This window comes from Heptranchias perlo, chromosome 8, assembly GCF_035084215.1.
Source record: "Heptranchias perlo isolate sHepPer1 chromosome 8, sHepPer1.hap1, whole genome shotgun sequence".
NCBI lineage: Eukaryota > Metazoa > Chordata > Chondrichthyes > Hexanchiformes > Hexanchidae > Heptranchias > Heptranchias perlo.
Window position 1 is genome coordinate 50819110 of NC_090332.1, and position 144179 is coordinate 50963288.

Sequence of the window (144179 nt, forward strand, 5' to 3'; positions counted from 1 at the left end):
AGAGCCAGCATGTATTTCTAAAAGTTTTTAAGGTGATCACTAATAAGGTAGATAAGGGAGTGTCTATGGATGTTATTCATATGGTCTTCTAGAAGGCATTCGACAAGGTTCCACACAAGAGACTGTTAGGAAAAATGGAAGCACATGGAATTAGAGGCAACCTTTTGACATGGGTCGGGAATTGGTTAGGAGGTAAAAAAACAGAGAGTAGGGATAATGGGTATGTACTCAAATTGGCAGAATGTGACTAGTGGTGTCCCCCAGAGATCTGTACTGGGGCCTCAGATTTTCACTATATTTATAAATATCTTAGATGAAGGAAAAGAAAGCCGTATTTCCAGTGTGCTGACGACACTAAATTAGGTGGCACAGTAAGTAGTGTACCTGGGAGCAGAAAGTTGCAAAGGGATATTGATAGGTTAAGTGAGTGGGCAAAACTGTGGCAGATGGAGTTCATCGGAAATGCGAGGTCATCCACTTTGGACCTAAGAAAGATAGATCAGAGTATTTTCTAAATAGTGAGAAGCTAGGAACTGTGGAGGAGCGGAGAGATTTAGGGGCCCATGTACAGAAATTACTGAAAGCTTGTGGACAGGTACAAAAAATAATTAAAAAGGCTAATGGAATGTTAACCTTCATCTCAAGGGGGCTGGAATACAAAGGGTTGGAAGTTATGCTACAGTTATATATAGCTCTTGTTAGAATGCATCTGGAATACTGCATTCAGTTCTGGATACCACACCACAGAAGGATATATTGGCATTGGAGGGGGTGCAGCGCAGATTCACCAGAATAAAACCAGGGTTAAAGGGGTTAAATTATGAGGACAGGTTGTATTGACCAGGCTTGTATTCCCTCGAGTATAGAAAATTAATGGGTGATATAATTGAGGTGTTTAAGATGATTAAAGGATTTGATAGGGTAGATAGAGAGAAACTATTTCCCCTGGTGGGGGAGTTCACAACAAGGGGGCATAACTTTAAAATTAGAGCTCAGCCATTCAGGGGTGATGTCAGGAAGCACTTCTCCATACAAAGGGTAGTGGAAATCTGGAACTCTCTCCCCCAAAAAGCTGTCGTGGCTAGGTCAATTGAAAATTTCAAAACTAAGATTGATAGATTTTTGTTAGTAAAGGGTATTAAGGGATATTGATCCAAGACGGGTAAATCGAGTTAAGGTATAGATGAGCCATGATCTAATTGAATGGTAAAACAGGCACGAGGGGCTGAATAGCCCACTACCGTTCCTATGTTCCTATTAGCCACAGGAGTGAAAATAGCGGAAAGGTCACCAAAACCAGATCTGAGAATTCAAGATGATAGTTGGATCCTACTTGTATGTCATCACCAGTTCATTTCGGTTCATCAAAAAAACATAATCAAAGGCCCTGTCTGGCAGAGATTTTGCAGGGTAGTATGACCTATGATACAATATCAATTTACTTGTCTGTCAAACATGAGCTACTGAAGTCTCCTATTCACTCTTATGTCTTGTTCATAATTACTGGAGAAATTGATGCAGATAATTCTTTCACATGTGCTTGCCAAAAAAGAAAATATGTTGGAGAAAGTTTCTTCATTTTCAAAACGTGTGCCAAGTGTCACAGAACCATCCAGCCAGCTGTTAACCACGCGTGTGTTGACACAAAAGGAGTACAGATCACTGCATGTAGACTTAATAGGCTGTTGTCTGGCAATGATGTGCTATGTTTAGTGCTGCTTCACCGTCAGTGCCTACCAGCACACATTGAGTTTCAGTACGTACACAGAGCAATCTCATCAATGAATCAAATAGCCATTTACTTGCATATGCAGTGAAAACTCACGTCAAATTACCGTACCTCCTTACTTATTTGGACTGGAGAGTTTTACACGTAAATGTGTTATTTAATTAAAAGGGAACGGAAGTCTGAGGAGGACTTTATGTTCGAAGGAATCACCCATTTTGTAGAAGTAAAAATCGATTCGGCTGAATTTTGTTTGTCGATTTAATAAAAACAATTTTCTTACTGGCATGGAAACCCCCAGATCGGGTCTCTGTGCCGGCTGGACTGTTCTGGTGACCTATGGTTCTTTTGACAATCACCTTAAATCTATGTCCTCTGGTTCTTGACCCTTCCGCCAATGGGAACAGTTTCTCTCTATCTACCCTGTCTAGACCCTTCATGATTTTGAATACCTCTATCAAATTTCCTCGCAACCGTCTCTGTTGCAGCTTCTCCAGTCTATCCACATAACTGAAGTCCCTCATCCTTGCAATCATTCTAGTAAATCTCTTCTGCACCCCCTCTAAGGTCTTGACATCTTTCCTAAAGTGCGGTGCCCAGAACTGGACACAATACTCCAGTTGTGGCCGAACCAGTGTTCTATAAAGGTTCATCATGACTTCCATACTTTTGTACTCTATGCCTCTATTTATGCCTCTATTCATCTGACGAAGGAGATAATCTCCGAAAGCTTGTGATTTTAAAATAAATTTGTTGGACTATAACCTGGTGTAAGATTCCTTACATCTATTTATAAAGCCCAGGATCCTGTATGCTTTTTTAACTGCTTTTTCAACCTGCCCTGCCACCTTCAACGATTTGTGCACATATACTCCCAGATCTCTCTGTCCCTGTACCCCTTTTAGAATTGTGCTCTCTAGTTTATATTGCCTCTTCTCGTTCTTCCTACCAAAATGTATCACTTTGCATTTTTTTCCGTTAAATTTCATTTGCCACATGTCCACCCATGCCATCAGCCTATCCAAATCCTCTTGAAGACTATCACTCTCCTCCTCGCTGTTTACTACCCTTCCAAGTTTTGTGTCATCTGCAAATTTTGAAATTGTTCCCTATACACCCAAGTCCAAGTCATTAATATATATCAAGAAAAGCAGTGGTCCCAGCATCGACCCCTGGGAAACACCACTATACACACGGCTTTGTGAAAGGGAAATCGTGTTTGACTAATTTATTAGAGTTCTTCGAGGAAGTAACAAGCAACGTGGATAAAGGGGATCCCGTGGATGTGGTGTACTTGGATTTCCAGAAGGTTTTTGACAAGGTGCCACATCAAAGGCTACTACACAAAATAAGAGCTCATGGTTTAGGGGGTAACATATTAGCATGGATAAAGGATTGGTTAGCTAAAAAGAAACAGAGAGTAGACATAAATGGGTCATTTTCAGGTTGGCAAAATGTAACGAATGGAGTGCCACAGGGATCAGTGCTTGGGCCTCAACCATTTACAATCAATATCAATAACTTGGATGAAGGGACCGAATGTATGGTTGCTAAATTTGCTGATGACACAAAGGTAGGTAGGAAAGTAAGTTGTGAAGAGAAAATAAGGAGTCTTCAAAGGGATATAGATAGGTTAAGTGAGTGGACAAAAATTTGGCAGATGGAGTATAATGTGGGAAAATGTGAACTTGTCCACTTTGGCAGGAGGAATAGAAAAGCAGTATATTATTTAAATGGAGAGAGATTGCAGAACTCTGAGGTACAGAGGGATCTGGGTGTCCTAGTACATGAATCACAAAAAGTTAGTATGCAGGTACAGCAAGTGATTCAGAAGGCAAATGGAATGTTGTCATTTATTGCAAGGGGAATGCAATATAAATGTAGAGATGTTTTGCTACAGTTGTACAGGGCATTGGTGAGACCACATCTAGAATACTGTGTACAGTTAAGGTCTCTTTATTTAAGAAAGGACATAATTGCTTTAGGGGGGGTTCAGAGAAGGTTCACTCAACTTATTCCTGGGATGAGAGAGTTATCTTATGAGGAAAGGTTGGACAAGTTGGGCCTGTATACACTGGAGTTTAGAAGAATGAGAGGTGATCTTATTGAAACATATAGGATCCTGAGGGGACTTGAAGAGGTAGATGCTGAGAGGATGTTTCCCCTTGTGGGAGAGACTAGAACCAGGGGCCACAGTTTAAAAATAAGGGGTCTCCCATTTAAGACGGAGATGAGGAGAATTTTTTTCTCTCAGAGGGTCGTGAGTCTGTGGAACTCCCTTCCCCAGAGGCAGGGTCATTGAATATTTTTAAGGCTGAGTTAGATAGATTCCTGATTAACAAGGGAGTCAAAGGTTATAGTAGGTAGACGGGAAAGTAGGGTTGAGGTCACAATCAGATCAGCCATGATCTTATCATGGCCGAATGGCCTACTCCTGCTCTTAATTCGTATGTTCGTACGTACACCTCCCTCCAGTCCAAAAAACAGCCGTTCACCACTACTCTCTGTTTCCTGTCCCTTAGCCAATTCTGTATCCATTTTGCTACTGCCCTCTTTATTCCATGAGCCACAATCTTGATGATAAGCCTACTGTGCAGCACTTTATCAAACTCCTTTTGAAAGTCCATATACACCACATCAACTGCATTGCCCTCATCTACCCTCTCTTGCCTCATCAAAAAACTCTCTCAGGTTAGTTAAACACAATTTGCCTTTAACAAATCCATGCTGGCTTTCCCTGAACAATCCACACTCATCCAAGTGACTGCTAATTCTGACCCGGATTATCGTTTCTAAAAGTTTCCCCACCACTGAGGTTAAACTGGCTGGCCTGTAGTTGCTGCGTTTATCCTTACACTCTTTTTTGAACAAGGGTGTAACATTTGCAATCCTTCAGTCCCCTGGTACCATCCCCGTATCTAAGGATGTTTGGAAGATTATGGCCAGTACCACCGCAATTTCCACCCTTACTTCCCTCAGCAATCTAGGATGCATCCCATCTGGACCGGGTGACTTATCTACTTTAAGTATAGCTAGCCTTTCTAGTACCTCCTCTTTAATAATTATTAGCCCATCCAGTATCTCAACGACATCTTCCTTTACTGGCAGCATCTTCTTCCTTGACAAAGACAAGGAATACTCATTTAGTACCTCAGCCATCCCCTCTGCCTCCAAGAGTAGATCTCCTTTATGGTCCCTAATCGGCCCCACCCCTCCTCTTATTACCCATTTACTGTTTACATGCCTGTAGAAGACTTTTGGATTCCCATTTATGTTGGCCGCCAGTCTATTCTCATATTCTCTCTTTGCCCCTCTTATTTCCTTTTTCACTTCCCCTTTGAACTTTCTATATTCTGCCTGGTTCTTACTTGTGTTTTCAACCTGACATCTGTCATACGCCCCTTTTTTCCATTTCATCTTACTCACTATCTCTTTTGTCATCCAGGGAGCTTTGTTGCCCTACCTATCTGCCTCGTGGGAATGTGTCTAGACTGTACCCGAACCATCTCCTCTTTAAAGACCGCCCACTGTTCAATTACAGTTTTGCCTGCCAATCTTTGATCCCAATTTACCAGGGCCAGATCTGTTCTCATCCCGTTGAAATTGGCCCTCCTCCAATTGAATATTTTTACTTTGGAGTGGTCTGTGTCCTTTTTAGGGAGGGAATTCCAGAGCATAGGGCCTAGGCAGCTGAAGGCACGGCCGCCAAAGGTGGAGCAATTAAAATCGGGGATGTGCAAGAGGCAAGAATTGGAGGTGCGCACAGATCTCAGAGGGTTGTAGCATTGGAGGAGGTTTCAGAGCTAATGAGGGGCGAGGCCATGGAGGGATTTGAAAACAAGGATGAGAATTTTTAAATCGAGGTGTTGCCGGACTGGGAGCCAATGTAAATTAGCAAGCACAGGAGTGATGGGTGAACGAGACTTGGTGCGAGTTAGGATACGGGCTGCAGAGTTTTGGCTGAGCTCAAGTTCTATGATTCTATGATTCTAAGTTTATGGAAGGGGAAGATGGGAGGCCAGCCAGAAGAGCATTGGAATAGTCAAGTTTAGAGGTAACAAAAGCATGGAAGAGGGTTTCAGCAGCAGATGAGCTGAGGCAGGGGTGGAGATGGGTGATATTATGGAGGTGGAAGTAGGTGGTCTTGATGATGGAGCAGATACATGATCGGAAGCTCATTTCAGGGTCAAATAGGACGCCAAGGTTGCGAACCTCTGGTTCAGCCTCAAACAGTGTCCAGGGAGAGGGATGGAGTTGGTGGCTAGGGAACGGAGTTTGTGGCGGGGACCAAAGACAATGGCTTTGGTCTTGCCAATAGTTAGTTGGAAGAAATTTCTGGTCATCCAGAAGTGAATGTCGGACAAGCCGTGTGTCAAATCAGAGGCAATGGAGAGGTCGAGAGAGGTGGTGATGAGGAAGAGCTGGGTGTCGTCAGTGTACATATGGAAACTGATGTTTTTTCGGATGATGTCGCCGATGGGCAGTATGTAGATGAAAAATAGGAGGGGGCCAAGGATAGATCCTTGGGGGCTCCAGAGGTAACGGTGCAGGAGTGGGAAGAGAAGCCATTGTAGGTGATTCTCTGGCTACGACTGGATAGATAAGAATGGAACCAGGCAAGAGCAATCCCACCCAGCTGACGATGGAGGAGAGACATTGGAGGAGGATGATGTGGTCAACCATGTCAAAGGCTGCAGACAGGTCGAGAAGGATGAGGAGGGATACTTTACCATGGTCACAGTCACATATGATGTCATTTGTGACTTTGATAGGGGCTGTCTCAGTGTAGTGGCAGGGGAGGAAACCTGATTGGAGAGGAAATTATAGGCCTATTAGTCTAACATTAGTTGTGTGGAAGTTATTAGAATCTGTTATAAGGGGCAGAGTGACTGAGCATTTGGACAAATATGAGCTGATCAGAGAGAGCTGGCACGGCTTTGTAAAGGGTAAATCATGTCTAACGAACCTAGTTGAATTTTTTGAGGAGGTCGCTAGGTAGGTGAGGGAGTGTCGATGGATGTTATTTAAATGGACTTCCAGAAGGTATTCAACAAGGTTCCATGTAAGAGACTGTTAACAAAAATGAGAGCGCATGGAATTGGAGGCAACCTATTGGTTTGGATAGGGAATTGGTTAGGAGGTGGGAGATAGAGAGTAGGGATAATGGGAATAAAAACAGAAAATGCTGGAGAAGCTGAGCAAGTCAGGCAGCAATTGTGGAGAAAGAAACAGAGTTAACGTTTCAGTCAAAGACCTTTTGTCAGAACTGGAAGATGTTGAAAGAGTTAAAGGTTTTAGCAAGTACAGAGCTAGGGAAAGGTGAGGGTGAGGGGAGGGGAGGGGAGGGGAGGAAAGAAGAAAAGGGAAGGTAGAAGGCAAGAGAGATTAAATGACAAAATGATGGTGCAAGGCAAGGTAGGTGGTAATGGGACAGGTTAAGAAACAAAAGGTTGGTCAGGAGTAGCTGTAAATGGCAGCAGCAGAACTATTACCAGCACTTACTATCCAAAAAAAATGGGAGCAGTGGTTATGATCGGAAAGTTATTGAAATCAGTGTTGAATCCGGAAGGTTGTTAAGTTCACTTTATTTCAGATTTCCAGCATCTGCAGTATTTTACTTTTGATGTAGGGACAATGGGCATGTTCTCAAATTGGCAGGGTGTAACTAGTGCTGTCCCACAGTGTTCTGTACTGGGGCCGCAGCTTTTCACTATATTCATAAATGAGTTGGATGAAGAAATAGAGAGCCGTGCATCTAGGTTTGCTGACAACTCTAAATTAGATGGCACAGTAAATAGTGTAGATGGGAGCAGAAAGTTACAAAGGAACATTGATAGATTAAGTGAGTGGGAAAAACTGTGGCAGATGGAGTTCAATGTGGGAAAGTGTGAGGTCATCCACTTTGGACTGAAGAAAGATAATTCGGAGTGTTTTCTAAATGGCGAGAAGCTAGAAAATGTGGATGAGCAGCGAGATTTAGGTCCAAGTACAGAAATCACTAAAAACTAATGGACTGGTACAAAAAATAATTTAAAAGGCTAATGGAATGCTGGCCTTTATCTCAAGCGAGCTGGAATATAAAGGGGTGGAAGTTATGTTGCAGCTGTACAATCTCTGGTTAGACCTCATCTGGAGTACTGCACTCAGGAAGGATATATTGGCCTTGGAGTGGGTGCAGTGCAGTTTCACCAAAAAGGTACTGGGGCTAAAGGGTTAAATGATGAGGACCAGTTGCAAGGGCTTGTATTCCCTTGAATATAAAAGATAATAATAGGTAATCAAATTGTTTAAGATGATTAAATGATATGATAGGGTAGACAGAGAGAAATCATTTCCTCTGAAGGGAGAATTCAGAACAAGGCAGCATAACCTTAAAATTAGAGCCGGGCCATTCAGGGATGATGTCAGAAAGCACTTCTTCACTTAAAGGGTAGTGGAAATCTGGAACTCTTTCCCCAAAAAAGCTATTGAAGCTAAGGGTCAATTGAAAATGTCAAAACTGAGATTGATAGATTTTTGTTGAGCAAGGGTATTAAGGGATTATGGAACCACGATGGGTAGACAGAGTTAAAATACAGATCAGCCATGATCTAATTGAATGGCAGCATAGGCTCAAAGGGGTTAATGGCCTCCTCCTGTTCCTATGTTTCTAATGGGCGGAGCATGTAAAGGGTATGATAGCCCCTCATTATCCAGACAATGAGAGGCTGAACCAGCAGTCCTTAAAGTGACCGCTCCAAAAAGATAAGCTTTTTCAAAAAATTTTTATGGGGCTTCTCCTGGCCATTTCCCCTCCCCCCCAACAACAAGCTCTACTTGTTAGTTAGCTCCACGCAGCAGCCGGATGATTTTTTTCAAAGTCTGAAACCAACAAGCTGTAGTGGAGCACCAATTTGGCTCCTGCAGTTTGTCCGTAAAATTTAAACGAGGCCCGAACCTGAAAATGATTCAGATCTCCTGACTCTCGCCTTGGGCGTGCGCTGCAGTCGCACCGCTGTTATCGCGCCTATTTTGGGCCCGCACTGAAAATCTCCCTCTAAGTAACCGAAATCCTATCTTGTGAAGAAAGGAAAAAAGACTTGCATTGATATTGCACATCATCACGTCTCTCGGAAATGTCCCAAAGTGCTCCATGTACCAAATATTATTTATGGAGTAGGGTCACTGTTGGTATGTGGGAAAACATGGCAGCCAATGCACACACAGCAAGATCGCGCATCCCATTGGATGAATGATTTGTTAGTTTTTTTGGGTGGTGTTGGTTGAGGCAGAAATATTGGCCTGGACACTTGGAAAACCCGTCTGCTCTCCTTTGAATAGTGCAATGGGATCCTCACAGCAGGAATCAAAGGAACAGACAGGAACAACCTTTCTATGATTCTATATCTCATGCAGTAGCCATCTACCAGGAGAACCGTAATAGTGGTACGTGAAGACGCCCTCTCCAGGCTCCCTCGTCCCCTCCTTTCTCCCCACCCTACCCACACAAGTGGATTTAGTGAATAAAACCACATTTTATGTTGCCTGCCGATTCACCATCACAGTGTTTCTATCTATTTTTAGTAAAAATATTTTATTTTACATTTGTAGCCGAGTCTAGCATCACATGTTAGCTCTTGGTACAATAATCTGATTTATTTTTTAAAATACACCCATATGTATTAAAATGTATATCCTGCTATCTTATTTTATTTGTAGGTAGTAGGTAAATTATAATTTCCTGGTAGATTAGTTTAACATCTCATGTAGAGGACAGCACCTCCTGTGTCATTGGAGAGTTAGAGCAACCTATGGAGATGTAGAACAGCCACTGTATCTAATATGCATCAGTGACGTTTGGCAGCATTGGAATAATAAGTAAGGTATAAACTTTAGAAGACTGTGACTTCAGCAAAATATTTTTAGAAAAAGCAGTGGTAACACTTCAGCAAAAGAGAATGGCACATATGGCGAATTAATTTAGTATAATCTGATGTGAGATATGATTACTGCATATTCATTTGTATACACATATACGATTTATTTTAATGTTTTTTATAAGGTAACATACAATCATGTAATGCAGGACACATGATACATTCCTAAACAACAATAAATATATATCATTAATTTTGTTGTTGGACACTTCAACCAACAGGAGTAAAATGATTAAACTGTTTAGGTTACATTTTCCACCCTTGAGAATAATCACTGTCTAAAAGTCGCATAGAGCTTAGACATTCTCTTTATTGTAGTGGAACTGAACGCCTTGGGGATTAGCAGATGAGTAACAATTACACATCCTGTGGAGAACACTTGAGAGGCCCTTGGGTCCACAGAAGAACACACCAATCCTGGCACTGTAGAAAAGGCAAAGTTAGAAACAATTCAGAACAAAGGCATCTTGTACTTCCCAGGCTGTTGGCATTCTAATTTGTACCGTCATACTTCAAGATATTAGAAACATAGAAAAATTTATGGCACAGAAGGAGGCCATTTGGCCCATTGTGTCTTTGCCAGTCGAGAAAGAGCAAATCCCACTTTTCAGCACTTGGTCCGTAGCCTTGAAGGTTAAGGCACTTCAAGTGCATATCCAAGTACTTTTTAAATGTGATGAGGGTTTCTGCCTCTACCACCCTTTCAGGTAGTGAGTTCCAGACCCCCACCACCCTCTGGGTGAAAACAATTTTCCTCAGCTCCCCTCTAATCCTTCTACCAATTATTTTAAATCTATGTCCCCTGGTTATTGACCTCTCTGCTGAGGGAAATAGGTCCTTCCTATCCTCTCTATCTAGGCCATTCATAATTTTATACACCTCAATTAAATCACCCCTCAACCTCCTCTGTTCCAAAGAAAACAATCCCAACCTATCCAATCTTTCCTCATAGCTAAAATTCTCCAGTCCTGGCAATATCCTCGTAAATCTCCTTTGTACCCTCTCTAGTGCAATCACACCTTTCCTGTAATGTGGTGACCAGAACTGTAAGCAGTACTCAAGTTGTGGCGTAACTACTATTTTATGCAGTTCTAGCATAACCTCCCTGCTCTTATATTCTATGCCTCGGCTAATAAAGGAAAGTATCTCGTATGCCTTCTTAACCACCTTATCTACCTGTCCTGCTACCTTCAGGGATCTGTGGACATGCACTCCAAGGTCCCTCTCTTCCTCTACACATCTCAGTATCCTCCCATTTATTGTGAATTCTCTTGCTTTGTTCGACCTCCATAAATGCATTACCTCACACTTCTCCGGATTGAATTCCATTTGCAACTTTTCTGCCCACCTGACCAGTCCATTGATATCTTCCTGCAGTCTACAGCTTTCCTCCTCACTATCAATCACAAGGCCAATCCTTGTATCCTCTGCACACTTCTTAATCGTGCCCTCTACATTTAAGTCCAAATCATTAATATATACCACAAAAAGCAAGGGACCTGGTACTGAGCCCTGTGGAACCCCACTAGAAACAGCCTTCCAGTCACAAAAACACCCGTTGACCATTACCCTTTGTTTCCTGCCACTGAACCAATTTTGGATCCAATTTGCCACTTTCCCTTGGATCCCATGGGCTTTTATTTTTCTGACCAGTCTGCCATGTGGGACCTTGTCAAAAGCCTTGCTAAAATCCATGTGGACTACATCAAATGCATTACCCTCATTGACCCTCCTTGTTACCTCCTCAAAAAATTCAGTCAGGTTAGTCAGACACGACCTTCCCTTAACGAATCCATGTTGACTGTTCTTGATTAATCTCTGCCTTTCTAAATGACGGTTTATACTGTCCCTCAGAATTGATTCCAATAATTTGCTCACCATCGAGGTTAGACTGACTGGCCTGTAATTACTAGGTCCATCTTTTTCTCCCTTTTTAAACAACTGTACAACGTTAGCAGTCCTCCAATCCTCTGGCACCATGCCTATAGGATTGGAAAATGACGGTCAGAGCCTCCGCCACTTCCTCCCTTGCTTCTTTTAACAGCCCTATTGAAGGTGAGCTGTTGAAATATTGGCACAAACTTGCAAAAAGCTGTCAAGTACATCATTGCACCCAGCTGCCATCAGAATGCAGTCACCTGTTTGTTACCAAATAGCGCTACTTATCTATCAGGTGTCTAAAGTCAAGAAAATTAATATTGTCTGGTCTTTTCTTTGGTTCATTAAACCTTGGAACACAGTTCCTGCTGAGTGAAATTCAGCTGCACCGCAGGAAACATCCAGTGAACTAATTATATGACTGAATGCACTACATCCAATTCATGTTTCTGATGATTAGTGTTATTACTTCTGATGATTCATATCAGATACAGCTCGCTGCAGGTGTAGTGCATGGCTATTAATACCAGGTCAGTGTTACCAAAGAGAAAAAAAACAAAGTTTATCATGTTGCATAAACTACTTATTATATAGTGTGCAATAAATTTGGGATTTTTTTGTGTACGTTGTTAATGTAACAATCATTTCTTTTTTGCTATACCAGAGATAGTTGAGTGGCGGTTTGCTACAAATCAGCATCCTGCTGCAACATCAGTTACATGCAAGATAATATAGTTCAGATCTGGGACCTTTGATCTATGCAGAACATGGAACCTGGCCCCCTGGGGTTATTTATGCTAATCCAGCATGTTAAGGCAGGATGGAAGTTAAAATGGCCGGAGTATATCCTATAATGGACCTGAACACAGCTTAGGCAGCTCAATGCCTTTTCCCATTCCTGTCTCTTGTGTGGAACAAATATTTTTCAAATGAAGGACCACATAAATATAACAAGTCATCATAACATTAATGCTCAGAAATATTTAAAGAGAATATATTCCAAATGCAATAAAAGAGAGATACGTGTATGCTTACCAGTATCTCTCGATCATCCCTTGCTTTCTTATTTTAAACTTTTAATCATTATTTAGAGGGAGTCTAGGAGCACACATTTTGTGTAGAACTGCGTTTGATGTGACACCAAGAAGTTCTGCTCCAGTGAAATGAATGAGGAGAACTACTTACAATTCATCAACACCAATGGAGTAGATCTTTATGATATCATGCAAGGAGTTCTACACAAAATGGCTGCTTCCAGGCAGAAAGCAGAGTAACAAAGAGTGATCCAGGTTCAGCTGCAAATATAAAGAGAACTATGTTCATGAGATTAAGGATTATATGGCAATTCAGAATATACTTTTCCTTTAATAACTAAGAAATATCTTAAATTCAATTAATAGCACATACATAATACATTTTTCTATACAGCGTATGTAATACTGTAATACCATTTCCTTTTCAATGCCTTTTAAGTGAATATTCCTCAGCTGTAAGTATTGTTTGACTGCAAACAGATGATTCACTCTTGGGGACAGATTGCATTATATAACATGATTTTTTTTTCCCTTCCCCAGTATAAAAAACAATTTCTCTGGGTATTCCTGTGTCATGTGCCATTGCTGGTGAAGAGGAGAGACAGGTGAGCACACCTTGGGGTGATTCACTTCCAATCTACCTTACCTTGCTTGACATTGGAACTCACTATACAGGAAACATAGATGCAGACCTGCATCCTACAACTTCACAGTGCAGTTGGTTGCTACTCGAACACACAGCACCATTTAGCTGCCAGCTTGCCCTCTATACATATTTTAACATATTTATATTTATATAGAGTCCAGGAGAAGTATATCCCACTAAAAAGCAAGAACAAACTAGCCAGTAATGACACGCCATGGCTGCATAAAGAAATAAGAGCAAAATTGAAACTAAAGAAAAAGGCATACATTAAGTACATGGACAACAAAGGAGAGGATGACAAAAGGGAATACAAAAAGGCTAGGAAAGAGTCAAAAAACAATGAGGAAGGCAAAGAGAAACCACAAAATGAAATTATCAAGGAATGTAAAAAGAAATAATACAGTATTCTAAGGACACACAAATAACAAAAGAAAAATCACAATAGGGATGGAGCCACTAAGGGATACATATGATAAACTCACAGGTAATAACAGCGAAATGGCAGAGATATTAAATAATTACTCTGCCTCGGTATTTACCAGGGAGACTAACATGGTGGGCATGACATTAGAAGAAGAGATCAAAAAAGATGTAAAGATAGAAAGGGGGAGATAATTGATAAACTAATCAAACTTAGAGAGGATAATAGAAAAACATCTAGAAACTGAAAATATAATAAAGGATTGGTGGGAGGACCACTGTTGTTCACCATTTACATAAACAATTTGGACTCGGGAATCAGAATTTCAACATTTGCAGACGACACCAAATTGGGGGTATAGTTAATAGTGAAGAGGACTGCGACAAAATACAAGAAGACATTAATAAACTTGCGGAATGGGTGTGTAATTGGCAAATGAATTTCAATATAGATAAGTGTGAGACGGTAAATTTTGGTAGGAAGAATAAGGAGGCCACACACTCCTTGGAAAATAAGCGTCCAAATCAGGTGGAGGAGCAGAGAGATCTGGGAGTACAAATACACAAATCACTAAAAGTAGCGACGCAGGTTAATAAGGCCATAAAAAAAGCAAACAGAGCACTGGGGTTCATTTCTAGAGGGATAGAATTGAAAAGCAGGGAAGTTATGTTAAACTTGATTAGATCACATTTGGAATACTGTGAACAGTTCTGGTCAACAGGCTGAATGGCCTCCTTCTGTGCTGTAACCATTCTATGATTCTATGATATGGTCTCCATATTATAAAAAGGATATAGAGGCACTGGAGAAGGTGCAAAAAAGATTTTCTAGGATGATACCAGAACTGAGAGGTTATACCTATCATGAAAGATGGAACAGACTGGGCTCTTTTCTCCAGAAAAGAGTGGCCTGATAGAGGTCTTTAAGAAAGGGTTTAATAGGGTAAACATAGGGAAGGTGTTTCCACTTGTGGGGGAGACCAGAACTAGGGACCATAAATATATGATAGTCACTAATAAATCCAATAGGAAATTCAGGGAGTGGTTAGAATGCGGAACTCGCTATCACAAAGAGTAGTTGAGGCAACTAGCATAGATGTATTTAAGGGGAGGTTAGATGAATACATGAGGGAGAAAGGAATATGTTGATGGGGTTAGGTGAAGAAGGGTGGGTGGAGGCTCGTGTGGACCTTTAACACCAGCATGGACCTGTTGGGCTGAATGGCCTGTTTCTGTCCTGTGTATTCTAATTCTATGTAATATATATTTTAGGTGATTTACGTGTGTGTGATGAATTGTCAGTGCTGGGTTATGGGCATCCCAATAATAACATCAAACACTCACAGCACAAGTTAGAGTCAGTGTAAAGGTCCATCTATTCCGTCCCAATATCATGCCTTAACCCCCAAACTCAGAAAAGCACAACCGAATGCACTGGTGTCCCACAACAACAGTCCACATGGTCTTTGTGACTGAGATTGTCAATTTATGGCGTTAGTTTGTGCCAATGACAGGAGGTCTTGTGCTATGACCCTGTGCAGGGATAGGGTTTAGAATGCTGTACTCATTTCTCACAGGACCCTCACAATGAACAGAGGGAAGATTATCATCCCATCAACAAGCCCAGTTTTTAAATATCCTGAGGGTAATTTTAACTTCCCAGGGCGGGTGGGGCAGCAGGCAAGGGTGGGGGGAGAGTTAAAAATTAAAAACAGGAAACCCGACCCCAGCCTGCCTCCAATCCCCCACTTCCAGTTTTAACGGAGGTGGGTCAGAGGGCAAACCGCTCTCAGGAGGCGGGTTGGTCACTAAAATATTTTAAGGAGGCTGCGTGCCTCCATTTTATCTCAAGTTTTAATTTTAGTGCCTGGGCCTCGAGAATCCTGCCAGATCAAAGCAGGCATGAAGGGCCAGATCCATGAGGTAAGTGATTTTATTACACTGCTTGTGGGCCAGGAGGAGCAGGAGTGTTTCCCCCTGCCACCAATGACATAGGAAGGAAAAGGGGTTGAGGTCCTGCAGTCAGAGTTTCAGGAGCTAGGGAGGAAGTTAAAAAGCAAGACCTCAAAGGTAGTAATCTCTGGATGACTCCCAATGCCACGCCCTAGTGAGTATAGGAATAGTGGGATAAGACAGGTTAAAGCGTGACTGGAGGAATGGTGCAGGAGGGAGGGCTTCAGATTCCAGGAGCATTGGGACCAGTTCTGGGGTAGGAGGGATCTGTTCAAGTTGGACGGGTTGCACCACAACAGAGCTGGGACCAATGTCCTTGCGGAGAGGTTAACTAGTGCTGTGGGGGAGGATTTAAACTAATTTGGCAGGGGGGTGGGCACCAGGATGAAACATTAGAGAGGAAAAACAAGGTGCGCAGAGGACTAGGAGGGACAAGTAGTACTAGAGTAAAGAATAGTTTGGAAATAGGAGGGATCAGACAGTGGGCAAATGAGATTGGAGTGCATGTGCGTAAATGCACGTAGCGTGGTAGATAAGGTTGGTGAGCTGCAGGCTCAGGTCGCACATGGAACTATGATATAGTGGCAATAACAGAAACCTGGCTCAAAGAAGGGGAGGATTGGGTTCTTAATATTCCTGGTTACAAGGTATTCAGGAAAAATAGGGAGGGAATGAAAGGAGAGGGCATGGCAGTACTGATCAAAGAAACTATTACAGCATTGGAAAGGGATGATGTAGTTGAGGGGTCAAAGACAGAGTCTATTTGGTTAGAATTAAAGAACAATAGAGGAGTTATTACACTACTGGGTGTGCACTATAAGCCACCAAATAGAGGGAAGAAGATAGAGGAGAACATTTGCAGGCAAATTACAGAAAGATGCAAGAAGTATAGAGTAGTGATAATGGGGGACTTCAATTATCCCAATTTAGACTGGGACGGTAACAATGTAAAAGCCAAAGAGGGGGAGGAATCCCTGAAATGTGTTCAAGAGAACTTTCTGGAACAGTGTGTTTCCAGCCCAGTCAGGAAGGAAACAGTGCTGGATCTAGTTCTGGGAATGAAATGGAGCAGGTGGAACATGTTTCAGTGGGGGAGCATTTGGGGAACAGTGATCATAATATCATTAGATTTAGAATAGTTACGGAAAAGGACAACGAACAATCAAATGTGAAAATACTTAACTGGAGGAAGGCAAATTTCAGCGAGCCCAGGTGGATTGGAATCAAAAATTGGTAGGCAAAACAGTAATTGATCAATGGGAGGCCTTCAAGAGGGAGTTGGTTTGGGTACAGAGTAGACACATCCCTACGAGAGGGAAAGGAAGGGCATCCAAAGCTAGATCTCCCTGGATGACTAAAAATATAGAGATTAAAATGAAACAGAAAAAGGAGGCTTATGACGAATGTAAGGTTCATAACATTAATGACTTGTATGAAGGGGCCGAGTGTAATGTATCCAAGTTTGCTGACGATACAAAGTTAGGTGGGAAAGTAAGCTGTGAGAAGGACACAAAGAATCTGCAAAGGGATATAGATAGGTTAAGTGAGTGGGCAAGAAGGTGGCAGATGGCATATAATGTGGAGAAATGTGAGGTTATTCACTTTGGTAGGAAGAATAGAAAAACAGAATATTTTTTAAATGGTGAGAAACTATTAAATGTTGGTATCCAGAGAGACTTGGGTGTCCTGATACAAGAAACACAAAAAGTTAGCAGCACGTACAGCAAGCAATTAGGAAAGCATGTTGGCCTTTATTGCACGGGGGTTGGAGTACAAGAGTAAGGAAGTCTTATTACAATTGTACAGGGCTTTGGCGAGACCTCACCTGGAGTACTGCGTACAGTTTTGGTCTCCTTATCTAAGGAAGGATATATTTGCCTTAGAGGTGGTGCAAAGAAGGTTCACTAGATTAATTCCTGGGATGAGAGGGTTGTCCTTTGAGGAGAGGTTGAGTACAGTGGGCCTATACTCTCTGGAGTTTAGAAGAATGAGAGGTGATCTCATTGAAACATATAAGATTCTGAGGGGGCTTGACAGGGCAGAAGTTGAGAGGTTGTTTCCCCTGGCTGGAGAGTCTAGAACTAGAGGGTATAGTCGCAGGATAAGGGGTCGGCCATTTAAGGCTGAGAAGAAGAGGAATTTCTTCACTCAGAGGGTTGTGAATCTTTGGAATTCTCTACCCCAGAGGACTGTGGATGCTGAGTCATTGAGTATTTTCAAGGCTAAGATAGATAGATGTTTCGACTCTAGACGAATCAAGGGATATGGGGATCGGGCAGGAAAGTGGAGTTGAGGTAGAAGATCAGCCATGATCTTATTGAATGGTGGAGCAGGCTCGAGGGGCAGTATGGCCTACTCCTGCTCCTATTTCTTATGTTTTTATATAGTAGAGAACCAGGCTGAATACAGAAAGTACAGAGGAGATCTGAAAAAGGGAATAAGAGGGGCAAAGAGAGAGTATGAGAATAGATTAGCGGCTAACATAAAAGGGAACCCAAAAGTCTTTTATTAACATATAAATAGTAAAAGGGTAGTCAAAGGAAGTGTGGGACCGATTAGGGACAAAAAAGGAGATCTTCTTGTGGAGGCTGAGGTACTAAATGAATACTTTGCATCTGTCTCCATTAGAGAAGAGGATGCTGCCATAGTAGCAGTAAAGGAGGAGGTAGTAGCAATATTGGATAGGATAAAAATAGATAAAGAGGAAGTACTTAAAACATTGGCAGTACTCAAAGTAGAAAAGTCACCTGGTCCAGATTGGATGCATCTTCGGTTGCTGAGGGAAGTAAGGGTGGAAATTTCTGCGGCTCCGGCCACAATCTTCCAACCTTCCTTAGATATGGGGATGGTGCCAGAGGACTAGAGGATTACAAATGTTACACCCCTGTTCAAAACAGGGGAGAGTGATAAACCCAATTACAGACCAGTCAGCCTAACGTGGGGAGACTATTATAGACATTAATCCAGGACAAAATAAATTGACACTTGGAAAAGTATGGGTAAATAAATGAAAGTCAGCATGGACTTGTTAAAGGAAAATCGTGTTTGACTAACTTGATTGCGTTCTTTGATGAAGTAATGGAGAGGGTTGATGAGGGTAGTGCGGTTGATGGTATATGGAGTTTCAAAAGGCATTTGATAAAATACCACATTTGATAAAGTACCACCAACGATCCTGATCTCTCCCTGACCCCCCCCCCACCCAAACACCGACGACCCCGATCTCTCCCCGACCCCCCCAATCCAAACACCAAAGACACCAATCTCTCCCCGACTCCCCCAATCCAAACACCAAAGACCCCGATCTCTCCCCGACCCCCCCCCAATCCAAACACCGACGACCCCGATGGCTTCCCGGCCCCCTGATCCAAACCCCGAAGACTCCAATCTCTCCCCGACCCCCTGATCCAAACCCTGAAGACCCCAATCGCTCCCCGACCCCCCGATCCAAACAACGACGATCTCGATCTCTCCCCGACCCCCCCCCCCCAATCCAAACATCGATGATTCTGACAATCCCCGACCCCCCTCAATCCAAACACTGAAGACCCTGATCTCTCCCCAACCCCCCCAATCCAAACACTGAAGATCCTGATCTCTCCCCGATGCCCCCTATCCAAACCCTGAAGACCCTGATCGTTCCCCGACTGCTTTCCCATCTGACAGCCTGCCTGTCAATCTGGCTGGCTGTCGGGTGACAAGCCTGTTTGAAAAAATTTAAAACAGGTTCTACCATAAAAATCGGCTGGACCTGCGGGAAACCCTTAGCCCCCCCGCTCTCTTCCAGCCTCAGAGTTAATATCCATCCCCTTGTGGCAGTGCAACGGCTTTTCATCTGAAATCTGCTTGAGCACTTTTTGCAATTCAAAGATCAGCTGTTGCTTGCATAATCTATTTTTAAAGTCTTGGGCATCAGAAATAAGATACCGTAGTGTCTTTGGTCAGGAATAACATCTGGGTACGGTACATATGTATGTACACAATATTTTGAATGGTTAGATGCAAAATGCTCAATTTTAGCAATAAATGAAAACATTAGTGGTTTGGGAAATTTTTGCACGGCTACAAATTCTGAAAATTTTGTCGGAACTCCTTTTTATTTCCCTCTATGTTTTGAAAATGAATTTCTCTCTCCTTTAGCTCTGTTGTCACAAGATAAATTATAGCCAACCTAATCCCAGTCCTCTACCAATACTGGTCTTGGTTGCAGCGAAATGCAGGATTATAGCTCAGACACCATGGGCATCATTTTAGCGCCCGCTATCGGGTGCGTTCCTGGCGGGGGGGCTCCGAAAATCGGGGAATCCTGGAGCGGGTCCGGAGCCCGGCTCCAACCCGCCCACTTCCAGGTTCCCCACAGACGCGCCGGCGTGCGCGCGCAGCCCCCGCATGTGGGAATCCCGCAGGCAATTAAAGCCAGCGGGGTTCCACTTAACAGTACTTACCTTGGTATTTCAGGTCATTAACAGACCTGATTAAGTGAATATGTGAGGAGGGGTGGGATTTTATTGACAACTGGGACTGTTTCCCATACTGGGGGAAACACTCCCAGTTGAAATGGACGTGTTGCAGCTGTCAGCCTGTGGCAGCTGCAAAGGTCCATTTGACAGGTGGGGGGTGGGGGGGGAGACCCTCAGCCATTGCAGGAGGCCACTCTGTCACGTGGGACAAAGTTTGGCCTCCACCACCCTCCTCCTGACAAGAAAATTCACCAACTTGCACACTTACCCCGAGGTCCAGAGACATGTACCTACCTTGCGGACCCCCTCAGATGTACATCTTCCAGATGGGGGCCGCCGTAGCTGCAGTCATGACCTCCTCGGAGGGCGAACAGCATCACCAGCCTCACCAGCCTCACCGGCCACGCCGTCCACCTCTGACAGGTGGAGCTCCACAACATGGAGCTCTGACACATCCATCTGCACAGCAGGAGGGAGGGCAACGGCAGGGAGAGATGCGTCGCAGAGGGCACTACCCTCGCCACAGGGTCCACAGACCGAGGCTCAGCTTCCTGGACCTCTCTGAGCAGCAGTGCACACGGATGCTCAGAGTCACTCGGCATGTAGTCGTGGACATCTGCAGCCTCCTTCATGCCGAGCTGCTCCCGGTTGTCCCGAGCACCAACTTCTTACCTGTCGCTGTCAAAGTCACCACTGCCCTCAACAACTTCTCCTCCGCATCCTTCCAGGGAGCCACCGGGGACATCGCCGACGTCTCTCAGTTGTCTGCACAAAAGAGCCCTGCAAATACACCTACACCCACTCTGCAATGACACAATGGGTGGCATCAGTTGTGGGTCTTCATAGTGATCCTCAGGAAAGGGCATTATTGCACAAACCAGACAAGATTCGCAAAGACGTGGCAGTAGTGGTGCCAATATAATATGTGATGTGAGTTGGTCAGAAATTCAATATAAGTAAAAACCATGACAAACCCTCAAACACCCTTGTGCTCACGACACGTTTGCCTTATGCTTCCTACTGCACATATGTGATGCATGCCCTGTGGCTGCAGCACAGGTAGTGGCAGGTTGAGTGAGGCTGACTGTGAAAGAGATACACGAGAGGGTGAGTATGAGATAGAGCCATGAGATTGTATGAGGATTGGGTTGAGTGGTAGTGGCGGGATGAGTACTGGCGAGGTGAGTAAGTGCAGGTAAGATGAGGATGAGGTTTGAGTGGGTATGAGGGGTGATGTGGCAGAGTAGTGTTGGCAGTGCAGAAGGTGATGTGGGGTGGGGGTGATGATGTGGCAGATGGAGTGTAGGGAATGAGTAAGTGTACTCACTTTGGCTGACCTACTGAGGTCATTGGAGCGCCTCCTGCACTGTATACAGGTGGGCGATACGTTGGTGGTGCAGGTGACCTCCTCTGCCACCTCGAGCCAGGCCTTCCTGGTGGCAGAGGCAGGCCGCTTCCTCCCGCCCGCCGGGGGGAAGATCTCTGTCCTCCCCCTCCTCACCCCATGTATTGATACCTGGAGTGAGGCATCATTAAACTGGGAGCAGCCTTCCCCCTGGGCTGCTCCATGATGTATTTTTTCCTATTTGTTGCAGCATCTGTCAGTGGAGGACTGCCCCTTTAAATAGAGCTCCTCCAGCTGACAGACCTTACTGCGCATGCGCAGTCCGCCCGACGCGCAGATCAGCAGTGGGGAACCCGGAAGACCAGGTAAGTGGATCCAATTAGGCTGCGATCGTGCGGGAGGCAGACTAATTTCACTGGGCGCGTGAGTCCCCCCGCCGCGAACCCGCAGCCCTGCTAACATCGAGCCCCATACACTTTCTATTTTATCCTTCACCTTACGGATATGGTGGCATAGTAGTAATCCAGAGGCCTGCACTAATAATCCGGAGACATGAGTTAAAATCCTGCCACGGCAGCCGGGGAATTAAATAAAAAATCTGAAGTTAAAAAAAACTAGTATCAGTAACGGTGGCCATGAAACTACCGGATTGTCGTAAAAACTCATCTGGTTCACTAATGCCCTTTTGGGAAGGAAACCTGCCGTCCTTACCTGGTCTGGCCTATATGTGACTCCAGACCCAAAGCAATGTGGTTGATTCAGAAATGGCCTCGCAAGCCACTCAGTTGTACAATCTCACGAAAAAAAGTGATAATAAGAATAAAATCGGACGGACCACCCGGCATTGGACCACTAGGCACTGGACATGACAAAGGGAAACCAAGCCCAGTCGACTCTGCAAAGTCCTCACCAGGACTTGTGCCAAAATTGGGAGAGCTGTCCCACACTAGGTCAAGCAACAATAGCACTCACAGAAACATACCTTTCAGCCAACGTCCCAGACTCTTCCATCACCATCCCTGGGTATGTCCTGTCCCACTGGCAGGACAGACTGACCAGAGTGGCGGTACAGTGATATACAGTCAGGAGGGAGTGGCCCTGGGAGTCCTCAACATTGACTCCAGACCCCATGAAATCTCATGGCATCAGGTCAAACATGGGCAAGGAAACCTCCTGTTGATTACCACCAACTGTCCTCCCTCAGCTGATGAATCAGTCCTACTCCATGTTGAGCACCACTTGGAGGAAGCACTGAGGGTAGCAAGGGCACAGAATGTACTCTAGGTGGGGGACTTCAATGTCCATCACCAAGAGTGGCTCGGTAGCACCACTACTGACCGAGCTGGCTGAGTCCTGAAGGACACAGCTGCCAGACTGGGCCTGCGGCAGGTGGTGAGGGAACCAACACGAGGGAAAAACTTACTTGACCTCGTCCTCACAAATCTACCTGTCGCGGACGCATCTGTCCATGATAGTATTGGTAGGAGTGACCACCGTGCACTCCTTGTGGAGACAAAGTCCTGTCTTCACACTGAGGACACTATCCAACGTATTATGTGGCACTATCACCATGCTGACATGGGATAGATTCAGAATAGATCTAGCAGCTCAAAACAGGGCATCCATGAGCTGCTGTGGGCCATCAGCAGCAGAAGAATTGTATTCCAGCACAATCTGTAACCTCATGGCCCGGCATATTCCTCACTCTACCATTACCAAATATCCAGGCTTGGGCTCATAAGTGGCAAGTAACATTCGCGCCGGACAAGTGCCAGGCAATGACCATCTCCAACAAGAGAGAGTCCAACCAGCTCCCCTTGACATTCAACGGCATTACCATCGTCGAAACCCCCACCATCAACATCCTGGGGATCGCCATTGACCAGAAACTTAACTGGATCAGCCATATAAATACTGTGGCTACAAGAGCAGGTCAGAGGCTGGGTATTCTGCGGCGAGTGATTCACCTCCTGACTCCCCAAAGCCTTTCCATCATCTACAAGGCACAAGTCAGGAGTGTGATGGAATACTCTCCACTTGCCTGGATGAGTGCAGCTCCAGCAACACTCAAGAAGCTCGACACTATCCAGGACAAAGCAGCCTGCTTGATTGGCACCCCATCCACCACACTAAATATTCACTCCCTTCACCACTGGCGCACAGCGGCTACAGTGTGTACCATCCACAGGATGCACTGCAGCAACTTGCCAAGGCTTCTTCGACAGCACCTCCCAAACCCGCAACCTCTACCACCTAGTAGGACAAGAGCAGCAGGTACATGGGAACAACACCACCTGCACGTTCCCCTCCAAGTCACACACCATCCCGACTTGGAAATATATCGCCGTTCCTTCATCGTCGCTGGGTCAAAATCCTGGAACTCCTTTCCTAACAGCACTGTGGGAGAACCTTCACCACACGGACTGCAGCGGTTCAAGAAGGCGGCTCACCACCACCTTCTCAAGGGCAATTAGGGATGGGCAATAAATGCCGGCCTCGCCAGCAACGCCCACATCCCATGAACGATAAAAAAAAACAAGCCAGGGGATCAACCCTGGTTCAATGAGGAGTGTTGAAGAGCATACCAGGAGCAGCACCATGCGTACCTAAAAATGAGGTGTCAACCTGGTGAAGCTACAACTCAGGACTACATGCATGCTAAACAGCGGAAGCAACATGCTACAGACAGAGCTAAGCGATTCCACAACCAATGGATCAGATCATAGCTCTGCAGTCCTACCACATCCAGTCGTGAATGGTGGTGGACAATTAAACAACAAACGGGAGGAGGAGGCTCTGTAAACATCCCCATCCTCAATGATGGCGGAGTCCAGCATGTGAGTGCAAAAGACAAGGCTGAAGCGTTTGCAACCATCTTCAGTCAGAAGTGCCGAGTGGATGATCCTTCTTGACCTCCTCCCGATATCCCCACCTTCACAGAAGCCAGTCTTCAGCCAATTTCTATTCACTCCACTTGATATCAAGAAACGGCTGAGTGCACTGGATATAGCAAAGGCTATGGGCCCTAACAACATCTCGGCTGTAGTGCTGAAGACTTGTGCTCCAGAACTAGCCGCGCCTCTAGCCAAACTGTTTCAATACAGCTGCAACACTGGCATCTACCCGACAATGTGGAAAATTGCCCAGGTATGTCCTGTCCACAAACAGCAGGACAAATCCAATCCAGCCAATTACCACCCCATCAGTCCACTCTCAATCATCAGCAAAGTGATGGAAGGTGTCATCGACAGTGCTATCAAACGGCACTTACTCACCAATAACCTGCTCACCGATGCTCAGTTTGGGTTCTGCCAGGACCACTCAGCTCCAGACCTCATTACAGCCTTGGTCCAAACATGGACAAAAGAGCTGAATTCCAGAGGTGGGGTGAGAGTGACTGCCCTTGACATCAAGGCAGCATTTGACCGATTGTGGCACCAAGGAGCCCTAATAAAATTGAAGTCAATGGGAATCAGGGGGAAAACTCTCCAGTGGCTGGAGTCATACCTAGCACAAAGGAAGATGGTAGTGGTTGTTGGAGGCCAATCATCTCAGCCCCAGGACATTGATGCAGGAGTTCCTCAGGGCAGTGCCCTCGGCCCAACCATCTTCAGCTGCTTCATCATAAGGTCAGAAATTGGGATGTTCGCTGATAATTCCACAGTGTTCAGTTCCATTCGCAACCCCTCGGATATTGAAGCAGCCCGAGCCCGCATGCAGCAAGACCTGGACAATATGCAGGCTTGGGCTGATAAGTGGTAAGTAACATTCGCGCCAGACAAGTGCCAGGCAATGACCATCTCCAACAAGAGAGAGTCTAACTACCTCCCCTTGACATTCAACGGCATTACAATCACCGAATCCCCCACCATTAACATCCTGGGGGTCACCATTGACCAAAAACTTAACTGGACCAGCCATATAAATACTGTGGCTACAAGAGCAGGTCAGAGGCTGGGTATTCTGCAGCGAGTGACTCACCTCCTATAAGGCACAAGTCAGGAGTGTGATGGAATACTCTCCACTTGCCTGGATGAGTGCAGCTCCAACAACACTCAAGAAGCTCGACACCATCCAGGACAAAGCTGCCCCGCTTGATTGGCACCCCATCCACCACCCTAAACATTCACTCCCTTCACCACTGGCGCACTGTGGCTGCCATGAGTACCATCCACAGGATGCATTGTAGCTACATTTTGGACCCCCTCAAACTGACAACATCAGGTTGGGGGGGGGCGCAATGGATTTATTCAACAGTACATCTGAGGAGGAGGCACATCAGCATTTGCGGCAGGCACGGCGTGCAGTTCTGGGAGTTGCAAATCCACAAGATAGAGGTACACCACAAGGACCTGCAGAAGAGCAGAGAGGGGAACAATGGAGGGGCCGAGGCCATGGGAGGCACTACCCACGTGAGACGGTCTACAAGCAGAGCCTGCTCTTCCTGGACCTCTCTAGGGAGCAGTGCCTACAAAGGCTCAGATTGAGTCACCGGGTGGTCACAGACATCTGCACACTCCTTCATGCAGAGCTGCTCCCAGCTGGACCTGGTAACAACGCATTGCCCGTCGCATTTAAAATCACCACTGCACTCAATTTCTTCACTTCCAGATCCTTCTAGGGCACCACCGGTGACATTGCTGAGGTCTCTCTGCACATAAGCGAATATGACAGGTCACAGATGGCTTGTATGCCGGGGCATTCCACCACGTCAACTTCCCCATTGACAACATCAGCCAGACTGAGAGGGCAGTGGGTTTCAACTCTCTGGCTGGCTTCCCACAGGTGCAGGGCGCAATTGATTGCACACAGGTAGCACCTCCACATGAGCCAGGACTGTTCATCAACCGAAAGGGATATCACTCCATCAATGTGCAGTTAGTTTGCGACCACTGGAAGAGGTTTCTGCAGGTGTGTGCCAAATTCCCTGGCAGCTGCCATGATTCCTTCGTTCTGCATGAATCCAACATCCCGGCCCTCTTCCACGCACAAAACAGACTTAAGTGCTGGCTCCTTGGAGACAAGGACATGTCTTTGACGCAAGGACGCCCCGCAGACAGGGTACGGTAGCATAATTGGTTATGTTACTGGACTAATAATCCAGAGGCCTGGACTAATAATCCGGAGTCATGAGTTCAAATCCCACCATGGCAGCTGGGGAATTCAAATTAAATAAAAAATCCGGAATAAAAAAAATCTGGTATCATTAATAGTGGCCATGAAGCTACCGGATTGTTGTAAAAATCCATCCGGTTCATTAATGCCCTTTAGGGAAAGGAAACCTGCCATCCTTACCTGGTCTGGCCTATATGTGACTCCAGACCCACAGCAATGTGGTGGATTCTTAATTGCCCTCTGAAATGGCCTAGCAAGCCACTCAGTTGTCAAGAAGGTGGCTCACCACCACTTTCTTGAGGGCAATTAGGGATGGGCAATAAATGCTGGTCTATGCCAGCGACGCCCATATCCCATGAACAATTTAAGAAAAAAAGATGTGACTCATAACACCTTTGAGAAACTCCACCAGCGAGACAGTCACATCACCACCAGGTCTGTCGTTGAACAAGCCATAGGACTGCTCAAAATGCATTTCAGGTGCCTGGATCAATCTGGGGGCGCCCTTCAGTACTCACCAGTGAGAGTGTGTAGAATAATAGTCATCAGTTGCGACCTGCACAACATTGCTCAACAGAGAGGGTTACAAAGAGATAAGGTCACGCTCATGAAGCATGAACTTGGAGGAGGATCGGCAGATCAGCGGCTCACCTGGCTGCTCGTAATGCCAGGGAGTCACTCATGCTTGATAGATAGAATGACCACAACCACCAACACCAGCACCCACAAAACAGTCCTACAACCACACATACACCCATTGTAACCACGCCCAATGGGTAACATCAAGTCTCGTCGTTCATGATAAAGCACATGAAAGGGCGCTTTCACAAAAGGGACTCGAGAATGGGTAAGATGTGGCACTGGTGGTGCATGTAAGAAAAACAAATATAAATGAAAAACATGATATTCTGGCAGACACCCTTGTGCATAACCTTTGTGATTACAAAACCTTCGCCTCTCTCTTCCCACCGCTTCTACGTGGTGTATCCCCTGTGGCTTCAGCAGAGATAGTGTCAGGTTTCTCATGTTCATGCCCTGACTGCTTAGATGCTTTTGGCCTACGTCGTCTGGGTTTTGGAACAGGTGAGGGCCCCGCCAAAGAATGTTCCACCAGCATCTGTGCAGGGGCAGACTCGGCCACCTGGAGAGGAGGCAGCATTGCGGGTACTGGTTGTGGGGGGGGGGGGGGGTAACGGGTGAGATGTGGGAGTGCTTTGACTGGAGTCCCCATTTCCATGTACCCTTTCACCATCATGCCTCTCCTAGGCTAGGGCCACATCACTCCTACCACTCTGCTGGACACGTGTAATGCGTTGGAAGGCCACTTCTAATGTATCTGTCAGCCTGTTTAAGGTGGCAGAATGTTGTTCACCCTGAGTTCGCACGGCCGTTGCCAGGACCTGAATGGACTCATGTGTGACCTGTGCATGAAGCGCCATGGAGGGCTGCCATTCCCTCACGTACCTCCATCACCAGTCTGCTAATGCTGGAGGTGGACTCCTCCATTTTCTGCGTTAATGTGGAGACTGAGCATGGCACCTCTTCCACTACATCGCAAAGGTGCTGCTATACCTCGATCATTCTCCTTTTCAACAATAGCCCCCGGGGTTCAGTAACTGTGTCCAGATGAGCGGAGCTTGGAGAGGAGTGCGCCCACCGACGTGGACTCTCCACAGCTGTCCCTGCCACAAGTGTCTGCTCGTGCTCACTTGTGTGTGGTGATTCATCAGGTGACAACGCAACTAAATCTCTAATAGGACCCACTGAGGTGTGAGTATCTGTGCTGGTGCATGGCTCACTAAAATGTGATGGTGCCCCCTCAGAGGCAGGGAGTTCCTCGGAGGAATCGCCCTCATCCACTTCTTCACCCTTTGAAGGGCCTGAAAGAGACCATACAGCAATATTAAGAATCATTGCAGAAGTAATGTTGCGATGAGCATACTCAGGTGTGCAACAGGTCAATCATTGATAACATCAATTCATGTTGTGTGTGATGGATGTTAAAGTTCTGTCACCAGACATTTGTGGGGTGCCAGTCTCAGCATCCCCGATGGCCAGGCACTCCACCGTTTGAGTGCATTGCAAGGCCTCCTCCTTCGCCTCTGTGAGGGCCACTATTTGTGATGGCCTCCTTCCAGTCCTCCTCCTCTCCCTTGCATTCTGTGCTCTCTTCTCCTGCATGGGGAGAAGGTACAGATGTGTGATTGAGTGAGGATGATGGGGTCACCTGATAAATGAATTGCTTTGGGTGAGGCTGACAATGAAAGAGATGCATCAGAGGGTGACTACACGACAGATTTATCACATTGCATCAGGATTGGGGTGAGTGGGAGTGGTGGGTTCACAAATGGGGAGGTGAGGAAGTGCACAGAAAGTGAAGTTAAGTTGACGATGAGCCTTAAGTGAGTGTGAGGAGTTATGTGATGGAGTAGGCTTCGCAGGGCACAGTGTGAGGGGGGGTTGATGTGCACCACAGAATGCAGGTGAATCAGTAACTGTACTCACTTTTCCTGACCTGGTTAGGTCATTGAATCGCTACCTGCACTGCATCCAAGTCTGGGAGATGTTGCTGCTGCTGGTCACCTCCTCTGCCACCTCGAGCCAGGCCTTCCTGGTGGCAGAGGCAGAACGCTTCCTCCTGTCTGCTGGGTACAGTGTGTCCCTCCTCCTCCTCACTCCGGCCAGTAGCACCTCAAGTCACTGAACTGGGTGCTGTCTTGCTCCTCTGCTGCTCCATATCGTTCAATTTCTTCTTTCTCCCGCGAAAGCCATTCTTGCAATGGCCCTTTAAATAATCCAGCTCCCAGCACATCATTCGGGTGCACAGTGTGCCCGCTGCGCAGCTCGGAGATGCAAAACCCGGATGCCACATTAATGGCCTTCAATTACGTCGCGATTGCTCAAGAAAAGGTAGGAAAATTATTTCCTGATTTCCCACGTGCCCATTGACCCTCCCCCCGCCATGCTAAAATCATGCCCACAGTCTCCACTTATCAGTGCTTCAGATAGTATGGCCGAGACTGGGATCTCACTGGAGTTAGCAGGGGTATCTGTTCAGTGTCCCTCCACTTGGTGCCAGTGCAGGTTAGTATTCCAATTTACAGCAAGCACCACTTTGGATGAGCCCGAACTCTTTTAAAATGCCGTGTGTTTATTATAAGGTAAATTATGGACTGTGGTCTTAATCTATTATGAAAATACATTAATTACTGATGACTCAATCACTAGTTCATCAAAGCATCAAAGACCTTACCCAGGGTGATCGTCAGCTATGCGTTTGAACTCCTTGTTCCAGTTTGGCCGCCCATAGAAAGTCTTCTGTTTCAGCCCAGTGATAACATCTTTGTTCTCTTCATAATGCAAGGCAATGTGAGCAGCCTGCACCAAAACAAGTGGCAATCTATCATCAGAGCAATTGGCTACTGGTCTTTAGTTTTGCAAATTAAAGCTAAAACTTTTTCTTAACCCCTTCATTGGCAAAAAATAAACTTTAGATAGCACTAAGCAGTACAATCCACTCTTAAGAAGTAGATAGTGAGTTAATATACACCCAGATGCATCAGAAGTGCTGATGTTATATCCAGTTGAGTGGTAGCACAGCACATTAGAGCCCCATAGCACAGCATAGTAGGATTCAGATTCAGGCTAGTGAACTGCTACATATTGAATTTCCAATCTCAGCCACAACACTATGGGGGGATTCCAAATGGAAGCCAAATAATTCTTCATAGGGAGAGAAAATTGGTGGGTATATTCACCTTAGTCTGCTCTTATGCACTGCCTACCAGCTGGGCTTGCAATAACATTAATAGAGGTATTGGATAAATTCACCCATCAGCGTTCTCAGCTGGGGATAGAACAAAATACACAGGGACTCAAGAATAGGGATAGGGGAAAAATATCTTCATAAGAGGGTGTATCACCTTCAAGAAAACAGTGTGTACCAATCATATTAAGCTGCATTGGGTAAGTGATACAGCACGATCTATAATATATTAAAAACAGTATGTCTGCATACGCAGATATCATACTGCAATTGTCACACTTCGTTACAGGTGCAAAACAATCTTAAAATGGAATGTGCTTCCAAGCTGAAGTCTGAAAATGACATGCATATTCCAATTTGTAAAGATCCCTGACCAAACAATTAAACTCCAAATGCTCCAAGGCTCTGTTTACCTAACAATTAAACTTTTTGGCTCAAAGGGACTTAGCTCCATCTTATCAGCAGAATAATACATTACATGATATAACACTCTTGTCCTTTCCAACAATGGCCTTGAATTTCCTCCGTATTTGCGCCCAGACACATTTGTAATCTTGGCACAAACCAAGTAGGAATTGATTTGCGGCATGTTACGTACGTAACTACAATATGCCCAAATCTACTTGTCTTATACAGTTATCTGTTGATCCCTCTGCCCGAACAAATCACCACCCATAACATGGCCATGCCCCCAAGTTACGGAGGTTCATATACGAGTTTCCTACAATTGCGCTTGCTCAGAGGCACTCTTAAAATTACTACCAGATTTTCAGGCACAGCAGGCAACAAAGTTATTTTTCTGGCGGTTTAATGCAATTTCTTTACGTGTTTTAAAAAAAATTTCCGCATTGAGACCTGCATTGTATTTTCTGTTTCTTTTAATACATTTTTTACATTAATACATAAGGGGTCGGCCATTCAAGACTGAGATGAGGAGGAATTTCTTCACGCAGAGGGTTGTGAATCTTTGGAATTCTCTACCCCAGAGGGCTGTGGATGCTGAGTCATTGAATATATTCAAGGCTGAGGATAGATAGATTTTTGGACTCTAGGGGAATCACGGGATATGGGGATCGGGCGGGAAAGTGGAGTCGAGATCGAAGATCAGCCATGATCTGATTGAATTGCAGAGCAGGCTCGAGGGGCCATGTGGCCTATTCCTGCTCCTATTTCTTATGTTCTTATGTTCTTATTTTTATGGCATAAGTATAAGTCACACTAAAAATTGAAAAGTTTCCCCGATTGCATGTTCTTAAACATGCTGTGCCTAATGTACATGAATGATAGTTAAATGAGTTGAAACTTTAATTTTCATACTTAAAGAAGAAAGATATGGGGCTCAATTTTAAAATTGAAAAATGGGTGGGTTGAGGGCGGGGGGGGGAGGCGGGGGTCATTGAAAATTGCCACCATTTCAGACCTGCTCCCAACCTGCCTCCAACTCACCCATTTCCGGTTTTCACCGGGGCAGGAAGAGGGGTGGCTACCAACCCGTTCCCAGAAGGTGGGTTGGGCCTCAAAACCTTTCAAAGAGGCTTCGGGCCTCCATTTTACTGGACTTCCCAATTTCAATCCCGGGGGGCCGGGATTCCCAGGCCTTCTGTTTTACGCCTCATGAAAGGTGGCGAGAAGACCCAAAACTAACAGGTAGGCGCCTAGAAAGGCACAGCTTGTGGGCCCGGAGGAGCAGGAGTGCTTCCCCTAGGCCCAAGAAGCCTAACTGCACCGACCCCTCAACGATCGCGGACACCCGTCCCCCGATCCCCGACCCCGATACTCGCTCCCGACCTCCGACCCCGATCCTCCCCCCCCACTCCAATCCTCCGATCCCCGACCCCGATCCTCCCCCCGACCTCTGATCCCGATCCTCCCCTCACTCCGATCCTCCAACCCCCGACACCAATCCTCCCTCCCGACCCCCAAACCCAATCCTTCCCCCCACTTGGATCCTCCAACCCTCGACCCTGATCCTCCGACCCCCGATCCTCTCCCTCAACGATCGATGACCCCCGATCCCGACATTCCCCCCTGTGACTGACCCCTGATCCCTCCCCCCCATGACTCATGACCCCGTGCTAACCAATGGCCACCCATGCCAACCTATGCCCACCCATGCCCCGTGTGCCCACCCATGCCCCGTGTGCCCACCCATGACCTTGTTCCCTCCCCCCTCCATCTATACAAACAAAGACTTATCTGCAGACTTACCTGAACATGTCCTCTCCCTGGCTGGTCTCCCGTCCGACTGAGACCAGCCTGTCAATCAGGCCGGTCAGATGGAAGGGAAACTGACAAAAAAAAAAGACGTCCTTACGTCAAAATCGTAAGGACGTCCGGGAAACCCGCACTAATGGGTTTCCCGTCCTTAATTTGAACCCCCCCAACCGCACCCTTCCCCGTTCAGTTTTAAAATTAAGCCCATGGTGTCAGTTCGGCGCTTTCCTTGGGTCCCAATTATTTACGTTGATTTACGCCTATTTTTACCTTCCAGCGTATTCTAATTAGATTGGCAGGGAATTTCAGCGATTCCTGTGATTGGGAGAATGAGTGTGGGAATTAACGCATTTTCAGGTGGAGAGATATCTCAGAGTGCTCTACAATAAAGATGAAAAGCCTATGGTAAACACAGCGCATGAGGAAAGGGGAGTGAAATGGTGAGGCTAGGATGGAGAACTGAAAGCAAGGTTGAAGAGGAAGGTTTAGTGGAGGTTTTTTGAAATCAGGGAGGGAGGTGGAAAGGTGGGTAGAATTTCATATTGAAGCATTCCATATAAAGCATGAAGGAGAATGGTTAAAATTATTTGTATAATTACTGGTCAATTTTGTTTTTAGCATAAGCAAACTTTAATTTTTAAAGGGGAACATGAGTAGGAAAATGACCAGAGTGCAGCAATGAATTCTCACTCACCTGATATTCATCCCAGCCAGTGAGGAAGATGTGATAACTCAGGAAGTGACCCCTTCCTTTCTCCATCATCTGCACTTCCAGGGAATGCAAGAGATCAGCAAACCATTCAAATGCTTGGGTGTCCCGGCAGATCCAATAGAAATAAACCTTTATATACAAAAAGGAAATGTGTCATAAATTTCACCACATTCTGGAAGATCTACAAAAGGGAGAGAGATTAAAATGGGAAGGGAACAGTATATAGTACAGTGATACTGTCATATTTTTAACTATTAAGGGAAACCAAGAAGCTCACTGGAATTGTTTAAGAGGCATGAAAAAAGCTACCATCGTGATTAATTTGTCTTCTCCATTTTGTCATTTTCTCTTTCTCTAGGTCCATCCCCAAGCCATGTACTATTCCCTAATCAAGAGATACAATAGATGCACTAAGCTTTCTTTTATTGGTTGGTGCAACTAATCCATTCTGTTCTCACATGATGCCAACACTGCTGTATATTTTACAATTGGTGAAGCTCACATAAGGACATTTAATATGCTCATAGTACATTCCTCTATGCACTGTTTATACAGGAATGAACCCATTTATTCCAAATAGATTACTGTCTGACCAAAATAGCACAGAGAGGAATGCAGTACGGGCACATTAAGCATTCAAGTGTATTAAGCATTCGTACATGAACTTTACTAATTGGAATATATATCCCATGTGTAATATGATATTTGCATAACTTGTGACTGGCTGGTTCACTCATGTTACAGTGTTCAGTCAGGTGACTCCCAGCTTAAATGAATTATCACGAGGACTTGTGTAATGTCCTCTGTACACTTTCTGGATAAAACAACATTACCATCCAAATAACTTACCCTTTCTACTTTCATTGTCATCCTTGGGTGACTGTACTTATACCAAATGGATTTCAATACAGAAGCAAAAGGGGTCACTCCAATTCCTGCAGCAATCAACACACTAACTTCATAATAGAACACATCTATACTGGCGGTTCCAAAAGGACCATCAACTGCAATTCTGCAACACACAGCAAAATATGCACAGTGGCTCCATGTGTACAGATATACAAGTACATAATGTATCCATTGTTCATTATTACTAACGATTTTTCAGTTACTTGCAGTTTTCAGTTACTTTAAATGGTTATAGGATATATCATGAAGTATTCCTAAAAATGCCACCCATTGCATTATTATATTAAATGAACTGTCTTTAATAGAGGCATACTTGATATTGTAACATGGAATAATTCTGAACCTCAGTCTCTCTTTTAGCCTAACCATATTCAAATATTATTGTGTACCCTTACTGGTAATGTATAATACAAGACATGTTTGCAGGGAGGGGTGGGTGTTTAGCTTTTGGCAGTTTTTGCCTCTTTACTCTTGGTAGCATTGATTCTTGTTGGGACATGGTTCCCCCCTTGCTCAAAATTTCATCCTTCTTGTCTGAGCCCAGACAGTGAAGGGGAATTTTAACCCTCTGCCCCGGGGGGGAGGAGGGGGATGTTCGATTGGTATAACTGTGAAACCTGACCCCAACCTGCCTCGAACGTGCCTATTTCCAATTTTACCGTGACGAGTTTGGGAGGATCCAAGTAACCCGCTCTGGAGAGGCAGGTCAGTTATTATAATATTTAAATGAGGCTCTGTTCATCAGGTTTAGGCAGCCATTTAAATTGAACAGCTGCGGGCTGGGTTTTCCAGGGCTCGGGAAACCCGGCAGCTAAAGGGAGGCGGGAACTGTCGGCTCCAGCAGGTAAGTGCTTTTACCAGCTTGTGGGCCAGGAGGAGCAGGAGTGCTTCCTCCGGACCCTCAAGCAGACCTTCTGCCACCATTTCTCCATCCCCGCGATCAGCCGACCCCCTCCCCGCGATCTCTCGCCCCTTGATCTTTCCCCCCGCGATCTCTCCCCCCGTGATCTCCTCCCCAGATCTTTTCCCCCTTGAACTCTCACTGCCACGATCTCTCTCCCTTGAGATCTCTCGCCCCCCAGGATCTCTCCCTCTCTCCCTCCTCATGCTGTGCTCCAAGCCCCGCCCCCCCATAACCTCCGATCTTGTCGATTGCCGGGGACTGTCCCCAGCAGTCCCCGTCTGCTACCTGGTACTGTAGGCGTTCCCTCCTGGCAGCCAGCCAGCCTTCAATCTGGCCGGCTGCTGGGTGGGAAACGGAGTAAAAAATTCTAATGAGGTCCTGCCATTAAATTCAGCAGTCTGAGTGTCAGCAAGCTATTTCACCATGGAGGGCATCACATTTCAGCCTAAACCTTTACGTACCTGACATGCACCCACATGCACTTTCCAGTAAAGACCACCAGATAGCAATCAGGAGGAAGAATTCTCCTCTCTATTTCAGGGACATTGAGACCAATTGTAGTCCTCCAATCGCTGCACAACTGAGATTATCTAACTCAGCACAGATCAGCAATCAAACCAAGGACTTTCTCACAAGGCTTAGTGCTACACTAGGCAGCAGAGGAGCTGAGGGAGAGTGTTTTATATAGTTTATTTATCAAGGTCCAACAGGCAAAATATATTATATCGAGTGATATAAAGCCTTGCTGGACTGGAGCTCAAATTGGAGTATTGGGCACAGAGATCAGCCGCCCAATTCATGACACCACCGATTTTCCAATGATTAAAATTGAAATGAATCACTGGGAAATCGGGAGCACCATGAATTGGGCATGCTGACCTTTGCGTTCAATTTTCTGATCCCTGTTCCAATTGAGCAAAACGCCACAAAAGAAGTCTTGCCTTACAAATGTACCACATAATATGAGGCTAGTGAACAATAGAGAATTGAGTACATGAAGTCACTGTATGATGCATTGTACCAGTAGGTAAATCCCATGATCGGTATGGAACTTTCCTATTTACTGCGTGAAAACAATATTTCTTAGAACAAGCAATCTGCTGTCTTTCTGAAATATCAAATCAAAGGCAGTGAAAGTAAATGAACAGTCCTACATACAATTTGTAGACGTTGCTAATATGATGTACTTGCTAGATATTTCACTCCTTTGGCCTTATTTTACTCATATTTATCCTGTAACAGCTAAGTCGAGTTACCATGCTGATTATATCGCGAGGGCTGAAAGTATAGTGCCTATCTTGAGGGCTAGTTTGATCTTACTTCTCAGATCTCCAATGCTGTACTTAAACTTAAAAGTACTGTTAAGCTCCCCAATACTCAGTTGGCAAAAACACTTGTCCAGTGTGGAACTGAGCTATACAAGTTTGATCCCCTTTAGCTGATACACCAAGGGTGGTGATAATTAAACAGTGGTTTTGCATCATATCACTTTCTGATTTCATGTAAATTCTTTTTCATGCTGAGAAAGTAGAGAACTAAGATAAAACAATCCATACAGACCAGAAGGTCTCAGGTTCGATTCCTGGTCTGGGGTGAGATTGCCTCCTAAGAGGGGAGAAAATCAATCAGAATGGCTGCTACAATTGGACTCAGCACATCTGGATTAGGAAGGAGGTAAATCAGTTAATGTTCCCACTCATGATCTCCAGCCAATAATTCATGCAAGAAAGTGTACATCGATGTAAATGAAATGAAGACCAGTGGTGATGCTCCAGCTCGTTTAATAGCCTGGTGACACTCACTGTTTAGGCTCACACACAAAGAATGGCCATTTGAATGAAATGACAGAGTAGCTGACAACCATGGAATTGTTCCCAGCATGATGAAAGGAAGGGAAAAAAAGGAGTTCTGTTGGTTATGATATGTTTTTTGAACACCTGTCATGTTTGCATATTTAAACATTCCATTTACTATATATCCAGAATATGTTAAATTCACAGAAACAGCCAAAGTACTACTGTAGCTTTCATTATTTATCTCTTAATGTCATGAAATTAACAAGATAGGTAAACAAAAATCCCAAATGTAAACCTTGGCATCTTCCATGCTTCCCGAAATCCTCTTACATTAGCTCCACAGGCCTCATACAGAGCACTTGTCCAGTCTCCCAGTGCTTTTATGTGGACACTAAAGTGGTCCTCTTCAGAGGCAGAGGTTAATGTGAATGGATGCCATTCAAAGCGAGATACTGAAGGACAATGCAGGAAGATGTACTGACCGGGTTTCATCTTAAAGCCATGCTTTTTCATCTGAAGCTCAAGAACCCTGGAGGGATGTACTATCACCTGCCCATCAAAAGAATGAGTAACAAGAGTTATGTTTTTAATGTCATGTAAAGATATTGTATATATTGCTTATATTTACAGAATCTCATTGCAAAGTCAAAGGGTTCATCAGCTCTTAGAGATGTTACTGCTGTACCTCAGCATAGAAAAATATTATGATAAAAGTTCACTTTTAATGTGAAGTTAAAAATTTAAAAGGTCTTTAAAAACCAAGCTTGGTATCAGCTAATCACTACTTCCTGATTTACCTCATCTTTGTTTTTACTTTTCAGTCTTGATGGTGACCTGCCTGTCCACCTTAATTTATCGATTTTAAAAATATTTTGTTTATTATTTCAATATTTGTTGTACTAACTATAATATAGCTCTGGTTCATTCATCAAAGGCCAATTAACCAAACCCATCAATATCAATAACTTTTTAGTTACACTTGGGAGAGCAGCAGCAACTTCAGCCATTACAGAATCCACAGGTCTGGCTGCTGGGTCAAGTACATTAAAAAAAACAGTGGTCCACCACAAGGGAGGGGACATGTTAATCTATCAGCTAATGATTTCTGAGTACAAAACAAATGATAATATGCAGGTATGTAAACAAGTACTCCAGAAAAACTTTAAGATGATACAAAGCAGTCTTTACCTTTGTAATTACAACCTTTTGCAGAGATCTGCAAAATCGAATCAATCTTTCACAAATGTACAAAAAGACAGGGCCCAAAACCCATTTCCAGGTCTGAAAAGAAAGTACATAAGAATTGCTCAAATAAGCTCATCAAAAAGCTCTTTCACTGTCATTGCCTCACTTCTACCTGTTTCACTGAGGTCCCTTCTGAGCTATGTTGATTTTCGTAATTTTATTGAAATAGAATATAATGCATTTGTAAAGCAGCCACACTCCGCAATTTACAATGTAAATGTAGGGCCAGAAATTGCTGCAATGGCAGGTTTGGCGGCCAGCGCCGATAATTGGACTTTTTAGCTCAACATTGACATCGCACCATATTTGTGCCGCAAATTGCTGGAATGCCAATAGGATAATGGCGCAGTGATGTCAATGTCGGATCTGGGACCTCATGAACGTTACATCCAATGGTCTATCTCCTTAACCAATGAAAGAAAAGAATAGAGAAAGAAACAGAGCAAACTACAGAAAAGGAAATAGGGTGAATTAGAGTCAAATTTGAGACAGAAAGAGAAATAAAGAGGGAAAAGAAAGAGAGTGGATTAAGTGAGAAAGAAAAAAGAGATAGAAAAGAAAAGTAAGAAAAAAATTTAAAAGATCAAGCAGAAGAAGAGACATTGTAACCCAGTTGTGTTTGATAATTGTTGTATTGATTCTTGAGAGTGAATGGCAGGGTAGGTGTGTGAAATGTACATTCTTGACCCATGAAGTATAGAAGCAGCGGCCCCATCCATTATGATCAGGAATAGTGGATCACCCAGTGGGTACGCCATTGCACCACTTTTATTGGAACATAGGAATTGCTAGATGAGAAAAGATTCATTTAGTTGGCCTTCTATCATCCTGTAGTCACATGATATAGATTCAATCATGGCTTTCAAAAGGGAATTGGATAAGTAGTTGAAAGGAAAAAATTTGCAGGGCTACGAGGAAAGGGCGGGGGAGTGGGACTAGATGGATTGCTCTTGCAGAGAGCCGGCGCGGACTCGATGGGCCGAATGGCCGCCTTCCGTGCTGTAACCATTCTATGATTCTATGATACAATGATAATGGAATTGTTGACTAATCATAGCAATCAATCTCTATCAATTAGTCTATAACAGACCCAGATATGAGGTGAGGAAAACCCCAGAGGTGGAGAGCTTTGGGAACCATAGATCCAAAGTCACCTGTTCCTCCCAAGTATACTGCACTTACCATGTCATGTCTCAAACTTCTCATATACTGTACTCCAAAATGTTATTTTCTTAAAGAAATCTATCTAATTTGCATTTCTGAGTGCCAAAACAGCTTTGTACCCTGAAAATTATAAATCACGCTATTGCCAGTGTCCTCTATGACATTAATTACCAGCCCTAAATGGCTGCGGCAGGAACATTTTGTAATAACATCGTAAACCCAGCAATTTCAAGATTGTCATTAAGTTGAATGGGAACCTCATGCTGAGAAGGGACTTTTATCGGCTTTCGCAATCTAGCGGTGGAGCAGTGCAAATCCTCCAGCAATTTGTGGAGAATTGGAACTCATGGTGTATTTCTTTTACTCTGCTAATGACTGGATTTTTTATGAATTAATAACGGGGAGCACCGTTAATGTGTCATTATAATCCCACAATTTGAAACAAAAGTGTGACTGAAAATTATGACAAAGGGAAGTAAGGTTTTTAGACAGGAAGGTTTTTAAATAATATGTAGATATCACTTGTAGTTTCATAATTAATCAATTCTAACCATTACTCAACAACTGAAAAGGAAGCCAAGCAAGTAACGGAGAGTTCCAAAATATAAAACCTTAATGTTGCTCCAAAACTCCATCTCCCTCTGCATGATGCTCTAGCTGAGAGCTGATCAAAAGAGATGACCATATTTGGCCTCCCACCTATTTAGTTTTCTCTCAAATCACACTATCTGTGCTCATCCGCTAACTTTTTTCATTAACTCAAGGGTTCCCCAGGGCTCTGTCTGTCTCCTAATCTGTCCCTTCTTCACATCAATGTCCTCATTCACTCATTTAATACTAACTAATCTTTAGTTGATGGTTTCATTCAACATTCATCAACTTCATTCAAATGCCCACAACCTCCAGTCTCCTTGCAGAGCCATGGCTGCATCACTACATCTTGATCTTCTCAATGCCCTTCAATTGGGCAACAAATATGTTCTTTCATCATGCACAGTTCTTCATGTTTTTTGCAAGTTTAACTACCATTTTTTTTATTGTTGATGGATCTATCCTTAATCGTTCATCTATTGACATTCTTGACCTCACTCTGACCTCAAGTGCAACTCTCATTGATCCTACAATGCCAAAGCTCCAAGAAGCTTGTTTTTTTCTTTCATACATCTTTCTCCCTCAACAGTTATTAATTTTCCATAAAGACCATGTATGTCCAAGACCCCAAAACTGCTCTCATATCTGGGGAGGTTCTGGACAGCATACTAGAAAAATCTTGAAATTTAATATACAATACCTCAACCACCTGTTGCAACCTTTATTTTATCAATACTGCTGCAGTCATTCTCCTCTGAACCTTCCTCTTTTGTTCTATTCTTCCTCATCCCCACTGACTTGAAATCAAGACACATCACACTGCCTCCTACTCTAATTCATTCTTTTCAGGATCTCCTCCAGTCTTTACTTCCTCCTACAATCATTATACTTTTAAAACTCAAGCCACCTAATCAGTATCTCCTGTTTTACCATACATTTTACTCTTCTTAACCTTGGTGGTGTCCTATACCTTCTCCCTACATCTTAGTTTCTTAATATGAGAAGTAGCTCCAAATCACAACAGGCCAAATTAGATTTAGTAATGAACCTGAATTAGTCAATAATCTAGTGAGGGAACACCTAGCCAACAGTGACCGTAACATTATTGAATTCGATACTAGGCTTGAGAGAAGAGTGAGTCACGAACTAAGTTTTTAAATTTAGGTAAGGCCGACGTAGGAGGGATGAGGTAGAAATTGACCACAGTAGACTGGGCAGAACTATTAACGGATAAACGGATGAACAGTGAGAGGTGCTCAAAGAAATATTTGGTAGAATACAAGACCTGTACATACCACCAAAGGGTAACAGCTCTACTTGTGTAGTGAGAAATAGTATAAAGCTTAAAGAAAGGGCTTATATGAACATAAAGAACATTAACGATTCAGCAGACTGGGAGAGATGTAAAGATCAGCAAAGTAGTTAAGAGCTGTAAAAAGGAAATATGAGAAAAACTTGTGAGGGATATCAAGGACAACAATAACGTTTTTACAAGTATATTCAGAGAAAAAGGATGGCTAAGGGTAATGTGGGCTCTTTAAAGAGAGAAGCAGGTGATATTTTAATTGAAAATGAGAAAATGGCAGACTAGCTCAATTCTTACTTTGTATCAGTCTTCACAGTAGAGGGAGAATAAACATAGAGAGATAAAGTATCAGAAATGTGAGGAAAAATAAAAATAAATCAAAGGACCTTACTAGAGTTAATATAAGTAAAAAAATGGTAAAAGAGAAAATAATGAGACTAACGATAAACAAATCTCCAGGACCTGATGGTTTCCACCCCAGGATATTAACAGAAGTAGGTGAGGAAATTGTAGATGCATTAGTCATGATCTCCCAAAACTCTCTCGATTCAGGAATTGTACCCTTGGATTGGAAAATTGCCAATGTCACTCCACTATTTAAGAAGGGTAGGAGAGATAAAGTAGGAAATTATTAGTCTAACGTCTGTTGTGGGGACGTTACTAGAATCTGTTATTAGGGACAGAGTGATTGAGCATTTGGACAAATATGAACTGATCATAGAGAGCCAGTAAGGATTTGTAAAGAATAAGTCTGGTCTAACAAACCTAGTTGAATTTTTTGAGGATGTAACTAACGTGGTAGATAAGAGAGTGTTTATGTATGTTATATACATGGACTTCCAGAAGGCATATGTTAAGGTTCCACATAAGAGACTATTAACAAAAATGACAGCGCATGGAATTGGAGGCAACCTATTGACATGGGTAGGCAATTGGTTAGGAGGCAGGAGACAGAGAGTAGGGTTAATGGGTATGTACTCAAATTGGCAGGATGTAACTAGTGGTGTCCCCCAGGGATCTGTACTGGGGCCTCAGCTTTTCACTATATTTATAAATGACTTAGATGAAGCGATAGAGAGCTGTATATCCAAGTTTGCTGATGACACCAAGTTAGATGGCACAGTAAATAGTGTAGATGGGAGCAGAAAGTTACAAAATGGCAGATGGAGTTTAATGTGGGGAAGCGTGAGGTCATCCACTTTGGACCTAAGAAAGATTTTCTAAATGGTGAGAAGCCAGGAACTGTGGAGGAGAAAAAAGATTTAGGGGTCCAAGTACAGAAATCACTAAAAGCTAGTGAGGAGGTACAAGAAATAATTAAAAAGGTTAATGAAATGTTAGCCTTTATCTCAAGATGGCTGGAATAGAAAGAAGTGGAAGTTATGTTACAGTTGTATAAAGCTCTGGTTTGACCGGATTTGGAGTACTGCATTCAGTTTGAGCACCGCACTTCAGGAAGGATATATTGGCCTTGGAGGTGGTGCACCGCATATTCACCGGAATGATATCAGGGCTCAAGGGGTTAATTTATTAGTAAGGTTGTATAAACTAGGCTTGCATTCCCTTGAGTATAGAAGGTTAAGGGGTGATCTAATTGAAATGTTTAAGATGATTAAAGGATTTGATACGGTCGATAGAGAGAAATTATTTTCCCTGGTGGGGAAGTACAGAACAAGGGGGCATAACTTTAAAATTAGGGCTAGACCATTGAGGGGTGATGTCAAGAAGCATTTCTTCATACAAAGGTTCATGGAAATCTGGAACTTTTCCCCAAAAAGCTGTTGAGGCTAGGTGAATTGAAAATTTCAAAACTGAGATTGATAGATTTTTTTTAGCAAGGGTATTAAAGGTTACGGAACCAAGGCGGGTAGATGGAGTTAAGATACAGATCAGCCATGATCTAATTGAACGGCAAAACAGGCTTGATGGGCTGAATGGCCTACTCTTGTTCCTATGTTCCTATCATTGTGTGGTTTTCAATACTACTTTTCCTGCAAGAAAACAATTAGCCACATTGAAAATTAAGTTTGAAAACAAAACAAACATTGTAAAACTGCAATTATAAAATCTTGTTCAGATATTATGCTATATTAAAAGAAGAATTTTACATTTTCTCATCCACATTTGGTAACCAGATGGAACCTAATGCACCCACAACACATACTATGTATGTACTATTTAGTTGAATCACATAAGAATGTGGGAACAGCAGTAGGCCATTCAGCCCCTTGAGCCTGTTCCGCCATTCAATTAGATCATGGCTGATCTGAACCTCAACTCCATCTACCCGTCTTGGTTCTGTAACCTTTAATACTCTTGCCTAACAAAAATCTATCAATCTCAGTTTTAAAATTTTCAATTCACCTAGCCTCAACAGGAAGGAAAAATGAGGAGAGGCAATTTAAACTAAATGGTACATTTTAAAGGGGGTGCAGGAACAGAGGGACCTGGGAGTTCAAACATATAAATCTTTGAAGGTGGCAGGACAAATTGATAAAGCTGTTAAAAAAGCCTACGGGATCCTTGGCTTTATAAATGCAGGCAGTGAGTACAAAAACAAGGAACTTATGCTAAATTTTTATAAATCACTGCTTAGATCTCAGCTAGAGTATTGTGTCCAATTCTAGACATCACTCTTTCAAAAGGACATCAAGGACTTGGAGGGGGTGCAGAGGAGATTTGCTCGAATGGTAGCAAGGATGAGGGGTTTCAGTTATCTGGAAAGACTAGAGAAGCTGGTACTGTTCTCCTGAGAACAGAGAAAGTTAAGTGGAGATTTAATAGAGGTGTTCAAAACTATGAGGGGTTTTGACAGAGTAGATAGGGAGAAACTGTTTCCATTTGTAGGAATTTCGGTAACCAGAGGTCACAGATTAAAATAATTGGCAAAAAAGCCAGAGGGGAGGTGGGGACAATTTTTTTTACTCAGCAAGTTGTTGTGATCTGAATGCACTGCCTGAAAGGGTGGTGGAAGCAGATTCAATAGTAACTTTCAAAAGGAATTGGATATCTACTTAAAAAGGAGAAATTTGCAGGGCTATGGGGAAAGGGCAGGGGTGTGGGACTAAGGGAGCTGGCACAGGCACAATGGGTTGAATGGTGTCCTTCTGTGCTGTATGATTCTATGATTCAACAGCTTTTTTGGGGACGAGGGTTCCAGATTTCCACTACCCTTTGTGTGAAGAAGTGCTTCCTGACACCACCCCTGAACGGCATAACTCTAATTTTAAGGTTATGTTCTCTTGTTCTGGACTCCCCCACTAGAGGAAATAATTTCTCTCTATATACTTTATCAACTCCTTTAATCATCTTAAGCATCTCAATTAGATCACCCCTTAATCTTCTATACTCAAAGGAATGCAAGCCTAGTCTATGCAATAAATCAGAAAAAAGGAGATTGCCTATCTCTGTTCTATTTAAAATGCACAGTTTTTGGTTATGACCAGAAATTCATGTACATTATTTTATTTTATTGTATAATATATATATATTATTGTTGGATCTGAGTCTATGATCAAATGGTTAAGATCACTATTAACACATGATGCAGCTAATGTTTCTAGAACTGCAAAACTCTTAATTTGTGACCTTACCAATTAGTATCATGACAATTCTTATTACAATGTGACTACTATTAAGAAAAAAGCTTTTTATGTCTAATTTAAATGAAAATTAAGGAATTTGTTAAGCTTTTTTCCCTCTCCTCAGCAATTTTCTCAGCTCTTGAGGGTGTTTGATTCATTGTTGGGGCACAGTTCCACAAGGGTCCTCTGGCACCTCATCAAAGGGTGAGCTTTGGCAGGAAGTTGCAGCAGGCTTTTCAGTTGTGGGAATGGTGGGGAGGTGGTGGCAGTGGGGCCGACATCACAGTTGATTCTGATCATATCCTCATCCAAGGTCTACATATGCAAACTTCCTACAGAAATGATAACCCTGGCTGAGTTTCCTTTCCCTAAGGTGAAGGCACTAAGCTCAATTGTACCATACCTACTGTTGCCCTTGCTCAGACCAACCAGTTAACTCAGCAGATACTGGGGGTTGTGCGACTTTCCTGGTCTGTGTAGCTCAGCTACTCACTAGCTAAACTTGTTGAGCCATTGGGGGAGCTAAATGTTAATTTAGTACAGAAATGATTTTATGCAGACTAGGTTAAATAGAAAATAAAGGGGGGTAAATTGGTTAACCCCTGAATCTGGGTGCGGGCATCGCGGTCCGCGATTAACCCGCGGCTGGTGGTTCCAATGCAGGCAGCACTGGAGATTCATGGAATCATAGAATGGTTACAGCATGGAAGGAGGCCATTTGGCCCATTGAGTCCGTGCCGGCTCTTTGCAAGAGCAATCCAGCTGGTCACACTCCCCCGCTCTTTCCCCGTAGCCCAGCAAATTTTTTCCCTTCAAGTACTTATCCAATTCCCTTTTGAAAGCCACGATTGAATCTGCCTCCACCACCCCCTCAGGCAGTGCATTCCAGATCATAACCACTCACTGTGTAAAAAAGTTTTTCCTCATGTCGCCTTTGGTTCTTTTGCCAATCACTTTAAATCCACGTCCTCTGGTTCTTTACCCTTCTGCCAATGAGAACAGTTTCTCTCTATCTACTCTGTCGAGACCCTTCATGATTTTGAATACCTCTATCAAATCTCCTCTCAACCTTCTCTGTTCCAAGGAGAACAGCATCAGCTTCTCCAGTCTATCCACGTAAATCTGTTCTGCACCCTCTCTAAGGCCCTCACATCCTTCCGAAATTGCAGTGCCCAGAACTGGACACAGTACTCTAGTTGTGGCTGAACCAGTGTTTTATAAAGGTTCATCATAACTTCCTTGCTTTTGTACTCTATGCCACTATTTATAAAGCCCAGGATCCCATATCCTTTTTTAACCACGTTCTCAACCTGCCACCTTCAACGATTTGTGCCCAAAAACCCCCAGATCTCCCTGTTCCTGCACCTCTTTTAGAATTGTACCCTTTAGTTAATATTTCCTCTCTTCGTTCTTCCTACCAAAACGTATCACTTTGCACTTTTCGGTGTTAAACGTGCCCACCCACTCCACCAGCCAATCTATATCCTCTTGAAGTCTATCACTATCCTCCTCACTGTTCACTACACTTCCAAGTTTTATGTCATCTGCAATTTTGAAATTGTGCCCTGTACACCCAAGTCCAAGTCATTAATAAATATCAAGAAAAGCAGTGGTCCTAGTACCGATCCCTGGGGAACACTATTGTATATCTACCTCCAGTCCGAAAAACAACCGTTTACCACGACTCTCTGTTTCCTGTCACTTAGCCAATTTTGTATTCATGCTGCCATTGTCCCTTTTATTCCATGGGCTTCAACTTTGATGACAAGCCTGTTATGCGGCACTTTATCAAATGCCTTTTGGAAATCCATCAACCGTATTGCCCTCATCGACCCTCTCTGTTACCTCATCAAAAAACTCTCTCAGGTCAGTTAAACACGATTTGCCTTTAACAAATCCGTGCTGGCTTTCCTTAATTAATCCATACTTGTCCTAGTGACTATTAACTTTGTCCTGGATTATTGTTTCTAAAACTTTCCCCATCACCGAGGTTAAACTGACTGCCTGTAGTTGCTGGGTTTATCCTTATGCCCTTTTTTGAACAAGGGTGCAACATTTGCAATTTTTCAGTCCTCTGGAACCATCCCCATATCTAAGGATGATTGGAAGATTATGGCCAGCACCTTTGCAATTTCCACCCTTACTTCCCTCAGCAACCTAGGATGCATCCCATCCAGACCGGGTGACTTATCTACCTTAAGTACAGCTAGCCTTTCTAATAACTCCTCTTCATCCATATTTAGCCCATCCAGTATATTTTACTGTGACTTTGACAGCATCTTCTTCCTTGGTGAAGACAGATGCAAAGTACTCATTTAGTACCTCAGCCATGCCCTCTGCCTCCATGCGTAGATCTCCTTTTTGGTCCCTAATCGGCCCCGCCCCGCCCCTCCTCTTACTACCCGTTTACTGTTTATACGCCTATAGAAGACTTTTGGATTACCTTTTATGTTAGCTGCCGGTCTATTCTCATACTCTCTCTTTATCCCTTTTATTTCCTTTTTGACTTCCCCTCTGTACTTTCTATACTCTGCCTGGTTCTCACTTGTATTATCAACCTGACATCTGTCATAAACCCCTTTTTCTGCTTCATCTTACTCTCTATCTTTTTCATCATCCAGGGAGCTCTGGGTTTGGTTGCCCTACCTTTCTCCCTCGTGGGAATGTACCCAAACCATCTCCTCTTTAAAATCCGCCCATTGTTCAGTTACAATTTTGCCTGCCAATCTTTGATTCCAATTTACCCATGCCAGATCAGTTCTCATCCCACTGAAATTGGCCCTCCTCCTGTCAGAAAGGTAGTGAATTTCTTGAGTGTGTGCGGGATAGTTTTCTGCAGCAGTATGTCCTAGAGGGAACAAGGGGGCAAGCCATACTAGATTTAGTAATGAGTAATGAACCAGATTTAGTTAACGGCTTAACTGTGCGTGAACATCGATCCAAAAGTGATCATAACATGATCGAGTTCAATGTAGTGTATGAAAGGGAAAAAAGTGAATCAGCTGCTAAGATTCTAGACTTGGGCAAGGCCGACTTCAATGGGATGAGACAGAGACTGTCCACAGTAAACTGGGCAAATCTGTTAATGGGTAAAACGACTGATGATCAGTGGGAAATGTTTAAAGAAACATTTAACGTGATACAGAATCAGTTTATACCCCTGAGGGGCAAGAACTCTACTTGCCAAAAAAAACAGCCATGGACAACTAAAGAGGTAAGGGACAGTATAAGACATAAGGAAAGGACATACAAAAAGGCAAAAAATGGCACAGATCCTGGTGAATGGGAAAGATACAAAGATCAACAAAGGGTCACAAAACAGATAGTAAGGGTTACAAAAAGAGAGTATGAAAAGAAACTCGCAAGGGATATCAAAAACAATATGAAGAACTTTTATAGTTGTATTAGGAAAAAGAGGGTGGTCAGGAGCAGTGTTGGCCCCTTAAAAACTGAAAGTGGGGATATTGTCATTGACAATGGGGAAATGGCGGACATGTTGAACAATTACTTTGCGTCAGTATTTACAGTCGAAAAAGAGGATAGCATGCCGGAAATCCCAAGAAAACTTATATTGAATCGGGGACAGGGACTCAATAAAATTAACATAAGTAAAGCAACAGTAATGAAAAAAATAATAGCACTGAAGAGTGACAAATCCTCAGGACCAGATGGTTTCCATCCCAGGGTTTTAAAGGAAGTAGGTGAGCACATTGCAGATGCCCTAACTATAATCTTTCAAAGTTCTCTAGATTCAGGAACTGTCCCTCTAGATTGGAAAATTGCACATGTCACTCCGCTTTTTAAGAAAGGAGAGAGAGGGAAACCGGGGAATTATAGACCAGTTAGTCTAACATCTGTTGTGGGGAAAATGCTGGAGTCTATAATTAAGGATAGGGTGACTGAACACCTCGAGAATTTTCAGTTAATCAGAGAGAGCCAGCATGGATTTGTGAAAGGTCGGTCATGCCTGACAAGCCTGATTGAATTTTTTGAAGAGGTGACTAAAGTAGTGGACAGGGGAATGTCAATGGATGTTATTTATATGGACTTCCAGAAGGCATTTGATAAGGTCCCACATAAGAGACTGTTAGCTAAGATAGAAGCCCATGGAATCGAGGGAATAGTACGGACTTGGTTAGGAAGTTGGCTGAGCGAAAGGCGACAGAGAGTAGGGATAATGGGAAGGTACTCACATTGGCAGGATGTGACTAGTGGAGTCCCGCAGGGATCTGTCTTGGGGCCTCAATTATTCACAATATTTATTAACGACTTAGATGAAGGCATAGAAAGTCTCATATCTAAGTTTGCTAATGACACAAAGATTGGTGGCATTGTAAGCAGTGTAGATGAAAACATAAAATTGCAAAGCGATATTGATAGATTAGGTGAATGGGCAAAATTGTGGCAAATGGAATTCAATGTAGACAAATGTGAGGTCATCCACTTTGGATCAAAAAAGGATAGAACAGGGTACTTTCTAAATGGTAAGAAGTTAAAAAGAGTGGATGTCCAAATGGACTTAGGGGTTCAGGTACATAGATCATTGAAGTGTCATGAACAGGTGCAGAAAATAATCAAGAAGGCAAATGGAATGCTGGCCTTTATATCTAGAGGACTAGAGTACAAGGGGGCAGAAGTTATGCTGCAGCTATACAAAACCCTGGTTAAACGCACCTGGAGTACTGTGAGCAGTTCTGGGCACCGCACCTTCGGAAGGACATATTGGCCTTGGAGGGAGTGCAGCGTAGGTTTACTAGAATGATACCCAGACTTCAAAGGTTAAGTTACGAGGAGAGATTACACAAATTGGGGTTGTATTCTCTGGAGTTTCGAAGGTTAAGGGGTGCTCTGATCGAAGTTTATAAGATATTAAGGGGAACGGATAGGGTGGATAGAGAGAAACTATTTCTGCTGGTTGGGGATTTTAGAAGTAGGGGACACAGTCTAAAAATTAGAGCCAGGCCTTTCAGGACCGAGATTAGAAAACATTTCTACACACAAAGGGTTGTAGAAGTTTGGAACTCTCTTCCGTCATTCATTGAGATCATGGTTGATCTGTGACCTAACTCCATATACCCGCCGTAGCACCATATCCCCATATCCCATAATATCCTTGGTTAACAGAAATCTATCAATCTCAGATTTAAAATTAACAATTGAGCTAGCATCAATTGCTGTTTGCAGATGAGTGTTCCAAAATTCTCCCACCCTTTGCGTATAGCAGTGTTTCCTAACTTCACTCCAGCAAGTCCTGGCTTTAAATGTTAGACAAAAGAGCTGAATTCCAGAGGTGAGGTGAGAGTGACTGCCCTTGACATCAAGGCAGCATTTGACCGAGTGTGGCACCAAGGAGCCCTAATAAAATTGAAGTCAATGGGAATCAGGGGGAAAACTCTCCAGTGGCTGGTGCCATACCTCGCACAAAGGAAGATGGTAGTGGTTGTTGGAGGCCAATCATCTCAGCCCCAGGTCACTGCTGCAGGAGTTCCTCAGGGCAGTGTCCTTGAACCAACCATTTTCAGCTGCTTCATCAATGACCTTCCCTCCATCATAAGGTCAGAAATGGGGATGTTTGCTGATGATTGCAGTGTTCAGTTCCATTCCCAACCCCTCAGATAATGAAGCAGTTCGTGCCCACATGCAGCAAGACCTGGACAACATCCAGGCTTGGGCTGATAATTGGCAAGTAACATGCGCGGCAGACAAGTGCCAAGCAATGACCATCTCCAACAGGAGAGAATCTAACCACCTCCCCTTGACATTCAACGGCATTACCATCACCGAATCCCCCACCATCAACATCCTGGGGGTCACCATTGACCAGAAACTAAACTGGACCAGGCACATAAATAATGTGGCTACAAGAGCAGGTCAGAAGCTGGGTATTCTGCGGTGAGTGACTCACCTCCTGACTCCCCAAAGACTTTCCACCACTTACAAGGCATAAGTCAGGAGTGTGATGGAATACTCTCCACTTTCTGGATGAGTGCACCTTCAACAACACTCGACACCATCCAGGACAAAGCAGCCAGCTTGACTGATACCCCATCCACCACCCTAAACATTCACTCCCTTCACCACCGACGCACCGTGGCTGCAGTGTGTACCATCTACAGAATGCACTGCAGCAACTCGCCAAGGCTTCTTCGACAGCACCTCCCAAACCCGCAACCTCTACTCCCTAGAAGGACAAGGGCAGCAGGCACATGGGAATAACACCATCTGCATGTTCCCCTCCAAGTTAAACACCATCCCGACTTGGAAATATATCGCTGTTCTTTCATCGTAGCTGAGTCAAAATCCTGGAACTCCCTACCTAACAGCACTGTGGGAGAACCTTCACCACACGGACTGCAGCGGTTCAAGAAGGTGGCTCACCACCACCTTCTCAAGGGCAATTAGGGATGGGCAGTAAATGCCGGCCTTGGTCCCCTCATCCTAGTATTCAAGTATAGGAGTTCTCCAAACACAGGTACAAATACATCTGCAGCCAGAAGCAATAATCCAGCAACTAACCCGTAAATCCTGCATAGTTCCTTTAAATAGCGGTGGTGGGGGATCCTCCAGGCCGTCTAGGATATGTTCAGCTGGTCATGGTTAAGATGGTATCGATCCCTTTAAATCAGCATTGCACATTGATCTAATGCATATTCTCCCTACTTTACAGACTACCGGTGTTCTTTATCTGCGCCTGCGCGAACCCCTTTCCCAAGATGGCGTCTGGCGCACGCCACGCTAGAAGCGTGTGTGCGCATTCCGGACACCATTTTGGGACCTCAGGTGGCTGCGGGCGCTACACGGTCGAATTTCTAGCCCATAGTCTACCTTACCATTTAAAACCTGTTAAGTGCTACAGTTATGAAGCAATAATCACAATGCTATTAAGGAATACATAGTGATAAACTAAGCTAATTACACTAAATTTGCATGTGTAAAATACAAACTTGACTTATCTCTAAAATTCAAAATTAGTAAATCCTATTGTTGGAAAACTGGAAGGGTACAGGGAAATAGGAACAAAAAGCAATAAAAACTGTAGATGCTGGAAATCTGAAACAAAATCAGAAAATGCTGGCAATCAAGCAGAACCTGTTGAAGAACAGACAAGTTAACCCTTCAGGTGTGTATCCCTCATCCGGTAAAAATGATCTGGATGGCCCATTGGCCCATTGAGCCTGCTCCACCATTTTGTTAGGCATCTATCTTTTTAATCGGAATTTGTTTCCCTTTGTTGATATTCCTCAATACCCTCACTCCACAAGTAAATATTTACCTCCCGATTAAAGAACTCAATTCATTCTGCATTTATGGTTTTCTGGGACAGTGCATTCCACGTTCCTTTGTGTGAAGAAATGTTTCTTAGATTATGACATCAGTTTTAGTGTCACAATTGTAACAACGCAGACCAGGGATCAAACCTGCAATCTTCCTGATGGCTCAGTAAAATAAATTATAGTAATGTAGTGGTTACGATAGTGTCCTAATAATCTAGAGGTTATGAATAGAAACACCACCATGTTGTGAAATTGAATTCAATAATAAATCTGGTAATTTGTGGCTACTACCAGGAAAAAGTGACCGTGAAATCTGCTGGATTGTTGTAAAAAAACAATTGGTTCACTAATGCTCTTCAGGAGAAGGGAAACTACCATCTCTACATTGGACCCTAGTCCACACTACATGGTTGATTTTTAGTGGCCCAACAAGCCACTCAAAGATTTTCGAGGCAAATAATGTGGCCTTGCCTTGGTCATACAAATCCATGGTGCTTTTCCCAACAAGCCTTCATGGAGCTCCATAAAAAGACATCTAATATATCTGTGTAGATGTTTGACGCACCATATTATAAAGACACTGACATACCACTGGTTCATTTCCAGCAAATTGTGGTAAAGGACATTCTGGGATGTCTCCCCATTCTTCATGGTGATCCTTGCAGTACGTAACATTGTGGTCCCGAAGACTCTGGGAAGTTTGTCCTCGAACAATGCGCCTGTAACACAGGGTCACTTATTCAAATGTTTACTGTTTACGTTTTATAAAGGATTTTGGAATTAAAAAAATAATATTACAATTTTTTTTAAATGATGTTAATGTTTCCATGATTCTTTACATTTTCAAAAATGCTTTTGAAATATAGATCTGTTACATTATTTGTACCACTGATAACTTTATAATTTTTCTTTAACGCTCTTTGTCATTATTGATTTTAATTAAAAATATATTCAGTATAAGATTATTTTACAAATTATTTTTGGAAAGAAATGCATTGACTACAATCTTGTTAATAGCACCAATAATACAAAGTGCAATTCCTGTTGGTTGATGATGGAGTAGTATAAAGATGTCCACAGTACAGATATCCTTATGATAATGATGCTCAACCCCCCCTCCCCCCAAAAAAACAAATGAACTCATTGAAAACAATTAGAAGGTTATATTTTGATGTCATATTAAAACAGAGAACTCATCCCATTAAAAGCAGGATATGCTGTTTTTGGGTGGCCCAGTAATTTTAATATCACTCATAATGGCAAACCCTTTATACCAAAGTTATTCCCACGTACAGACCTTTTCCATATTGTTTTACTGAGGAAAAAATCTTTAATTAGAATTAGTTAAAGCAAAACATTGTAAATTAAAGACCAAATGACATGATTGAAAGTCACATTTGTGCCCAATATGATGAATTTCTGCTGCTTTCTGGTACCTAGAGACACCAGTGCAGCAGCATCAGGTGGATGGGTTAGAGGCAGCAGTAAATCATGAAAAATAAAGTAATCCTGATTTAATGAGAATTACATAATCATGTCTTTGGCTGTGGCAACATTGTTACAAGCAGGATACACTATATAGAGGGATTCCAAGTTTTAGAGAGGTATATTTTCATATGTGGATTAGGTTTAATTAGTATAATCTAAATATGTTATTCATAATAGTATTAATATTTTACTCTACAGTTTCAGAATTATAAGATTGTGGCTTTTGAGGTATAGAGGCTAGTACCTAATCTGCTTCTGTACAATTAAGCTTCCAAGATTAATAAAGACATAAGACTATAAGAGGGTAAAAATAAGATCAGGTCATTCAACCCATCCAGCTCATCCTGGTGGAAGAATTGCTTTGGCTTGTTGTGTGTGACAACATTGTAAATGCACTCAAAAAGAATATGTTTATGATGTGACTACACATAACAACCAGACCAATTCTTCATATAGCCATGACCTGGACCCACTTGTGAATGTCACTTTAATCTACCTCCTGCCTTGGTACCAAGCATTTATCTCTCCCTATCGAATTAGGAATCTGTCTATTTATGTTTTTAAATTTTTTAACCAAATCTGCACTCTGTATGAGATGCTGAGCCTTTCTCCAAGTTAACTACTCTAAGGGAGAAGATTACCTCTGTATGCTATTAATAGCAACATTATAATTATGTTTATAATTTAGTACAAATAGTGAACAGAGGAAATCTTCTTAACTTACATTTAGTTTGAGGTTTTGATAATGTTAAACTCATATCTCCAATTGATTCCACACAAAGAACTTAACCATATTGCCCCTCCCTCACCTCACCGATTCCTTCCTAACTTAAGAAAACATGGATCAGATTTTCACTATGTTCTCTTATTTCTTATAATATCCCTTAGCAACTCTTCACACCTCATAAATAAGGATTCTGAGCTTAAACTATTTTGTTGCGAAAGCTGAATTCATCAATATGAGATTCCAAGCACAATAAATATACTTTCAACTTTTTATAAATATAGACTTTTCATTCGAATTCCTTAATTGTATAATAAGAATACTTTGTGAATTTATTATCCTTAACAGTTACTTTTTGAGAATTGTAGACGGGACTTATGCTTTTTTCATTATTTATGAATATGTTAACAATGCTGATCTCACCTGTTTTGCCTGTTACACAAAGTGAAAACTTATTACCAGGAATGTTTTAATTCATCATTTTGATATTGCATTAATGTTATATTCTAACAAACAGAAAATAAGCTTACCCTGAACCATGAATGATGAGACCAATAAAGAAGATAATGAAGAGATGATGAGTGAGCCAAAACACCTCATAAAATGACCTCATAATAACCTGTGTAGATGAAGTCACCATCAGAATGAAAGCTACAGTAATGATGATGCCAGTCACTCCCGCTGTGCTACTTAACAGCTCTTTTGTTGGGTTCTAGAAATACAGATAACATCACATAAATAAGGACAGAAACACCCGTTATAAGTAAGGACGAAACTCAGAAATGTAGTAAACAATGTAAAGGATACTAACAGACTTCAGTAGGGTATAGACAAACTGGTGAAATGGGCAGACACATGGCAGATGAAATTTAACGCAGAGAAGTGTGAAGTGATACATTTTCGTAGGAAGAATGAGGAGAGGCAATATAAACTAAATGGCACAATTTTAAAAGGGGTGCAGGAACAGAGAGACCCGGGGGTGCACATACACAAATCTTCGAAGGTGGCATGACAAGTTGAGAAGGCTGTTAAAAAAGCATATGGGATCCCGGGCCTTATTAATAGAGGCATAGAGTACAAAAGCAAGGAAGTTATGCTAAACCTTTATAATGTGGAGATGCCGGTGATGGACTGGGGTTGACAAATGTAAAGAATCTTACAACACCAGGTTGTAGTCCAACAATTTTATTTGAAAATCACAAGCTTTCGGAGATTATCTCCTTCGTCAGGTGAGCGTGGGACTCCTTGAACGTTTCGCATTTATAGTCAGAGAACAATACCTGGTGATTACAGATAATCTTTCCAACTGCCCGTTGTCAAGGCAATCAAAGTGTTCAGACAGAGAGGTGTTACCTACAGGACCACCGAATATACAAACGGCCAGAACACAAGACAGAGAGAGAGAGGGAGAAACATCCGAAAGGAAGAGAAAGACAGAGAATGACCCGTTGTATTAAAAACAGATAACCTTTATTCGCTGGTGGGGTTACGTGTAGCGTGACATGAACCCAAGATCCCGGTTGAGGCCGTCCTCATGGGTGCGGAACTTGGCTATCAATTTCTGCTCGACGATTTTGCGTCGTTGTGTGTCTCAAAGGCCGCCTTGGAGAACGCTTACCCGAAGATCGGTGGCTGAATGTCCTTGACTGCTGAAGTGTTCCTCGACTGGGAGGGAACCCTCCTGTCTGGCGATTGTTGCGCGGTGTCCTTTCATCCGTTGTCGCAGTGTCTGCATGGTCTCGCCAATGTACCATGCTCCGTGGCATCCTTTCCTGCAACGTATGAGGTAGACAACGTTGGCCGAGTCACAGGAGTATGAACCATGCACCTGGTGGGTGGTGTCCTCTCGTGTGATGGTGGTATCTGTGTCGATGATCTGGCATGTTTTGCAGAGGTTGCCGTGGCAGGGTTGTGCGGTGTCGTGTATGCTGTTCTCCTGAAAGCTGGGTAATTTGCTGCGAACGATGGTCTGTTTGAGGTTGGGTGGCTGTTTGAAGGCGAGTAGTGGAGGTGTGGGGATGGCCTTAGCGAGGTGTTCGTCGTCATCGATGACATGTTGAAGGCTGCGGAGAACATGGCATAGTTTCTCCGCTCCGGGGAAGTACTGGACGACGAAGGGTACTTTGTCGGTTGCGTCCAGTGTTAGTCTTCTGAGGAGGTCTATGCGATTTTTCGCTGTGGCCCGTCGGAACTGTCGATCGACGAGTCGAGCGTCATATCCCGTTCTTACGAGGGCGTCTTTCAGCGTCTGTAGGTGTCCATCGCGTTCCTCCTCGTCTGAGCAGATCCTGTGTATTCACAGGGCCTGTCCATAGGGGATGGCCTCTTTGACGTGGTTAGGGTGGAAGCTGGTAAAGTGGAGCATCGTGAGGTTGTCCGTGGGCTTGCGGTAGAGTGAGGTGCTGAGGTGCCCGTCTTTGATGGAGATTCGTGTGTCCAAGAAAGAAACCAATTCTGAGGAGTAGTCCATGGTGAGCTTGATGGTGGGATGGAACTTGTTGATGTTATTGTGTAGTCTCTTCAGTGATTCTTCGCCATGGGTCCATAGAAAGAAAATGTCGTCGATGTATCTGGTGTATAGTGTTGGTTGGAGGTCCTGTGCAGTGAAGAAGTCGTGCTCGAACTTGTGCATGAAAATGTTGGCGTATTGGGGTGCGAATTTGGTCCCCATGGCTGTTCCGTGTGTTTGGATAAAGAACTAGTTATCGAAGGTGAAGACATTGTGATCCAGGATGAAGCGGATGAGTTGTAGGATGGCGTCTGGAGATTGGCTGCTGTTGGTGTTGAGTATTGATGCTGTTGCAGCGATGCCGTCATCGTGGGGGATACTGGTGTAGAGTGCCGAGACGTCCATCGTGGTGAGAAGTGTTCCTGGTTCAACTGGTCCGTGGGTACTCAGTTTTTGTCGGAAGTCTGTAGTGTCGCGACAGAAGCTGGGGGTTCCCTGTACGATGGGTTTCAGGATGCCCTCGACGTATCCAGAGAGGTTCTCACACAGGGTTCCGTTGCCTGATACGATAGGACGTCCGGGTGTGTTGGCTTTGTGTATCTTTGGGAGGCAGTAGAAGTCTCCCACGCGGGGAGTACGTGGGATGAGAGCGCGTAGGATGCTTTGAAGGTCTGGATCGAAGGTATTGATCAGTTTGTTGAGCTGGTGGGTGTGTTCTTTGGTCGGATCTGCGTGTAACTGTCTGTAGTGCTCCTGGTTGTCCAGTTGTCGGTATGCTTCTTTGCAATAGTCCATTCTGTTCTGTATGACAACGGCTCCTCCTTTGTCCGCTGGTTTGATGACGATGTTGCGGTTGGTCTTGAGAGCGTTGATGGCGTTGCGTTGTGCTCGGGTGACATTCTGGACTGTCTTGTGAGTGCGGCTGATGAATCTGGCATTGACGCATTTCCTGACAGCTTGAGCATACATGTCAAGCTTAGGGCAGCGACCCTCCGGAGGAGTCCAGTTTGACTCTTTCTTCTTCGGTTGCTGTACCGCGGATCCCTCTGTCTGCTGTTCCGGATCGTTGATTGTCTCATTGGGTTCGCTGCTGAAATCTTGGGATTTGTGGAAGAATTCCCGGAGCCTCATTCTCCTGATGAATTCCTCTGTGTCCGCCGCGAGACCAAAGGGGTCCATTTTGGTGGTGGGGCAGAAATTGAGCCCTCAGCTGAGAACTTCGATTTCGTCTGGTTGAAGGGTGTGGTCGGACAAATTGACGATAGACTTCCCTGTGGTTGCAACCGTGGTACCAGGGGAGGCTTGGTTGATGCTGGTGGTGCCTCATCTGTTTGGCGGTGTCTCGTAGCTGGTCTGCTGTGTCCTGAGTACAGGTTGAGAGTATGGACTCTATCTTGGTTTCGAGGTTGCGGCGTCTGCTGTAGAGTTGGTGTACGAGATGGTTGCGGAGTGTGCGAGAGGTACGACGGCAGAGTCTCTCTGCGTAATCTGAGTTGTATGTCGACTTGAGTGGGTTCGTGATCTGTAGTCCTTTCGGGATCTTGTCTGCTTTCTTGCAGCTCTGTAAAACTTTATGTCTGTGTCTATATGCGCGATCTTCTTGGATATCCTCTCCACTGTGAGCTGGCAGTTTGTGGTGTCGATAGTAGCCATGATGTGGAGATGCCGGTGATGGACTGGGGTTGACAAATGTAAAGAATCTTACAACACCAGGTTATAGTCCAACAATTTTATTTGAAAATCACAAGCTTTTGGAGATTATCTCCTTCGTCAGGTGAGCGTGGGACTCCTTGAACGTTTCGCATTTATAGTCAAAGAACAATACCTGGTGATTACAGATAATCTTTCCAACTGCCCGTTGTCAAGGCAATCAAAGTGTTCAGCAGTCAAGGACATTCAACCACCGATCTTCGGGTAAGCGTTCTCCAAGGCGGCCTTTGAGACACACAACAACGCAAAATCGTCGAGCAGAAATTGATAGCCAAGTTCCGCACCCATGAGGACGGCCTCAACCGGGATCTTGGGTTCATGTCGCGCTAGACGTAACCCCACCAGCGAATAAAGGTTATCTGTTTTTAATACAACGGGTCATTCTCTGTCTTTCTCTTCCTTTCGGATGTTTCTCCCTCTCTCTCTCTGTCTTGTGTTCTGGCCGTTTGTATATTCGGTGGTCCTGTAGGTAACACCTCTCTGTCTGAACACTTTGATTGCCTTGACAACGGGCAGTTGGAAAGATTATCTGTAATCACCAGATATTGTTCTCTGACTATAAATGCAAAACGTTCAAGGAGTCCCACGCTCACCTGATGAAGGAGATAATCTCCGAAAGCTTGTGATTTTCAAATAAAATTGTTGGACTATAACCTGGTGTTGTAAGATTCTTTACATTTGTCAACCCCAGTCCATCACCGGCATCTCCACATTATAAAGGTTTAGCATAACTTCCTTGCTTTTGTACTCTATGCCCCTATTAATAAGGCCCGGGATCCCATATGCGGAGAATCCAGTGTTCATTAGGAAAACCAAGCACTAGTAAAACATATATAATGGTAAAACTAATAGTACAAAAGAGAAAATCATAACATCCATAAGTCATTTAAAACATTTGAAAGATTAAATTTAACAATCGCGACCGAGCGTCCAGAAGCATGTGTTGCCTACCTGGCGCAAAGGTAAAGGATATCTCGGAGCTACCGGAGAGGAACTTGGAAAGGGAGAAGGAAGATCTAATTGTCATGGGGAATGTCTATGGATGTTGTTTATATGGATTTCCAGATGGCATTCAATAAAGTCCCTCATAAGAGACCGTTAGCTAAAGTTGACGTTCATGGAATTGAGGGCAAATTACTGACTGGTTAGGAAACTGGCTGAGCGGCAGGAGACAGAGTAGGGATAATGGGCAGGTACTCAAATTGGAATGATGTGGCTTGTGGTGTCCCACAGGGATCTGTGTTGGGGCCTCAACTATTCACTGTATTTAGTAATGACTTAGATAACAGGATACAGAGCCAAATATCCAAGTTTGCCGATGACATAAAGATAGGCAGCATTGTAAGCAGTGTAGATGGAAGCATAAAATTACAGAGAGATATTAATAGAAAGGGCAAAACTGTGGCAAATGGATTTCAATGTAGGCAAGTGTGAAGTCATTCACTTTGGGCATAAAAAGGATAGATCAGAGTACTTTCCAAATGGTGAAAAGCTTGAAAGAGTGGAGGTCCAAAGAGACTTAGGGATCCATGTACATAGGTCATTAAAATGTCACGGACTGGTACAGAAAATTATCAAAAAGGCTAATGGAATGCTGACCTTTATACCTAGAGGACTAGAATACAAGGGGGTAGAAGTTATGCAACAGCTGTACAAAGCCTTATTTAGACCAAGAGTACTGTGTTCAGTTCTGGGCACAGCCCAGTAGGAAGAATATATTGGCCTTGGAGAGACTGCAACGTAGATTTACTGGAATGATATCTGGACTCCAAGAGTTAAATTACGAGGAGAGATTACACAAACTAGGGTTGTATTCCCTGGAATTTAGAAGATTAAGGGGTGATTTGATTGAAGTTTTCAAGATATTAAGGGGAACTGACAGGGTAGATAGAGAGAAACTATTTCAGCTAGTTGGGGAGTCTAGGACTAGGGGACGTAGCCTAAAAATTAGAGCCAGGACTTTCAGGAGTGAAGTTCGGAAACACTTCAACATGCAAAGGTTGGTAGAAATTTGGAACTCTCTTTGGCAAACGGCAGTTGATACTAGATCAATTGTTAATTTTAAATCTGAGATAGATAGATTTTTGTTAACCAAAGGTATTAAGGGATATGGAGTTAGGTCACAGATCAGCAATGATTTAATTGAACGGCGAAACAGGCTCAAGGGGCTAAATGGCCTACTCCTGTTCCTATGTTCCTATGGTCTATGTTGGGACCAATGACACAGGGAAGAGATCCTGCTAAGGGAATATCAGAAGTAAGGAACTAAATTAAAAAACAGGACCTCTCAGGATTGCTACCCAAGCTAATTGGCATAGGGATAGACAGATCAGGAAAGTGAATTCATGACTGAAAGATTGTGTGGGACGGAAGGGTTCCATTTCATGGGACACTGGCACCAGTACTGGGACAGGAAGGAGCTCCACCTGAACCAGAATGGGACCAGTGTCCTATCAGAAAGGATAAATAAGTCTGTGGATCGGACTTTAAACCAGTAAAACGGGGGTGGGGGGGGGGATCCTGTGAAAATAGTGTAAGTCTGAAAGTAAAAGAAATAGGAAATGAGAGTAAAGCTCAGACCAACGAAAGGTACAAGGGTAACATAAAAGGTCGGGGAACAAATACAGTTATAGAACATAAGTACAAAATGACTGTTAAAAATAAAGTGAGGGGAACAATTATTAAAAACAAATTAATTTGCCTATACAGCAATGTGCACAGCATCCCAAACAAAACGGGAGAACGGGAGGCAATAATTCGTAGCGAGGAGACTGATGTAGTAGGGATAACTGAAACATGGCTACATAAGGAACAGGATTATCAGTTAAATATTGCAGGATATAACACATTTAGAAAGGATAGGGAAGGAAGAAGCGGGGATGGGGTAGCTGGACTAATTGGAGACAACGTAATGGCAATAGAAAAAAGGGATATAAGTAATATAAGTAATATAGAAACAGAATCCTTTTTAATTGAGACAAAAGATAACGGATCAATCACATTAATCGGTATATTCTATACACCACCTAATAGTGGAAGGGGGGTGGAGGAAGAAATATGTAGAAAAATCTATGAAATGAGTAAAAAACATCCAATAATAATCATGGGCGATTTCAACTACCCCCAAATAAACTGGCAAGAAGAGGTAGGGAAAGGAGAATGGAGTTTTTACAGTGTGTACAGGACTCCTTTCTTACCCAGTATGTGAGAAGCCCAACAAAAGAGGAATCACTGCTGGATCTAGTAATGGGAAATGAACTGGAGCAGATAAGAGAAGTAAGCATAGGGGAACATCTAGGCAATAGCGATCAATTGGAAAAAAAAGCTAACTTTGAGGGGATGAGAAGGTAAACTGGAAAAAAATTTGACAGACAATGAGATAGAACAACAGTTGGAAATGTTTAAAACGGTGATCAATAGAGTTCAGGAGAAATATATTCCTCTAAAAAACAAGATCAAACTAGGCAATAATGAACCACCATGGATGAATAAAGAGATAAGAGTAAAATTGAAACTAAAGAAAAAGCCATACTCTAAGTAGATAGACAATAAAGGAGAGGATGATGAAAGGGAATATGAAGAGGTTAGGAAAGGAAGAGGTTCGGAAAGATGTCAAAAATAAATTCAGTAAGCAAAGAGAAACTACGAAATTAAATTATCAAGGAACATAAAAAGAAATAGTAAAGTATTCTACAGACACATAGGGCCCGATTTTAGCACCCGCTACCAGGTGTGTTCTCGGCGGGGGGGGGCCTGAAAATCCCGAAATCCAGGTGCGGGACCGGATCGCGCCTCGATCCCGCCCACTTCCGGGTTCCCCGATGATGCGCCGGCGTGCGCGCGCAGCCCCCGCTAGTGGGAATCCCGCAGGCAATTAAAGCCAGCGGGATGCCACTTGAGAGTATTTACTTTGCTTGTTCAGGTCATTAACTGACCTGATTAAGGGACTGTGTGTGATTTTGGATAAACATGGGACTGTTTCACACACTGGGGGAAACACTCCCAGGTCAAATGGACGTGTTGCATCTGTCAGCCTGTGGCAGCTGCAAAGGTCCATTTGACAGGTGGGGTGGGGGGAGACCCTCAGCCATTGCAGGAGGCCGCTCTGTCACTTGGGACAAAGTTTGGCCTCCACCACCCTCCTCCTGATGGTCGAAGTCACCAACCTGCACACTTACCCCGGGGTCCGGAGACATGTACCTACCTTGCGGACCCCCTCAGATGTACATCTTGCGGATGGGGGCCGCCGTAGCTGCAGTCATGACCTCCTCGGAGGGCGAACAGCATCACCAGCCTCGCCATCCACGCCGTCCACCTCTGACACGTGGAGCTCCACAACAGAGTGCTGTGACACATCCACCTGTACAGCAGGAGGGAGGGCTACCGCAGAGAGAGATGCATCGCAGGGGGCACTACCCTCGCCACAGGGTCCACAGACCGAGGCTCAGCTTCCTGGACCACTCTGAGCAGCAGTGCACACGGAGGCTCAGAGTCAGTCGACATGTAGCCGTGGACATCTGCAGCCTCTTTCATGCCGAGCTGCTCCTGGCTGGCCCATGCACCATCTTCCTACCTGTCGCTGTCAAAGTCACCACTGCCCTCCCGAACGTCTGCACCACAGCCTTCCAGGCTGCAACCGGGGACATCCCCAATGTCTCTCAGTCGTCTGCGCAGAAGAGCCCTGCAAATACACTACACCCACTCTGCAGTGACACACAGGGTGGCATCAGTGGTGGGTCCTCATAGGGATACCCAAGAGCGGGCATTATTGCACAAACCGGACAGGATTCGCGAAGACATGGCAGTAGTGGTGCCAATATAATGTGTGATGTGAATTGTTCTTTAATTCAATAGAAGTAAGAACCATGACAAACCCTCAAACACCCTTGTGCATCCCCTTCATGCTCACGACACGTTTGCCTTACGCTACCTACTGCACATATGTGATGCATGCCCTGTGGCTGCAGCACAGATGGTGGCAGGTTGAGTGAGGCTGGCCGTGAGAGAGATGCACGAGAGGGTGAGTATGGGATAGAGCCATGAGATTGTATGAGGATTGGGTTGCGTGGTAGTGGCGGGGTGAGTACTCGCGAGGTGAGTAGGTGCAGGTAAGATGAGGGTGAGGTTTGAGTGGGTATGAGGGGTGATGTGACAGAGTAGTGTTGGCAGTGCCGAAGGAGATGTGGGGTGGGGGCAGTGTTGTGGCAGACGGAGTGTAGGGGAAAGACTACGTGTTCTCACTGTGGCTGACCTACTGAGGTCATTGGAGCGCCTCCTGCACTGTATGCAGGTGGGCGATATGTTGGTGGTGCAGGTGACCTCCTCTGCCACCTCGAGCCAGGCCTCCCTGGTGGCGGAGGCGGGCTGCTTCCTCCCGCCCGCCGAGTAGAAGATCTCTGTCCTCCCCCTCCTCCTCACTCCATGTATTGATACCTGGGGTGAGGCATCATTAAACTGGGAGCAGCCTTCCCCCTGGGCTGCTCCATGCTGTAATTTTTGCTGTTTGTGGCAGCATCTGTCAGTGGAGGACTGCCCCTTTAAATAGAGCGCCTCCAGCTGACAGATCTTACTGCACATGTGCAGCCCGCCCGACGCGCAGATCAGCAGCGGGGAACCCGGAGGAGCAGGTAAGTGAATCCAATTAGTGTGTTGCCTGCTACGATCGCGCGGGCAACCCACTAATTTCACCGGGCGCGTTAAAAACGCGCCCGCTGGCCCACCCGCCGAAAACCCGCACCCCTGGTAAAATCGGGCCCATAAATTACAAAAGAAAAATCAGGATCGGGATAGGGCCACTAAGGGATGCACAAGATAAACTCGCAGGTAATGACAGCAAAATGGCAGAAATATTGAATAGTTACTCTGCCTCAGTATTTACCAGGGAGACTAACAAGGTGGGCATGACATTAGACAAAGAGATCAAAAAAGATATAAAGACATTTAAGATAGGGGAGAGATAATTGATAAATTAATCAAACTTAAAGAGGATAAAACCCCTGGTCCAGATGGATTGCATTCACATATATTAAAAGAAGTTAGGGAAACTTCTTTTAATAGCAGGAACTAAGTGTCACAAAACATATTTGAAAAGCAGGAACGAAGTGTCACAAAACATATTTGAAAAGCAGGAACTAAGCGTCACAAAACATATTTGAAAGTTCTTTATCTGAATGCACGTAGCATTCGTAACAAAATGGATGAGTTAATGGCACAAATAACTATGTATGGGTATGATCTTGTGGCCATTACAGAAACATGGCTGCAGGGTGACAACGACTGGGAATTAAATATGCCAGGGTATTTAACAATCAGGAAGGACAGGCAGGAAGGAAGGGGAGGTGGGGTGGCTATGTTAATAAGGGAAGGAATCACTGTAATACAGAGAAAAGATATTGGGACAAAGGATCAGGATAATGAAACAGTTTGGGTAGAGATAAGGAATAATAAGCAGCAAAAAACACTTGTGGGCGTAGTATATAGGCCTCCTAATAGTTGCAACTCTGCTGGAAGAAGTATTAATCAGGAAATAGTCGGGGCATGTAATAAGGGAACAGCTATAATTATGGGGGATTTTAACTATCATATTAACTGGACAAATCAAATTGGGCAGGGTAGCCTTGAGGAAGAGTTTATTGAGTGTATTAGGGATGGATTTCTTGAGCAGTATGTAACTGAACCAACAAGGGGGCAAGCAACCTTGGACCTGGTCCTGTGTAATGAGCCAGGGTTAATTAATAATGTCCTAGTTAAGGATCCCCTTGGAATGAGTGACCATAACATGGTTACATTCCATATCCAATTAGAGGGTGAGAAGGTTGGTTCTCAAACAAGCGTACTGAGCTTGAATAAAGGAGACTATGATGGTATGAGAGCGGAATTGATTAAAGTGGACTGGGAAAATAGATTAAAGGGTAAGACGGTACATGAGCAGTGGTGTTCATTTAAGGAGTTATTTTACAACTTTCAAAAAATATATATTCCACTGAGGAAAAAAGGGTGTAAAAGAAATGACAGCCATCCGTGGCTAAGTAAAGAAATTAAGGATAGTATCCGACTAAAAACAAGGACATATAAGATAGCCAAACTTAGTGGAAGGATAGAAGATTGGGAAGCCTTCAAAAGACAGCAAAAAGTAACGAAAGGATTGATTAAGAAAGGGAAGATAGATTATGAAAATAAATTAGCAAAAAATATAAAAACAGATAGCAAGAGTTTCTACAGTTATATAAAAAGAAAAAGGGTGGCTAAGGCAAACGTAGGTCCTTTAGAGGATGAGACCGGGAAATTAATGGTGGGAAACATGGAGATGGCAAAAATGCTGAACAAATATTTTGTTTCAGTCTTTACGGTAGAGGACACTAAGAATATCCCAACACTGGACAAACAGGGGGCTCTATTGGGGGAGGAGCTAAATACGATTAAAATCACTAAGGAATTGGTACTCAGTAAATTAATGGGACTCAAGGTGGATAAATCCCCTGGACCTGATGGCTTACATCCTAGGGTCTTGAAGGAAGTGGCAGTAGGGATTGTGGATGCTTTGATAATAATTTTCCAAAATTCTCTGGACTCGGCAAAGGTCCCGGCAGATTGGAAAACTGCCAATGTAACACCCTTATTTAAAAAGGGTAGTAGGCAGAAGGTTGGAAATTATAGACCAGTTAGCTTAACATCTGTGGTGGGTAACATTTTGGAGTCTATTATTAAGGAGACAGTAGCAGAACATTTGGATAAACATAATTTAATAGGACAAAGTCAGCATGGCTTTATGAAGGGGAAGTCATGTCTGACAAATTTGCTTGAGTTCTTTGAGGATATAACATACAGGGTGGATAAAGGGGAACCAGTGGACGTAGTGTATTTGGACTTCCAGAAGGCATTCGACAAGGTGCCACATAAAAGATTATTGCTCAAGATAAAGACTCACTGGATTGGGGGTAATATTCTGACATGGGTGGAGACCGCACCTGGAATACTGCATACAGTTTTGGTCTCCATACTTAAGAAAAGACATACTTGCTCTCAAGGCAGTACAAAGAAGGTTCACTCGGTTAATCCCGGGGATGAGGGGGTGGACATATGAGGAGAGGTTGAGTAGATTGGGACTCTACTCATTGGAGTTCAGAAGAATGAGAGGCGATCTTATTGAAACATATAAGATTGTGAAGGGGCTTGATCGGGTGGATGCGGTAAGGATGTTCCCAAGGATGGGTGAAACTAGAACTAGGGGGCATAATCTTAGAATAAGGGGCTGCTCTTTCAAAACTGAGATGAGGAGAAACTTATTCACTCAGAGGGTAGTAGGTCTGTGGAATTTGCTGCCCCAGGAAGCTGTGGAAGCTACATCATTAAATAAATTTAAAACAGAAATAGACAGTTTCCTAGAAGTAAAGGGAATTAGGGGTTACGGGGAGCGGGCAGGAAATTGGACATGAATTTAGATTTGAGGTTAGGATCAGATCAGCCATGATCTTATTGAATGGCGGAGCAGGCTCGAGGGGCCGATTGGCCTACTCCTGCTCCTATTTCTTATGTTCTTATGTAAAAGATAGCAGAGGCATTATTACATTTATATAAAAAATCATTAAAAATGGGAATAGCACCAGAGGACTGGTGGACAGCTAATGATATTCCTATATTTAAAAAGGGAGATACAGCAAGTCCAGGGAACTATAGATCAGTTAGCTTAACCTCAGTGGTAGGAAAGATAATGGAATCTTTACTCAAAGATATTAGAGAAAAACATCTAGAGAATGAAAATATAGTAAAGAGTAACCAGCACAGATTTCAGACGGGAAAGTCATGCTTGACCAACCTTCTTGAATTCTTTGACGAAATAACAGCAAGAGTAGAAAGGGTAATGCAATAGATGTAATATATTTGGATTTTCAAAAGGTCTTCGATAAGGCATTGCAAACTCATGACTAAGGTCAGAGCATGTGGAGTCAGAGGACAGGTAGCAGGTTAATAAGACCATAAAAAAGGCAAACCAAGCACCGGGGTTCATTACTAGAAGGATAGAATTGAAAGGCAGAGAAGTTATGTTAAACTTGTATAGAACTTTGACTGGACCACACTTGGAGTACTGTGAACAGTTCTGGTCTCCATATTATAAAAAGGATATAGAGGCATTGGAGAAGGTGCAAAAAAGATACACAACGATGATACCAGAGGATATACTTATCAGGAAAGGCTAAACAGGCTGGGGCTCTTTTCTCTAGAAAAGAGAAGGCTGAAGGGGTGACCTGATAGAGGCCTTTAAGATAATGAAAGGGTTTGATAATATAGATGTAGACAAAATGTTTCCACTTGTGAGGGAGTCCAAAACTAGATGCTGTAAATATAAGACAGTCACTAATAAATCCAACAGGGAATTCAGGAGAAACTTCTTTACCCAAAGAATGGTGAAAATGTGGAACGCGTTGCTACATGGAGTAGTTGAGGCAAATGGCATAGATGCATTTAAGGGGAAGCTAGATAAGCACACAAGAGAGAAAGGAATAGAAGGATATGGTGATCGGGTTAGATGAGGTAGGGTGGGAGGAGGCTGTATGGAGCATAAACGCCGGCATAGACCAATTGGGCTGAATGGCCAGTATCTGTGCTGTAGACTTGAAGTAAATTGTGTGCATTTAAATGTTGCACAGAAAACTTCAATTGGACAGTCTACAGCTTTTGAATAATACATAATGCCCAGAGCTGTAAAGGAAAATGTAATCAATCTGTCAGTAACTTTGGTTAGTTTTAAAGTTGTAGCAATTTGTAATTCCCCATCTCTATTATAATTGGGTTCAGAGTCAACGTACCGTATCATATGTTCTGATGGGGTTGAGATAGCTTTCACTAGAGTTCTTCCCAATGCTGGAAAGTCTGGTCAGTAAGTCTTTGGCAGCAGATGAATAGCTTTCGTGGTATCGCTCAATATTGAACAGGTGTGCAATTACATGAATAACTAAATGTTTAAAAACAATTTCGACATTTTTGTTAGTTTTATTTAATAAAAATGAACATTTGCAATGGTCCAATGGCTTGAAAACCATATCAGAAGTATCAGAATATGTCACTCCAGACGTCACTCTTCAAAGTGTCACACTTTGTTACAGATATAAAATAATCTTAATAAAAAAGAAACCCAGATACTTAATGCTGGATTTCTCAAACCTGGAACCTACAATTTACTAGCATTTTCCAATCTGAAAATTTCTCTCAAAGAAAAAACTATGAGACTCTGGTTGGCCTGAGACTTGATTACTTAATAACAATTAGACTTTGTAATCTTAAAGGGACACAGCTCCATCTTAGTAACAGAATAATACATTTTGCATTACATGTTATAACACTCCTTATCTTATACAATAGCATATCCTCCAATTTAGCATGAGTAACACACAAGAGATGCACTACTATAATAAGTTTCTGTTATGTTTTCTACCTGCACATTAGATCCATGCTGGTATATTGGGTAAAAGTTGGAAAAAAGACACCTATTGTAGTGTGATTGCAATGCCTTTTCATAACGTTTGCACTCTAATTTTGAAACACTTTCACTATAATAATGAGTCACAATATTATTCTTTATCAATGATAAAATCTCCAAACTATGAGAGGATATAGCTGGATTAATATTAAAACTTCAAGAATAATTTTCAGTTAAAGTGGCAGCAATGGGGGAGCCTGGTTTACACCAAACCAGCAAAATTCCTCTGATGGTTCAATCAGTAATCCTACCACCCAGTGTAGACGGAATCAGGCAGATCATGAAGATCTCTGGTTTAATCTCTCGTCTGTATTGAACCAGCTGATCTCAGATTGGATGGCTTTAGGGACTGCAATTGGTCTTATTGCATCTGAGCAAGGGAAGAGAAAGATCACTGAGGGTTACTCACTCTTAATTGTTATCCTTGTGACTCCTGGAAAGCATGTGAGCATAGAGGTCAGGTGATGACAGCAGTGGCTTGGCTGTGATGCCTACCATGAAAAAATATTCTGCCAATGCTCACTGTCTAGGTTCACAAACGAAGGATAGCCACTTATGTGAGGTATCAGAATATGTCTACCACATATAGAACCCTAACATGAGTCAGCACTTTCAGAAGAGGGGAGAAATTGGAAGAAACAAATAAACAAACTGAACCTCCATCATTTCCATATCTTACCCCTATGCGCATGGATGAATGCAAATAGAGACAATGCACTATTTGCCTGAATGTGTCAACCTCAATTAATTTGTTGCCATCTGTGATGAATCCTTTTACTGCATTCTGACATGAAACTCCTGGGCCTCAACTTTACTACTGGGGAAACATAAGAACATAAGAAATAGGAGCAGCAGTAGGCCAATCGGCCCCTCGAGCCTTCTCCGCCATTCAATAAGATCATGGCTGATCTGATCCTAACCTCAAATCTAAATTCATGTCCAATTTCCTGCCCGCTCCCCGTAACACCTAATTCCCTTTACTTCTAGGAAACTGTCTATTTCTGTTTTAAATTTATTTAGCAGGGGAGTGGGACTAAATGGATAGCTCATTCAGAGAGCTGGCTCAGGCATGATGGGCCAAATGGCCTCCTTCTGGGCTGTACCATACTATGATACTACGAAGCTATCAGCAAAGGCCCCATCAGTCCCCTGCCCAAACCCAGCAGGCACAAGCTGGTCGGTGTGTGGGAGTGGGATTTTGGACGGCAGGAGGCTGCCGCCAGGGACCTAAAGAACTGGCCTCCAACACTCAGGTGTGTAGTTGGGTGGGCCGGGGATAGGAGGGCATTGTGGTCAGGAGAGGGAGGCCCAAGGTTCCCTTTTTGGGCCCAGAGGAGCTCTCATGGAGCTCACAAGGAAAACAAAAAAAAATAATTAACCTACCTTTTTGGGCCTGTTCTAGCCCTAGTTCCTTTTGATGGCAATTTGGCCTGACCCACGCAGGCCTTGAATTGAAATTGCAGTCGGGCCCCAATGACATCATCATAGCCCAATCTTTATATTTAAAAAAGGACCTCACTGTCCTTCTCGCCTGCTCAAAAGAGCAGGTGAAAATTACAACCAGCGGGAAGGAAAGGGGATAGAAGGAGGTAAGTCACAGTGGCCATTTTAACTGCCACCCACCTGGTTTCCACTGGGTGGGCAGGGCTAAAAATTGGTTCTAAAATATTCTGTTTATATGTCCATCAAATTTATTTCAGTCAGATGCTTTCTTGTTTCATTAAATCAGAATTATATAACATTCATTTCAGGATTGCTATGCTTTCACCAATTTAGTATAACAAGTCAAATATAATCATAGTATCATAGTAGATACAGCACAGGAGGAGGCCATTTGGCCCATCGTGCCTGTGCCGGCTTTTTGAAAAAGCTATCTAATTAGTCCCATTCCCCTGCTCTTTCCCCATAGCCCTGTAATTTTTTTCCCTTCAAGTATTTATCCAATTCCTTTTTGAAAGTTACCATTGAATCTACTTCCACCACCCTTTCAGGCAGAGCATTCCAGATCATTACAACTCACTGCATAAATAATGTTTCCTCATGTCGCCTCTGGCTCTTTTGCCAATCACTCTAAATCTGTGTCCTTTGGTTACTGACCCTTCTGCCACTGGAAACAATTTCTCCTTATTTACTCTGTCAAAACCATTTATGATTTCGAACACCTCTAGCAAATCTCCCCATAACCTTCTCTGTTCTAAGGAGAACAACCCCAGCTTCTCCAGTCTCTCCACATAACTGAAGTCCCTCATCCCTGGCACCATTCCAGTAAATCTCCTCTGCATCCTCTCTAAGGCCTTGACATCCTTCCTAAAGTGTGCTGCCCAGAATTGAACACAATACTCCAGCTGAGGCCTAACCAGTGTTTTATAAAGGTTTAGCATAACTTACTTGCTTTTGTACTCTATGGGCGCTAAATTGGACCGTGTAGCGCCCATTGTTTCGTGCTACACGGTCTCTCCAACATCCAAGATGGCGTCTTGGATGCGCACGCTCATTTCCTGCGTGTCGTGCGCCAGGCGCCGTCTTGGTATAGGAGTTAGCGCAAGCGCAAATACCGAACACTGGAAGCATGTAGAGAGAAAATGTGTGCAATCAGTGTGCTGATTTAAAGCGATAGACACCATTTTCGACCTTAATGCTCAACTCAACACACAATCTTAACCCCGACCATCTAAACATGCCTTACAGTGTCAGGAGGACCCCCGACCAGTGCTATTTAAAGGGGCCATGCAGGTGTTGCAGGTTAGTTGCTGGATTATTGCTTCTGGCTGCTAGAGGAGTAGGAAGTGTTTTTTGAAGCTCCCCATTCTTATTGAGAGTTCCTAGACTACTTTTGAGAGTGCTTTGGCAGGTACTGCCTTATGGGTCGGAAAGTTACTACCATGGTTGAACAACATTCCTGCCAACCATGGGCGGTCTGCTAGGGCTCCTGCTGGGCATTGAGCACGACTGGGAGCATTCAGAGAGGCCACGCATAACAGGTCAAGCTGCAAGGAGACGGAGGATGAGGAAGCGCAGGGCACAACCCAATGTGGGCCTTCCGGGACCAATTTTCTTACCTCAACATGACCGAGGAGGATTGCATCCGACGCCTGAGGTTCACCAAGGAAGCCGTGACCGAGATCTGTCAACTGGTGCGGCCATAACTGCAGCCTCAGAGCAGGGTGAGGACAGCACTGCCTGTGGCTGTGAAGGTCACCGTGGCTCTGAATTTCTACGGCTCAGGAGCATTTCAGGCCTCTGCTGGCGACATGTGCAACATCTCACAGTATGCAGTGCACTGCTGCATAAGGGAGGTCACAGATGCACTGTACCACATGAGGAACAGGTTCATCACCTTCCCACTGCACAGAGACAAGCAGAACGAGCGAGCACGGGGGTTCAGCCGCATTGCTGGCTTCCCCATGGTGCAGGCTGCCATTGACTGCACACATATTGCCCTGTGTGCCCTGCACATCAACTCAGCCGTCTTCATCAATCGAAAGGGCTTCCACTCCCTCAACGTGCAGCTGGTGTGCGACCACATGCATCGAATCATAGAGGTTGATGCCCGCTACCCTGGGAACAGTCATGACGCCTTCGACATACAGCAGTCCAGCGTGCCAGCTATCTTTCACCCACCTCGGCAAGTCAAAGGCTGGCTACTGGGCGACAAGGGCTATCCCCTCACACCATGGCTCATGACACCGGTCAGGAATCCACACACACGTGCACAGCAGGTCTATAATGAGAGCCATGCTGCCACACGCAACATTGTGGAGCACACCATAGGCCTCCTCAATCAATGCTTCCACTGCCTGGACTGGTCTGGAGGAGCCCCACTGTACTCCCCTGAGCAGGTGGGCAGATTCGTGGTGGTATGCTGCATGCTGCACAACCTCGCCATCATGAGGGACCAGCCTTTGCCACCAATGATTGCGGAAGACCCTGAGTCAGAGGTGGAGGAGGAGGAGGCTAAGGAGGAAGAGGTGAGAAGCAGGAGGGGGAAGAGGCTGAGGAGGAGGAGGAGGAGGAGGAAGAGGCTGAGGAGGAGGAGGAGGAGGAGGAAGAGGCTGAGGAGGAGGAGGAGGAGGAGGGGGTGGAGCTGGAAGAGGAGGTGGAGGAAGATGCAAGGCTGCAACAGGAACCACAAGCCTTGTCTGCAAGGGCTCTGCGTGCTCGCCTGATCCGTGCCCGCTATCAATAATTTGAACTCCATCCCCCAACTCACCAACAGTCCTACACTCCCCACCTTTCTGCTCCCACAAGAAAATCAAATCGCCTTCCATCTGATTACACATTGGTGTCCCTCTCAGCATTTTTTTTATTCATTCATGGGATGTGGGCGTCGCTGGCGAGGCCGGCATTTATTGCAAATAAAAACCATCATTGCGTAAATAAAAACCACCACCAAATGCAAAATCAAAGTCTCATTTATCAATTAATAAATGAAATTATGCAAACATAACAGAACTATTCACCCTTGTGTATTCCCTTAGTGTCTTTTGTTCGTGTGCCTTTACCTATCCTAGAGCTCCTACGAGGTGCTTCCCCAGTGGCTGGAGCATGGGTGGTGGGAGGCTGCTGGCCTTCAATGGAGGAGTGTGCAGATGGCCTTGGAGGACGACCTCGAGCAGCTCTGGGCCGGGAGGACCCGCCTTCAGACTGCACCATTGCAGCATGGGCTGCAGCAGTCTGGCCTGGCTGGCCGAGAGGCAACAACAAGGGCACTGGCGGAGTGGCAGGGGTGGGTGCAGGAAGGCTGTTGTCCTGAGAGAGGACAGTAGGTCCGACTGCCATGGCACCACTGCCACTCTCCCGGGGCGGCGCCTCAGCAATCCTGGTGATCAGCTGGAGAATGGATTGCTGGAATGCTGTGATGCCCTGGAAGCCCCGTTCCACACTGGTCCCCAGAGACACGATAGCAGCAGTCTGAGCTCCAAATGCAGCAGTCAGACCTTGGATGGCAGATGTTTGTGCTGCAATGGAAGCTGTGACATCAGTCATCGTGGTGGGTTCCAAATGTGCGCTGATGGAGGTTAGAAAGGATGGGCTCCAAGCTCTGCACAAAGCCCTGTGCCAAGTTGGAGGACTCCTCTGTGCCCCTTCTCATTGTGCGCAGGCTTTCTAGCAGGCTTTCCAGTGCCCCAAGCATTTGGTGGTGTACGCCCATCAGCCGTCTTCTGTAGCCTGGCCCATCGAAGTCCTCATCTGACTGCTCGACAGCAGAACTAGTGAGTGACCTCGCCCTCCGGCGAGCTGGCACCTGTGGTATCCGTTCCCCCCACCCCGGCTCCTGCGCAATTGTGCTCGGTGTCTCACCACGTGCAGATCCCTCCTCTAACCTAACCTCTAAAGGACGCGCAGTGTCAGTCTCTGAGCTGGTGGAAGCAAGTGTCAGATCGAGTGACGGTGAGGTCTCAGTGTCCCCCTCCTCCTCCTCCTCCTCCTCGGGCGGTGCCGTCACGTGTTCTTGGGTATCTGCAATGACAAAGGGAAACAGGTTGAGTTGTGGATTGGGGAGAGGAGCAAGTAAGACATGCGTGCTGACAGCATCTGCAGCACGTGAGTAAGAAAAAATTATGGGAGGAGGGAGATGTGGAAAAGGAGATGGAGCATTAGATATGCAGAGACTCCCTTCATCGGGACCTCCGGCGTGGCATGTTGTGACGGCTGCAGGAACGCCCCGCCCAATGATCCGAAGCATCGTCTCCTCTAGGGGGGTGAGGACGTGTAAACGGCCCGTCCACCCTCAGGTCCCTCCTGCTGCCGGCTGCTGTGCGCCATCTTCTCCTACAAGACAGAGGACAGTGTGTCAGTGAGTCTCCTGCAAGGTGTGTGGGTGATGTGCCTGTCATGGTCGAATAGCGGCCAGTTTGTGTGACTTGTGAGTGGTGGCTGTGTGGCCTGCAAGTGTGGTACTATGTGCGGGTGAGATGCAGCATGACGAGTGCAGCATTGCGTATGGATGGGCAGTGTTTGTTGGTGGGAGGTGTCATGCGTGGAGCAGTGGTGCAGTTTGTAGGATATGCCATTTGACACTTGTATTCACTCACCTTGACCATTCCTGTCAAGTCATTGAACTTCTTCCGGCACTGCACTCACGTGCGTGGTGCAATGCTCCTGGTTTTTACTTCCTGTGCCACAGCCTGCCAATGCCTGTGGAGCTGCAGTCTGGACAGTCTCCGGGCACCCTGCGGGTACATGTTGGCCCTCCTTTCATCCACGCCTTCAACCAGGGCCTCCAGAGCATTAGCCTAGAAGCGTGGAGCCCTCTCTCGTGCCGGTCCAGCTATTCTCGTGGCCATCTTTCCCTCCTGCAAGTAAGCTGTGTACCTGCCATTTGAAATGTGCACCTGCACCTTTAAGAAGTGCAGGCTGCTGATGACGTGCGCTGTGCACGCCCCATTTCCAACTTCCTCATTCTCCGTGCAGCCTCTCAGCAGCGCGGGTTTCGCTGGCTGCACGGAGATATCATGATAATTAGCAGGCAGCACCAAGTTCACATGCTGCCTGTCTAGGATCCATTGGGCACGGGGTGCTGGCGCATCGCGCTACCCCTGCCCGAAACGGACCCTTATCCAATGTATCCCCCGATGTCTCTAATAATAAAGCCCAGGATCCCATATGCTTTTTTGACAGCCTTCTCAACTTGTCCTGCCACTTTCAAAGATTTGTGTATGTGCACCCCAGGCCTCTCTGTTCCTGCACCCCCTTTAAAATTGTACCATTTAGTTTATATTACCTCTCCTCATTCTTCCTATCAAAATGTATCATTTCACACCTCTCTGTGTTAAATTTCATCTGCCATGTGTCTGCCTATTTCTCCAGTCTGTCTATGTCCTCCTGAAGTCTGTTACTATCCTCCACATTGAATCCTGAAATAAATTAAGTATCGGATGTATATGACGGTCGATGGACTCTGTTGAATTATTTTAGACAAAACATTCAACAAGAAGACTTACTAATCAATGCTATGCAAATACTCATGTAACTTGAGGCAGAATTTCTATGCCATTTTTTTGACCTAATGTTTATGTAAATGAATTATTGAATCATTGGGCTCAATTTTAAAGTTAAATTGCGGGTGCATTGGGGGCAAGGGGGCTGTGAAAACTGCAGAAATGCAGAGCGGGTTTGGAAGTCGGCTCTGACCCACCGATTTCCGAGTTTCCCACAGACGCACCTGTGTGCGCTGAACCCGGAAGTCCCGCCGGATTTAATTGATAGTTAAAGAACCAAATGTACCTCATTGAGGTACTTAAGGCACTTTACTTGTGACATATTAGGTAGTTAGAACGATTTTTAACTTGCCTGGGCGGCTTTCCCACGGCTTCTGATTCACGCCTAGTGAAACCAGGTGTGAAGGGCCGGATCAAGCAAAAAAAATGAAATAAATTAAATAACAAACCATTGCACAAAGTTAAAGCACAAAATCAACCTACCTTTCCACCTTGCTCCGATGTCCGATGTCTCCCTCTCCGATCTCCCCTTCTTCCCTCCCCCGATGTCCCCCCGATCTTCCCCTCTGCCCCCCCGATCTTCCACTCTCCCCCCCCATTCTTCCTCTCTCCCCCCCCCGATCTCCCCCTCCCCCCGAACTTCCCCTCTCCCCCCGATCTCCACTCTTCCGCCCGATCTTCTTCTCTCCCCCCCCGATCTCCACTCTACCCCTCTGATCTTCCCCTCTCCCCCCCGATCTCCACTCTCCCCCCCGATCTTCCCCTCTCCCCCCGATCTCCTCCCCCCCGATCTCCCCTCCCCCCCTGATCTTCCCCTCTCCCCCCGGATCTCCCCTCTCCCCTACGATCTTCCCCTCTCCCCCCCGATCTCCCCTCTCCCCCCCGATCTCCCCTCTCCCCCGATCTCCCCTCTCCCCGCCCGATCTTCCCCTCTCCCACCCCCCGATCTTCCCCTCTCCCCCTGATCTTCCCCCTCCCCCACGATCTTCCCCTCTCCCCGCCCGATCTTCCCCTCTCCCCCCCCGATCTTCCCCTCTCCCCTCCGATCTTCCCCTCTCCCCCCCGCCCCCCGATCTTCCCCTCTCCCCCCCCCCCCGCCCCAATCTTCCGTTCCAGCGCCGGATGACGTCTCTCTCCCTCTCTTTCTCCCCCCCCAACCTCGGCCTTGCAGCTCCTGTCGGCAACCAGCCTGTCAATCAGGCTGGCTGCCCAGTGCGAAACCCGGAAAGAGCTTTAATCACCATCAATTACATTGCAATCGTGTTGGAAACGGTAAGTTTTTTTTATTCAGGTTTGCCACACGCACCTTCACCCCCCCGCTGCCAACCCGCCATCATTTAAAAATTGAGCCCACTGAGTCAATGCCATTATATCGCATTACTTTTACGACATGCGATTGACTAAATTCAGAAATATCTGACAATTATCGCATCAAGAAATAAATAGTTTCCTAATACAGCAACTCGATGTAAAGTGGGGAGGTGAGAAAGAGATGGAGAAGGTGGATACAGATAGGCAGATAACTTCATTAAGATAAATCTGTGTAGAAAGAAGTATAAAGACAAAGGAATTAATGCTGGAAAATCTTTTTACCCTATCCTTTCAATCATTACAATTCAAACTTAGCACACTTATAGATGAATTATTTGGGAATTAATTAGCAAATGTCTCACCTGTGTGTAGGATTATCATATAGGCAACCATCTGATGAAATCTGATGTTTTTGTCCAACTGCCTCTTCACATTGCTTCTACCACACTGGGTTAAGAGAGCATATAAACACACTTCAGAGATTAGCTAATTAGTTTAATGGAATATATGTTTCAAAATCTATAAGAAAGAGGAGGAAGCTAAATGGCTGTCAGAAAGTCAATGGTTGAGGTGAGATCATTAAGCAAGTGATAAAAGTTTGATTTGTTTTTGAAGTTAGAAATTTCCCTAATAGTCTAATTCTAGGAATCCTGTAAGGAATCTTACAACACCAGGTTATAGTCCAACTGTTTTATTTGAAAATCACAAGCTTTCGGAGGCTTTCTCCTTCGTCAGGTGAGCGAGTGTGGGATTCCATGGAAGGTACCGCATTTATAGTCAGAGAACAATACCTGGTGATTACAGATAATCTTTTCAACTGCCCGTTGTCAAAGCAATCAAAGTGTTCAGACAGAGTGATGTTACCAACCGGACCACCGAATACACAAACGGCCAGAACAAAAGACAGACAGAGAGAGAGAGAGAAACATCTGAAAGGAAGAGAAAGACAAAGAATGACCCGTTGTGTTAAAAACAGATAACTTTTTTTCGCTGGTGGGGTTACGTGTAGCGTGACATGAACGCCATCGACGCTCTCAAGACCAACCGCAACATCGTCATCAAACCAGCGGACAAATGAGCAGCCATCGTCATACAGAACAGAACGGACTATTGCAAAGAAGCACACCGACAACTGGACAACCAGGAACACGACAGACGGTTACCCGCAGATCCGACCAAAGAACACACCCACCAGCTCAACAAACTGATCAAGACCTTCGATCCAGACCTTCAAAGCATCCTACGCGCTCTCATCCCACGTACTCCCCGCGTGGGAGACTTCTACTGCCTCCCAAAGATACACAAAGCCAACACACCCGGACGTCCTATCGTATCAGGCAACGGAACCCTGTGTGAGAACCACTCTGGATACGTCAAGGGCATCCTGAAACCCATCGTACAGGGAACCCCCAGCTTCTGTCGCAACACTACAGACTTCCTACAAAAACTCAGCACCCATGGACCAGTTGAACCAGCAACACTTCTCACCACGATGGACGTCTCGGCACTCTACACCAGTATCCCGCACGATGACGGCATCGCTGCAACAGCATTGGTACTCAACACCAACAATAGCCAATCCCCAGACGCCATCCTACAACTCATCCGCTTCATCCTGGATCACAATGTCTTCACCTTCGACAACCAGTTCTTTACCCAAACACACGGAACAGCCATGGGGACCAAATTCGCACCCCAATACACCAACATTTTCATGCACAAGTTCGAGCAGGACTTCTTCACTGCACAGGACCTCCAACCAACACTATACACCAGATACATCGACGACATTTTCTTTCCATGGACCCATGGCGAAGAATCACTGAAGAGACTACACGATAACATCAACAAGTTCCATCCCACCATCAAGCTCACCATGGACTACTCCTCAGAATCGGTTTCTTTCTTGGACACACGAATCTCCATCAAAGACGGGCACCTCAGCACCTCACTCTACCGCAAGCCCACGGACAACCTCACGATGCTCCACTTTTCCAGCTCCCAACCTAACCACGTCAAAGAGGCCATCCCCTATGGACAGGCCCTGTGAATACACAGGATCTGCTCAGACGAGGAGGAAAGTGATGGACACCTACAGACGCTGAAAGACGCCCTCGTAAGAACGGGATATGACGCTTGACTCGTCGATCGACAGTTCCGACGGGCCACAGCGAAAAATCGCATAGACCTCCTCAGAAGACTAACACGGGACGCAACCAACAGAGTACCCTTCGTCGTCCAGTACTTACCCGGAGCGGAGAAACTACGCCATGTTCTCCGCAGCCTTCAACATGTCATCGATGACGACGAACACCTCGCTAAGGCCATCCCCACACCTCCACTACTCGCCTTCAAACAGCCACCGAACCTCAAACAGACCATTGTTCGCAGCAAATTGCCCAGCTTTCAGGAGAACAGCGTCCACGACACCACACAACCCTGCCACGGCAACCTCTGCAAGACATGCCAGTTCATCGACACAGACACCACCATCACACGAGAGGACACCACCCACCAGGTACATGGTTCATACTCCTGTGACTCGGCCGACGTTGTCTACCTCATACGTTGCAGGAAAGGATACCCCGGAGCATGGTACATTGGCGAGACCATGCAGACACTGCGACAACGGATGAATGGACACCGCGCAACGATTGCCAGACAGGAGGGTTCCCTCCCAGTCGGGGAACACTTCAGCAGTCAAGAACATTCAGCCACCGATCTTCGGGTAAGCGTTCTCCAAGGCGGCCTTCGAGACACACGACAACGCAAAATCGTCGAGCAGAAATTGATAGCCAAGTTCCGCACCCATGAGGACGGCCTCAACCGGGATCTTGGGTTCATGTTTTTAACACAACGGGTCATTCTCTGTCTTTCTCTTCCTTTCGGATGTTTCTCTCTCTCCCTCTGTCTGTCTTTTGTTCTGGCCGTTTGTGTATTCGTTGGTCCTGTAGGTAACATCACTCTGTCTGAACACTTTGATTGCCTTGACAACGGGCAGTTGGAAAGATTATCTGTAATCACCAGGTATTGTTCTCTGACTATAAATGCGGTAACCTTTCATGGAATCCAACACTCGCTCACCTGACGAAGGGGAAAGCCTCCGAAAGCTTGTGATTTTCAAATAAAACAGTTGGACTATAACCTGGTATTATAATATTCCTTCACCAGTCCATCACCGGCATCTCTACATATGGGAATCCTGGCTAACCAAGTGCATTGAACTTGTGCACATAATGGACACAGTTCCATAAAAAGTGGGAAAGGTCTGCAGGCACAAGAAGTAGTGTCTGAAGCTTCCCAATTGATGTTCTGTTCACATATTTTGGGTTGGAACAGAATCCTGAGGTGCGGTTGCAGTGACTCTTGTAGCAAATGCATGTGATGTGATATTAGTACAAGAAGCTCTTGTGTTGTTATACATCTCATGTTTGAAAGCTTGATAGGACAAGTTCATCTTGCTGATGCTGTAGAGGATGGACTCTAACAAGGGATGCGGTCTCTTGCAGTTCGGCTTCACAGAGGAGCCACCAGATTTGCTGACCACTGCCCCCCACCCGTACCCCCCCGCACCCCCCCCCCCGCACCCTCTCCCCTATCAGTGAGCTGCCTGTCAGCACTCGTTCAGTGCTGTAATGAAGCCCGGCCATGAAAGTGGTTTGGTTCCATCTCTAGTGCCATCGGGTGATCTCTGTGATTGCTCAGTTCGCCGCCCATCCGGTGTGCACCCGAAAAGAAAATTGGCCCCTACATTTCTGCCCGTTTCTACTCTACTGGCTCTGTAGAGGGTGCGACCATCAGCAAAGATTACATCACTTTTCAGGGCATCCGTCAGGTAACTGACAAAAATGGGAAACATTGTGGGACCGAGTACACCTAATATCCATTGTCATAGGAACATAGGAACATAGGCCATTCAGCCCCTCGAGACTGTTCCGCCATTCAATTAGATCATGGCTGATCTGTACCACAACTCCATCTACCCACCTTGGTTCCGTAACTCTTAATAGCCTTGCCTAACAAAAATCTATCAATCTCAGTTTTGAAATTTTCAATTGAACTAGCGTCACTAGCTTTTTGGGAGAGAGTTTTCTAGATTTCCACTGCCCATTGTGTGAAGAAATGGTTTCTGAACAGCCTAGCTCTAATTTTAAGGTTATGCCCACGAGTTCTGGACTCCCCCACCAGAGGAAATAATTTCTCTCGATCTACCCTATCAAATCCTTTAATCATCTTAAAGACCTCAATTAGTTCACCCCTTAATCTTCTATACTCGAGGGAATACAAGCCTAGTCTATGCAAACAGTCCTCATAATTTAACCCCTTTAGCCGAGGTATCATTTTGGTGACTCTGCGCTACACCCCCTCCAAGACAATATATCCTTCCCGAGGTTTGGTTCCCAGAATTGAGCGCTGTACTCTAAATGGGATCTAACCAGAGCTTTATATAACTGTAAAGTAACATCCACCCATTTGTATTCCAGTCCCCTTGAGATAAAAGTCAACATTCCATTAGCTTTTTAAATTATCTGTCCACCAGCTTTTAGTGACTTCTTGATTTGGACCCCTAAATCTCTCTGCTCCTCCATGATTATTAGGTTCTCAACCATTTAGAAAATACTCTGATCTATCTTTCTTAAGTCCAAAGTGAATGACCTCGCATTTCCCACATTGAACTCCATCTGCCACAGTTTTGCCCACTCGCTTAATTTATCAATATCCCTTTGCAAATTTCTGCACTATTTACTGTGCCAGCTAACTTGGTGTCATCAGCAGACTTGGATAAACGGCTCTTTATTCCTTCATCTAAGTCATTTATGAATATAATGAAAAGCTGAGGCCCCAGTACAGATCCCTGGGGGACACCACTAGTTACATCCTGCCAATTTGAGTACATACCCATTATCCCTACTCTTTGTCACCTACCTCCTAACTAATTGCCTGACCATGGCAATAGGTTGCTTCCAATTCCCAAATGTGCTCTCATTTTTGTTAGCATTCTCTTATGTGGAACCTTATCGAATGCCTTCTGGAAGTCCATACAAATAACATCCATCGACACTCCTTTATCTATCACGTTAGTTACCGCCTCAAGGGGATAATTCTTGAATTGGAAGATCATGACTAGAGAATCTATAATTTACTCATTTACTTCTTTTCATACTCTGGGGTGGAAACCATCAGGTCCTGGAGATTAGTCTATCATTAGTATCATTATTTTCTCCATTACCATTTTTTTACTTATATTAAATCTAGTAAGATCCTCCCCCTTGATTTATTTTTACTTTTCCTTGTATCTCTGGTACTTTATCCTCATCCTCTACTGTGAAGACAAAGAAGTAAGTATTTAGCAAGTCTGCCATTTCCTGATATTCAATTACTCATTGGACCACATTAATCTTAGCCACTTATAAAAATCCTTTACTGTTGTCCTTGATATCCCTCGCAAGTTTTTCTCGTGATCTCTTTTACAACTCTTACTACTTTCTTTGTATCCTTTTGCTGATCTCTACTGTTCTTTGCATTCGTATAAGCCCTTTCTTTTAGTTTTATACGATCTCTCACTTCCCTTGTTGACCAAAGTTGTTTAATTACACAAGTAGAACTCTTGCTCTTTCGGGTTATGAAGAAGTCTTGTATTCTACTGAATACTTCTTTAAACACCTCCCACTGTTCATCTGTACATTTATTCGTTAATAGTTCCACCCGGTCTACCGTGGTCAATTCTGCCTCATCCCTCCAAAGTTTGCCGTGCCTAAATTTAAGAAACATAACCATAAGAAATAGAAGCAGGAGTAGGACTTACGGCCCCTTGAGCCTGCTCTGTCATTCATTAAGATTATGGCTGATCCATCTACATGGATTTTAGCAAGGCTTTTGACAAGGTCCCACATGGCAGACTGGTCAGAAAAGTAAAAGTCCATGGGATCCAAGGGAAAGTGGCAAGTTGGATCCAGAATTGGCTCAGTGGCAGGAAGCAAAGGGTAACGGTAGACAGGTGTTTTTGTGACTGGAAGGCTGTTTCCAGTGCGGTTCCGCAGGGCTCAGTACTAGGTCCCTTGCTTTTTGTGGTATTTATCAATGATTTAGACTTAAATGTAGGGAGCATGATTAAAAGGTTTGCAGATGATACAAAAATTGGCCATGTGGTTGACAGTGAGGAAGGAAGCTGTGGTCTGCAGGAAGATGTCAGTGGATTGGTCAGGTAGGCAGAAAAGTGTCAAATAGAATTCAATCCAGAGAAGTGTAAGGTAATGCATTTGGGGAGAGCAAACAAGGCAAGGGAGTACACAATAAATGGGAGGATACTGAGAAGTGTAAAGGAAAAGAAGGACCTTGGAGCGCATGTCCACGGATCCCTGAAGATAGCAGGACAGGGAGATAACGTGGTTAAGAAGACATATGGAATACTTTCCTTTTTAGTCGAGGTATAGAGTATAAGAGCAGGGAGGTTATGCTGGAACTAGTGCTATCAAGCAACACTTACTCACTGATAACCTGCTCACCGATGCTCAGTTTGGGGTCCACCAGGACCACTCGGCTCCAGACCTCATTACAGCCTTGGTCAAAACATGGACAAAAGAGCTGAATTACAGAGGTGAGGTGACTGCCCTTGATATCGAGGCAGCATTTGACCGAGTGTGGCACCAAGGAGCCGTGGTAAAATTGAAGTCAATGGGAATCAGGGGAAAACCTGCCAGTGGCTGGAGTCATACCTAGCACAAAGGAAGATGGTAGTGGTTGTTGGAGGCCAATCATGTCAGCCCCAGGACATTGCTGCAGGAGTTCCACAGGGCAGTGTCCTAGGCCCAACCATCTTCAGCTGCTTCATCAATGACCTTCCCTCCATCATAAGGTCAGAAATGGGGATGTTTGCTGATGACTGCACAGTGTTCAGTTCCATTCGCAACCCCTCAGATAATGAAGCAGACCGTACCCGCGTGCAACAAGATCTGAACAACATCCAGGCTTGGGCTGGTAAGTGGCAAGTAATATTCGTGCCAGACAAGTGACAGGCAATGACCATCTCCAAAAAGAGAGAGTCTAACCACCTCCCTTTGAGGCATTACCATCGTCGAATCCCCCACCATCAACATCCTGGGGGTCACCATTGACCAGGAACTAAACTGGACCAAGCACATAAATACTGTGGCTACAAGAGCAGGTCAGAGGCTGGGTATTCTGCGGCGAGTGACTCACCTCCTGACTCCCCAAAGCCTTTCCACCATCTACAAGGCACAAGTCAGGAGTGTGATGGAATACTCTCCACTTGCTTGGATGAGTGCAACTCCAACAACACTCAAGAAGCTCAACACCATCCAAGATAAAGCAGCCCGCTTGATTGGCACCCCATCCACCACCCTAAACATTCACTCCCTTCACCACCGGCGCACTGTGGCTGCAGTGTGTACCATCCACAGGATGCACTGCAGCAAATCGCCAAGGCTTCTTCGACAGCACCTCCCAAACCCGCGACCTCTACCACATAGAAGGACAAGAGCAGCAGGTACATGGGAACAACACCACCTGCACGTTCCCCTCCAAGTCACACACCATCCCGACTTAGAAATATATCGCCGTCCCTTCAATGTCGCTGGGTCAAAATCCTGGAACTCCCTTTCAAACAGCACAGTGGGAGAACCTTCACCACACGGACTGCAGCGGTTCAAGAAGGCAGCTCACCACCACCTTCTCAAGGGCAATTTTTTTTTATTCGTTCATGGGATGTGGGCATCGCTGGCAAGGCCAGCATTTATTGCCCATTGCTAATTGCCCTTGAGAAAGTGGTGGTGAGCTGCCTTCTTGAACCGCTGCAGTCCGTGTGGTGAAGGTTCTCCCACAGTGCTGTTAGGTAGGGAGTTCCAGGATTTTGACTCAGTGACGATAAAGGAATGGCGACATATTTTCAAGTCAGGATGGTTTGTGACTTGGAGGGGAACGTGCAGGTGGTGTTGTTCCCATGTGCCTGATGCCCTTGTCCTTCTAGGTCGTAGAGGTCGCGGGTTTGGGAGTTGCTGTCAACGAAGTCTTGGCGAATTGCTGCAGTGCATCCTGTGGATGGTACACACTGCAGCCACAGTGCGCCAGTGGTGAAGGCATTTGATAAGGTCCCACATAAGAGCCAAGATAGAAGCCCATGGAATCGAGGGAAAAGTACGGACTTGGTTAGGAAGTTGGCTGAGCGAAAGGCGACAGAGAGTAGGGATAATGGGAAGGTACTCACATTGGCAAGATGTGACTAGTGGAGTCCCACAGGGATCTGTCTTGGGGCCTCAATTATTCACAATATTTATTGACAACTTAGATGAAGGCATAGAAAGTCTCATATCTAAGTTTGCCGATGACACAAAGATTGGTGGCATTGTAAGCAGTGTAGATGAAAACATAAAATTACAAAGTGATATTGATAGATTAGGTGAATGGGCAAAACTGTGGCAAATGGAATTCAATGTAGACAAATGTGAGGTCATCCACTTTGGATCAAAAAAGGATAGAACAGGGTACTTTCTAAATGGTAAGAAGTTAAAAACAGTGGATGTCCAAAGGGACTTCGGGGTTCAGGTACATAGATCATTGAAGTGTCATGAACAGGTGCAGAAAATAATCAAGAAGGCAAATGGAATGCTGGCCTTTATATCTAGAGGACTGGAGTACAAGGGGGCAGAAGTTATGCTGCAGCTATACAAAACCCTGGTTAGACCGCACCTGGAGTACTGTGAGCAGTTCTGGGCACCGCACCTTTGGAAGGACATATTGGCCTTGGAGGGAGTGCAGCGTAGGTTTACAAGAATGATACCCGGACTTCAAGGGTTAAGTTACGAGGAGAGATTAAACAAATTGGGGTTGTATTCTCTCGAGTTTCGAAGGTTATGGGGTAATCTGATCGAAGTTTATAAGATATTAAGGGGAACAGATAGGGTGGATAGAGAGAAACTATTTCTGCTGGTTGGGGATTTTAGGAGTAGGGGGCACAGTCTAAAAATTAGAGCCAGACCTTTCAGGAGTGAGATTAGAAAACATTTCTACACACAAAGGGTTGTAGAAGTTTGGAACTCTCTTCCGCAAATGGCAATTGATACTAGCTCAATTGCTAAGTTTAAATCTGAGATAGATAGCTTTTTGGCAACCAAAGGTATTAAGGGATATGGGCCAAAGGCAGGTATATGGAGTTAGATCACAGATCAGCCATGATCTTATCAAATGGCGGAGCAGGCACGAGGGGCTGAATGGCCTACTCCTGTTCCTATGTTCCTAAGGGAGTGAATGTTTAGGGTGGTGGATGTGGTGCCAATCAAGCGAGCTGCTTTGTCCTGGATGGTGTCGTGCTTCTTGAGTGTTGTTGGAGCTGAACTCATCCAGGCAAGTGGAGAGTATTCCATCACACTCCTGACTTGTGCCTTGTAGATGGTGGAAAGGCTTTGTGGAGTCAGGAGGTGAGTCACTCGCCGCAGAATACCCAACCGCTCGTCTGCTCTTGTAGCCACAGTATTTATATGGCTAGTCCAGTTAAGTTTCTGGTCAATGGTGACCCCCAGGATGTTGATGGTGGGGGATTCGATGATGGTAATGCCGTTGAATGTCAAGGGGACGTGGTTAGACTCTCTCTTTTCAGAGATGGTCATTGCCTGGCACTTGTCTGGCGCGAATGTTACTTGCCACTTATCAGCCCAAGCCTGGACGTTGTCCAGGCTTGGGCTGGACTGCTTCATTATCTGAGGGGCTGCGAATGGAACTGAACATTGTGCAATCATCAGCAAACATCCCCATTTCTGACGTTATGGTGGAGGGAAGGTCATTGATGAAACAGCTGAAGATGGTTGGGCCTAGGACACTGCCCTGAGGAACTCCTGCAGCAATGTCCTGAGGCTGAGATGATTGGCCTCCAACAACCACTACCATCTTCCTTTGTGCTCGGTATGACTCCAGCCACTGGAGTGTTTTCCCCTGATTCCCATTGACTTCAATTTTACCACGGCTCCTTGGTGCCACACTCGGTCAATTGCTGCCTTGATGTCAAGGGCAGTCACTCTCACCTCACCTCTGGAATTCAGCTCTTTTGTCCATGTTTGGACCAAGGTTGTAATGAGGTCTGGAGCAGAGTGGTCCTGGCGGAACCCAAACTGAGCATCGGTGAGCAGATTATTGGTGAGTAAGTGCCGCTTGATAGCACTGTTGACGACACCTTCCATCACTTTATTGATGATTGAGAGTAGACTGATGGGGCGGTAATTGGCAGGACTGGATTTGTCCTGCTTTTTGTGGACAGGACATACCTGGGCAATTTTCCACATTGTTGGGTAGATGCCAGTGTTGTAGCTGTACTGGAACAGTTTGGCTAGAGGCGCGGCTAGTTCTGGAGCACAAGCCTTCAGCACTACAGCCGGGATGTTGTTGGGGCCCATCGCCTTTGCTGTATCCAGTGCACTCAACCGTTTCTTGATATCACATGGAGTGAATCGAATTGGCTGAAGACTGGTTTCTGTGATGGTGGGGATTTCGGGAGGAGGCCGAGATGTATCATCCACTCGGCACTTCTGGCTGAAGATGGTTGCAAACTCTTCAGCCTTGACTTTTGCACTCACTCATTACCATAGGGATGGTAATAAATGCTGGCCTTGCCAGCAACGCCCACATCCCATGAACGAATAAAAAACAAATACTTAGGCCACAGCTAGAGTACTGCGTGCAGATCTGGTCACCACATTACAGGAAAGATGTGAGATGGTACAGAAGAGAATCAGTAGGATGTTGTCAGGAATGTGGAATTTTAGCTATGAGGAAAGATTGGTTAGGCTGGGGTTGTTTTCTTTTGAACAAAGGAGGCTGAAGGGAGATTTAATTATGGTGTCTAAAATTATGAGGGACCTAGATAGAGTGGATAGGAAGGACCTATTTCCCTTAGCAGAGAGGTATAGATTTAAAGTGATTGGCAGAAGGGTTGGAGGGGAGTTGAGGGGAATTTTTTTCACCCAGAGGGTGGTGTGGGTCTGGAACTCACTGCCTGAAAGGGTGGTGGAGGCAGAAACCCTCATCGATTTTAAAATGTAGCTCGATGTGCACTTGAGGAGCCGTAACCTACAAGGCTACGGACCAAGAGCTGGAAAGTGCGATTAGGCTAGATTCCTCTTTTTCGGTCGACACAGACATGATGGGCTGAATGGCCTCCTTCTGTGCCGTAAATTTTGATGTTTCTATGATTCGACCTCTACTCCACTTTCCCGCCCGATCCCCATATCTCTTGATTCCCTTAGAGTCCAAAAATCTATCAATCTCAGTCTTGTATATACTCAACGACTTATCCACAGCCCTCTGGTGTAAAGAATTCCAAATATTCACGACCCTCTGAGTGAAGAAATTCCTCCTCATCTCTGTCCTAACACTCTGACCCCTTATCCTGAGACTATGTCTCCTATTTCTAGACTCGCCAGCCAGGGGAAACATCCTCTCAGCATCTACCCTGTCAAGCCCTCTTGGAATCTTATGTTTCAATGAGATCACCTCTCATTCTTCTAAACTCCAGAGAGTATAGGCCCATTCTACTCAATCTTTCCTCATGGGACAACCCTCTTAAAACCTTGGTTTGTGACTGAGCCTTCTCCCTCTCAAACCTAACATCGAATTCATCATGCTTTTGTTAGGTGTTCCCTTACCGTTAGATTATTGACTAATTCAGGCTCATTACTCATCTCTAAATCTAATAAGACCTGTTCTCTTGTTGGTTCAAGAATGCATTGTTCTGGAAAACAGTCTCAAATACACTCAAGAACCATCAATCTTTCAGCCATGTGTTTGCATTCCTAATGTTTGGCCCTCTGCCAATTTACAAGTGGCTTGGATAATTGTTACCCTTGAGGTCCTGACTTTTAATTTAGTTCCGCCCTCCTTCCTGTTCTTTGGTATGTCATTTGTCCCAACATCACAAAATGTTAGAATCATAGAATGATAACAGCACAGAAGGAGGCCATTGTCCCCGTGCCAGCTCTTTGACAGAGCTATCCAATTAGTCCCACTTCCCTGTTCTTTCCCCATAGCCCTGAAATTTTTTCCCCTTCAAGTGTTTATCCAGTTCCCTTTTGAAAGTTATTATTGAATCTCCTTCCACCACCCTTTCAGGCAGTGCATTCCAGATCATAACAACTCTCGCGTAAGTTTTTTCCTCATGTCGCCTCTGGTTCTTTTGCCAATTACTTTAAATCTGTGTCCTCAAGTTACCGACCCTTCTGCCACTGGAAACAGTTTCTCCTTATTTACTCTATCAAAACCCTTCATGATTTTGAACACCTCTATCAAATTTCCTCTATCAAACCATCTCTGCTCTAAGGAGAGCAACCCCAGTTTCTCTAATCTCTCCATGTAACTGAAGTCTTTCAGCCCTGGTACCATTCTAGTAAATATCCTCTGTACCCTCTCTAAGGTCTTGACATCCTTCCTAAATTGTGGTGCCCAGGATTGGCCATAATACTCCAGCTGGGGCCTAACCAGTGTTTTCTAAAGGTTTAGCATAACTTCCTTGCTTTTCTACTCTATGCCTCTATTTACAAAGCCTAGGATCCAGTATCCCTTTGTAACAGCCTTCTCAACTTGTACTGCCACCTTCAAAGACTTGTGTACGTACACCCTCAGGTCTCTCTGTTCCTGCACCCCCTTTAAAATTGTACCATTTAGTTGATATTGCCCCGCCTCATTCTTCCTACCAAAATGAATCAATTCACATTTCTCTGCATTAAATTTCATCTGTCATGTGTCTGCCCATTTCACCAGTCTGTCTATGTCCTCCTGAAGTCTGTTACTATCCTCCTCACTGTTCACTACACTTCTGAGTTCCGTGTCATCTGCAAACTTTGAAATTATGCCCTGTGTACCCAAGTCCAGATCATTAATATATATCTAAAAGAGCTGTGGGCCCAACACTGACCCCTGGGAGACACCACTGTATACCTTCCTCCATCCTGAAAATAACCGTTCACCACCACTCTCTGCTTTCTGTCCTTTAGCCAATTTTGTATCCACACAACCATTATCCCTTTAATCCCATGGACTTCAATTTTACTAACAAGTCTATTATGTGGTACTTAATCAAACACCCTTTGAAAGTCCACATACACAACATCATCCGCACGACCCTCATCAATCCTCTGGGCTACGACATCTAGATATTCCCCCTAACTTTCTAGGTTCCTTTCCAGCCATTGCGATATCCCTTATCCTGGCACCAGATAGGCAACTCTCCTTTCGGGACCGTTGTTCGTGACTGCAGAGGATGCTATCTATCTCCCTAATTATTGAATCCCCATAACTACCACGTTTCTATTCTACTTCAGAAAATAATCAATAACGCTAATGGAATGCTGGCCTTTATATCTAGAGGACTAGAGTACAAGGGGGCAGAAGTTATGCTGCAGCTATACAAAACCCTGGTTAGACCACACCTGGAGTACTGTGAGCAGTTCTGGGCACCGCACCTTCAGAAGGACATATTGGCCTTGGAGGGAGTGCAGCGTAGGTTTACTAGAATGATACCCGGACTTCAAGGGTTAAGTTACGAGGAGAGATTACACAAATTGGGGTTGTAGTCTCTAAGTTTAGAAGGTTAAGGGGTGATCTGATCGAAGTTTATAAGATATTAAGGGGAACAGGTAGAGTGGATAGAGAGAAACTATTTCCGCTGGTTGGGGATTCTAGGAGTAGGAGGCACAGTCTAAAAATTAGAGCCAGACCTTTCAGGAGTGAGATTAGAAAACATTTCTACACACAAAGGATGGTAGAAGTTTGGAACTCTCTTCCGCAAACGGCAATTGTTACTAGCTCAATTGCTAAGTTTAAATCTGAGATAGATAGCTTTTTGGCAACCAAAGGTATTAAGGGATATGGGCCAAAGGCAGGTATATGGAGTTAGATCACAGATCAACCATGATCTTATCAAATGGCGGAGCAGGCACGAGGGGCTGAAAGGCCAACTCCTGTTCCTATGTTCCTACTCCTTCCCCTTTGGACTACCTTCTACTCCACGGTGCCTTGGTCAGGCTGTCCCTCCTGCTGCCTTTCTCCTTATCCTCACAGGTAGCAAGTACCACGCACCTGTTGGATTGGACAAGTATCAGCGGGATCTCTTCCTCTACCTTGCCTAGGTTCCCCCTTCCCTGCCGACTGACAGTCACACTTTCCTCTTCCCTGCGCTTTCATCTGCGGTGTGACTATACTCTGGAGAAAACTATCCAGATATTCATCCCCCTTCCTTATGTTGGAGTGTCTCCAACTCGTACTTCAGCTTAACGACTCAGAGGTGGAGTGACTCAAGCCTGTGAGAAAGCCATGTATTTTTTTATTCGTTCATGTGATGTGGGTGACACATGCAAGGCCAGCATTTATTATCCATCCCTAATTGCCCTTGAGAAGGTGGTGGTGAGCCGCCTTCTTGAACCGCTGCAGTCCGTGTGGTGAAGGTTCTCCCACAGTGCTGTTAGGTAGGGAGTTCCAAGATTTTGACCCAGTGACGATGAAGGAACGGCGATATATTTCCAAGTCGGGATGGTGTGTGACTTGGAGGGGAAAGTGCAGGTGGTGTTGTTCCCATGTGACTGATGCCCTTGTCCTTCTAGGTGGTAGAGGTCACGGGTTTGGGAGGTGCTGTCGAAGAAGCTTTGGCAAGGTGCTGCAGTGCACCCTGTGGATGATACACACTGCAGCCACGGTGCGCCAATGGCGAAGGGAGTGAATGTTTAGGGTGGTGAATGGGGTGCCAATCAAACAGGCTGCTTTGTCCTGGATTGTGTCGAGCTTCTTGAGTTGCACTCATCCAGGCAAGTGGAGAGTATTCCATCACACTCCTGACTTGTGCTTTGTAGATGGTGGAAAGGCTTTGGGGAGTCAGGAGGTGAGTCACTCATGGCAGAATACCCAGCCTCTGATCTGCTGTTGCTGCCACAGCATTTATGTGGCTGGTCCAGTTAAGTTTCTGGTCAATGGTGATCCCCAGGATGTTGATGGTGAGGGGTTTGGTGATGGTAATGCCGTTGAATGTCAAGGGGAGGAGGTTAGACACTCTCTTGTTGGAATGGTCATTGCTTAGCACTTTACTGGTGCGAATGTTACTTGCCACTTATCAGCCACTTGGATGTTGTCCAGGTCTTGCTGCATGCCGGCACCGACTGCTTCATTATGTGAGAGGTTGTGAATGGAACTGAACACTGTGCAATCATCAGCGAACATCCCCATTTCTGACCTTATGATGGAGGGAAGGTCATTGATGAAGCAGCTGAAGATGGTTCGGCCGAGGACACTGCCCTGAGGATCTCCTGCAGCAATGGCATGGGGCTGAGATGATTGATCTCCAACAACCACTACCATCTTCCTTTGTGCTAGGTATGACTCCAGCCACTGGAGAGTTTTCCCCTGATTCCCATTTACTTCAATTTTACTGGGACTCCTTGGTGCCACACTCGGTCAAATGCTGCCTTGATGTCAAGGGCAGTCACTCTCACCTCACCTCTAGAATTCAGCTCTTTTGTCCATGTTTTGACCAAGCCTGTATTGAGGTCTGGAGCCGCCTGGTCCTGGCAGAACCCAAACTGAGCATCGGTGAGCAGATTATTGGTGAGTAAGTGCCGCTTGATAGCACTGTCAACAACACCTTCCATCACTTTGCTGATGATTGAGAGTAGACTGATGGGGTGGTAATTGGCCGGATTGGATTTGTCCTGCTTTTTGTGGACAGGACATAGCTGGGCAACTTTCCACATTGTCGGGTAGATGCCAGTGTTGTAGCTGTACTGGAACAGTTTGGCCACAGGCGTGGCTAGTTCTGGAACACAAGACTTGTGCACTACAGCCGGGATGTTGTCGGGGCCCATAGCATTTGCTGTATCCAGTGCACTCAGCCGTTTCTTGATATCACGTGGAGTGAATCGAATTGGCTGAAGACTGGCTTCTGTGATGGTGGGGATATCGGGAGGAGGCCGAGATGGATCATCCACTCGGCACTTCTGGCTGAAGATGGTTGCAAACGCTTCAGACTTGTCTTTTGCACTCACGTGCTGGATTCTGCCATCATTGAGGATGGGGATGTTTACAGAGCCTCTTCCTCCCGTTAGTTGTTTAATTGTCCACCACCATTCATGACTGGATGTGGCAGGACTGAAGAGCTTTGATCCGTTGGTTGTGGAATCGCTTAGCTCTGCCTATAGCATGTTGCTTCCATTATTTATCATGCATGTAGTCCTGTGTTGTAGCTTCATCAGGTTGGCACCTCATTTTTATGTACGCCTGGTGCTACTCCTGGCATGCTCTTCTACACTCCTCATTGAACCAGGGTTGATCCCCTGGCTTGTTGGTAATGGTAGAGTGAGGAATATGCCAGGCCATGAGGTTACAGATTGTGCTGGAATACAATTCTGCTGCTGCTGATGGCCCACAGCGCCTCATGGATGCCCAGTTTTGAGCTGCTAGATCTGTTCTGAATCTATCCCATTTAGCAAAGTGGTAGTGCCACACAACACGTTGGATGGTGTCCTCAGTGTGAAGACAGGACTTCGTCTCCACAAGGAGACGAAGTGTACGGTGGTCACTCCTACCAATACTGTCATGGACAGATGCATCTGCGACAGGTAGATTGGTGAGGATGAGTTGAAGTAGGTTTTTCCCTCATGTTGCTTCTTCTCACCACCTGCCGCAAGTCCAGTCTGGCAGCTATGTCCTTCAGGACTCGGCCAGCTCGGTCAATAGTGGTGCTACTGAGCCACTCTTGGTGATGGACATTGAAGTCCCACACCCAGAGTACATTCTGTGCCCTTGCTACCCTCAGTGCTTCCTCCAAGTGGTGCTCAATATGGAGGAGGACTGATTCATCAGCTGAGGGAGGGCGGTAGGTGGTAATCAGCAGGAGATTTCCTTGCCCGTGTTTGACCTGATGCCATGAGATTTCATGGGGTCTGGAGTCAATGTTGAGGACTCCCAGGACCACTCCCTCCTGACTGTATATCACTGTACCGCCACCTCTGGTTGGTCTGTCCTGCCAGTGGGATAGGACATACCAGGGATGGTAATGGAAGAATCTGGGACGTTGGCTGAAAGGTATGATTCTGTGAGTATGGCTATGTCAGGCTGTTGTTTGACCAGTTTGTGGGACAGTTCTCCCAATTTTGGCACAAGTCCCCAGATGTTGGTGAGAAGGACTTTTCAATGTGCTATTGAACAGTTCACCAAACATACCACAAGAGGCTAGTTTTTCAACAAGGCTATAGATAAGGGAAGAGTTTCCTGATAATATTTATTTCTAAGAGCTTTCTACACCTCTAGTTAGTTAAACTAATGATCTCCAAGAATCGTTGCAAACCCCAGAGAATCTCAGCAGTTCTGATGTTTCAGCACATGTATACATTATTTTAGGTTGTGAGCTGAGAGAAATCAGAAAAGAGAATTAAAGAATGAAATAAAAAGGGATAAGAATCTCCAAAATCCAAATGGAAACAGCAGAAAAAAATATTAACGGGGCCTCGGTGTAACATTTCATCCAAAAGGCAGCAGCACAGTGCTTCTTCAGTAGGTTCTGTGCTCACATACTTGGAGTTGAACTTGAATTGATAACCTTCAGATATAGAGACTAGAATACTACCACTGAGCCAAGCCTCAAGCACAAAAAGTTTAAATCCTTAATAAATCTATTACTTTATGGTTCAACCTTAGAATTTAATGAACAAACGCTGCAGCCAATTTGAACACAGCAAGGTCCTGCAAACAGCAATGAGATAACTGAAAAGCAAAATATTGCAGATGCTGGAAATCTGAAATAAAAACAGAAAATGCTGGAGAAATTCAGCAAGTCAGGCAGCATCTGTCGAGAAAGAAACCGAGTTAACGTTTCAGGTCGATGACCTTTCGTCAGAACTGGAAGATGTTAAAAGAGTTAAAGTTTTTGAGGAATATAGAACCAGGCAAGGCGGGGGGTGGGGGGGCGGGGGAGGGAGGGCAGGGGAGGAAAGAACAAAAGGGAAGGTCTGTGATAGGGTAGAGGGCTGGAGTGTTTAAATGACAAAAGGGATGATGGTGCAAGGCAAGGAGGGTGATAATGGGACAGGTTAAGAAACAAAAGATTGGTCAGGAGTAGCTATAAATGGTAGCAGCTGAACCATTACCAGCACTAGCTGACCAAAAAAATGGGAGCAGTGGTTATGATCTGAAGTTATTGAAATTGAGTCTGGAAAGTTGTAAAGTTCCTAAACGAGAAATGAGGTGCTGTTCCTCGAGCTTACATTGAGCTTCATTGGAACAGTGTAAGAGTTCGAGGACAGAGAGGTCAGTGTGGGAGTTGTAAGGGGAATTAAAATGGCAAGCGACCGGCAGGTCAGGGTCATGCTTGCGGACAGAGTGGAGGTGTTCAGTAAAGCGATCACCCAGTCTGCGTTTGGTCTCCCCAATGTAGAGGAGACCGTATTGTGAGCAGCGAATACAGTATATTAAATTGAAAGAAGTACAAGTAAACCACTGTTTCACATGGAAGGAATGTTTGGGGCCCTGGATGGTGGGAAGGGAGGAGGTGAAGGGGCAGGTGTTGCATCTCCTGCGCTCGCACGGGAAGGTACCGTGGGGAGGAGAACAGGTGTTGGGGGTGATGGAAGAGTGGACCAGGGTGTCACGGAGGGAGTGGTCCTTTCGGTATGCTGAAAGGGGAGGGGAGGGGAAGATGTGTTCGGTGGTCCGATCGCACTGGAGATGCCGGAAATGGTGGAGGATGAAACATTGAATGTGGAGGCTGGTGGGCTGGAAGGTGAGGACAAGGGGGATCCTATCGTGGTTCTCGGAGGGAAGGGAAGGGGTGAGGGCAGAAGTGCGGGAAATAGGACGGACACGGTCGGGGGCCTTGTCAACTACAGTGAAGGGGAAACCTCGGTTGAAGATAAAGGAAGACATATTGGAAGCACTGGTGCGGAAGGAGGTATCATCCGAACAGATGCGACGGAGACGGAGAAACTGGGAGAAGGGAATGGAGTCCTTACAGGAAGAGGGGTGGGAGGAAGTGTAATCAAGGCAGCTGTGCGGGAGAAAGTCTCCTGGCCAAAGAAGTGGGTGTGGAGGCAAAGGCAACGGAAGAAGAGCTCAGCATCATGTCAAGCTCGAAATTCATTGAGGTGGGGGCGTAAGGGGATGAAGCTAAAGCCTTTGCTGAGGACTTTGTTCAGGGTCAGAGAGGAGAAGGTCAGGGGATAGTGAAAACACGACAAAGGGTGACATTGGAGGGAGGGATAGGGTTAGAGGAAAGTGATGGGGAAGAAGCATCAAGAGGGGTGCTGGTAATGGTTCTGCTGCTGCCATTTACAGTTGCTACTGATCAATCTTTTGTTTCTTTACTTGTCCCATTACCACCTTCCATGCCTTGCACCATTATCCCTTTTGTCATTTAAACACTCCAGCCCTCTGCCCTATCACAGACCTTCCCTTTTGTTCTTTCCTCCCTCCCTCCTTCCCCCCTTTCCCTGGCTCTGTACTTGCTCAAAAACTTTAACTCTCTTAACATCTTCCAGTTCTGATGAAGGGTCATCGACCTGAAATGTTAACTCTGTTACTTCCTCCACAGATGCTGCCTCACTTGCTGAATATTTCCAACATTTTCTGCTTTTATTTCAGATTTCCTGCATCTGCAGTATTTTGCTTTTGATTTAGTGTTTAATTCACTCCCACTTCTCCTCCAGGAATGCCCCACCTTGAAGAAGTTCTGCTCTTCTCTCCGACAGGATTTCAGTTTGTCTCTTTTACCTTGTTCACCTTCATTCATTTCTGTTTCTCGTCTCGTGTTTGATCAGGTTTCTACTAAAACTTGCTTTCACAGCCACATCTCTTTCCTCAGCAACTGTTTCCGACTCCAACTTATTCCACGTGGATTCCAACTTAAATTCCATCCTCCGTGTTTTGGATCCACCCATGATTACAGATATCCCCATGATATCCAGCGTTCCTCGATCCACTGCTCTCACCGCTTCCTGAGATCCACACTCAACGCCATGTGCCACCATATACATGCTCTCGACCTCTCTCTTCAGCAGCACTCACACACTCCTTTTCAGAGCTGTCGTGCTCCGTAGTTCCATTTCATCCTTCACCTCATCTGGTGCTTTAACAAAAAACTTTTTGTCTTCCTTTCAGGTGTCAGGAACGGAAGCTTCAACATCTCTTAGATACCAACATCCCTCCCGATCCTTCTCCACCTTCACTTTCCTCTGACCCCATCCCTCCCTCCAATCTCACCCTTTGTCATGTTTTCACCATCCCCTCTAACCTTCCCCTCTCTGACCCCAAACAATCAGTCCTCAGAAAAGGCCTTAACTTCATTCTCTTACGCCCCACCTCAGTGAATTTCAAGCTGGCCACGATGCTGAGCTCTTCTTCCTTCGCCTCTGCACCCACTTCTTTGGCCAGGAATCTTCCCACCGCACAGCGGACCCTTTCTCCTGCCTTCAGAATTCTCGTTCCACTTGGACCCCTCCCTCTGGCCTTCTCTTGATCTTAAACCAGCTGACAAAGGTGGCGCTGTTGTTGTATGGCGAACAGACCTCTACCTTTTGGAGGCTCTCCGACACCTCCTCTATCCTCCCGCTGGACCATGACCCTGCCCCCGAACATCAAGCAATAGTTTATCAGACCATCACTGACCTCATCTCCTCTGAATATCTTCCATCTGCGGCCTCCAACCTCATAGTCCCCCAACCCCACACAGCCCACTTTTACCCCCTTCCCAAGATCCACCAACAGGACTGCCCAGGGAGACCCATCGTTTTAGCCTGTTCTTGCCCCACGGAACTTATTTCCTCCTATCTTGACTTTATTTTTTCTCCCCTTGTCCAATCTCTTCTGACCTACATCTACGAATTTTCTGACGCCCTCCACCACTTGAACAGTTTCCAGTTCCCCGGCCCTAACCGTCTCCTTTTTATCATGGACATCCAGTCCCTCTACACCTCCACCCCCCACCAGGAGGGCCTGCGGGCTCTCCACTTCTTCCTTAAACGGAGGCCCAACCTGTCGTCATCCACCACCACCCTCCTCTGCCTGGCTGAACAACTTCTCCTTTGACTCCACTCACTTCCTCCAAGTAAAAGGTGTCGCTATGGAAACCCGTATGGGTCCTAGCTATGCCTGCCTTTTTGTGGGATACGTGGAACATTCCTTGTTCCAGTCCTACTCAGATCCCCTCCCTCACTGTGACATTTTCAGTTGACTCATTGTTTGGGGCTAAATAGAACATGAAATGGGTAGAGAAAGGGAGAAATAAGATAATCAGATTATCGGTGCTGTTTCCTGCTCTCGCCCCGAATTGGAAAATGTCATCAACTTTGCTTCCAATTTCCACCCTTCCCATGCCTTCACGTGGTCCATCTCCGACTCTTCCCTTCCCTTCCTCGATTTCTCTATCTCCATTTTTGTGGATAGGCTTTCAACCACTATCTATTATAAGCCCACCGACTCCCACAGCTACCATGATCACACTTCATCCCACCCCGCTTCCTGTAAGGACTCTATTCCCTTCTCCCAGTTTCTCCATCTCTGTTGCATCTGTTCTGACAATTTGTCTTCCTATTTCCTCAACCGAGGATTCCCCTCCACTGTAGTTGACAGGGCCCTCGACCGTGTCCATCCTATTTCCCGCACTTCTGCCCTCACCCCATTCCCTTCCCTCCCAGAACCATGATAGGGTCCCCCTTGTTCTCACCTTCCACCCCACCAGCCTCCACATTCAACGTATCATCCTCCTCCATTTCCGCCACCTCCAGTGCAATCCCACCACCAAACACATCTTCCCTTCCCCTCTCCTTTCAGCATTCCGAAGGGATCGCTCCCTCCACAACACCCAAGTCTACTCTTCAATCACCCCCAACACCTGCTCTCCTCCCCACGGCACCTTCCCGTGCGAATGCTGAGGTGAGTGCAGATGCAACACCTGCCCCTTTACCTCCTCCCTTCCCACCGTCCAGGGCTCCAAACACTCCTTCCAGGTGAAACAGCGGTTTACTTGTACTTCTTTCAATTTAGTATACTGTATCCGCTGCACACAATGCGGTCTCCTCTACACTGGGGAGACCAAATGCAGATTGGATGATTGCTTTGCTGAACACCTCCGCTCTGTCTGCAATCATGACCCTGACCTGCCGGTCGCTTGCCATTTTAATTCCCTGTCCCACTCCCACTCTGACCTCTCTGTCCTCGACCTCTTACACTGTTCTAATGAAGCTCAACGGAAGCTCGAGGAACAGCAGCTCAATTTTTGTTTAGGCACCTTACAACCTTCCGGACTCAACACTGATTTTCAATAACTTCAAATCATAACCACTGCTCCCATTTTTTCGATCAGCTAGTGCTGGTAATGGTTCTGCTGCTGCCATTTACAGCTACTCCTGATCAATCTTTTGTTTCTTTACCTGTCCCATTACCACCCTCCTTGCCTTGCACCATCATCCCTTTTGTCATTTAATCACTCCAGCCCTCTACCCTATCACTGACCTTCCCTTTTGTTCTTTCCTCCCCGCCCCTCCCTCCCCCCTTTCCCTGGCTTTGTACTTGCTCAAAACTCTTTTAACATCTTCCAGTTCTGACGAAAGGTCTTCGACCTGAAACGTTAACTCTGTTTCTTTCTCCACAGATGCTGCCTCACTTGCTGAGCTTCTCCAGCATTTTCTGTTTTTATGATGAGATAAATGACTGGTTAATCTATTTTGGCATTGTTGGTTGAGGGACAAATGTTTGCCAGCAATTTTTGTATCCTAGCATAAGCTTGAGGCACAACATAAATACCAGTACCTCTTGTCTTGCTATTCAGATGATGTCTAAAAGCTAAGTACATCTTGTTGATGTTGCAAAGGATTGATAGTGTAAGACTGTCTTCTTCCAATCCAATGGGCTTTATGTCTTTGGAGTGTACTGTATCCAGGAACTAGGGATGGATTCTAAGAACATAAGAAATAGGAGCAGGAGTAGGCCATCCGGCCCCTCGAGCCTGCTCCACCATTCAACAAGATCATGGCTGATCGTCTATCTCAACGCCATTTTCCTGCACCATCCCCATATCCCTTGATGCCTTTAATATCTAGAAATCTATCGAATTCCAAAGGTTCACCACCCTCTGAGTGAAGAAATTTCTCCTCATCTCAGTCCTAAATGGCCTAACCTTTATTCTGAGATTGTGGTCCCTGGTTCTAGACTCCCCAGCCAGGGGAAACGTACTCCATGCATCTACCCTGTCGAGCCCTGTAAGAATTTTGTATGTTGCAAGTCTTTACAGTCTGCCAAGCTGGGTTATACTATTCATCTGTGGGTGGATGTGGCATTTGTAAAACACTGAGATTTTGAGGGTGACAAATCTCATCGTTATATGGAAGGACTGTGGTCAACGGTTGCTGCATTGCTGTTATGTTGAACCAGGTTCACCAAAATCTAAGATTGAATAGATTTCTTAATGTTTGAAACCATCTAATGTAATCAGTGTCAGCTTGACTCACTCTTGTCTCTCAAGGCTGAAGGTTGTGGGTTCAAGCACTACCCCAGGTATTTGAGCATGTAATCTAAGATGATACTTCAGTGTAGTACTGCGGGAGTGCTGCATTGTTGGAGGTGCTCTCTTTTGAGATGTTAAATCAAGGCCCTGCTTGTTCAGTTGGATGTAAACAATCACTATTCCCAAAAAAGAGCAGTGGAGTACTCCTGGGGTCCTAGCCCACATCTATCCCTCACCTAAAACATATGGGGATAATTTTGACTTTGGATGATAGCTACCACTTTTGCCTCCATAAAACAGGGACAACACTTCAAAAGTAATTCAATGGTTTCACAACATGAAAGGCAATGTATGTTCTTTGTTCTTTGTTTCTATTATTATTCAGCAGCTCTTGCTAACTTACAAATCTCACCTTTCAGACTGACTGACTTGTACTGTTTGGATTTATCTATTTGCTTAAGTTGCAACATTAATGAAGTATTTACTGGTGCTAAGGAACATCTCTAAGTTCCCACACTCAAATTGATATATATCACTACAGTGATAAACCTAAACCTCAATTTAAAACATTATGTAACATTTCTTGATCCTTCTTTCATGTGGAAAGTGGTGTATAAATGTCCCAAATAGTGTAAACCCAGGGTACCTTGATGAAATAGTACATACACTGCATGATCCTCTCAAAAATGAAATCAGATTCCGACTAATGGGCAGCAGGATCAGGAGACAGTTTAAGTTGAGACACATCGCAGATGCTCTTGACCAAGCCAGCGCTGACTGATAGGAAAAATCAGACACATATTCTCTAGCTTGCAACCAAATTATATCACAAAAGCAGATTAATAATGTAAAAAATATATTTTAAATAACAATAATATCTCACTTACTCCAAGCAGTGCACGAGTATAAATATATGCTTCCCCTCGTTCATACAGGAGGAAAGTGTAGCCAAAAAGAAAAGTATTGATTCCCAACCACAACAACTGTAAAGAAAAAAAACTTTTATTTCACATACTAGAAAATAATGCCTTTGCATTTTATGTGAGTTCTAAATGTTCTTATTTGTTCTAAATGGTTTATTGTGAGGGGTAGCAAATGTTTACAATAAAAATAAACTTTTAAAATCAATTATGCATTACATTTCAAATGTTTTTAATGCTTGTAAGTTAGGCATCAGCTTCAAATTGAACTGAGTAAACGAATGCAAATTAAAAGTTAACTGTATGCATAATTTATAACATGTTGTAGAGCCTGTAGCATTTATTTTTCAATAATTTAACTAGGTTTCTCAACAAAAGCAGTTAGTTTAGTTTCTTTGTGAACTCTCAGAAATGTATTTTCCCAAATAGGCCTGAGCAGCTACTTGGGAAAAAATAATTAAACATTAAAAGCTGTGCAATATAATTAGTGTTATTTGTAATAATATGTTTAAAAACACAAGAGAACATTTGACAAATTAACAATTTAAATATAAGACTTACTAATATGATGAGCTTTGGAGCTTCATTCACAAACCAGTTTGCCATTGATCCCGTAGAGCTGTTGTATTAATCTGATCTCTGCTCTTTTACAACTGCTGTCTTGTTTTCTACCAACCCAGCACTGTGGGCTGTGCCAGCACTGTGGGCTGTGACTGAGGTGTAGCATTGTTGAGGGTGCATTCTGGAAATCGTGGTTCTGTCTTTGTCTGCCCAGCATTCAAATCTTCGTTCAGATGTAGTACTAAAATTGCCAACAACTCCACAAGGTGGACAGCTTTAAAGAGGACATGTCTGGGCACTGGATGCCAGTGGGTTAGCGCTCTAATCTCTTTTTTCTCAGCCAAAGGTAAGAATCCTACACAAAATGAGCTTGGACAGTCTCAACCTAGTTCTTATTGGTGTAGCCCCACAAAACAACACTGTCAAATATCATTCGTAACAACCCACAATAATGGATGGGGTGGGAAATGGAAAAAATTATATTGGTACAGTATGGTGTACTCTTCTGAAGTTGTAGTAAAATCATACTGTTGGGAATACTGTTCTACCATTGCTCAGTTGGTAGCGTTCTCATCCTTGGGTTAGAAGGTTGGTTTGAACTCACAACAGGGCATGAATGCATAATCCAGGCTGATAATCTAGCACAGTACTGAGGCAGTGCTGTACTTCTGCAAGTTGGTTTGTGAACAAAGTTCATCACAACAAAGTCTCATCTGCTGGATGCTTGATTGATAAATTTAAGTTAAAATGAATTCCCTTCCAGCTGTTCTTTCGGTTCAAGTGGAAGTTAAAGATCCTGTGGCACCATTCGACAAGGAGCAGGAAGCTCGCTCTCCAGTGAATATCAATCAAAAACAGAATAATTGTTCTTGTAGACAGAATGGCCACTGTGTTTGCATACATAATAATAGTTCTGCACTTCAAATAACTAATTCATTGTGTAAAGCACTTTGAGACATTTTACTGGGGAAGGCACAATATAAATGCAAGTATTGCTAATGTGAAATAGAAGGACTTTGCATCTAGCCAGACCTGGGAGCAGTTAATGTTGATACAGGGTCTGAAAATTGTTGTACTCCTTATTACTCGCACTAATAATCAAAAGAATTCACTAGGAAAGATGTGACTGAGTTTTAGATTTTGAATTCATAACAGAACATAGAATTTTCTTTTCAAACATCTAACAGTGGTGAAAATGGGAATACATTCTTAAAAGCTGGTCATATGATGAGTGATTGTACTTTATTATAATGTTTTAGGAACATAGGAAACATAGGAACAGGAGTAGGCCATTCAGCCCCTCGTGCCTGCTCCGCCATTTGATAAGATCATGGCTGATCTGTGATCTAATTCCATATACCTGCCTTTGGCCCATATCTCTTAATACCTTTGGTTGCCAAAAAGCTATCTATCTCAGATTTAAATTTAGCAATTGAGCTAGTATCAATTGCCGTTTGCGGAAGAGAGTTCCAAACTTCTACCACCCCTTGTGTGTAGAAATGTTTTCTAATCTCACTCCTGAAAGGTCTGGCTCTAATTTTTAGACTGTGCCCCCTAGTCCTAGAATCCCCAACCAGTGGAAATAGTTTCTCTCTATCCACCCTATCCGTTCCCCTTAATATCTTATAAACTTCGATCAGAGCACCCCTTAACCTTCGAAACTCCAGAGAATACAACCCCAATTTGTGTAATCTCTCCTCGTAACTGAACCCTTGAAGTCCGGGTATCATTCTAGTAAACCTACGCTGCACTCCCTCCAAGGCCAATATGTCCTTCCGAAGGTGCGGTGCCCAGAACTGCTCACAGTACTCCAGGTGCAGTCTAACCAGGGTTTTATATAGCTGCACATAACTTCTGCCCCCTTGTACTCCAGTCCTCTAGATATAAAGGCCAGCATTCCATTAGCCTTATTGATTATTTTCTGCACCTGTTCATGACACTTCAATGATCGATGTACCTGAACCCCGAAGTCCCTTTGGACATCCACTGTTTTTAACTTTTTACTATTTAGAAAGTACCCTGTTCTATCCTTTTTTGGTCCAAAGTAGATGACCTCACATTTGTCTACATTGAATTCCATTTGCCACAGTTTTGCCCATGCACCTAATCTATCAATATCACTTTGTAATTTTATGTTTTCATCTACACTGCTTACAATGCCACCAACCTTTGTGTCATCGGCAAACTTAGATATGAGTCTTTCTAATGTCTTCATCTAAGTCGTTAATAAATATTGTGATTAATTGAGGCCCCAAGACAGATCCCTGCGGGACTCCACTAGTCACATCCTGCCAATGTGAGTACCTATTCATTATCCATACTCTCTGTCGCCTTTCGCTCAGCCAACTTCCTAACCAAGTCCGTACTTTTCCCTCAATTCCACGGGCTTCTATCTTAGCTAACAGTCTCTTATGTGGGACCTTATCAAATGCCTTCTGGAAGTCCATATAAATAACATCCATTGACATTCCCCTGTCCACTACTTTAGTCACCTCTTCAAAAAATTCAATCAGGTTTGTCAGGCACGACCTACCTTTCACAAATCCATGCTGGCTCTCTCTGATTAACTGAAAATTCTCGAGGTGTTCAGTCACCCTATCCTTAATTATAAACTCCAGCATTTTCCCCACAACAGATGTTAGACTAACTGGTCTATAATTCCCCGGTTTCCCTCTCTCTCCTTTCTTAAAAAGCGAAGTGATATGTGCAATTTTCCAATCTAGAGGGACAGTTCCTGAATCTAGAGAACTTTGAAAGATTATAATTAGGGCATCCACAATGTGCTCACCTACTTCCATTAAAACCCTGGGATGGAAACCATCTGGTCCTGGGGATTTGTCACTCTTTAGTGCTATTATTTTCTTCATTACTGTTGCTTTACTTTTTTAATTTCATTGAGTCCCTGTCCCCGATTCAACATAAGTTTTCTTGGGATTTCCGGCATGCTATCATCTTTTTCTACTGTAAATACTGACGCAAGGTAATTGTTCAACATGTCCGCCATTTCCCCATTGTCAATGACAATATCCCCACTTTCAGTTTTTAAGGGGCCAACACTGCTCCTGACCACCCTCTTTTTCCTAATATAACTAAAAGTTCTTCGTATTGGTTTTGATATCCCTTGCAAGTTTCTTTTCATACTCTCTTTTTGTAGCTCTTACTATCTGTTTTGTGACCCTTTGTTGATCTTTGTATCTTTCCCATTCACCAGGACCTGTGCCATTTTTTGCCTTTTTGTATGTCCTTTCCTTATGTCTTATACTGTCCCTTACCTCTTTAGTTGTCCATGGCTTTTTTTTTGGCAAGTAGAGTTCTTGCCCCTCAGGGGTATAAACCGATTCTGTATCACGTTAAATGTTTCTTTAAACATTTCCCAATGATCATCAGTCGTTTTACCCATTAACAGATTTGCCCAGTTTACTGTGGACAGTGTCTGTCCCATCCCATTGAAGTCTGCCTTACCCAAGTCTAGAATTTTCGCAGCTGATTCACTTTTTTCTCTTTCAAACACTACAGTGAACTCGATCATGTTATGATCGCTATTGGATAGATGTTCGTGCACAGTTAAGTTGTTAACTAAATCTGGTTCATTGCTCATTACTAAATCTAGTATGGCTTGCCCCCTTGTTGCCTCTAGGACATACTGCTGTAGAAAACTATCCTGGACACACTCAAGAAATTCACTACCTTTCTGACAGTTGCTGCCTAATCACTAAGGCTACTCCTCCCCCTCTTCCATTTTCCCTATCTCTCCTGTAGACCTTATAACCCGGTATATTTAATTCCCAATCCTGACCATCCTGCAGCCATGTCTCAGTAATAGCTATCATGTCATACCCTCCAATTTGAATTTGAACCTGTAGTTCATTTAATTTATTCCTTATACTCTGTGCATTTGTATATAGAACTCTTAGTTGGGCCACACACCCTAGCCTGACCTTCAGCTTTGATGCTGGGTTAATCGCCTTACACCTTCTAGTTTTCACTTTATCTGTCGTGCCTAAAGTACACCTTCTTTCCGCTGCTCTACGCTTTTCCCTTTCACTTGTTCTTGAACAACTGTTTGTACTATTTGTATTGTAAATTTCTCCTGGGTCTTCCCCTTTGTTGCTGCTTTCAACTTTACTCCCTTCTGACTCCCCGCTCAGGTTCCCATCCCCCTGCCACTCTAGTTTAAACCTTCCCCAACAGCACTAGCAAACACCCCCGCGAGGACATTGGTCCCAGTCCTGCTCGGGTGTAACCCGTCCCGCTTGTACAGGTCGCACCTTCCCCAGAACTGGTCCCAATGTCCCAGGAATCGAAATCCCTCCCTCCTACACCATCCCTGCAGCCACGCATTCATCCTGTCTATTCTCCTGTTCCTATACTCACTAGCACGTGGCACTGGTAGTAATCCTGAGATCACTACCTTTGAGGTCCTGCTTTTTAATTTATCTCCTAACTTCTTAAATTCACCTTGCAGGACCTCATCCCTTTTTTTACCTATGTCATTGATACCAATATGGATCACGACTACTGGCTGTTCACCCTCCCCCTCCAGAATGCCCTGCAGCCGCTCCGTGACATCCTTGACCCTAGCACCATGGAGGCAACATACCATCCTGGAGTCACGTTTGCGGCCGCAGAAACGCCTGTCTGTTCTCCAGATATGAATTTGAATAATTGTATTGGATAAAGATAAATAAAAGTGCATAACATATATAGACTGTATGGTTTTCTGGATCACAAGTTGAACTGTTTTCTTGCATTGCTTTCCTTTCTTACCCCAGACGTTCCTGAGGACATTTCTTACCTACCTAATTATTACTTTTCATTTCTTGATGGTAATGGCTTCTTCAAAACACAGAGGAGGTTCAATTGGATAACCCCCAAAACTGGGTACGGGTAGCGCGATCCGCTTTTAACCCGCGCCTGGTGCTTCCTGCACAGGCAGGATGAGACTTTCGTCAGGCCTGTGAACTTACCTTCAAGCAGCGTTGGAAATCAGTATTGACACGAGGATTCAATGCAATTTTCACTTTCCACCAGCAGGGGGAGCCCCAATCTCTTAAAGGCAGGTTGTTCCTTAAAATCTCTTAAAGGTAGCTGGTACCTGTTATTTGCTGAAAATAACAGTCTGCTGTCTGCACGGAGTCTGAACGGAGATCAGACATCACACATGTAAAACACAGATGCAGGTCCCGTCCTTATGTTTACAAACTGGTGAGTTATGTTAAAACATTGAATAAAGGTTGCACACTACTAAATCCTACATCCTCCAATCTGCATGCCAGACCTCACCAATCTGCCGATTTGAGCTTGTACCAGGCCTGTGAGAGTGCATGCACCAAGTTTCTCTGCTGATGCACTAGAGGCCTTGGTGCAAGAGGTGGACAGGAGGGGCATCCTATATCTGCAGAGGTGGGGTGGGTGGCATGATGCCTTCCAGACATACGTCCTAAAAACAGTGGGAGGCAGCGGGGGACGAAGTCAATGCCAAGTGCAGGAAGAAGTTCAATGCTTTGACACCAGTGGTCAAGGTGAGTGAGGTCAACTGTCAAGTGGCATCTCCTACCAACTGCACCACTAGCCGCATCCACTGCACTGTGCACTACACCCCCCATCACCCACATACCAACAAATTCTTTCCATCAGTACTCAACTCTTCCAATCAGATGCTTCCTCTCACCCTCACACATTACACATTACCATTGTTGCAAGCTGCCCACCCAAAACTCACAGGCCACACACACACACACACACACACACACACACACACACCGGCAGCTATTCAACCATGACAGGCACATCGCCCAGACACACATCCCACTTGCTTGCAGGAGAAAATGGCACATAACAGGAGGCAGCAAGTGGCAGTGGCATTTAGGCCTCGAGCCAGTTCCATCATTCAATGAGATCATGGCGGACCTGTGACCTAACTCCATATACTTGCCTTAGCCCCTTATCCCTTAATGCCCTTGGTTCACAGAAATCTATCAATCTCAGATTTAGCATTCACAATTGAGGTAGCATCAGCTGTTGTTTGCAGAAGAGTGTTCCAAACTTCTCCCACCTTTTGCATGTAGCAGCGTTTCCTAACTTCACTCCTGCATGTCCTGTGCTAAATGTTAGGTTATTTCCCCGCGTCCTAGTATTCAAGTCTAGGAGATCTCCAAAAACAGTTCCAACTGTATCGGCAGCCAGAAGCAATAATCCAACCACTAACCTGTAAATCCTGCATGGTCCCTTTAAATATCGCTGGTAACAGTCCTCCAGGCACCCTAAGACATGTTCAGATGGTCGTGGTTAAGACTGTGCGTTGAGTTGAACGTTAATTTCCCAAATGGTGTCTATAGCTTTAAATCAGCATTGCGCACTAATTTTATGCATTTTCTCTTTACTTTACATGCTTCTGGCGTACGCTCTTTGCGCATTTGCTAATACCTATACCAAGATGACATCCGACGCACGTCACGCTGGAGATGTGCGTGTGCAGCCAAGACGCTATTTTGGCATGTCGAGAGGCTGTGCAGCACCGAATCAATGGGCGCTAGGCGGCCGAATTTCCAGCCCTACGACTTGCTTGAAAACATAAAACTCAGTTCCCTCAAATAATCAAAACCTACTAATTTAAAATTAAAATGAAACAAACTGCAAAACCAAGAATGGCTGCTGAACCTGCTCCAATAATTGGTTTTGGTCTTCTCTCACCCAATAATAAATGGAAAATGATCTATTACATAGGATTATAACCTGGCTTGAATGAGACATAGCTCTTTCTGAACTCTTGTTCTCACAGTTTGTAATGCCATTTCAGCCCCTCCTTTATATTATTTTTCCTGCTAAACAAAAGTATTTACTGTGATAATTGAAAGTATTGGTTGATATTTTTTGATCAGAGTAGATACTATCTGTTGAAAATGGAGAATTAAATTGAACTATAGTTACAGCTATCCATTACTAGTTCAAGGAATTGCTACCTTCATGTATTTGCGGAATTTACAATTATTGCAGATTATGTCATTTTATTCATAAGTCTCTATAGGAAACCTCATGAAGCCAGTTATGGCTAAAACTGCACAGAAGCAGAAAGCTTTAATATTTGAGGGATGCTCACTTCTTGTGCGTGATGTACCAGTAACTTGCAAAGTCTAATCAAAAGCAATAAAATCCCTTCAACAGGTCTCTGTATGATTCTGTCCTCGATCCTTAATGCACTGTGCATAAATAGTGGTAAAGTCTTACATAGCACTACAGTGCTCACTGTGAAGTATTATTTGATGTTAAACAAAACTGCGATGATGTGGAGATGCCGGTGATGGATTGGGGTGTACAAATGTAAGGAATCTTACAACACCAGGTTATAGTCCAACAGTTTTATTTGAAAATCACAAGCTTTCGGAGGCTTTCTCCTTCGTCAGGTGATTACCATCGCCAAATCCTCCATCATCAACATCCTGGGGTCACCATTGACCAGAAGCTAAACTGGACCAGCCATATAAATACTGTGGCTACAAGAGCAGGTCAGGGGCTGGGTATTCTGCGGCGAGTAACTCACCTCCTGACTCCCCAAAACCTTTCCACCATCTACAAGGCACAAGTCAGGAGTGTGATGGAATACTCTCCACTTGCTGGGTGAGTGCAGCTCCAACAACACTCAAGAAGCTCGACACCATCCAGGACAAAGCAGCCCACTTGATTGGCACACCATCCACCACCAGTGCACCGTGGCTACAGTGTGTACCATCTACAAGATGCACTGCAGCAAGTCGCCTAGGCTTCTTCGATAGCACCCTCCCAAACCCATGACCTCTACCATTTAGAAGGACAAGGGCAACAGGCACATGGGAACACCATCACTTGCACGTTCCCCTCCAAGTCACACAGCATCCTGACTTGGAAATATATCGCTGTTCCTTCATCGACGCTGGGTCAAAATCCTGGAACTCCCTACCTAACAGCACTATGGGAGAACCTTCACCACATGGACTGCAGCGGTTCAAGAAGGTGGCTCACCACCACCTTCTCTTAGGGATGGGCAACAAATGCTGGCCTTGCCAGTGACATCCACATCCCATAAATGAATTTAAAAAAACTTCATCCAGCCCTACAACACCCTTCCCCCAGAATTTTCTTTTCTTCTGACTGTTCTCTTGAGCATACCTACCTCCATTCACTCCACCATTAGTGGCCCTGCCTTCAGGCACCTAGGTCCCACACTCTGGAATTCCCGCCCTGATGTTCTCCACTTCTCCAGCACTCTCCCCTCCTTTAAGATCCTCCTTAAAACCCACCTTTTTGACCAAGCTTTTGGTCACCCCTCCTAAAATCTTCTTCTTTGGCTCGGCATCTATTTTTTGCTGAATACTCCTCTGTGAAGCACCCCGTGGGATGCTTTTCTACATTAAAGGTAGTATATAAAGGCAGTTGTTGTTGTTTATAATTTAACAGAATAGGTCACAGAGGCTGTTTAAATTTAATGAGGACATTTCTTGAAATTATATTCCTCTCATTTTTCAAAGATTTGGGATTATCAGCAAAAATTGTCGTGCAGCTGAGCTAGGTTGTGGTTATAACGAATGACACTGCGGTTGTGAAATGTACTGGTGCCCTCTCCTGGTATAATGTTATATGGGACTGACTTGGGACATAAAAGGAGATCTTCTTGTGAAGGCAGAGGGCGTGGCTGAGGTACTAAATGAATACTTCACATCGGTCTTCACTAGAGAAGAGGGTGCTGCCATTGTAGCAGTAAAGGAGGAGGTAGTAGCAAAATTGGATAGGATAAAAATAGGTAAAAAGGAGGTACTTAAAAGATTGGCAGTACTCAAAGTAGAAAAGTCACTTGGTCTAGATGGGATGCATCCAAGGTTACTGAGGGAAGTAAGGGTGAAAACTACGGAGGCTCTGGCCGCTAACTTCCGATCCTCCTTAGATATGGGAATAGTGCTAGAGGACTGGAGGGTTGCAAATGTTACACCCCTGTTCAAAAAAGGGGAGAGTGACAAACCCAACAATTAGAGGCCAGTCAGCCTAACGTCGGTGGTGGGGAAAGTTTTGGAGATAATAATCCAGGACAAAATGAACTGGCACTTGGAAAAGTATGGACTAATAAATGAAAGTCAGCACGGATTTGTTAAAAGAAAATCGTGTTTGACTAACTTGCTTGAGTTCTTTGATGAAGTAACGGAGAGGGTTGATGAGGGTAATGCTGTTGTTGTATATATGGACTTACAGAAGGCATTTGACAAATTACCACTTAATAGACTTATTAGCAAAATTAAAGCCCATGGGAGTTAAAGAAACAGTGGAGATTGGATACAAAATTGGCAAGGGGACAGAAAGCAGAGAATAGTGGTGAACGGTTTCAGACTGGAGGGAAGTATACAGTGCTGTTCCCCAGGGGTCAGGATTAGGACCACAGCTCTTTTTGATATATATTAATGACCTGGACTTGGTGGTAGAGGGTATAATTTCAAAGTTTGCAGATGACACGAAATTCGGAAATGTAGTAAACAATGTGGAAGATAGTAACAGACTTCAGGAAAACATAGACAGACTGGTGAAATGGGCAGACACATAGCAGATAACATGTAATGCAGAGAATTGTGAAGTGATGTATTTTGGTAGGAAGAATGAGGAGAGGTAATATAAACTAAATGGTACAATTTTAAAGGGAGTGCAGGAACACAGAGACCTGGGGGTGTATGTACACAAATCGTTGAAGGTGGCAAGACAAGTTGAGAAGGCTGGGGACCTGGGCTTTATTAATAGAGGCATAGAGTAGAAAAGCAAGGAAGTTATGCTAAATCTTGATAAAACACTGGTTTGGCCTCAGCTGGAGTATTATGTTCAATTCTGAACACCACACTTTAGGAAGGATGTCAAGGCCTTAGAGCGGGTGCAGAAGAGATTTACTAGAATGGTGCCAGGGATGAGGGACTTCAGCTACATGGAGAGACTGGAGAAGCTGGGGTTGTTCTCCTTAGAACAGAGAAGGTTAAGGGGAGATTTAATAGAGATATTCAAAATCATGAACGGTTTTGACAGAGTAAATAAGGAGAAACGCAACAAATGAAATGTAGAATTGATGAATTAAGATGAGAAAACGATGTCTTGAGACAACAATTAGAAGATGCGCGAGCAGTTCTTAGAGAAATGGTGAATAGACCGGCTAGGGAGGCAGATCACATCAAGTGTCAGCTGAAAATATATGATGTGGAGATGCCGGTGATGGACTGGGGTGGACAAATGTAAGGAATCTTACAACACCAGGTTATAGTCCAACAGTTTTATTTGAAAAAAGGAGACAGCCTCCGAAAGCTTGTGATTTTCAAATAAAACTGTTGGACTATAACCTGGTGTTGTAAGATTCCTTACATGTGTGGTTAAGGTGATAGCGACATCTCATTTGAATTAGTGTATTTCGGTAATTAATGTCACCACAGCATTGGAGAGAAGGGAGCTGCACAAACCCACTTATATTGTGCAGTGTGGGTTGTTATGAATTCTGGTGGTTAATTACTGTGTTCTTATTACTTATTTTTGCTGACAAGTTATGACCTGTCCCTTTTCCCTCTTGGCAGGCAAATGTAATGGTAATGATGATGTGCTTTTTTAATGCTGCATTTCTAACAGTGGGTAATTTTCAAAGATTTGAGTTAGAGACACTGGGAGCTCTCTTAGCAACCTCCCATAATGGCTGAGGACATCAGTGGAATTCAATTTGTTTTATAAATTATAGCAATGTAATGGCCATTTACAATGCAGTTTGAAAGTTTTTATAACCAGTGTTTATTAAACATTAATAATGCATGTTACACAATGCTATCAAACTGGTTATAGTTCTGGATTTACAGGTATACTGAAATTCAACATCTTTATTAAACATGCTATTTATTAACTGAAATGTCATACATTATTTTTTAAAAGTCTTTCTGTAGTTGAGGTACTATAGCCTTGACATAATTATCGCAGCAATACAGCAAGACAGACAAGAGAAGATGATCAGTCCAACTAGCTGCCCATCCAATTATTCCCTTTTTGCTTATGAGATATCTCTCCATCATTTACAAAATGTAATAACCATGAATTCCTTCAGATGCCAAGAACTTTGAAATCCCTTAAAATTTGACCACCAGCATTGGCAATTTATTCCACAACCTTTTGCTAAATAAATTCTAGCCTGGAAATTCCTGGGCAGGCTCCTGGGGTGGATTAGGGATGGGGCGAAACTTCCATCCGCCTCATGGGTGCATCCCTGATCCAGTCCAAAATCCAGGGGTCAGAATTGTTTTGAATAATTTGGGCCATTTTCACACAATTGGGGTTCCCACCTCAGCAAGGGGAGGGATGTTGCTATGGTACCTTGCTGCAATGTCAGTGGGGCCACTGAGCAGGCCAAAGAGGTTTAGTTTTTTTTTAAATGATGGATGGAGCTGAGTTTTAAATTTGCCACTTTCCTAACAGGAGTTGATCATTGCCGTTAGATAACCGACATTTCAGACACTTGTGGGCCCACTCTGCCAGGATATGATCCTGGCCCATCATGCAGTCCACTTGGTGTTGGGGCCTGTAGAAGGAGAACTGGCATGAATTCTGGTGACTGATGTAGGCCTGCCTCTTCTGGTGGCATCTGCACAGATGGGGGTGGGGAGGAAAGAAAATAAAGGCAAGGTCTGTGATAGGGTAGAGGGCTGGAGTGATTAAATGACAAAAGGGATGATGGTGCAAGGCAAGGAAAGTGGTAATGGGACAGGCAAAGAAACAGAAGATTGATCAGGAGTAGCTGTAAATGGCAGCAGCAGAACCATTAACTGCACCAGCTGACCAAAAAATGGGAGCAGTGGTTATGACCTGAAGTTATTGAAATCAATGTTGAGTCCGGAAGGTTGTAAAGTGCCATATCAAAAGATGAGGGGCTGTTCCTCGAGCTTCCGTTGATCTTCATTCGAACAGTGTAAGAAGCCGAGGACAGAGAGCTCAGAGTAGGAGTGTCATTTAATCACTCATGCCCGATACCCTATCACAGACCTTCTGTTTTGTTCTTTGCTCCCCTCTCCTCTCCCCCCTCCCTCCCCCCTTGCCCTGGCTCTGTACTTGCTCAAAAACTTTAACTCTTTTAACATCTTCCAGTTCTGATAAAAGGTCTTCAACCTGAAACATTAACTCGGTTTCTATCTCCACAGATGCTGCCTGACTTGCTGAGCTTATCCAGCATTCTCTGTTTTTATTAAGGAGATATTAGGACAGGTGACCAAAAGCTTGGTCAAAAAGGTAGGTTTTAAGGAACTTCTTAAAGGAGGAGAGGGAGGCGGAGAGGTTTAGGGAGGGAATTCCAGAGCTTAGGGCCAGGGTAGCTGAAGGCACGGCCGCCAATGGTGGAGTATTTAAAATCGGGAATGCGCAAGAGGCAAGAATTGGAGGAGCACAAAGATCTCGGAGGGTTGTAGGGCTGGAGGAGGTTACAAAGATAGGGAGAGGAGAGGCCATGGAGGGATTTGAAAACAAGGATGAGAATTTTAAAAGCAAAGCATTCCTGGACCGGGAGTCAATGTGGGTCAGCGAGCACTGGAGTGATGGCAGAATGGGACTTGGTGTGAGTTAGGATATGGGCAACAGAGCAGCAGAGCAGATGAGCTCAAGTTTATGGAGAGTGGAAGATGGGAGGCCAGCCAGTAGAGCATTGGAGTAGTCGGGTCTAGAGGTAACAAAGGTATGGATGAGGGTTTCAGCAGCAGATGAGCTAGGGCAGGGGTGGAGACAGGCAATGTTACAGAGGAGGTACTTAAACTGGCTGGCAGTGTTCAAAGTAGAAAAGTCATCTGGTCCAGATAGGATGCATCTTAGGTTGGTGAGGGGTGGAAATAGAGGAGGCTTTGGTCACAATCTTTCAATCCTCCTTGGATATGGGAGTGGTACCAAAGGAATGGAGTATTGCAAATGTTACACCCCTGTTCAAAAAAGGGGAGAGAGATAAATCAGGAAACTAGAGGCCAGTCAGCCAGTTAGGTGGGAAAATTCCTAGAGATCATAATCTGGGACAAAATTATTTGTCACTTGGCAAAAAATAGATTAATAAATGACAGCCAGCATGGATTTGTTAAAGGCAAATCGTGTCTGACAAACTCGATTGAGTTCTTCAATGAAATAATGGAGAGGGTGATGAGGGTAGTGCAGTTGATGTTATGTAAATGGGCTTTCAGAAGGTGTCTGATAAAGTATCATATAATGGACTTGTTAGCAAAATTGAAGCCCATGGGATTAAAGGGGCAGTGCATACGAGAATGGCTAAGAGACAGAAAGCTGAGAGTAGTGGTGAATGTTTTTTATCAGACTGAAGGGAAGTATACAGTGGTATCCCCCAGGGGTCGGGATTGGGAGCACTGCTCTTTTTGATATATACCAATGACCTGGACTTGGGTATAGGGGACATAATTTCAAAGTTTGCAGATGACACAAAACTTGGAAATGTAATAAACAGTGAGGAGGATAGTAGCAGACTTCAGGGAGTAATCGACAGACTGGTAAAATGGGCAGACACATGGCAGATGAAATTAAATGCAGATAAGTGTGAAGTGATGCATTTTGGAAAGAAAAATGGGGAAAGACAATATAAATTAAATGGTACAATTTTAAAAGGGTTGCAGGAACAGAGAGACTTGAGACATAATTTTAACATGGCAGCGGAAACTCAACGGGGGAGTTGAACAGTCCCGTGGGAAATCCGGAAAAATTTTCCATGCGTTGGCTCAAGCGATTGTGACTAAGTTGAAGGCCCATAATGTAACTTCCGGGTTTCATGTCTCTAAGCTGCGCAATGGGTGTACTGCACATCCGAATGATGTGCTGTGAACTGGAGTATTTAAAGGGCCATTACAACCATGGATTTTGAGGGAGAAAAGAGAAATGTGCAGAGATGCAGCACCAAAGGAGTAAGGCAGCACCCTGCTTTAACAACTCCTCTCTTGAGTTGCTACTGGCTGGTGTGAGGAACAGGAGGGAGATATTGTACCTGACTGATTGGAGGAAGCACCCTGCCTCAGCTCAGGATGGCAGAGGAGCTGAGCAGCAGGACCACCGTGGCAAGGTCGTGGGTACAGTGCAAGAAGCGCTTTAATGACCTAACCAGGTCAGGAAAAGTGAGTACAGTTACTGATTCACCTGCATCCTGTGGTGTACATTACACCCCCTCACACTCTGTCTTGCCAAGCCTACTCCATCACATCACTCCTCACACCCACTTAAGTCTCATTATCAACTTACCTTCACTTTCTGTGCACTTACTCACCTCCCCATTTGTGAACCCACCACTCCCAATCACCCCAATCCTGGTGCAATGTGATCAATCTGCCTGATACTTGCCCTCTGATGCATCTCTTTCATTGGCAGCCTCACCCGAAGCAATGCATCCATCCTCACTCACTCACACGTCTATTCTTTCTCCCCTTGTAGGACAGAGCGTAAAATGCACTGGAGAGGAGTAGGACTGGAGGAGGCCACCACAAATAGTGCCCCTGGAGGGGGTTTAAACTAATTTGGCTGGGGGATGAGCACCAGGATGTAGCATAGGAAAGGAGGAACAAGGTGCACAAATATTTGGAAGAGAAAGATAGCACTAGAGCAAGAAATAGTACAGTAGTAGATGGGACCAGACTAAGAGAGAGTACAAAAAAGTCTAACTTAGGTTTACAGTGCATGTGTGTAAACGCACAAAGCGAGTTAAAAAAGGTTGGAGAGCTGCAGGCGCAAATAACCACATGGGAATATGATGTTGTGGCGATAACGGAGACCTGGCTCAAAAAAGGGCAGGATTGGGTACTAAATATTCCTGGTTACAAAGTGTTCAGGAAAGATAGGGAAGGGAAAAAAGGAGGCCGGTGGGGGAGGTGGGGGGGGGGGGGGGGGCGGGGAACGGTGGCAATATTGATTAAGGAGAATATTACAGTGCTGAAGAGAGAGGATGTCCTGGAGAGGTCAAGGACAGAATCTATCGAGTTAGAGTTAAGAAACAATAGAGGTGCTGGGAAGGAGATAGAGGAGCAAATTTGCAGGGAAATTAGAGGTGCAAAAGCCATAGAGCAGTGATAACAGGGGACTTCAACTATCCTAATGTAGACTGGGATAGTAACAATATAAGGGGCAAAGAGGGGGAGGAATTTTTGAAGTGCGTTCAGGAGAACTTTCTTGACCAGTACGTTTCCAGCCCAATGGGGAAGGAGGCATTGCTGGACTTAGTAAGGGTGGAAATTGAAGCGGTACTGGCCATAATCTTCCAGACATCCTTAGATACGGGGGTGGTGCCAGAGGACTGGAGAATTGCAAATGTTAAACCCTTGTTCAAAAAAGGGTGTAAGTATAAACCCAGCAACTACAGGCCAGTCAGTTTAACCTCGGTGGTGTGGAAACTTTTAGAAACGATAATCCGGGACAGAATTAGCAGTCACTTGGACAAGTATGGATTGATTAGGAAAGCCAGCATGGGTTTGTTAAAGGCAATTCGTGTTTAACGAACTTGATAGAGATTTTTGATGAGGTAACAGAGAGGGTCGATCAGGGCAATGCGGTTGATGTGGTGTATATGGACTTTCAAAAGGCAGTTGATAAAGTGCCGCATAATAGGATTGTCATCAAGATTGAAGCCCATGGAATAAAGGGGGCAATAGCAGCACGGATACAAAATTGGCTAAGTAACAGGAAGCAGAGAGTAATGGTGAATGGTTGTTTTTTGGACTGGAGGGAGGTGTACAGTGGTGTTCCCCAGGGATCATTACTAGGACCACTGCTTTTCTTGATATATATTAATGACTTGGACTTGGGTTTACAGGGCACAATTTCCAAATTTGCAGATGCCACAAAACTTGGAAATGTAGTGAACAGTGAGGAGGATAGTGATAAACTTCAAGAGGATATAGACAGGCTGGTGGAATGGGCGGACATGTGGCAGATGAAATTTAATGTAGGAAAATGCGAAGTGATACATTTCAGTAGGAAGAACGAGGAGAGGCAATATAAACCAGAGGGCACAATTCTGAAAGAGAGTACAGGGACAGAGAGATCTGGGGGTATATGTGCACAAATCATTGAAATTGGCAGGACAGGTTGGGAAAGCGGTTAAAAAAGCATACAGGATCCTAGGCTTTATAAATAGAGGCATAGAGTGCAAAAATAAGGAAGTCATGATGAACCATTATAAAACACTGGTTCGACCACAACTGGAGTATTGTGTCCAGTTCTGGGCATCGCACTTTAGGAAAGATGTGAAGGCCTTAGAGAGGGTGCAGAAAAGATTTACTAGAATGATTCCAGGGATGAGGGACTTTAGTTATGCGGATAGACTGGAGAAGCTGGGGTTGTTCTCCTTGGAACAGAGAAGATTGAGAGGAGATTTGATAGAGGTATTTAAAATCATGAAGGGTCTAGACAGAATAGATAGAGAGAAACTGCTCCCATTGGCAGAAGGGTCAAGAGCCAGAGGACATAGATTTAAGGCGATTGGCAAAAGAACTAAAGGTGACATGAGGAAAAATGTTTTTACACAGTGAGTGGTTAGGATCTGGAATGCACTGCCTGAGGGGGTGGTGGAGACAGATTCAATCGTGGCTTTCAAAAGGGAATTGGATTAGTACTTGAAAGGAATAAATTTGCAGGGCTACGGGGATAGGGCGGAGGAGTGGGACTAGCTGGATTGCTCTTGCATAGAGCTGACACGGACTTGATGGGCTGAATGGCCTCCTTCCATGCTGTAATCTTTCTATGATTTCATGATTCTATGACAGGCAGAGAAGTAGGCTTTGGAGCTCAGCCGCATGGTTGATTGCCTGGCCACGGAGATGGCAAGACTGGCAACCCGCAAACGGCTGGTGACAGAACTTTGACATCCCTCACACGCATCATGACTTGATGTTATCAATGATTGACCTGTTGCACATCTCAGTATGCTCATTGTAAACTAACTCCTGTGATGATTGTTAATAATGCTTTATGTTCTCTTCCAGGGCCTTCAAGTATTGATGAGAAGGCACACGCTCTGGAAGAGGGCGATTTCTCAGAGGAGCTCCATTTCTCTGAGGGTGCACTATCGCATCACATCCAGCCATGCACCAGCGCATATTCTGGCATTTCAGTGGGTCCTGTTAGGCAGATAGTTGGGTTGTCACCTCGTGATTCACCACTTACAAGCATGCACGAGCAGACACAGGTGGCAGGTGCTGCTGTGGAGTGTCCACGTCAGGGCGCGCACTCCTCTCCGAGTTCTGTTGAGCTGGACACAGTTGCTGTCGCCCGGGGGCCATCGTTGAGAATGAATAATAGAGGTATAGCTGCACCTTTGCGAAGCACTTGAAAATGTGTCACATACAATCTCCACAATAGTGGAGAGGATGGGGGTGTCCACCTCCTGCATTAGTGGCACAGGTAAATGCGAGAATGTCTACAATGGAGAGAATGGCAGCTTCCATTGAGCTTCAAGCATGGCTCACAAATGAGTCCATTCAGGCCATAACAACGGCCATGCAGACTCTGGATGGAACATGTCTGCCGCCTTAAACAGACGGACAGATACTTTAGCTGTGGTTTTAGAACGTGTCACAGATGTGCTGCAAACTGTTGTCCAGCAGGATGGTAGGAATGATGTGGCCCTGGCCTAGGAGAGGGATGATGGTGAAAGGGTATATGGAAGTGGGGGCTCCACTCAAAGCACTCCCACGTCTCATCTGTTGTCCCGTCCTTAACCAGTAACCGCAATACTACTCCTCTTCTGATGGCCAAATCTGCCCCTGCACAGGTGCAGGTGGAGCAGTCTTTGGTGGGGCCCTCACAGGCTCCAAAACCCAGAAATTTTCAAGGCTGAGATTGACAGATGTTTAGTAGCTAAGGGTATCAAGGGATATGGATCAAAGGGTAAAGAGAGTTGAGGTATTGATCAGCCATGATCTAATTAAATGGCGGAACAGGCTCGAGGAGCTGAATGGCCTGCTCCTGTTCCTATGTCCCACATTAAAGATCAATGGATAAGGTTCAGGCTTATAGGTTAGATGGAAATTTATTGAACTGAATTAAAGAATTGTTAGTTGAAAGGGAGCAACAAGTAGCAGTTAAGGGAAGTTGTATAGCTGGGAATTGATCTTTAGTGGTTTGTCACAGGGATTTGTATTGGAAGCACTGCTATTTATCATTTTTATAAGAGCGTAAGAAAGTCCAGAGCAATCAAAAGCCCATTCAAGCTCACTCTATCCAGAGTACATGTAGAATTATACTACCATGGACTACTCCCTCCCCACCATCACCCGTTGATCCCCCACTTTCAGAAACATAGGCTCTTTACCTTCCCTGAAAAAATTCTAATATCAGTTGTGGGCAAACTGTTAGAATCCATAATTCAAGAAAAAAATAGGTAGCATTTAGAAATAGAAGAGTTAATCAAGGACAGCCAGCATGGATTTGTTAAAGGCAAGTGTTTGACTAATACCGGGTTCAATTCGGGAGCGCCCACTTTTGGGTGCCACCCCAGTGCAGCGTTATTCCCTTGCCCACAAATGGTGAGCTTCGAGGAGCCCTGGATATTGGGCCTCAGACCTCATCATAATGAAGATGGCGCTGCAGGAGGAGGCTGCACAGGTAAGTGGATTGGGGGCCTCGGAACTGATGTCGGGGGTCGAGGAGGAAGATCGGGGGCCTGGTTGAGGGGATCGGGGAGGAAGATCGGGGGCCTGGTTGAGGGGATCGGGGAGGAAGATCGGGGGCCTGGTTGAGGGGATCGGGGAGGAAGATTGGGGGCCTGGTTGAGGGGGTCGGGGAGGAAGATCGGGGGCCTGATTGAGGGGGTCGAGGAGGAAGATCGGGGGCCTGGTTGAGGGGGTTGGGGAGGAAGATCGGGGGCCTGATTGAGGGGATCGGGGAGGAAGATCGGGGGCCTGGTTGAGGGGATCGGGGAGGAAGATTGGGGGCCTGCTTGAGGGGGTTGGGGAGGAAGATCGGGGGCCTGGTTGAGGGGGTTGGGGAGGAAGATCGGGGGCCTGATTGAGGGGGTCGAGGAGGAAGATCGGGGGCCTGGTTGTCAGGGTCGGGAAGATTAGGGTCGTGGTTGTTGGGGCCAGGGGTTGGGGAGGAAGATCAAGGGCCTGGTTGTCGGAGGTCAGGGATCTCGGGACCAGAGGCAGCAGCGATCAGGATACTGAGCGGGGTGAGTACTTATCTTTTTTTTATTTATGTGATATTTAGGGTTGGTTTTCCCCAGGCCATCAGTGCTGGCCCTAGCTGCCTCAGGGCATACCAAAGTTGCAGCAGGGACCTGAAGCAGGCGTTAGGCTCCCTATTTGCATATGCAAATAGCCTCATGTCTGCTTCAGGCATGGGTAAAGGACATCCCTTGTTTGTCCTTTCCCAATATGGCGGGCGGCACACTTCTGGTCGGAAGTGTGCGCGCATTTTTTGCCCGCCATTTTGGAGCCTTAGGAGACTGCGTGGTGCCTGAAAAATGGGCGCTACTCAGCCCAATGTAACCCCTATAGAGTTTTTTGAAGAAGTGTCTGATACAATAATTGTAGGGAATGTGAATTTTCAGATGGCTCCTTTTTAATGATGTTCATGGACCCCAAATCAATTACCATCTCTACGAATCTGTTTCATAGGTTCACTATCCTGCGGACATATATTTTTTTTCTAATCTGTAATCTTGCCCAAGACTTGTGAATGTATTTGTGCTCTCGAGTCCTACGCTCATTGTCTGTATCAAATAGATTGCTTATTCATGCCTTTCATTATTTTAAAGACTTGTATCATGTTTGCTTTTAGTCTTTTTTCCAGCAAAAATAGGTCGATTCATTTTGACCTTTCATCATAATTTCTAAATGAGTTAGAGACTGAACTCAGTTCAAAACTGCCGAACGTTGCATTTAGGAACATAGGAACAAGAGTAGGCCATTCAGCCCCTCAACCCTGTTCCACCATGGCTGATTTGTACCTCGACTCCATTTGCCCGCTTTTGCTCCATATTCCTTGATACCCTTACCTAACAAAAATCTAATGATTTCAGTCTTGAAATTTTTAATTGACCCAACATCCACAGCCTTTTGGGGAGAGAATTCTAGATTTCCACTACCCTTCATGTGAAAAAGTGCTCCCTGCTTTCACTCCTGAATAATTTAGCTCTAATTTATGCTCCCTTGTCCTGGATTCCCTCACAAGAAAAAATAGTTTTGCTGTATCTACCTTAACGAATCCCTTTATCTTTTTAAATACCTTGATTAGATCACCTCTCTAGTCCCTTTCCAGTACCTGAACACATAATCCAGGCTGACACTTCAGGGCAGCACTGGAGCATTGCTGCAATGTAGGAGGTGCTGTTATCCCCTCTGTGATTTCTTTTCTGAACCTCACCAAAGGACCTGGGGGGTTGGTAGACAATAAGATTTTGAAATAGAGGTGGGAGGGATGGTAAAGAGTGAGTTACTCAAAGCAAAAGAAGGTTCTGGTGGAGTCTGGGGTCAGGTTGAGGTGGGTCTTGGTGGTGAGGACCACACCATCACCAGAACTGTTTGGAAGGTGAAACATGTAGCTGTGTTGCCGCCCTGGTTTAGGGGGATGGTTTCCCATCAGTAAGCCAAGTTTCAGTCAGGCCCAGGATGCTAACAGATTCAACCAGGATGTGGTTGCAGACGGTTTAGCCTAATTTAGACTGGAGCATTTGTTTCGAAGAGTAGAGGTTAAAGAAGAAATGAACTTCAGCAGCTTTCAAACAGATATCAGATGGTGGGATTCTCTGTCACTTGTCTGCAGACCTTACAATTTGGATTGCCACTTCTTAATTGTCTGCCCCATCAGCCTTGGCTGAGCCTAGTAATCAACTGAGGTGCCTACTGAGGCTCTCCTGCGCAAATTGGCTGCTGCATTTCTCTACATTACTACAGTGACTATTCTTCAACAATATTTCATTCTGAATTTTTATCCACTTATTTTCACTTCTTTATCATTGTCACCATCCTTTTAAATTTGAATCACATGGAATTTTCCTCTCCGGCTACACATGTTCTCTGTAAACCTCTGTGAGTCTGCACTCATTTTTGTGAATAACAGCAAAGTGAGAGCTAATTACTCTTGACCTTTTTGATGAGATTTGTACCAGTTCTAAACCATTTATAAGTGATAAAGATGGACCGCACTTGTTCTTACTAGACCACGGTAAGCTCACTCAAGTGGTCATTCTTTATGGATGACCTTAGACAGTAAGGGGCTGATAATATGATCCCTACACAGGATGAAGATTTTGAATTAATGTTTTGGAGACAGAGATCCAAAGGGCTTTAGTGAGGACTGGAATAAAATGCTCATTACATTGGGACAGGTAGGAGTGGGGCCAACTGGGGGCACTATTGTGAAGATGGACCACAGAGGAGATGCAAGGCTGATGCTGTTTAGATGCTCCATGTACCTGTGCACGAATGAGCTCACCTCAACCCATAATGCGAGGTCAGCTCATGATAATATTTTCATGGTACGACACATTGGGATCGGGGTGGGGGGGGGGGGGGGGGGTTGGGGGGTTGTGGGCTACGTTTCAGGCCTCTGTACTCAATAATAGAGATTAGGCACCCACCATCATCTTAATGACCCCTTTGTGTCAATACACTATTCACTTGTGGGGACATCAAAGCCGAGTGACGCTTCCTGATGTTTAGATTTTGGAACAGACTGAATTCTAGTGCAGTAAATACTGATTCAGCAGGACTATTCAAAAAGGAATAGGGACAATTCCTTATTCACCAACAAAAAACAAAGAATGTAGTTTTGGAAAAGGAAAAAAAAAACACTTAATCCAGATCCTCAAACAGAAAATGGACGATGGAACAAGTCGGATGGATTGTATTTATTTTTTGTTCCTTATAACTCTATGACTCTATTGGAATCTCCATGACTCTATTGGAATATGGGATTAGAGTAGACAGGGCTTGATGGCCGGCGCGGACACGATGGGCCGAAGGGCCTCTATCCGTGCTGTATAACTCTATGACTCTATATTCTTATGTGAAAAACACACATAAGGTTCCATTATTGCTAGACTTATCTTCACAAATTTTGTAACTATTATTGCAGTTGGAAAACCTCAAGTCACCCTGTCCTTGACCAGAACTCACCATCTGCAAAACTTAGAGCACTAGTTTCCTGCAACTTATACTGTGGGACGGACGTAGGAAGAAGAGAAAGCCAAAGTTCCAAAGAGCTCTGCAATTTAACATGAAGGCTATAATTAGGTCCTACTCGATTATTGTTTTCAGCTCAGTCTGATTTCAAATGAAATTGTCCCTCTAACTCCAACACCCCCTTTCCCACTGTCGGAAGTGAAAATAATGGGCTGGTGATGCCAAGGTCTTGAATCCTTTCATTATCGCAGTTCTATGGAATTTGGAAAGTGATATGTGGCTATGAATGTTGCTTATTTGAAATATTTTAGAAATGTAAATCTTACAAAAGATAATTGCAAGTTCAACATTTGGCTCCTTCATTAAAGAAATTTACAGACATAACAGATATAGCTACATTGCTTGGTACTATTCACATAAAGAAGGGCTCTGTTTAGCAAAATCGTAACTATGCCTACAAGGAGATATGATCAAATGAAACATTGTTTGGAAGGGCATCAAATGGCTTCCAGCATTTCTGAGTGAATCATCAATACAGATAGAATTTTTAAATTGTTAGAGCTAAAACATAGATAAGATTATTCCCTGTCCCATTGCAGCCTTCATAAGCAGGTTCTGTACCCTACAAGAATATTGACTGCAGCTTTTACAATAGAGGGGTTATTTTGTGATTCTACTTATCTTATGTTATACACATTTGAATTTGAATGCTAGCATATTGAATTATGTTCATTTGAAAAATCCATAATGAAAATTACCAGAGCTAGTTTCTCTTCTCCCCTTACTTAGACTTCATGCTCTGTTGGTTCTTTGACCAGACAGAACAGCATCAACTTCTAGTTACAATCTGAGCAATGTGAATCACACCTGACCCCACTCCTGTACTCACTCAATACCCACAAACATGCACTTTCCAACAGCAGTCATTGGATAATAACTGGGAGTGGGAGCTTTGGCTGATTTTCATAGATTCATAGAATCATAGAAAATTTACGGCACAGAAGGAGGCCATTCGGCCCATCGTGTCCCCACTGGCTGAGAAACGAGCCACCCAGCCTAATCCCACTTTCCTGCATTTGGTCCATAGCCCTGCAAGTCACGGCTCTTCAGGTGCACATCCAGGTATTTTTTAAATGAGTTGAGGGTTTCTGCCTCTACCACCCTATCAGGCAGTGAGTTCCAGACCCCCACCACCCTCTAGGTGAAAAAGTTTTTCCTAATTTCTGCTCTAATCCTTCTACCAATCACTTTAAATCTATGCCCCCTGGTTATTGACCCCTCCGCTAAGGGAAATAGGCCCTTCCTAGCCACTCTATCTAGGCCCCTCATAATTTTGTTCACCTCAATCAAATCACCCCTCAGCCTTCTCTGTTCCAAGGAAAAAAGCCTCAGCATATCCAATCTTTCCTCATAGCTAAAATTCTCCAGTCCTGGCAACATCCTCGTAAATCTCCTCTGCACCCTCTCTAGTGCAATTACATCCTTCCTGTAATGTGGTGACCAGAACTGTACGCAGTACTCAAGCTGTGGCCTAACTAGTGTTTTATACAGTTCCAGCATAACTTCTCTGCTTTTATATTCTATGCCTCGGCTAATAAAGGAAAGCATTCCATATGCCTTCTTAACTACCTTATCTACCTGTCCTGCTACCTTCAGGGATCTGTGGACATGCACTCCATGGTCCCTCACTTCATCTACACCTCTCAGTATCCTTCCATTTATTGTGTATTCCCTTGCCTTGTTTGCTCTCCCCAAATGCATTACCTCACACTTCTCCAGATTGAACTCCATTTGCCACTTTTCTGCCCATTTGACCAGTCCATTGATATCTTCCTGCAGCCTACAGCTTTCCTCCTCACTCTCAACTACACGGCCTAGCTTTGTGTCATCCACAAATTTCTTAATCATGCTCTCTACGTTTAAGTCCAAATCGTTAATGTATACCACAAAAAGCAAAGGACCTAGTACTGGAAACAGCCTTCCAGTTGCAAAAACACCCATCGACCTTTACCCTTTGCTTCCTGCCACTGAGCCAATTTTGGATCCAATTTGCCACATTCCCTTGGATCCTATGGGCCTTTAGATTTTTGACCAATCTGCTAAGTGGGACCTTGTCAAAAGCCGACAGCAGGTGGTCGACACCCACTGCCATTGAAAGAGGCAACTGCTCCAGACATGGTGGGGCCATGTATTTGTTTTAAAGCAAAACCCATCAACACCTAGGATGTTGGATACAAAAGGAAGCCTTGTGTGACAAGCTCTAAAAATCGGAATTAACAATGACCCATCGGGAGAAGCAATTGCAACATGATGAGGGACCATCAAAAAGCCATCAAAGATTCGTAAGGACTATGTAAGAACTGTTTAAGGAGGTATAGAGGTGGAAACTCGAAACCCCTCTCTCTCCCTCTCTCTCTCTCTGGTTCTTGCTGGCTGTTGTGTTCTGCTTGTTTTGTTCTGCTTCCAGCGAACAACAAGGGAGGGGGCAACAGGAAAGCAGTTCGACAGAGAAGGTCAGCAGCTCTAGAATCACGCCGACACACAAGAAAATAATAGCACTAAAGAGTGACAAATCCCCAGGACCAGATGGTTTCCATCCCAGGGTTTTAAAGGAAGTAGGTGAGCACATTGCGGATACCCTAACTATAATCTTTCAAAGTTCTCTAGATTCAGGAACTGTCCCTCTAGATTGGAAAATTGCACATATCACTCTGCTTTTTAAGAAAGGAGAGAGAGGGAAACAGGGGAATTATAGACCAGTTAGCCTAACGTCTGTTGTGGGGAAAATGCTGGAGTCTATAATTAAGGATAGGGTGACTGAACACCTCGAGAATTTTCAGTTAATCAGAGAGAGCCAGCATGGATTTGTGAAAGGTAGGTCGTGCCTGACAAACCTGATTGAATTTTTTGAAGAGGTGACTAAAGTAGTGGACAGGGGAATGTCAATGAATGTTATTTATATGGACTTCCAGAAGGCATTTGATAAGGTCCCACATAAGAGACTGTTAGCTAAGATAGAAGCCCATGGAATTGAGGGAAACGTACGGACTTGGTTAGGAAATTGGCTGAGCGAAAGGCGACAGAGAGTAGGGACAATGGGAAGGTACTCACATTGGCAGGATGTGACTAGTGGAGTCCTGCAGGGATCTGTCTTGGGGCCTCAATTATTCACAATATTTATTAACGACTTAGATGAAGGCATAGAAAGTCTCATATCTAAGTTTGCCGATGACACAAAGATTGGTGGCATTGTAAGCTGTGTAGATGAAAACATAAAATTACAAAGTGATATTGATAGATTAGGTGAATGGGCAAAACTGTGGCAAATGGAATTCAATGTAGACAAATGCGAGGTCATTCACTTTGGATCAAAAAAGGATAGAACAGGGTACTTTCTAAATGGTAAAAAGTTAAAAACAGTGGATGTCCAAAGGGACTTAGGGGTTCAGGGACATAGATCATTGAAATGTCATGAACAGGTGCAGAAAATAATCAAGAAGGCAAATGGAATGTTGGCCTTTATATCTAGAGGACTGGAGTACAAGGGGGCAGAAGTTATGCTGCAGCTATACAAAACCCTGGTTAGACCGCACCTGGAGTACTGTGAGCAGTTCTGGGCACTGCACCTTCGGAAGGACATATTGGCCTTGGAGGGAGTGCAGCGTAGGTTTACTAGAGCGATACCCCGACTTCAAGGGTTAAGTTACGAGGAGAGATTACACAAATTGAAGGTTGTATTCTCTAGAGTTTCGAAGGTTAAGGGGTGATCTGATCGAAGCTTATAAGATATTAAGGGGAACAGATAGGGTGGATAGAGAGAAACTATTTCCGCTGGTTGGGGATTTTAGGAGTAGGGGACACAGTCTAAAAATTAGAGCCAGACCTTTCAGGAGCAAGTTTAGAAAACATTTCTACACACAAAGGGTGGTAGAAGTTTGGAACTCTCTTCCGCAAACAACAATTGATACTAGCTCAATTGCTAAATTTAAATCTGAGATAGATAGCTTTTTGGCAACCAAAGGTATTAAGGGATTTGGGCCAAAGGCAAGTATATGGAGTTAGATCACAGATCAGCCATGATCTTATCAAATGGCGGAGCAGGCACGAGAGGCTGAATGGCCTACTCCTGTTCCTATGTTCCTATGTTCCCATGAAGAAACCAGACCATCAGACACCTCGCGGCAACAAGGGCCTTACGAAACAACCAACCGAATATTACCACCAACCAACCGGGTAATATTGAGCCACCGTGACCAAAGAAAACCAACTCGGGAGAAAACCGAAGATCCGCAAAGTTTCCACTCTACAATCTATTTCTGACTTACCTCTGGGTGAATTACTGTGAAGGATTCGTTTGGTGAGCATTATCTCTGGCCCTTTAGAGTCCAACTTAGCTAGTACAGAGGGATTGGGAGGGGTGAGGTATCTTTCTACTGTAATTTCCCTCGTGTGTACCGAAGTGTTCCCCATTTTATTAGAGTGTTAAGATTGTTGTGTTGTATTTTCTCTCTTGAATAAAGGTCAAAGTTTCTTGCACCAAAACCAGTTGTCTGCTGCACTTTGTCACAACCCCCAAATAAGTCCAAGGTCTAGAACCCAGGGAGTGGGAGCGATTCGGACCGCTCAGAAGTCAGAGGTGAAGCTGACACACACCACCACCCCCTACAGTAGGTCCACAGATACCGATTCATTTTTGCTTAGACAACATCCAATGAAAATTTATGCAAAACTTGTGAAGCGCTAGTTCCTATTTTTTCCTTTTTCTCACTCACATCTCTCTACACTATATTCTGATTAAGGAAGAGCAGGCTACCTACTCACAGACCTATGCAAATGTCACTCTATTAGGCCACTAAGAGATGTATAATTTTTGCAAGATCACTATAAAGTATATAGGAAATCCTTCAATTTTTCAGTTTTCAACCATTCCCCAACACTCCTCTTCTGGTCTGGAACTACTTGATCATAAACAATTGGGTGAATCTGAGCAGGGATGGTTAGTGTGATAATTCTGGATGGCTGGCCACATGAGTTCTTAATGTTTGCTGTCCTACTTTTTTCTCCTGAAGACAGATGCTTCCAGTTGTGCAGATGGAACTTCTGGAGCAACAAGTTCTGGCATTTTTTGATAATGTTCTTCTCTATAATGCTGGGAACAACCATACTCCTTTATAATCAATTCTTTCCAGGTTGTTTTTTTTGATGGGGCGGGGGGGCGGGGCAATTTTAATATCAAATTCTTAGTACCCAATGTACCAGGGCTCTGAAATTCCTCAGGGGTTTTGCTGGCCTCTGGCCATAACTCCAACAGGAAACCAGCAGAAACCCCACGAAAATGTTAGAGCTCTAGTTGTGCCATGTTTCTGTCTTTTCTGGAAGTTTCCTCTTTGCTTTTTAAGGGGCAGAATGTCCATCCACCCCAAAGCAAATGATAACAAGGGACAAAGTCAGGGGTTGGGATTTCCCTATGCCGAGAATTTCTGCTCCTCGTGCTGGAAGGGGACCTGATGTAGTAATGTCGGCCAATACACCAAGTGAGTGGATCCATACTGGCATCTACAATGAATCTGCACCTCTGCAGAGATAAAATAAAATTCATTTCTAAGATTTGCCTAGGGGGCTGATAGGACCAAGCTGGACTGATGAAGCCAAGACAACCCCCCACAAAAGGTGACAGATGCTGGAGTTTCTGGCAGACATGGACAAACACCAGAGATGCATCCAAAGTGGCACCTGATCCACGTAAATATGGTGCCCTCCCACTCATCCTAATAGTAACTGCTGGGATCACAACCCAAGGAATTTCAGGGCCAGGATTTTCAGATCATTAGAAAGAACAAACTTGCATTTATTTAGCATCTTTCACAACCTCTGACTCCCAAAGCACGTCACAACCAATTAAGTACTTTTGAAATGTAGTTGCTGTTGTAATATAGGGAAATTCACTTTGCACAAAGCAAGATCCCACAAACAGCAATGAGATAAATGAGCAGATAATCTGCATTATTAATAATGTTGGTTGAGAGATAAATGTTGGCCAAGGCACCAGGAGAACTCCCCTGCCCTTCTTCAAATAGTGCCTTGGGATCTTTTTACATCCATCTCAGAGGGCAGACTTTTACTGGGCAGACATGGTTTAACATCTCATCTGAAAGATGGCACCTCCAACAGTGCTGCACCCACTCTGTGCTGCACTGAAGTGTCAGTCTGGATTATGTGCTTAAGTCCTTGGAGTGGGGCTTGAACCCATTACCTACGGACTCAGAGGCAAGAGTGCTACTACTCAGCCAAGGCTGACACCCTTGACATCTTCAAGTACAGTAAACAAAAGGGTTGCACTCTGCACTGCACCACCTTCAAGGGCAATGTATATCCTTCCTGAAGTGTTGTGCCCAAAACTGAACGCAATACTCCAATGGACTCTAAACAACTGAAGCATAACTTCCTCCCCATTGTATTCCAGCCCCCTTGAGAGAAAGATCTACATTCCATTAGCCTTTTTGATTGATTTTTTTACCTGTCTACTAGCTTTTAATGATTTGTGTACTTGGACTTCCAAATCTCTTTGCTTCTCTACAGTCCCTAGTTTCTCACCATTTCAAAAATATTCCGATTTATCTTTCTTGGGTCCAAAGTGTATGACCTCACACTTGCCCACATTGAACTCCATTTGCCATAGTTTTGCCCACTCACTTAATCTGTTTATGTCCCTTTGCAACTTCCTGCTTCTATCTGCGCTATTTATTATCACTCCTAACTTAATGTCATCTGCAAACTTAGAAATACAACTCTCTATTCCTTCATCCAAGTGCTTAATAAATATGGTGAAAAGATGAGAAACTAAAACAATCCCTGGGGAACACTACTTGTCACATCCCGCCAACCAGAGTATCCATCCCTTATCCCTACTTTGTCTCCTAACTCACAGCCAATTTCCCACCCAAGTCAAAAGGCTACCTCCGATTTGGTGCGCTCTCATTTTTGCTAATAATTTCTTGTGTTAAACCTTATCAAATGCCTTCTGGATATCCATATAGATAACATCCATAGACACTCCCTTATCTATCTTATGAGTATACCTTATTCTTCAAAAAATTCAACTAGATTAGTCAGACATGACTTACCCTTAACAAAGCCATGTTGGCTCTCATGTATCAGCTCATGTATGTTCAAGTGCTCAGTCACTCTATCCCTAATGATAGATTCTAGTAGCTTCCCCCACAACTAACGTTAAATGAACAGGCCTTTTATTACTTTGTTTTCCTCTCCCACCCTTCTTAAATAATGGAGTGACATCAGTAAATTTCCAAAAATGGCACAATTCCCAAATCAAGAGAACTTTGAAAGATAATGACCAAATGCTTTTGCAATTCTCTCGCCTACTTCTTTTAATACCCTGGGGTGGAAACCATCAGGTCATAGAATAATAGAATCATACAGCACAGAAGGAGGCCATTCAGCCCTTTGTGTCTGTGCGGCTCTATGAAAAAGCTAGTCAATTAGTCACACTCCCTTGCTCTTTCCCCATAGCCCTGCAAATTTCTCCTTTTCAGGTATATATCCAATTCGCTTTTGAAAGTTACAATTGAATCTGCTTCCACCACCTTTTCAAATGGTGCATTCCAGATTATAACACGTCCTAGAGATTTATCTATTTTAAGTCCCATTATTTTCACCATTACCATTTTGTTACTTATATCGAATCCAATAAGTACCTCCCCTTGATTAATTTTTACCTTGTTATCTATTACCATATCACCCAGGTCTGTCTTTAATGGGCCCACATCGCCCTTAGCCACTCTCTTACTCTTAATATATTTTTAAAAGATCTACTACCTTTATATTACTTGCAGGTTTTCTTTTGTATTCCCTTGTTGCAGCTCTTAATATTTTCTTTGTGTCCCCTTGCTGCTTTCTATATTTCTCCTAGTCCACTGGATTACCACTTTTTTTGGCATTTGTGTAAGCCATTTCCTTTAGTTTTATACTTCGTCTGACCACATATGTTGACTACGGTTCCTTGGTTTATGTGTGATCTTTCTCCTTCTCAAACTTAAAATCAAACTCTATCATGTTATGGTCACTGTTTGCAAGATGCTCTCTGACTGTCAGATTATTCATTAATTTCAGCTCGTTACTCATTTCTAAATCTAGTATGGCCTGTCGGTTCTAAAATATAGTGGGGGTTAAATTGGATAACCCCTGAAAATGGGCACGGGGATCGTGGTCCATGGTTAACCCACGCCTGTTCATTGTGCTGCATGCAGCATGTTAAATTTGTGCTGCCTGCTGATTTTAATGATTGCACGCATCAACAGGGTCTGCTATGACTAGTGGACAGTGCTACCTAAAGGCAGCCTGCACCTCTTAAAGGGGAGGTGCATTGTGGCTGCAAGAAGTGGTGGGAGTCGTTTGTCAACTGAATCTGAACTTATACTTTGAGAAATGACTGAACCTAGGAAAGAGCATGCACCAAGGTTCTCTGCACTGGAGGCCTTGGTGCAGGAGATTTGAGCAAAGGAGGGACATCCTCTATCTGTTGGGAGCAGGAGGCCCTCAAGCGGCAGTGGGAGGAAGTAGCGGAGGAGGGCAATGTCTGGAGTATAGCTCCACGAACATGGATGCAGAAAGAAGCTTAATGATCTGACAAGAGTTATCAAGATAAGATCAATCTTCAAATGGCATATCCTAATAGCTGCATCATTAGCCTCATTAACAGTTCAATTCACAACACCCCGATCTCCCATCTACCAACAATCTCTATCAATCAGTGCTCAATTATTCAATTCATATGCTTTACTTCACGCTCACACAAACTCACAGCTCACACACATTGGCAGCTATTCAACCATGACAGCCACATCACCAAAACATATTGCAGGGCACTCACTAACACACTTCCCCCTTCCTCGCAGGAGAAGCTGGCACATAACAAGAGACTGCAGCAAAAAATTGGAGGAGGACAAGCGCGCCTTTACGTTTGCTGGCCATCATGGGAAGGGGTATCATGGAGGCCCTGGCCACTGGCGGCGCTGGAGGAGTTGATGATGAGGGTCTCTGCATACCTAATCCTCCTTCTGTCGTCCTACATCTCCCTCATTCCACAATCTCTTCTGACTCACAAGCTGCAGATGGAGTAAGCACGCACTTCTTATTGTCTCCTCTCCCATCACAACAACATAACCCTTGTCCCTTTTTCATTTCACATGCACAAGAACCAGAACCTTCTCAGCCAGAGGAGGAAGAAGAACAAGACAGTGATGATGAAGAGATACTGTCACTCAATCTTACTATTACAGCTACCAGCTCAGAGACTGACACTGCGCACTTTAGAGGATAGAATAGTGCTGGGATTTGCACGTGGTGAGACACCGGGTACAAGTGGACAGGAGCCAGGGTGGGGGGAAAGGACACCACAGCTGCCAGCTTACCAGAGGTCGCACACTAGTTCTGCTGCAGAGGAGTCAGATGATGACTTCAGTGGGCCAGGCTACAGAAGAAGGCTCATGGGCATACACAACCAAAATGCTTGGTGTACTGGAAAGCTTGATAACAATGTTTAGAATTCAGCAAAGGAGGACAAAGAGATTGATTAAGAAGGGAAAAATAGAGTATGAGAGTAAACTAGCAGGGAACATGAAAACTGACTAAAAGCTTCTACAAATATGTCAAAAGAAAAAGATTAGTGAAGACAAATGTAGGTCCCTTACAGTCAGAAATTGGGGAAATTATAATGGGGAACAAAGAAATAGCAGAACAATTAAACACATACTTTGGTTCTGTCTTCACAAAGGAGGACACAAATAACCTGCCAGAAATGTTAAGGAACCAAGGGTCTAGTGAGATGGAGGAACTGAAGGAAACCAGTATTCATAAAAAAATAGTGCTAGGGAAATTAATGGGGCTAAAGGCTGACAAATCCCCAGGGCCTGATAATCTACATCCCAGAGTACTAAAGGAAGTGGCCCTGGAAATAGTGGATGCATTGGTGATCATCTTCCAATATTCTATAGACTCTGGAACAGCTCCTACAGATTGGAGGGTGGCAAATGTAACCCTACTATTTAAAAAAGAAGGGAGAGAAAACACAGCGAATTACAGACCAGTTAGCCTAACATCAGTAGTGGGGAAAATGCTAGAGTCTATTATAAAAGATGTGATAACAGAACACTTGGAAGGCATTAACGGGATTGGACAAAGTCAGCATGGGTTTATGAAAGGGAAATCATGCTTAACAAATCTACTGGAGTTTTTTGAGGATGTAACTAGTAGAATAGATAGGGGAGAACCGGTGGATGTGGTGTACGTGGATTTTCAGAAGGCTTTTGATAAGGTCCCACACAAGAGGTTAGTGTGCAAAATTAAAGCACATGGGATTGGGGGGAATATACTGGCATGGATTGAGAATTGGTTGACAGACAGGAAACAGAGAGTAGGAATAAACGGGTAGCAGGCAGTGACTAGTGGGGTACCGCAGGGATCAGTGCTTGGGCCTCAGCTATTCACAATATATATCAATGATTTGGATGAGGGAACTAAATGTAACATTTCCAAGTTTGCAGATGACACAAAGCTGGGGTGGAATGTGAGCTGTGAGGAGGATGCAAAGAGGCTCCAATGTGATTTAGACAAGTTGGGTGAGTGGGCAAGAACATGGCAGATGCAGTATAATGTGGATAAATGTGAGGTTATCACTTTGGTTGTAAAAACAGAAAGGCAGATTATTATCTGAATGGTGATAGATTGGGAAAAGAGGAGGTGCAACGAGACCTGGGTGTCCTTGTACACCAGTCGCTGAAAGCGAGCATTCGGGTGCAGCAAGCAGTTAGGAAGGCGAGTGGTATGTTGGCCTTCATTGCAAGAGGATTTGAGTACAGGAGCAGGGATGTCTTACTGCAGTTATACAGGGCCTTGGTGAGACCACATCTGGAGTATTGTGTGCAGTTTTGGTCTTCTTATCTGAGGAATGATATCTTTGCCATGGAGAGAGTGCAACAAAGATTTACCAGACTGATTCCTGGGATGGCAGGACTGACATATGAGGAGAGACTAGGCCTATATTCACTAGAGTTTAGAAGAATGAGAGGTGATCTCATTGAAACATATAAAATTCTAACAGGACTAGACAGACTAGATGCAGGGAGGATGTTCCCGATGGCTGGGGAGTCCAGAACCAGGGGGGTCACAGTCTCAGGATACGGGGTATGCCATTTAGATACGAGATGGGGAGAAATTTCTTCACTCAGAGGGTGGTGAACCTGTGGAATTCTCTACCACAGAAGGCAGTGGAGGCCAAGTCATGAGATGTATTCAAGAAGGAGACAGATATATTCTTTAATGCTAAAGGGATCAAGGAATATGGAGAAAAAGCGGGAACAGGGTACTGAGTTAGACGATCTGCCATGATCATTTGAATGGCGGAGCAGGCCCGAAGAGCCGTATGGCCTACTCTTGCTCCTATTTTCTATGTTTCCATGTTTCTATGTTAATGTTAAGAAGGATGGAGGAGTCCAGCTCAAACTTGGTGCAGGACTTTGTGCGGAGCTTGGAGCCCATCATTTCCAACATGGAACGGGTGGTCAGCTCCATCAGCACACCTGTGGAACCCACCAAGATGCAACGTCTGATGACTGACGTCACAGCTTCCATCGCAGCACAAACAGCTGCCATGGAAACTGAAATTGCTGCTACTGTGGCCCCGGGTGCCACTGTTGAAAGGGGCTTCAAGGGCATCACAACAGATCACTAGGATTTCTGAGGCGTCACAGCGGGAGAGTGACAATGGCTTCATGGAAGAGGAACCTGATGTCCTTTCTCAGGATGATAGTATTCCTGCTTCCACCCCTGTCATTCCGCCAGTGCCCTTGCTGTTTCCTGTCAGCCAGCCAGGCCAGACTGCTGCAGCCCAAGCCGAGATGGTGCAGTCTGAAGCTGGGCCCAGAGCTGCAACGATCGTCCTCCAATACCATCTGCAGTCTCCTCAATTGACGATCTGCAGCCTTACACCTCCCAAGCTCCAACCATTGGGCCGCACCTCGTAGGAGCAGTAGGTTAGGCAAAGGCACACGGAAAACAGGCACTAAAGGAATGCACATGGGTGATTAGTCCCATATTGAATGGATGATGTAGTGATTCACTTGATAAATTTGGATTTGACTTTGCATTTGGTGTTGGTTTTTATGTGTGCGGTCAACTGAGAGAGGTACCAATAAGTGTCGTCAGAAAGAAGACAATGTGATGATTATTTATTTATTTTTTTTTTATTCGTTCATGGGATGTGGGCATCGCTGGCGAGGCCAGCATTTATTGCCCATCCCTAATTGCCCTCGAGAAGGTGGTGGTGAGCCGCCTTCTTGAACCGCTGCAGTCCGTGTGGTGACGGTTCTCCCACAGTGCTGTTAGGAAGGGAGTTCCAGGATTTTGACCTGAAAGAGGAAAGGTAAGGAGTGTGGGACTGTTAGTGAATGAGGAGGTGTAGTTGAGGTTACTGGAATCACTCTTGAATCACCTGATTACGTAAATCCCTGGCGGAAAGGGGTTCTTTACATTGCAGCCTCTCTTTCTCCTTTTCCTCTTTCTCCCTTTCTCCTTTTCCTCATCCTCCTCCTCTTCTTCTGCTGGACTTGTTGGAGATTTAAGGGTTAATAATCAAACTAACCTGTATAACTACAACTAGTCATGAAGCAACAGGCGTTTTAAGATAAACAGGAAACCAATGGGGTTTCTAGGAGAAGAAAGGACTGTTTGCTTCAAATGTCTGATGATTACAAGGGATGCTTGTGCAACGAGATAGTGACTGGGACGACATTGACCATGAGTGATTAATGTATAACTTTAGTGACTAGTGTAATAAACATAGGCAGAGGGATCAATTAACCATGGTATTGAGAGGATGTTTAGGTAAATAAGTTGTCAATAAAGTGTGCTTGAAAGGTTCCAAGAACAGATAGATCGGGAAGTCTCATTTATGGAATGCACCTTTGAACAACAACAACAACTTGCATTTATATAGCACCTTAAACATAGTAAAATGTCCCAAGGTGCTTCACAGGAGCATTATCAAACAAAATTTGACACCAAGCCACACAAGGAGATATTAGGACAGGTGACCAAAAGCTTGGTCAAAGAGGTAGGCTTTAAGGAGCGTTTTAAAGGAGGAGAGGGAGGCGGTGGGATTTAGGGATGGAATTCCAGAGCTTAGGGCCCAGGCAGCTGAAAGCACAGCCGCCAATGGTGGAGCGATTAAAATCGGGGATGCGCAAGAGGCCATATTGGAGAAGCGCAGAGATCTTGGAGGGTTGTAGGGCTGGAGGAGGTCACAGAGATAGGGAGGGGTAAGGTCATGGAGGGATTTGAAAACAAGAATGTGAATTCAAAAATCGAGGCGTTCCTGGACCGGGAGCCAATGTAGGTCAACGATCACAGGGGTGATGGGTGAACGGGACTTGGTGCGAGTTAGGATATAGGCAGCAGAGCAATTGCGACTCTTTACATAAATAAGCTGTTCTTGAAACAATCCAAGAACAGATAAATCATAAAGTCTTATCTGTGAAATATACCTTTGAAGTAGGCAAACTGAGGTGTATAAGAAGAGTGGGTTTTTCCAGTGTTGGGAGAGCTCAAAAGAGAGAGGGACCCGAAGCTACTCCTGTGTACAATATAGATTGATCACCTGTACTGTATATCAATAAAGTCTATTCTTTATACTTTCTCTATCAAGTGTCTTGGACTCACTTAAAGCATGTTGTTGTGAACCATAGAAGGAAGGAGGTCAACAATTGATGCCGTGAACTTGTCCAACAAATATGCGGACGGTGAGTAAGATTTAATATCGACAGTGGGTATAACTAGCTCCTGGAAATCACGATCTAGGGAATAGGATGGAATCAGATAAAATAGAATGTTTCTCGACCAAGTTGGTCCCTTTGAAAATTTCTGACTGGATTGGAAGTAAAGGCCTGCGGCTTTTCCAAAGAAATTTTAAAAGGGAGCTGGCAGGAGATTCAGCAGGCACTGAAGAACGTATGTCAGCAGAAATAAAGATAGTAGACAGAAAATGCTCCTATTGCAGCAGAAATGAGAAGTTAGGAGACAGAAATCGTACCTATTGCAGGGGCTGTGTCTGGGAATAGGCACCTTTTTGAGGCAGCATGATCAGACACAGGCTGAAATTAGAGCCTTGAAGGCAGAAATATAGGAGCTTAAAAAAGACCAAGATGCGATCAGAGTCCAAGCTGTACAAGCTACTAATTCCTTCCTGACTGGCTATGACGCTATGGAGCGAAGGCGTGATAAGGGAGAGGAGTTGGAAGATAAAGTACGCAGCTTGGAAGGTGAGGTGGACAGAGTACAGATAGAAAAGGTGCCGGAAAAAGTGTGCCAGCAGTAACAAAAAAACAGTGGCCCTGGGATGAAAAAAAACCCGGCAGGATGGTTGTTTGACATTCTGAAAGGCAACTGGCAGAAACAAAAAGATAGTAGCCCTGGAATGAAAAAAAAATGACGAGACAGTTATTAGAGTATGTGGCTCACTTCTATGTGCATGAATTCGGTGAAGGAAGCTGAGGATGAAAAACTGATGCAGAAACAGTTAGAAATGAAAGCAATGGGAGCAGCTTGCTCAGGAGTACTAAAGTTTCTGTAGGAATGGGCCGTCTCAAAACTGAAAAGATGTTCAGTGTAAAGCAAAAATGCAGGAGTTGTAAGCATGGTCCAAAGGGATGTGGAATCAGAGCTGGACTGTTGAAACCAGCAGTGAGAGAGGCAGTTATAGCGGTTCCAGAGGGTGAACGGAGAAAAGGACTGGGATTCTCGACTGGAATCTCAGCATCCCCTTCACCCCTTACTCTATGTCATTACACCCCTCCCATCTACCAACAGAGAAGATTATTAAGAATTGTGCTAGGAGGTGACAGTCTTGGGTGAGGCCATGGACTGTGAGCTTGAGACTTTGAATCAGTACAGAATGGGGTTAAGTCGCAAACATCAGTAATTGAAAATTGGTTTAAGTGCAAAAGGATAATTTAGTCTATGATGGAATAAAGCAGGAGGGAGAGGAAGATTCTATCCCTTTTCTACTGTTCTATGGGTTCTTTTGTTTTCATTGTACTGTCTCTTTAAAAAGCCTGTGTGAGTGTTTTGATGTTAATGCTGTGGCTTTGCCCACCTTTTCAATGTGTAAGAATGTTACCAAGATTTTGTTTAACTGTGAAGACTAACTTTTCCTTCAGTTATATTCAGTGTTTTTACAGTCATTTGCAAGAGATGATTTAATTTACTGGGTTTTTGTAAGCACATGCTATTTTGATAATTTTATCTGCTCTATATTGTGTTAAGTTTAATATAACCCCTTAGATAATGAAGCAGTCCATGCCCGCATACTGCAAGACCTGGACAATATCCAGGCTTGGGCTGGTAAGTGGTAAGTAATAGTTGTGACATACAAGTGCCAGACAATGACCATCTCCAACAAGAGAGAGTCTAACCACCTTTCCTTGACATTGAACATCATTACCATCACCAAATCCCCCACCATCAACATCCTGGGGGTCGCCATTGACCAGAAACTTAACTGGACCAGCCACATAAATACTGTGGCTACAACAGCAGGTCAGAGGCTGGGTATTCTGACTCACTTATTGACTTCCCAAAGCCTTTCCACCATCTACAAGGCACAAGTCAGGAGTGTGATGGAATACTCTCCACTTGCCTGGATGAGTGTAGCTCCAACAACACTCAAGAAGCTCGACACCATCCAGGACAAAGTAGCCCACTTGATTGGCACCCCATCCACCACCTTAAACATTCACTCCCTTCACCACCAGCGCACTGTGGCTGCAGTGTGTACCATCCACAGGACGCACTGCAGCAACTCACCAAGGCTTCTTCGACAGCACCTCCCAAACCTCTACCACCTAGAAGGACAAGGGCAGCGGGCGCATGGAACAACACCACCTGCACGTTCCCCTCCAAGTCACACACCATCCTGACTTGGAAATATATCGCTGTTCCTTCATTGTCGCTGGGTCATAATCCTGGAACTCCCTACCTAACCTTCACCACACGGACTGCAGCGGTTCAAGAAGGCGGCTCACCACCGCCTTCTCAAGGGCAATTAGGGATGGGCAATAAATGCTGGCCTTGCAGTGACGCCCAAATCCTGTGAATGAATAAAAAAAATTGCCAAATGAAATTGGAGCTATTGAGGCCAACTAACCTGTTAAATGGTGGAACCAAACTTTTATTGTGTCCATGGTGAAATTCTGATTATTGTAAATTATGTGGGAGTCTCTAGTTCTGGACATGAGGTTATCACATTAAATAATTGGCATTTATGAATGACTCACCCATGCTGAAGACTTAATGATCTGAGGTGGATAACGAGTTAATTTGTGTACTGTGATCGGAGAACGATATTTGGTTTTCTAAGCAGACTATTTCAGTACAGGACATCAATTTTGAAAATTTTGGGACATGAGGTGATTCTGATTGTTTAATTATCTTGGTGGTACTGGAATGTGACAGCTGTTAGAAAAGTGACAGTACCCTTTGATCTTGTGTTTGACTGTCATAAAAACAAAGTGACCATGAACGGGAAAGGGAATGATTAGAGGATCTACTGCTATCTCGATCTGGAGATTATAATGACGACCTGGAGATATCTTGTAGTTGGATTGTACTACAGATTTGTTTCACAGAATGTTTAAAGTTGATAGTGATGTTACTAATGATTTCTGCTTTTTTTTTAATAGATTTTCAATTCCTGACGAAGGAGAAAGCCTCCGAAAGCTTGTGATTTTCAAATAAAACTGTTGGACTATAACCTGGTGTTGTAAGATTCCTTACATTTGTACACCCCAATCCATCTCCACATCATCGCAGTTTTGTTTAACATCAAATAATACTTCACAGTGAGCACTGTAGTGCTATGTAAGACTTTACCACTATTTATGCACAGTGCATTAAGGATCGAGGACAGAATCATACAGAGACCTGTTGAAGGGATTTTATTGCTTTTGATTAGACTTTGCAAGTTACTGGTACATCACGCACAAGAAGTGAGCATCCCTCAAATATTAAAGCTTTCTGCTTCTGTGCAGTTTTAGCCATAACTGGCTTCATGAGGTTTCCTATAGAGACTTATGAATAAAATGACATAATCTGCAATAATTGTAAATTCCGCAAATACATGAAGGTAGCAATTCCTTGAACTAGTAATGGATAGCTGTAACTATAGTTCAATTTAATTCTCCATTTTCAACAGATAGTATCTACTCTGATCAAAAAATATCAACCAATACTTTCAATTATCACAGTAAATATTTTTGTTTAGCAGGAAAAATAATATAAAGGAGGGGCTGAAATGGCATTACAAACTGTGAGAACAAGAGTTCAGAAAGAGCTATGTCTCATTCAAGCCAGGTTATAATCCTATGTAATAGGTCTTTTTCCATTTATTATTGGGTGAGAGAAGACCAAAACCAATTATTGGAGCAGGTTCAGCAGCCATTCTTGGTTTTGCAGTTTGTTTCATTTTAATTTTAAATTAGTAGGTTTTGATTATTTGAGGGAACTGAGTTTTATGTTTTCAAGCAAGTCGTAGGGCTGGAAATTCGGCCGCCTAGCGCCCGTTGATTCGGTGCTGCACAGCCTCTCGACATGCCAAAATAGCGTCTTGGCTGCACACGCACATTTCCAGCGTGACGTGCGTCGGATGTCATCTTGGTATAGGTATTAGCAAATGCGCAAAGAGCGTACGCCAGAAACATGTAAAGTAAAGAGAAAATGCATAAAATTAGTGCGCAATGCTGATTTAAAGCTATAGACACCATTTGGGAAATTAACGTTCAACTCAACGCACAGTCTTAACCACGACCATCTGAACATGTCTTAGGGTGCCTGGAGGACTGTTACCAGCGCTATTTAAAGGGACCATGCAGGATTTACAGGTTAGTGGTTGGATTATTGCTTCTGGCTGCCAATACAGTTGGAACTGTTTTTGGAGATCTCCTAGACTTGAATACTAGGACGCGGGGAAATAACCTAACATTTAGCACAGGACATGCAGGAGTGAAGTTAGGAAACGCTGCTACATGCAAAAGGTGGGAGAAGTTTGGAACACTCTTCTGCAAACAACAGCTGATGCTACCTCAATTGTGAATGCTAAATCTGAGATTGATAGATTTCTGTGAACCAAGGGCATTAAGGGATAAGGGGCTAAGGCAAGTATATGGAGTTAGGTCACAGGTCCGCCATGATCTCATTGAATGATGGAACTGGCTCGAGGCCTAAATGCCACTGCCACTTGCTGCCTCCTGTTATGTGCCATTTTCTCCTGCAAGCAAGTGGGATGTGTGTCTGGGCGATGTGCCTGTCATGGTGTGTGTGTGTGTGTGTGTGTGGTCTGTGAGTTTTGGGTGGGCAGCTTGCAACAATGGTAATGTGTAATGTGTGAGGGTGAGAGGAAGCATCTGATTGGAAGAGTTGAGTACTGATGGAAAGAATTTGTTGGTATGTGGGTGATGGGGGGTGTAGTGCACAGTGCAGTGGATGCGGCTAGTGGTGCAGTTGGTAGGAGATGCCACTTGACAGTTGACCTCACTCACCTTGACCACTGGTGTCAAAGCATTGAACTTCTTCCTGCACTTGGCATTGACTTCGTCCCCCGCTGCCTCCCACTGTTTTTAGGACGTATGTCTGGAAGGCATCATGCCACCCACCCCACCTCTGCAGATATAGGATGCCCCTCCTGTCCACCTCTTGCACCAAGGCCTCTAGTGCATCAGCAGAGAAACTTGGTGCATGCACTCTCACAGGCCTGGTACAAGCTCAAATCGGCAGATTGGTGAGGTCTGGCATGCAGATTGGAGGATGTAGGATTTAGTAGTGTGCAACCTTTATTCAATGTTTTAACATAACTCATCAGTTTGTAAACATAAGGACGGGACCTGCATCTGTGTTTTACATGTGTGATGTCTGATCTCCGTTCAGACTCCGTGCAGACAGCAGACTGTTATTTTCAGCAAATAACAGGTACCAGCTACCTTTAAGAGATTTTAAGGAAAAACCTGCCTTTAAGAGATTGGGGCTCCCTCTGCTGGTGGAAAGTGAAAATTGCATTGAATCCTCGTGTCAATGCTGATTTCCAACGCTGCTTGAAGGTAAGTTCACAGGCCTGACGAAAGTCTCATCCTGCCTGTGCAGGAAGCACCAGGCGCGGGTTAAAAGCGGATCGCGCTACCCGTACCCAGTTTTGGGGGTTATCCAATTGAACCTCCTCTGTGTTTTGAAGAAGCCATTACCATCAAGAAATGAAAAGTAATAATTAGGTAGGTAAGAAATGTCCTCAGGAACGTCTGGGGTAAGAAAGGAAAGCAATGCAAGAAAACAGTTCAACTTGTGATCCAGAAAACCATACAGTCTATATATGTTATGCACTTTTATTTATCTTTATCCAATACAATTATTCAAATTCATATCTGGAGAACAGACAGGCGTTTCTGCGGCCGCAAACGTGACTCCAGGATGGTATGTTGCCTCCATGGTGCTAGGGTCAAGGATGTCACGGAGCGGCTGCAGGGCATTCTGGAGGGGGAGGGTGAACAGCCAGTAGTCGTGATCCATATTGGTATCAATGACATAGGTAAAAAAAGGGATGAGGTCCTGCAAGGTGAATTTAAGAAGTTAGGAGATAAATTAAAAAGCAGGACCTCAAAGGTAGTGATCTCAGGATTACTACCAGTGCCATGTGCTAGTGAGTATAGGAACAGGAGAATAGACAGGATGAATGCGTGGCTGCAGGGATGGTGTAGGAGGGAGGGATTTAGATTCCTGGGACATTGGGACCAGTTCTGGGGAAGGTGCGACCTGTACAAGCGGGACGGGTTACACCCGAGCAGGACTGGGACCAATGTCCTCGCGGGGGTGTTTGCTAGTGCTGTTGGGGAAGGTTTAAACTAGAGTGGCAGGGGGATGGGAACCTGAGCGGGGAGTCAGAAGGGAGTAAAGTTGAAAGCAGCAACAAAGGGGAAGACCCAGGAG

General features: G+C 44.5%; 1 protein-coding gene across 1 annotated transcript; it reads right to left on the reverse strand.

The window, feature by feature from the left end:
* Window positions 1–9887: 9887 nt before the first annotated feature.
* Window positions 9888–102063, reverse strand: LOC137324828 (NADPH oxidase 3-like). Its single transcript, XM_067989555.1, has 13 exons — window positions 102019–102063; window positions 101425–101520; window positions 101204–101314; window positions 77421–77505; window positions 68136–68281; window positions 54701–54882; window positions 52548–52677; window positions 37983–38075; window positions 37090–37343; window positions 34035–34197; window positions 33168–33314; window positions 29747–29871; window positions 9888–10065 (listed from the first exon to the last, which is right to left on the reverse strand). Exons 1-13 carry the CDS (start codon window positions 102061–102063, stop codon window positions 9939–9941), a joined length of 1704 nt encoding a protein of 567 aa, XP_067845656.1. The 3' UTR covers window positions 9888–9938.
* Between the last annotated feature and the right edge of the window lie 42116 nt (window positions 102064–144179).

Bases quoted from the DNA above. Each gene is read 5' to 3' on its own strand.
- LOC137324828 (XM_067989555.1), bottom strand. From the start codon at position 102,063: ATGGCAAACTGGTTTGTGAATGAAGCTCCAAAGCTCATCATATTA. The intron at 101,521-102,018 runs GTAAGTCTTATA...TTTTCTTTACAG, and splicing joins CTCCAAAGCTCATCATATTA to TTGTTGTGGTTGGGAATCAA. The intron at 38,076-52,547 runs GTATGTCAGTGT...CTTTCTTTTCAG, and splicing joins TTGCTGGAAATGAACCAGTG to ACCTGGAAATGGGTTTTGGG.